Source organism: Manis javanica, chromosome 15 (genome assembly GCF_040802235.1).
Source record: "Manis javanica isolate MJ-LG chromosome 15, MJ_LKY, whole genome shotgun sequence".
In the NCBI taxonomy this organism is placed as follows: domain Eukaryota; kingdom Metazoa; phylum Chordata; class Mammalia; order Pholidota; family Manidae; genus Manis; species Manis javanica.
The window spans coordinates 26,775,624-26,919,802 of NC_133170.1; the positions used below are offsets into that span (position 1 = coordinate 26,775,624).

General features: G+C 45.3%; 1 protein-coding gene across 3 annotated transcripts; it reads right to left on the bottom strand.

Moving 5' to 3' along the window:
* Positions 1 to 8,940: 8,940 nt before the first annotated feature.
* On the bottom strand, positions 8,941 to 72,999 carry NTF3 (neurotrophin 3). Of its 3 annotated transcripts, XM_037008995.2 has the most exons (3): positions 70,982 to 71,293; positions 17,523 to 17,607; positions 8,941 to 10,039 (listed from the first exon to the last, which is right to left on the bottom strand). In XM_037008995.2, the coding sequence occupies exon 3, from the start codon at positions 10,016 to 10,018 to the stop codon at positions 9,245 to 9,247; it is 774 nt and encodes a 257-aa protein (XP_036864890.1). In that variant the 5' UTR covers positions 10,019 to 10,039; positions 17,523 to 17,607; positions 70,982 to 71,293; the 3' UTR covers positions 8,941 to 9,244. The 3 variants fall into 3 exon arrangements, with proteins under 3 accessions (XP_036864890.1, XP_073078466.1, XP_036864888.1); XM_073222365.1 differs by lacking the exons at positions 17,523 to 17,607; positions 70,982 to 71,293 and adding an exon at positions 72,796 to 72,999; XM_037008993.2 differs by lacking the exon at positions 17,523 to 17,607 and having other exon boundaries at positions 70,982 to 71,292.
* Positions 73,000 to 144,179: the final 71,180 nt, after the last annotated feature.

Here is a 144,179-nt window from a genome sequence, read left to right on the forward strand (position 1 = left end):
CTGCTTGACTACTGCTTGTCTGCACTATATCTATCCCACCTCTTGCCAAGCTGAAATAACCAGGATGGGGCAGGACCTCACCCGGCAGCAGGGCAAGCCTGAGCCCTGTGGAGCCACTGTCTACTGCAGCATGAGGAGGTGGAAAGGAGTTTCTGTTGCCCGTAGAAACCAGGAATCCTGTGCTTCACGACCTCCTTTCCCATCCAACTGGTTCTGTGCTTTTACAGCCTAGGGGGCTTTTACAAGGGCCTGAGAAAGCATTCAGATTTGGTCTGGACTTAAACACCAAAAGCGCTAGAACAGACTAGGCTTATAGAATGAGGGATTTGGGCAAGGATAAGAGGCATTTCCCTCAAAGTGAGGGTGGCCGTGGGAAGCAAGACAGAGGCTGGGTTTCCTGCTCTGGGGACTACAGGCACAGGCCCCATCTCTGGGGAGGAGCCAGTGTCACTGAGAGCTTCCTGGAGGCCAGACATGCTGCCACATGTCTTAATTGTGGGCCTTCCATGCTGACAACAGTTCTGTAGGGGGGGTAGAGTGGAAGTCAGGCTGGAAGATGTAGGCACAGCTGGGCAGTGGTTAAATACCAAGCATCTACTGTACCAGTTCCTGGTAACTGCTGTTCCAAGCCCCTCCAAGGGTCTCCCACGACCCCTGAACTTCCTCTGGGGTCCTCAGGAATTCCTTATAATCCAACACCCAAAGAAGGTCTGGAGGGGCCCTGACCCTGCTCCAGCCTGCAGCTGTCTGCTGGCCCATTCTGCCTGCTCTAGATTCAGACATTTTCAAAGCATCCTGGCAAATAGGTTGCATCATGTCCATTTTACGGGAAACTCGAGACTGAACGAAATCAGGGAACTTGTCCAAGGTCACATGACTATGAATGGTGGGGTCAGAGGCAAGTCTAGGTCTCCTGGACTTGGGTCACCGCACTACACCACAAACCAGAGGGGCACCTCTGGAGGGTCCCATTGCTGTGGGTTAAAGTTTCCATGTGAAAAGTCCTGGAACAGCAGAAGCACTAGCAGGCAGAGAAGATTCTGGGGTGGCGAAAGTTCTGCTGGCCTTGGAGAAGTGTGGAAAGCCCTCAGGTCCCTCACTGCTGGAGGGGTGGGCAGGGAGCCTGCTAAGGAAGGTGGAGAAATGGAGGCTGTGCTGGACTGGATGACCGAAGGTCTGGTTTTCATCTTTGCTCTGAACATTAGCTGGGTGACCTTGACTTAGTTGCCTAGCCTCTCTGGAGTCTAGCTGGTTTAGTAGGATGGGGTGGGAAGTAGTTCCAGTGGCCCTCTGCGAGTGTTTTAGAGACCATCTACCTCGCCTTGCCTGTATAGTCTCAAAGCTGTCACCCCTGCCACTCATTCTTCAGGTAGGCTGGGTTAGCTTTGAGGATTCTTTGTCATTGAATTAGGAATGTTTTTACACCCATTTTTCAGAAAGGAAAACAAAGGGCTATGGAGTACAAATGACTCACTACAGTCCCAAGAAAAGTCACTGTGATGGGACAACAAGAGTAGTTTTCTTGAAGCATGACTTAGATTAAAAGAAAGTTCCCTTGGGGTGCTAGAACCAGAAACCTAGCCTCAGGTCAGGCAAAGCCTCCCATCTTCCCTGGCTGGGGAGCTGCCAGCAGGAGCCAGAGGCACAGAAATTCAGAAGGAGTGACCCTGCCAACCATCTGCAGGGGGGCCTGGGGGCCTCCCCGGACAGCAGGAGGGACAGACTGAATCTTGTTTCTCTGGAATGCAACAGGTTTGACAGGATAAAAGGTCCCTCAGAGAGAGAGAAGGCTGAAGGTGACATCTGGTAAAAAGCAACACTACACATAATACTGGCCTCTCAGGGGAACCTGGGGTTCCTACTGCCTCTGATAAAATGCTTCCCCCAGATATGATTCATGAATTGGGCCCTGTTTGCCCTTCTATTGCCAAAGCCTGACGTTTGATTCTAGATCGTTAAAGATCCTATGCTTTAATTAGGGCTATTAATTGCTCAGAGTATATGAAAATGTGTTCATCTTCCCTTAGGCATACTGACTTTTCATATCTTGAATTTCATAGAGGCAACCATTTTAATCATGAAATATATGGTGTTTAATGCCACTATCACCCTGCCCCAACCACTCCCTGTTCATTCTCTATCCTTTCACAGTTTTATGTTTCTTCTTAGCAGTTGCTACTACCTGAAATTATTTTATGTACGTATTTGCTTATATCTTTAGTTTGTTCCTGTTAGTAGACTAGAAGCTCCATGAAGGTATTAAGTGCCTCTGCCCTTAAATTCCATTACACCATTGGTACAATGTCTGGTCTAGGAGAGCTGTGCAAAGTAGGTTTCCATAACAAATTGTTGAATGAATGCTTGAGTGGATGAATGATTGTTCAACCAATCCATGATGTCCTTTATTTAAGAAGTGTAAACATAGCCCTGGTTCATGATCTGCACGTTGTTTCCCTTTACATATATTTAAAAGATTTCTTCCAATTCAAGTCTTCTTCCCAACATTGTACCAATGGTGTAATGGAATTTTGAATCTTTGGACTGAAAAAGATGTTATGATTCTATGTTGTAGAATATTGTCCATTGTATATTTTGGAGCTCCTTGTCTCTAAAACACATTCCCCTAACTCATCATCAACATATAAATAACTCAAGAGCAATATATCCTCCCATATGAATCCATTCTCCCTTTGAGTTGACCCAAATCCTTTCTGTTGGGAGTTCCAGTTCATTAAGGGGGCTCATTCATTGGTTTGTACTACACGTATTGAATGAATGCCCACTGAGAGCTTAGTGCCCAGCATTGAGGGTATGGTTCTGACTAAAACCAGTAGTGATAGGTACTCATGGAGATTAGAGCCAAATGGGGCAACGTATCCAACAAATAATTACCCGAGTACCTATATAGCTGTCATGTCAGTTGTGTTCTGTGATACGAAATAAAATGCTGGGTGCTAGGAGAATATGAAATGGTCTGGAAGACTAGGTGATCATCTCAGGAGGTGTCGGGAAAGTCCAAACCCAAGGAGAAGGAATTTATACCCTGAAGACGGAGTTAGATGAAGGGAACCAAAGACAGAGGAAGGGCATTCAAGGCAGAGGGAACAGCATGTCTGCACGTCTGGAAACAAAGAGTGTTTGGCTCCTTCTAGGATTTTCCTGAGACGAATACATTATTTTCCTGATTGACTAAAAGGCTTTCATTTAAATAAATAAAAACTTTCATAATTTCAGGCATCCATCTATTTTGATAATTTGGTATCTATTGGACATCTCTTCCTTGATGCCCCAGGGGTACCTCAAACTCATCACCTACCATTCCTGCCTTCAAATCCTTCCCTCTTGAATTTGATTTAGAACCAGTATTTCTTGATAATGTTGGGGTCATCATCCCTAATGCCTTCTTCTCTCACCATTCAAATCCAGTTGGCTACCAAACTTTATTGATTGCATCTCAAAAATCCATTTGGCTACCAAACTTTATTGATTGCATTCTCCCTACTCCCCTGCCTTCTTCTTAGCTTTTCCAGCTGTCACTCTATCGGTCTATCTCTAGTCTGCCTGTCAGGTATACTGCCACTAAAATTATATTTCTTAAAAAAAAATAGCTAGAATAACCCCTTTATTGACTCCTCATTGTTAAATAAAACAGGGATTCCCAAAGGGTGCAATGGTATCATCTGGGAACCTGTTAGAAAGGCAAGTTCTCAGGTTCTACCCCAGACCTAATGAATCAGAAGCTCAGGTGATGGGGCCCAGCAAGCAGCTTCAATAGCCCTCCAGGGGTGTCTGATGCTAAGGTTGGGGGTAACCAAACAAATAAAAAATTTATAGTCTTTCACTTAATGGCTTTGAATTGTCTCATCTGAATTTCTCTCTCCAGCTTCCTACAGTCATGAAATTCTTGTTACCTCAAACCCTTTTCTTTTCTCTCCACATGTCAGACCTTGTCACCATTATGCACTTCTGCAGGCCGTTCCTCTGTCCTGAATAGCCTTCCCCATCAAATTCCTATTTATCCTTAAGACCCAGCTCAGAGGTCACCACCTCAGTGAAGCCTTCCCTGGCTGTCCCAACCAGCAGTAAGTTGCTTGTTTTCTGGGTTCCTGTATGTCCTTTTGTTGACAATCTAGTCATAGCTGTTTTATCTATAGATTTAGCTTCAACATAAGGATTGCATTTCTATTTGGTAATTAGAGTTGTTTTTAAAATAGTGCCAGCTCCTTGTGAGGAGGCGCTTGTGGAGAGGGTGTGGAAATTGTCCAGGCCACTGTAAGCTGCTAAGCCTTAAGGTCCCATCCCTTCTACTTACTGCCCTTCCAGGAGGGATGACATCTTTTGTACTGAGTCCATACAGCTGAGCAGGGTGCCTCACATCTAATAGGCAATCAACAAAGTTTTAAAAAATGTACTGAATGAATAAAAGATAAAAATCTGCCTTGTACGGGAGGGTGAAAGGTTCTGTCCACATTCAAGATTCCTGTCTCTAATGTCTTTGCAAAAGCCTGAAAGTGATGTCCCAGCGATGCTGATGTTTATGCTTCAGGGAGAAGCTACAGCCACCAGTGACTGTTTTGCTGTTGGGTGGGGATGGAGGGGTTGAGGCAGGAAGCTCACTCTTCCCCAGCCCACAGGAAACCCCTGGGGCAGTGCGCTACTCTGCTGCTGAATCTGGCATTTCCCTCAGGTGCAAAAATTGTCAGGAATCCCCACCATACTGACCTTTTCATCTCTCCTGTGTGTTGAGGGCATGTCACCCTCTTCACTCCCTCCTCCGGTTGAAATTTAATACCCGGTCCCCAGAGCACTTAGCAGCTTCTCCATTACCATCTTACTTACCCAGTTAACGGCATGTGCTTCCAAACCACACAGACCTCTGGGCCCTTATCTGGGCACTTGCTCTTACCAGCTGTTTGACTGTGGGCAGGTTATTTAACTTTTCTTAACAAGTGTCTTCAAATGCACAGAAGAGTTAAAACTGCCAGGGTGTACACAGTGCCCTACATGGAAGAAGCAGCCAATAAACAATCACTACTATTACTACGTATTCTTTGGTCTAACCTTATCTTCTACACCCTCTCCCCAGCACCACTTCCAGTGCTTTTCTACCAAATCAGAAGGCCCACAACTCCAACTCCTTCTGTTTTGGCTGCTGGAATCTGCCTGGTGCCTTTTCTGTCTGTAAATCCTCAACCCTGATCAGCCTGTTTCCTGGCTCCAAGAATGTTCATTTTCCATGTGCTCCCCAGCTGGCTACCAGCTCCATCTCCTAAAGGTTAAACTTGTGTTCCGGAACATTCTTTCCAAGCATTACCTTTCCTTAAAAAAATGCAATACATCAATGGTTAGGATATCAAAGCAGCTATTCACACACACACACACACACACACACACACACACACACACACACACGCAAATGCTTACATGCATGCCCACCCACCTCCATACATCTCCTTGTGGAAAGCCATCTAACTCATTAGGCTGTGTTTCACAATTTCCCAATAATCTTCGATGTTTTCTTGCCACAGAGACTTCTGTAATTGAACAGGCTGTGTCATTACTAAACTCTGCCACAATCCAATTCAGCCAAGCTCATCAGCAGTAGCTTCTGGAAAGATCTTCGGTATCTTTGGGCCACTGCCTTCTCCACCCCCTTGCTCCTCCCCACCCTCCCCCACCATAGGCATGTCTGTGCTGTTTCATTGGCCTTCCGTACACTAGGACCAAATACAGACCAAGCACTGAAGGGAGCAAATCCTCTGTCCTTCAGAGCACTTCTGACCTGCTCGGTGGTTCTGCTCCTCTAAGCTGGGCCAGCCTCCTTCTAAAGCCAAACAAAAATCTAGGGGTTCACATCCACACAGGGGCACTGCGTTTCAGTCTGCAGTGAAACGTGTGCCTTTTGAGAAGTCCACGCACCCACCATCACTTGAGAAGGCATGGGTAAGGAGTCAGGACTCTCTGGATTTGGGGGTGAGACTTTGAGGAAGAGGGTTAGACTGAGGAAGGTTCCAGGTGAGACAACCAGTCTCCAGTGGCTGTGGCTTCTCCTGGGTTTGCAGAACTGAGTGCATTCAAGGCCCTCAGGCCAGGGTGGCAGGAGGGGGTGTTGTAGACAGTAGGCTGTTCCCTGGGCTGAGGCTGAGTGGAGGTGGAGCTTGGTGACCAAAAGCCCAGCCTAATGGAGGACCTGGCATTGGCTTTGCATGCCCAGGGTCCTCAGAGCTGGAAGCCTGTGGGATGTTTCTTCCTGGTGAAGCCAGATGAATCTCCAGGTAGCCATAAACTGACTACACAGATTTCATTCCTGAACACATGTGCAAAGGTGATAAAATAAATGCAGATGGCTTCTCCAAGTGTCAGCAGAGGGTTTTTTACATTGACTAAAGGAACTAAACAGTACACATACATACACATGGGAAAGAGAACAACAAAGGAACCCTCAAAAATGCCAAACCCCCGAAGCTACCAACCTGGAGAAAACATTGTTGGACATAAATGAACAAGAGAGACTGAGAGAGTGGGAGGGAGGTCCAAAGACTAAGCTGTCTCAAATTTGCAGAGAAAAATGCATGCACACACTCTCTCTCTCTCTCTGTCTTCAGAAGAATCACATTGGTTGCTAACAGTTCTGCTGAGAGGTTTAGAAATACCTTACCCGGTGTGTCAAGGGGGAGTAAAGGCCTGTCAGTAGGACTGGGCCGGTGGCACTGGGCAAATGCTGCCCTCGGGGCTGCCTCCCATGGAGTAGGTGATCGATACACTTTAATTGAGGCTATTTCTCTACCATGAAGTTTGGAAATCCCTACCAGAATTCCAGGTAGGTCTCCTGCAAATCCCCCAAAGCTAATTGTCATCACCACCATCATCAGTAACCCTCAAGTGGGTTTCTCACATGCCAGGAACTGTATGTTTTACATTGCAAAACAGTCTTACGACGGAGGCACTATAATTTTACAGACAAGGAAAAAAAGGCTCAGAGAGGTTAGGCAATTCACACAGCCTATAGATGCAAGAACCTTGGAGATTTATGGGAGCGCAGACAGAACTCTACCAACGGAGCTGCCACCATATTATGGCAACGGCCAATGTGTGTGCTGGGCAGAAACTGACAATGAAGTTACTGAAATGGAACTGGAGACTGCTTCCCTGTCCCCAGCAATGGGTAGGCAGAGCCGTCGTACAGCCTGGAGCCCTGTTTCCCTTCAGGGATGTTTTCACTGGGTCTCTGGGTTCACTTTATCCTCAGAGCTGCACTTACCCAGGAGCAGGCAGCTCTGGACTCTCGACATGCAGGCAAAGTCCATCCATTCCAGGCAGAACCTAGGACTTGGCACTGCTGTTTAGGGTCTGTGCCTTCCTGGATGGGGTTTGAGATCTCTGTCACCCAAGCCCAGTTCCCCAGGCAGCCAGACTCACTCGACAGGCCCTTTTAAGTATTTGGAACTGAAGATCTGGAAGAGGAACATAAGTTCCAGCTGCGAACTGGGTCTGGCTGAGTCACAAGACTCCCACTGACCTATCAGCTGGTTTATTGCATCCTGGATGTAGGCTCAAGAAGCAAGAGCTACAAATGGCTTCCGGGCAGAGGATTATGCTTTGCATCCCTCTCTGGCTGTCTTGTTTATTCTGAAATGTGGTGCACCAGTGCAGTAGGGGAGGAGAGCAGTGACAAGGAAACAAGACCACATCATCATGCAAACTGGGATTTAAACATTTTCTCTGGACTTACCTGCTTGGTGACCATGGGCACGTTTAATCTCAGGCTTCAGTTTCCTCATCTATGAACTGGAGATGATAATGCTCCTTCAAAGGACTTGGGACAATTAATGGTTGCCGTGTTGGAAAGTGCCTAGCATGTAGTGGGCCTATGGCAGATTCCTCATTTCCTGCCCTCAGTTTTAGGCATCCAGAGTCCAGTGCACCAGTGCCCGTAATGATGCTTTTAACTAAATAAAGCTACGGCTACTTGCCAAGCCTGTTTTCTGGAGCTCAGTGACATGACAAGAACACCTACTCTATTAGGCTTGTGTTAGTGAGATCCCGGAGCGTGGGCTGCTCTGGGTAGAGCACATGTGCCTTAGAGAAAGAGCCATCCAGGGAAGTCCTGGCACAGGGGTTCAGGCAGTGGTGGAGCCTCTGTAGTGGTATACAGGGCACTTTGCACCTCCAACAAGATTGGGGGTGATTACCTTCAAGCTCCAGTGCCAAAAGGAGGAACTGCTTCCCAGTGGGAAAGAGGCTTGGGGGAAGTGCTAGTGGCTTCCTCGGGACCCCCTTGGCCTAGGAAACCTAGGCTCAGAGAGCCTTTGACACCTTGCCCAAGTCACAGGGAAGAGCTGGAATTTGAATCCAAAGCCCAGTATTTTCTAATTCCTCATGCAGCTCTGGGAGGGGCCAGCAGAGGGGTGGGGCTGGGCCAGGGGGACCTCTTATGAGTAAATTCTCTTCTGTATGTAGATTATTCAGGATCCATTTCAGTTGGCTGCCAGGTAACCATACAATTATTCTGTTACAAATAGCTAAGATTTTTTTCCTGTGTGCCTAAAAGGATTAAAACCACTTAGAAAAAGCAAAACCAAAACAAAGCTCCCCCCCAGCAAAAATAAAAATCCAATTCCTAAATGACCCCAAGCCCCAGACAACACATGTGCTGAAAATAAACTTCCAGCCCTAAAATTGCATGGTCATTGTTATTGTTCCAGGACCAGAACTTTGGAGCCAATTGCAATTCTTATTGGCAAAAGTGACAGCAGGAAAGGGAGAGCAGGTTTTGGCCGTGAGCTTGGTGGCCAGAATTAAGTGTGGGGCTCAGATCTCATTACCGGGGATCATTCTCAATGGAGGTGATAAGAATTCTTGTAATGAATTAATCAAACATGAAGCATACCAGAAGGGGGATTAACTGTGTCTATACATAACTCTGACATCATCTGATTTTAACAAGTTTACTAAAACGACAGTCATGGCCTTGACAATACTGAACGCAAATACTGGTGTACACAGATTTTACAGAGCAGCTCCTGAGAGCCGGGTCACAAAATAAGGTTTAACAGATGGGAGAGGCCTGAGGGAAGGCAAGCACACTGATTTTATTGAGAAAAAAGCTTATATACTGTAGGGTTGCTGAAGTTTAATAAATAAAGGTCAACTTATAATATATAAAAACAATATAAACATTTATATGCTACATGCATATCATATAATTTAACGTAATAATTTATATATGGGGAGAGATGCCAATTTATGTTCTTCCGATTTTTCTCGACAAGGCACACACACAGGAGGTGTCTATCCGTATCCATCGCCAGCCTACGAGTTTATTGTTTTCTGATGTTAGTGCTCGGACGTAGGTTTGGGACGTTTTGCACTGAGAGTTCCAGTGTTTATCATCAATCCCCCTGCAACCGTTTTTGACAGGCCTGGCTTCTTTACATCTTGTCTCATAAAAATATTGTTTGACAGGAGAGTTGCCGGTTTTGATCTCCCCCAGCACCGTGACCTGGTGTCCCCGAATGTCGATGGCCGATGACTTGTCGGTCACCCACAGACTCTCGCTGTCACATACTGAGTATTCCCCTCGGTGACTTTTGTGCTCTGCGTACCTCTTCCTCCGGGACGTTCTGTTTGCCCCCACGGGGTTGCCCACGTAATCCTCCATGAGATACAGGGGAGGGGGCCCCAAGGGGGTGCTGTCGCTCAGCAGGACCCGGGGGGAGTGGTAGCGTCTCTGGTGCCGCAGCAGGTCAGTGTCCGTCGCGATTGCGGGCTGGAACCCCACCCTGGCCGGCTCTCCCTGCTCCGGCTTCCTGGCGGCCTCTGCTTTGGGCAGGGAGCTCTGGTAGTTTTCCTTAACATCCACCACCTGCTTGGAGAGCTTGTTTTTCAAAATATCTGCCTGGATCAGCTTAATAATCAGGGAATTTAGCGAGTCTTCAGGCAGACTCCTTTGATCCATGTTGTTGCCTTGGACGCCACGGAGATAAGTGAGAAATATCACATAAAACAAGATGGACATCACCTTGTTCACCTGTAAGAGCTGGAAAGGAAACACAGGTGTTACTTGCTGTGGTGGCCGAGTCCACCCCATTCAGGGCCCTGAATCCACCCCACTCAGCTGCCTGAGGCCGAGCACCCCTGTGAGGGCAAACGAGCTCAGGGGTCACCACCCCAGAAAGCGCCAAGCACCTCCCTGATGTCCAGACAGGGAGGTTGTCTATGTCTTTTTCCCACCGGGGGAAACACTGCCTTAACACGAGTCCTCTGAACCCGTAAGGCCCCCTTCTCTCCCAGGCTTCCAATGCCTTCATCTCCACCACTTTTCTTCTAGGATCATGACTGTGTGGTAGGAAGGCAACTGAGTGTGTGTGTGTGGTGTGTAAGTGAGAGAGCAAGAGAGAACAAAAGAATTTTTTTTTTTAAACAAAATAAACCCTAAACACTAGTGGCGAGAACTGTGGTTGAGAGGAGCTGGGTGTCTGCCTAGGCCCGGGTCATCTGAGCGTGGAAAACGGGAAGGCAGAGAAATCCTCCATGTCTGCTCTCCTCCCTAGACAGACAGTGCCTGCGGCCCTTGTATTTCATGCCTGTGACATCTGCCATCTTCTGCTCTGGATGGACGATGTCCTGCCCCTTCTTTAGACATCACTGGAGTCTGAAAAGTCCACAGTCTGCTCCACCTTGGCTAACTATGAAGAAGTGGAACCTGAAAATTTTGAAGGTGTATTTATAGTCTTTTATCAGCAGTAGCTGCCTTGCAATTGCCCCAAGACACAGCCCTACTGCCCCCTCCTGTGCAGCCCTGGGGTGGCTCAGAGCAGCACACGGTGGCTTGGGGGCTGGGCGCTTCTCTGCAGCATCAGGGACGGGGCTCATCCTGCATCCCTGTTCTCCTGCCTTCTAAAGGAACACGCAGGCCACCCTGCAAGAGGGCCTGCATTTCAGGGTGCTCTGCCAAGCTCTCCAGTGAGCATGCTTCCCCAGGGTGCCCGACTGCTCCCCAGCGACCTCTTCCCAAGACAGCAGCCTGACCAAAGCACAAGACACAGCGGTGACCACTTCAAATTAACGGGCTGACTCACCCTGAACAGCAAGCTGCCTTGTTGATTATTTTTCTCCTTTGGCTTTTTAATTTTAAGTTTCCATTACCAAATGTTTCTTTTGGTGGTTGTATCTCTGATCCTGGTACGTCCTTGTTTAAATGGCATTCAAACCCATGAGCACTCTCCTTCTGTTGCTATGCAAAACCTCAACACGGGCTTTCTGTTGAGTCCTTGTGGAATTACAGGGTTGACCTCGAGACACCTTTCTTGCTGGTCTCTCTCTCACTACAGCAAAGCCCAGATTTCCCAAAGGCTGGTCGTGGAAGCAGACTGTCCAGGTGGGTGGGGAGGGGCGGCTGTACTAGTGGTCCCACCTGCACCCTGTACCTTGGCCTTGAGGCATCCATTCTTTAATTGCCATTGCTGGTGCCTCACTGGCCCCCAGGGGGACAAGGTTTCCTCTGTAAGTCTCTGTCTAAGCATGGAAAATAAGAACCTTTCCTTGGTTCACCTTGGGCATTTCCAGAAAGATATTACTAAACCCAGGGGGAAAACAGAATGGAAATAAACAAAGCAGGTGACACAAGAAGTAGAAAAATGGTCCTGCTTACCAGGCACCCATGTGACCTGCCCATGCTAACCTGCTCCTAGGAGTCACAGATGCAGCCTCCTCCCTAACCTTCTCGGAAGTACCTCTCTCTGGTCCCCAGAGACCAATGATGCCACAGGCACTTTACTTCACCTTCCTCCTGCCGGCTTCCGGCCAGCCTCTCCGACAAGGGGACCGTCTGCCTTCCATGGGGACCACTCTTCTGGACAACTGACTCCTGAAGGTCAGGGCTGAGAGAAGAATTCTAGCTCTACTGCCCATCCCTAGAGATTACTCTAGGAATCATATTATCCTAGGAAAATGGTTCCCACAGGATAACTCATCTCCCTCCCACTATGCATATAATCGACATTTCCTTCAATATTGCCAGCCCAACAAAATGAAATTTGAACAACATAGAAAGGATGGCATATATGCAACTAGAATTACACCCCCTTTCCTCCCCTTGCCTCCAGCAGAACAGAGTACAACTGCAAAAAGTAATTTGGGATGGAGAGTCTATCAGAAACAACTTGTTAATCCCCCAAAGCCCAGACACTGTAAGATAAAAATACAGCATATCTGCTTATAGGGAAGAAGACCAGGTGTGGTTAGTCAGGGGAGGTCTCAGGCAGAATGAGTCAGTGTCTACTTTAGCCAGGTTATGGGTCAGTTGTGGGAAGAATGATGGTGGTGGGATGGTTCCCACGGCCTGGAGGTGCAAAAGGAAGTGCTTTATGGGTGGTGGCCTGAACCTGGAACCAAAGGGTATTAGAAGTAGCAGCGCCAAATGAGGAGAGCATCTAACCCAATTCAAGACCTAAACTGCACTTGAAGAAGAGGAGAGGCACACAGGATAGAGAGGGGGTTACCCCCACTCGGGCCAGCTGCCCTCTCCACGGTATTGTCATCGGGCTCTCACAGCTGAGCTCCAGCCCATTCACGGTTCCAGAGCTACTTCAATAAGCTGTGTGACCCAGGTGCCATGCTGGCCCCTTCCCCTTGCTCACCTCCATTGCCTCTCCTGTTGAAATGCTGCCGTTGGGCGATACCTGGATAGACAGCTACCTTTTTGGTGAGGCCACAAAAGCAGCAGTAACCACTTCCTTTGCATTCCCACTGCATGTTTCCCATGTGGCCACTGTGGTGGATGTCGTGTCCCTCGTGGCATTCCATGGTTTACTCACTACACACTCTCCTCTCCCAGGCCAGGAGCCCCTTCCTTCCTTCCTATGTCGGTGTCCACACCCCAGTGAACACAAGTTGGAGGTGGAGGTCAGGGGACACCGAGACAGAGATGGGAGTGAGGGTAGCTCAAGGCAGAACAGCTACATAATTTGCAGGCCTTGGTGTAAAAATTATTTAGAGGCAGGGTGGTGGCAGGAACTGTGACCACATTTGAGCCAATGCTCTGAGGCCCCAGGGGCAGGCCCCACTGTCCCACTGGACTTACAAATGAATATGCAAAGACAAAACTCTGAAGAATCTCAGGATGGGCACCACAGAGCATTAAGCCCTGAGTGGAGGTCCCCTCTCGCACAGCAGCCCCCAGGTGACGTGCTGGTTATGTGCCCCCGAAGGCCACCCTGGCTGCAGCAGCTCAGGTGCTCCATTTTGGTGAAACTGTTCGAAGTGAAGAGTAGAAATCCATTTTTGGTGGGGAGGGATGGGCAAGGCCCAGGCACCACCGCATGGGGGTGTCACGGCCAGCACTGTGGACAGGAGCTGTGATGTCTCTGCAGCCTGGCCAGGACAGGCTGGCACCGCGGAAGGTGAAAAGCCCTCACAACAGCCTGCTCCCTCTCTGGCCTCTGGCAACAAGGCTTGCAGGTGCTAAATGGAGCAGTAGGAGCCGTCAGGACTGCTCGGAGGAATACCGTCACAGTCATGACACTGCTAAGAATGGCCAAAGCACGTGACTGTAAAAAGCAGACTGACTTTTAGTTGATTGCATTGTTTTAAAATTCTCTACAGACAATACTTATAGCGTGTGCCCTGGTGAACTGCTGCTACCAGCCCACCTTGGTGTGCACTGCTTCTGGGACCCCCAAAGCATTTGGTGAATAAGAACACAGGTCTCCTGGCTCTTTTTAGACAACCCTGTGCTGCCCCAGTCTCTGGGCACACAAAGTCAATGCGGAGAGGTCAGGCCAACGCTGGTGGGGGTGGGGTTGTACCAGTGAAAAAAAATAATAATAAGAGGAAAAGTTCTCAAATGTCCCTTAACATTAGTCCTGCCAATTTGTGGATCTGTACTGCTTCTTGCCATCAAATCCAAAACCTCAGTGGGACACTTTGCAATAAGTAGTGGGAATAAATCGTCTGTAGGCTGGTAAGTGTTTCTAAACCATTTTCAAGTCTGCATTAAAACCCAACAGGCTTCCTATGGACTCCAGTTTGATTATCTGCTTGTAGTTTCTTCCAAACCCAAGAATGTTAGTTATAGAATTTACCAAAACACAGATGTTTGAAGCTGGAAGGGACCCAGGATAACCTCAGTTTTGCAAGGAAGGAGAGTAAGGCCTGCAGAGGTGAGGAAGGGCATCGTCTGAGGTCAGACTGCTAAGGAATGTCAGAGTGATAGAGGGCACCTGGTTCAAAACTGGACAAGAGGCATGTGGCTTGTGCATAAGCAACATTATTGTGGGCATAAAAAAGGGACGCTTAAATAAATCTATGTGAAAGCATTTAGCACGGTCTCTGGCACATAGTGATACACTTGGAATGCTAGCTGAACGTGAACTTGAATTATCTGTGGCTGCAGGGATGCTGTACGCTTGTCTTCAGGGCTCACGTATGACATAACAAGCAGCTGGAGTCAAGAATTCCATTTCAACATCCAGCTCAAAGCAGTCTGTGCCAACAGTCTCCACAAGGCTTTCTCTCAAATGCCATTGCTGGTCAGTGCTTGGATCTTAGATCAGCCACCCGAGTTGTGGAGAAGAAAAGCTTATTGTAAACTGGAGGCAGAGAGAACAGGGAAACTAGGAAAGTGATCATGGCAAGCTGTGAGATGGTGTTTCTGAAGACGCTGGGGTGCAAAGAGCTTGAGTCTCATCTCTGTCTCTTCCCGCTCACCAGAACCTGCACTTCTACCCCATCTTCTGGGTGCACGAGAAAGGGGAGGCCATCAGTGAAGTTTTCTGTTTTAGAGGGACATCTGTACTTCCTGTAAGTCCACAGAGACGCCCACGCAAGCCATTTATCTTATTGCCTTACGGTTGGCAGGTCTCCTCTTTGATGGAGGGGCCATGCCTGATGCCCAGCACAGGGCTGGCCCATTGCAGTCTCAGTATATTTACTGTATGATGCCTACTACGATCAAGACCTCCCCACGACACTGCTCACTGGCCTGAGATCCTGTGTGGGTTTCTGCCAAGCCTGGTTTGGAAGCCAGTTAACTCTGCCTTCTTTTTCCAAAGAAAATACAGACCCTGGCTCTGGAGTAGACCATGGTCCCCAGGCTCTTCTTGGCTATAATTGGAAAAAGACCTGTTAAAGACCTCAGTAAAAGCCCCTTCCTACACTCTCCCCAGTGCCCGTTCCCCTGTGAGGAGTGTTCCAAGATCCTGACCAACTTGCATATGCTATTTTCCTCACTTAGAAATGCTTTCCCACATATGGTGTTTTCTCAGTCCCTGGAGCAGCATTCCTACAAGGTTTCACCATCCCTCAAAATACTCAAAAGAGAGCAATTTCTGATTCCTCCTTTTGGCTCAGTTTATAATATACACAGAGGGTTTGGGGGTATTCAAGAAGCATCTGAAGTGGAAAGGGCAGCTGGTGGGGATGGTGGGCAGAATGGTATCAGACCTGAGCCCACAGCAGCAGGTTTCTCTCCTGCGGCACAAAGACGTGGGGGCTGCATCCTCTGAGTTCTACTGTGCCTCTCCAGTACTGGGGCACCTTCTGCTGACCTTGTGCCAAAGGTCTGGCTCACTGCACATGTATGGAGCAAATTCTTAGTCTGGCTGTAGGGGACCATCAAGAACAAAAAAGCTATGTGCAGGTACTGATATACCTAAAACTTTACTCTTGGTAACAGCTCTTCTGAGGTACTTTGCAGGTGGGGAAACTGGTGCTGAAAAGTGGTTTCATACCTAGCTAATGAGCAGCAGAGCCAGGATTTGGTCACAGTCTGGTTCTGGAATTGATGCTCTTAACAATTACACTATAAACTATAGTATATACCAGTATATACTATACTATGTTATAATGATTATACTAGCTCTCTGTCTGTCGCTGCTCTCAAACATTCCAGGGTTTATTTCCAGAGAACGCTCAAGTTCTAAGCTTGGAGCCCGGGCAGCTGCTACCCAGCAGGTTGAGCCCCTCCCCAGGAAGCCTCAGCTTTTGGAAGGGTTTCCAGGGGCTTGAGGCCTCCACTCCTGTTTCTCGCTCCCATGTTCCCTGTTGAAGTGTTCTCCATGAAAGTAAACACAACTCAGCGCACTCCTGTAGGTCACCTACCCTGCAGAGGCCATGGGCCATACTGGACAGAGCACTGGTGTACCATCTCAGGCCCTGGTTTGGCACCCGTGCTGGAAATCAGGGTCACTGACAAAGTAGGCATGAAAGCTTTCCTCAGGGAGGAGGCATGAGATGAAATGTGGAAGCGCCTTTTAATTTGCCAAGTTTTTAATAAGCAAATTCAAGAGACTTCATTATTTGTGGTGTAGCCATATCCTCTGGAGGCAACAGTATTCTCTGGCTGGGGTGGACGAGGGCCCTGTCCAGCTGTATCCAGAAGGGCCTAATTCTTTGGAGAATTTCTGCAGCTACGACACGGTCTCTGACTAATGCAAAGGGCTCAAAAGACTACATCCTGCCAGATAACCGTATTATCTTGTTCAGGGAGTGGAAAGGGGGAGAGGTGGGAAAGAGATAGATTTAAAGTACAATGACAAAAGGGAAAGGAATGTGGTGAAAATATTAAACAAAGGAAGGCCATTTAAAAGGCTGGCTAAGCTTGGTCCCCATATCTTAATTGCAAAATTAATTCAAATTGGCTTTGTTCTGAACACAGGTCCTGAGGCCTAAAAATTAGTCCATGGGGCCTTATGAAGAGTTCTGACCCATGACAAGGTTGGTTGCTGGGAGGGAGAAGCTGGTGGAACCTCCACTGGGGATTGGTCTGGTTTTGGTTAATCTCTTTATTAATGATCCGGAAGCAAGAGAGACGAAAAAGTGGCAGATTAATTAAAACGCACAGATGACGCTCAAAGGGAAGGTGCTGCAAACGCTGGTGTAGACAGGCCAATTACTCCCCAGCCCCCGGCGGGGTTGGCAACCTGGAAATAGCTTGATGAGATTCAAACTGGAAACACTAGGTTAACTCGCTGGGGGCAAGATGAATCCAAAACCAACAAGGGAGGGAAATGCTTTCAGAAGGATGTAGGGAAGGAATGACTTGGCAGGGCTACAAGGAGTAAATGAGGAAGAGCTCCCAGGCCTGGGCCATGAGGGCTTCCACAGCACCATCTGCCCCTCCAGGCCTCATTCATCTTTAAGACCCAGTTCACTCACTCTTAGCACACCTCTGGGGTGGTGGCCGTGCTCACATACCATCTGATGAAGCACTACAGTCCATAAATTGAGCATTAGAGAGGGAGGGCAAGGAACGGGGGCAAGATGAGAAAGCAGGTCCACGGCTGTCACCGAAGGATGCTGACGGCGCACTCCAAAGTCCCCAAACCAGCATGATCGGTGACCTAGAGGAGGAGAACCACTGCTCCGCTCTGCACTCGATGAGGTCGCATTGGGACCCCCTGGCCGCTGGGTAGGTCTGCATCTACGCAGACAAAGCGGGCAAGAGCAGAGGTAGGGAGATGATTCTTGTCCCGTTTTTTACAACTCCCCCATTCTGCAAAGTTCCTTGTGTTAAAACTTACTCAACTCAGCATCAGAAGCTGCTTGGCATGGACAACAACTGGCCCAAGATCTGGGGTGGGAAAGGTCCTCGATTTTCAGGTGTTCCTGATGGCAACAAGGCACACAGTCAGCAGGGAAGGTACAATTCTAGGATGACACAAAACCAACTAAAGAACCTCAGAAGGGTGACTCGCTTCCTCAGAAAGGCATTTCTGCAATCAGTCCCTCTTGGGAGCCAGAAAATGAGGAACAGAGACCTCTGAATGGATGAGGAACCCGTATCCAAAGAGCAACCCTCAAGGCCCAGAGATGCAACTTGAAAGCCCCCAGTCTGCGTTGCACAGCTAGTGGAAGAGGAATTTTACATTGTTCAAAGCATATCCTCCTCTGGCCCCGTGGCTGTGAAGACTGAAGGTATGGCGCATGTCAAAACAGTGAGCTTCGCCGCCCTGGGAGGAAGGTAGTAGTTACTCCCCAGGCCAAGGAGCCCTCTGGCTTGGTCCCATCTTGGCAAAGAGATCTGAAAGGAGCTTGGTATGCCAACACAAGCCCCAGGAAATCCAGATTTATTTTATCCTTTTCATATTACAAACTCATTTCATGGCCAGAGGGTTGGCAAGGAAGGACCCACAGAGAAAATATCTGAGTCAATTCAGCTACTGGCCATAAGAGCATTTATCTGGTAAATTTAGTTTTCTTTGTTCTGGGCACTAACACTCATCCACCACCATGCATTGAGGTGTGCATGCATGGACTTCTGCATGTACACACACACACACACACACACACACACACACACACACACACGCTGTAGCCCCTCAAGATGAGGAAGGGTTACAGTCAGGCTATTTCCCAATGATCGTATCATTTAATATTCTGAGACATTTTGGATTTTCTTTTATTACCCGCATGTTGGTAAACCCCCTTTTCCAAGTATGAAAATACTCAAGGGAAGGTTGCTTCAGCTGCACAGACAGTTGGGGGTACAGTAAACGCATAGCACCTGAGAATAACTGCCCCAAGCCAATCCTTTGGTTTTAGATGCTTCGGGTTTGAGCTGGTTTATGTGTCAAGCATACACATTACCTGCAAAATGCTATGCAGCTGAAAGTTAATATTATTACAAGGTAGGGGCTACCGAGTAATGGATTTAAAAAAATTATAGTAAACAATGATGATGATGATACATTATTTATCTTGTCTATCCAGCCAAGAATAGGTCTCAAATGGCAGAATAAAAAAGCTGGCTTCGTCTTGAGAGCCGGAAGCTAAGGGAAATCCCAAAGCACAACTTCCATTCACACTCTGGGATCCTCTTCCAAACCCAGACATCAGCTGACTTGGCCACACCCAAGCCTTCTTGCATCAATGGGCGCAGCAGTGGCAAGGTTGGCATCTACCAAAACCATAATGGGTTGGCCCCGCCAGGACTTGGCTGCAGTTAAGTGCAGTCTGTGGCGGCGTTCTCCTCCAGGCTTGGAGATCCGGCCTGTGTCAAATGCAGCCTGTCTCTCCTTCACGTCTCCCCCTGGCCCCACAGCCAACCTCCTTTCATGAGGATGAGGGATCGGCCCAATGTCCGGGGCTGTCTTCTGTCTGGATCACCTCTCCAGGCCACTGTGATGTCTGAAGACTGTGAGAGCCAAGGCTTCCTCCCACTCCGTGGAGCGTCCCTCCCCTCTGCTCCCTCTGGCTGCCGCCATTCACCTGAACACCCTGACGGGCCAGGAAATCGTGGCAGGAGAGACATCTCTGTGGGGAGATCCTGAGCCTCTTCTTGTCCACTGGCTGGGATGTGCACACAGGAAGAAACTCAGTCTTCCACCAAACATGGCTGTGTGCTAGGCACTTCACAAACATCATGACTCCAATCCCAACAGTCTATGGACTCTCTTTCTGGGCAGCTGGGGGAGACTGAAAACCAACCGTGGGCTTGTCCTCTGAAAGCAATTTTGGCACCAACACTCTGAACCCAAAGCTGTCTTTAATCACAGACAGTCATAATAATCGCTTGTAATAACAGCTAGCATTTACTGAGCCGTGCCACATGCTAGGACTTTGCGGGACACTTTACATGGATTATGCCAATTAATTCTCACAGAGACGACGGCTATCCATACTTTTCAGCTGAGGAAACTGAGGCTCGGAGGGATTAAGTAATTTTGTCTGAGACCACACATCAGCTGAGAGGCAGAACCAGGAAGCAGACCCCTGTCTGTGTGACCCCACTTTTAGCTGATACCACATAATACCTCCTGATTGAGCCAGAGCGTCTGAGCCCCTTGCCTCTTGCTTGCAGTGAACTAGGCAGCGAGCATCACGCTGGTACATTATCACTTCTTTCCCTTTTTAGAGAAAGAGACATCCAAAGCAGGTCCTCTGAAATGAAAAGAGGACATTTCAGTCTGAGGGTGGCATCACTGATCCATAGTGGCTGAAAGTATATGTGTGTAACACAGGGCTAAGAGCTCATTATCCATGCCTCAGTTTCCCGGTACTTAAAATATTCCTTCCCTCTTTCCTTTTTGATGGTAAAGAAGTCCAAGAACTTTTTGAATAGGGATTCTTTTTGAAAATTGCTGGATCTTTGAAGGTGAGACAGAGTTCTGATTTCTTTGTAGTATATCTGCGGTTGACAAAGAGAAATTTAAAGTAAAAGGAAAAGGTGGACTCCTGGCATATTTCCTGCTTGGATTATGAATAAAAAGCATCTCTTGTTACTAACCGGCTTGGAGGCTCATCCTGGTGTCTCAATTCCCTACGGTATTTCTCCAAAGGGGTGCTGCTGATATTTTGGGCAGGGCAGTTCTTCACTTTGGGGGACCAGATTTGTCCCCTTATTAAATATCAATTGTGTACCCCAGTCATGGTGACAGCCTAAAAAAATGTATTTGCTTTTCCAAGTAACATCTGGGGAGGACTTATCTATCCTGGTTAAGAATCACATGATGCTGGTGGATTAGAGCAGTGGTTCTTAACAGATTTTAGATTATTGGCCCTTTTTAGAATGTGATAAAAATGATGAAAGCTCACAAAACTTTCCTCAAAAAACACAGATAGAGGGAAATTTTTGCAAAACAATTTGAAGGCAGTTCAGACTCCCTGAAGTCTAACTCAGAGGCCCACAGATCCTAGGTGAGGAATTCTTGAGCCAGAGTTTCAAAGGTCCTTTCTAGCCAGAGTAGTCTATGCTTCTATTACCCTCTGCCAACCTTGAATTATGTCTTTGCCAGACCAAGTGGTCCTCATTATCGGCCTCATTTCTAGTCCTCCCCCACTCCTCTGTGTCCCTCTGAAGCTATGGAACCAGGCATCGGCATCCTAATCCACTAGGATTCTTACATAATGGGGAGGTTGTGGCAAGAAAGTGACTTGCCCCAATGAAATAACATGTTAGTGGAAGAGCCAGAAGTAGAACCCAGCTCTTCAGAGGACCAGCCTGTGCTGCCCATCCGGACCAGCACATAACAGAGCACAAGAAGGGAGGCCTGCACACCTCAGCGGCCAGCAGGGCTTCCTCAAGAAGGCGGGTCCCTTGTGAGTGGGACCAGCTTGGCATGTTTAACACAGGTCTGTGAGAGGGCTGGGGCACCTGCAGCCTCATTCAGCCCAAGAAGTAGCCCACAGAGGCAGAACCCTTCCCTTCTCCTTTCTTCTATAAACGTCTGTGTAGCATCTGTGCCGCCATTCATTGACACCTCAGGGGCCTTGGGGTTCCGTGCATTTACGTATCTGTCTCTTATCCTGTTGTCACTCCGATGACTTCACCTCCAAACTGATGGCTTTTTCATTCCTTCGCTCTCCCTGTTCCTCAATGTTGTCATGACCAGTGCTCTCCATTATGTCTGAAAACTTCACTGTTTCTGAAGAGCTTCTCTCTGTTCCAGCCAACTGCCATTATGATCCTTGGGCTGCTGAGCATTGAGTGCAGGAAAAGCTGGGGGGAGAGGGGAGTCACGGGACACTGGCCTGGGAGATACCCCTGGAAGCTTGAGAGGAAGCTTAAGCACAAACAGAGGCTCTCTTAATGTATCAGATATCAAAAGTGGGTACATTCATTAATACATTAGGACCAGGTATTGTGCACAGATAACATTGCTGGTTTAAAACATGGCTGCCAATTTTTGGTGCTCCTCCTTCTATAGCTGGTGTCTATGTACCCTCCTCTTTCACTTGGATGGCTTTGGCTGTTTGACCAATGCAGTAGAGAGTAAGAAGAGCTATGTGATGCCCAAAGCCAGGCTGTAAGAGTCCATGCCACTTCCACCTGTTATTGGCACCCTGAGCCACTTGCGTGTGACAGTCCTGAGGCCACCATGCTGGAGAGGCTCTCCAAGATGGCCTTGTGGCCAGCCCTGCCAAGGCACCAGTCTTTTGAGTAAAGCTGGCCTGGATAATCCAGACCAACCCATCAGCCAACTGAGTACAATCAATGGATTTCTGTCAAGGCCACGTGGATAGAAGAATCAATCACCCAGCCCAGCCATACCCAAATTCCTGATGCACAAAATCATGAGAAACGATAAAATGGTTGCTATCTTATGGGGTGGTTTGTTAGATGGCAAAAGATAAGCAAACATCTGGAGCTGGAAAAACAACACAGAATTAGAGGAGTCACCTGTTACGGTCAGGTTAGTGACAGTGCATGAGATCTGCTCTGAAGGGTCGGAGGAAGACTTGGAGGACAGGTTTAAAGTGATCTCTAGGATGATTACTGGTGGACGGCTAACTTCTGAGGCTGAACCAGGAACAACAGGCCCAAACCCGGAAGCTGTCAATCATCTGGAGGGGTGCCCCAGTTGAGGTGCTGCATTCCCGGTGGGTCCTGCCTCAAGGCGGCCAAGCAGAGGTGTGAAGCCACCCTCTCCTTCAAGGTGAGCGTGCATGAGAGAGAGAGAGAAAGAGAGAGACAGAGGGAGAGAGAGCGGAGAGGGGAAGACCTTGAGAAAGAGAGAGAGGGAGGCAGACAAGGTGTTCTTGAACACAGGCTTTCAGTTGAGTCACAGGCCCCTGAACAGGAGGCTTTTCCACGGGGCTATGGAAAAGCAGATCACCAGGAGAGCAGCCCCCTCCAAAGCCCTCACCCCCGCAGCCCAAGAGGGTATCTGCACTTCCATCCATGTTGGAAACGGCCCTGTCCCGCCACTGTCCGCAGAGCTCAGTAAGTTCCCGTGCTAGCTCACATTTCCTTCCCGTCCCCTGGGGGAATGAGCACACTCGTCCTGCAGACAGGGCAGGTGGCCCCGGACCAGTCCTCCGGGAGAGCTTGAAAGCTCAGTTTCCAAGGGCTTTCTGGCAATGCCACGGAAAAGGCCATGATTGCACAGGCCATTTGTGCCTTGTCCCAAGTGGTTGGGGACAACACCCACTCTGCCCTCAGACGTGGGGAAGAGGAGGGATCCACCCAATACATATGCTGCTGGAAAACAGGCCAGGCAGCCTGTGTGTGCCTGTGTGTGACTATGTGTGGTGTGTGTGTGTATATGTGTGTGTCTATGTGTGTGTGCATGTGTGGTGTGTTGGGAGAGGGATGCTGAGAAGGGGAGAAAGCCAAGGATTAAGAGGAGTCCAAAGACAGGGGTCTGTCCCTGGGAAATCGGGGGCAGTCTCTTCTCCCCACCTCCCAGGTGTCAGTTGCTCTCCTATAAAGTGACAAATCAGAGTAGATCATCTAACATCATTCCAGTGCTAACAGTCCGCCTGCCCACAGGGGCTCCAAGATGCAGTTCGGAGCGTGATGCCCCCTGTCTGGGCCCCTGGTCACAGAGGAGGGAGAAGAGAAGGCTCCAGGGGTCCTCGGGCCCCCCCACACCCTGTCAGCTCCGCTCATGCAGTGAGGCACACGGCTCCGGTGGCCTTCTCTGATCTCTGTGGATCAGAAACATGTAGAGACAGGCAGGGGAGAAGCCCAGGAGATAGAAAGAGAAACCCTGGGTCAAGTTTGCATTTCTCATTATTTCTCCAACCCTTCTCAAATTCCTTTTGTTTAGAAATCTCCCTGAGTTTCTGAGGGCTTCCCCCTCCCCCATCCTACCCCTGAAAAACTCTAGGAGCTCCTCCAGCCTGTAACCCTTCCAGATAACACGTTCCATATGCCGGTCACTCTGCATGAAACGCCTGTACTCACTCTCCTGGTCACCTCCTCCGTGGCCTCCCCACGCCACACTGCCTCTCCCTAGAACAGCCTGCCAAGCCCCTCTCAGGCCCTCTACTCCAGAAGCATGGGTTTGGGTCAGGCTGGCGTGCCCTGTGCTGTTTCCCTGGACAATGCCCATGTGGGATTTCACAGGTTGGCATCCTGAGTGCCCCAGAGCGAGCCTCCTCTGTCCCGCCCGCCCTGCCCCGCAGCACCAGGCTGCAGGGAGACCCTCCCCTAAGCACTGGGGCTACCTGAGCAGTGCTCTGACTCAGCCTGCCACGGTATCTGCTTAGAGCATGCTTTACAGGCAGGCAGCATGGCATTCTATTGTCTTCCTTTCCCACCCCAGCTCTGCCCGCCACCCGTGGTTAGCCACAGCGGTAAACAAAGGCTGAAGAGAGTTTTCCAAGTAACTTCAAATGTTCCTTTTGGGGGTTTGAACAGACCTCCCAGCCCTCCTTGCTTGAACCCCTCCCCACTCGCTCCCGCCGCCACACATACCCCTCCCACCCTCCTCGTGCCTCTCTGAAGCATCTTTTGATAAGCGAGCTTGCCTCTTGAAACATGCAATAAGTGGCTTCATGATAGGTTTTGTGCATTTCCTGAAAGACAGAAGACAGGTTTCTGCAGCTCTGGAGCGGCTGAGTGGGACGGACTGAGGGTGCCCTCCAATTGGCCAAGGGAGCCTGTGAACTGCATGGAGAGCCTCTTCCTCAAAAGCATAATTGTGCTTAAGACTTCAGGCAGCAAGGCAGCCCCTTAATGTAATGAGGACAGGCAAGGACAGGCATGGGGCCCCAGCAGCTGGACCGAGGGCTCAAGCCTTTCCAGAACAAACGCATGGGTCTCAGGTGGAGAAACACCTCTGTGGACATGGCAGAACTATCGATGCTCTTAAAGGAAGGAAGGAGGACCATCTGCCCAGGACTGCAATGGAAAGCTTGCATCTCATTGTCCCTAGCTTTTTCGGTGGAGATGCAGTTAGGAAAATTATAGAGAGAGGCTATCGATATTTTAAAGCTGAGAAATTTAGGGCATAGAGCAGGCAAGTGATGGGTTCAAGGTTGACACAGCCAGAGGCAAAATTACAACCAGAGCCCCTGCTTCCTGACTCCTGGTCCTACATTCTCCCCAAAAGACAACCCTTTGTATTAGCAAAGTCCTAAAGAGTCCAGAAGACAGGCCACATGCCTGTGACAGTCTAGGGAGTGGAAAGCGTCTGTGTGGGACTTCAGGAGAGCCCTCCTAGTACAAACGGCAGACTGCACTTTTCCCTCGGGCTCACCAGATCTTCGGTGCCTCTGATGCACCGGTTTGCACAAAGTGGATCATTTGCAGAGCTGGGCTGCCTCTGGCTGCAAGCGCACCCTCCTGCCCTGGAGGCGGATGGGACCTTTCATTGGCTCATGTTTTCCACCTATTTCTTTATAAGCCTCCCCTATTCCCGCCCTCCCCCAATCTTGGCTTTATTTGGTCTGAAGATTTATTGTATTCTGTAAATCAGACAACAGGTTAAACAAAACTGTGTGTTGAAAACAATCTTTCTGAACAATACCTGTATTAAGAAAATGACAATAATAATGAAGGAAAACATGTTTGATGATGGGGTTGGATGATATGTGGTGGCTAATGAGATGACAGAACTACTGTAATTGGGGGATCAAACTTCAGAAGCTCCAATTATGCTTGATGGGCTTGGCAAGGAACCCTGCAATTTGGTGCTAATGAATGGATTGATACAGGGGAGAAATTGGAACCCAAGAATGTAGGAATGTGCCCTGACACCATGCTGGGCATGTAGCAATAGGGCCAACAATGACTTGATGAATTGCAGTGGAAAAATTTGTTGACCTTACAACGGGCAGTCATTTCTGGCCAACAGACTAGCTTGTCTGCCACTGGGCCAATTCGCAGAGCAGTAGGGACATCTATTTCAGGGACATCTATTTCAGTTTACTAGAAAGAATGCTGGAGCACGTTTCCAAGCATGTGGTCCAAATGGCCAGACTGACTGCATGTAATAGAGGGGATTGTAAAAAAGTCCCTTCCAGACCTGAGTCTGTGATGCTATGTTGATGTTGTGAGGATAAAACTCTACCACAGGGAGGTCACGGGAGCCACAGAGGTCTATAGGAGCAGTGAGCGACTTCCACCCAAGATGGGTGTCCCATGGCCAAGGGAAGGGTGTTGCTGCAGACTGTGGTCAAACTGAAGGGTCTAGAAATATACTGACATTGACTCAGAATGTGGAACTTTGATCCTGTAACATGATATACTTTATTCTCCTTAGTGATGTTAGTAATGTCATTGGCTAATACCACACTAACAGAATTGATGGAGCGCCAGCTCAACCAAGAAAAGGAGGAAGTAATGACCTCACTTCATACCCAACTTATGTTGATGCAAAGGTTGAGTGCAAATCATATTTCTGTGAATTGTATTATACTTCAAAGATACTAGGAGGGTTTGCAATATAAAATTCTTATGGTGAATTCCTATGGAAAGCAGTAAATAATCACTTTTCAACTTAAAAAATTTGTGCATTAGACAAGTTTTAGCTTAAAGGAAAGTACATCTTTGAATGTAGAACACTATGCTATAAATACATTACAATTCCACAGTGAACACATATGCTTTGAGATTAAACTCCCAAGGGCAATAAGACTTATTTATTCTTTGATTAGTTCTATTATCTGGGTACCCTGTTAATGTGTGTTATTCCATATGGCTTATTCTTCCAGAAGCTAGAAACCTGGAAGAAGAAAAGAGGCAGGAAAATTTCCTGCTGGAAGTTCCCAGATTTCCACTTCTGGGTCCCAAACAGGCCAATCTAAGTTGCCATGATTAATGGCACATCAGTCTTCTCCAAGATCCCAGTAAGGAGAGGGACACAAAGAAGAGCGGGTAGGCAGGAAGACTCAAGAGTGATCTACGGGAGATTACCTAATACTCTCAATGCATCTGAGGTGGCACCCCATAATCAGACAAGTTAGTATTTCTGCTGCAAAATTATAAATATTCATGTAAGTAAGGTAAAGATGATGTCAATTCACATCACATTTTGCTGCCAAATGAACCTGCTGTATGTACCCTTAAGAAGTGACTCTGGACTTTCAGAGCTTCTTGGGCTTTAGAATTATAAAGAAGAGACGTGGGAGCATGCATCACTCTCTGTATTTTGTAAGGAAAACAAGCCCAAGAGGAAGAAAATGCCAGAGAGTGTGCCATGGCCATACCACAGCTAAGATCAGGGGCTGAGCTGGCATTCAAACCCTGGCATATCTGACACCAAAACCTATGTTCTCAAACCCCAGGCTGTGCCAGTGATCTTCCCTACTCTAGGGTCTGAGAGTATGAAAACTCCCCATACCGGTTTTCTGAATTCCCTATATGCGAATGCACATACTCGTTTTTAGGTTTAAAGAATTTTTTTCTTAAGTAAATTTCTGCAGAGTGATTCATTTTTTTAGTATAAAAGTAGTAAGTCCATATTGAAGAACATTCTAAAAATGTGAAAATATATAGGGAACTGAACTCCCACAAATATTATGAAAAATTTGTGCCCAGCCTTTTTAAAACACACGCAGACTTTTTCTATGTCGCACATAGTTGAGATTTTACTTTGTGTTGTAATCTAAGCATTCACCCATCATAGTAAAATCTTACATGAACAAAATTTTGATGGCTATATAATACTCTACTGTAGGAATGTGCTGTGATTTACTGGTTTACATCCCCTGGGTAGGAAATTTATTATTTTCAGTTCCCTGCTCTCATTAAGAATGCTGCAGCAAACTTCTTCATGTGCAAAGCTGACGTCAGTATAGTTAGCCACTCTCCTACCCTCTGGACACACCTGCTCAGTGCATGCCCACCCTCACATGAATCCAAGCCTCCTTTTCTTCCACTGACATCAGGCTGCTGAGAGAGGGGAATGTGCACACAGAGAGCTTGGTACAAGTGCACCTATGTCCACAGGTCGGCTCTGCCTTGGGGTCTATCGACAATATGTTGTTGTTTCCATGCTGAGTCTTTCTGCCATTCCTCACAACAGCTCTTCCGAAGCTGTACTCATCTCCCAGGGTCTCTTAGAACACAGAAAATCCTGCCTCCTACTTGACAGTAAGAAAAAAAATGAGTCTCTCAAGTTGGAACTCCTCAACTCTGTCCCCCACGAGAGGACTGGGATGGGTCCGGCTGGAGCGACCAGCTCATCTTCACCCAGAAGAGCACACGTCTGAAAGTGAAGGGGGTGCCCTTGGCTGGGGGGACAGCTCACAGCGGGCCTGCCTGGGGTTCACCTGGACATGTGCTCACCCTGAGGACAGCCATAATGTCCTCTGAGCGGCTGAGCCGTCCTTGTCACACCCTCTTTTAATAGGATCTACAGTGACACACTGGTCCCACCCAACTCCTGTTGCCTTGGAAGCCTCATTCCAGTGGGCCCTCCATCCAGCTCTATCTGCAACCTGCCCCGTGCTACAGAAGCCCCCTCCTCAGCAGGCCCCAAGCTATAGAAGCCCCCTCCGCAGTAGGTCCCACGCTACAGGAGCCCCCTCCTCAGTAGGCCCCACACTACAGGAGCCCCCTCCTCAGTAGGCCCCACGCTACAGGAGCCCCCTCCGCAGTAGGTCCCATGCTACAGGAGCCCCCTCCGCAGTAGGCCCCAAGCTACAGAAGCCCCCTCCACAGTAAGTCCCACGCTACAGGAGCCCCCTCCGCAGTAGGCCCCACACTACAGGAGCCCCCTCCTCAGTAGGCCCCATGCTATAGGAGCCCCCTCCTCAGTAGGCCCCATGCTACAGGAGCCCCCTCCACAGTAGGTGATATTCATATTGCCAACCTTAAAAAAAGACAACAAAAGACAGTTGTCTTCCTTGAAGGCGACTGCCCGGTCCCAGTCAGGTGTTGCAGAAGAGCACCTGTGTCTGTCACCTCCATTTCCTCAACCCCTGCACAACAGGCAGAATTCTGGCCTCCAGCCATCACCTCGAGGACACCCCTGAGCATCTCATTTTGAAACCAGACAGGCGTGTTGCCGTCTTTGCTGCTTTACCTCTAGGGTCTCCCTCCTTCAGCTCCTGGGCTTCCTACCTGTTCACTCTTGTGACGTTGTTCCCCCAAGTCCTGTCTTTCTCTTCTCACCTGTGCTCACGACAGCGACCCCTCACGCACCTGCTTACTTCTACATCCATGTCTCCAGCACAATTCAGTCCTCACCTCCACACCCCAAGTTCCACCTGCTACTGGACAGGTCCACTGGAATGTTTCAAAGGCATCTCAAGGGTGATATATCCCAAAGGGAAGTTACCATCTTCCCCCAAACCCTGCTCCTCCTCTGGCCTCCTGGGCTTGCTCTTGGAAAAGGGCACCAACATTCCCCAGCGAGTATGCTTGAGTCCCTTCCCTGCTCTGCCCTCCACATCAGGCTCATCTTTAATTCCAGTTGATTCTCTTAGGATCGAAAAGAATATACTTCCAAGAGACAGATGCACAAGGATCTATTAAGAGCTGGGCGGGCAAAAGGTAAAGAGAAAGAAGGCTGAACTCCTTCATGGTGACAAAAAGAAGGTTCGGGTTCATGTCTTTGGCAAGACCACATAGGGGAGAGGAGGCTGTTTTTGACTAAGTAAGACAGGAACTCTGCTGGAACCTTCCAAGGACAGACACACCTTGCAAGTAACCCTCAGACAGGGTGCTCTCCTGGCCAAAGGAGAAATGAAGCTGGAGAACGTTTTTGTCCTTAAGAAGTTCACTGAATTGCAGCTCTGGGGTAAATAAATACAGGCATCAACAGAGAAATCTAAGGGTGCTGATTCTCTAGAACAGAAAGCAAAAGGCTAGCTCTCACAGCAGCAGTGGTCCCCCAGCCTGCCACTTCCCTGTCACCAACCCAGGAACCCTGGGGAAGAGAAAGTGCAAATGGGCAAAGAGACCAGCCAACCTTGAAGGACTGCCCAGTTGCATGGCATTATGGGAGATCATTGTCTCCCCGCCTCCACCTCTAGGCAGGTTCAAACTGTAGCCACAGAAAAACAGGCCAGAAAGAGGCAAAGAGTAGGTATGCACTACAGGGGAGAAGTGAGGATGGCGGCAGCAGTGGGTCCCAAGTATCATAATCATATTCCTAACTCACATGCTATCTGTATATATTTTCTATTGATCGTTACAGTAACTCAACAACATATGAGGACTGGAATTCTCTTCATTTTAGAATGAAGAAAACTGAATCTTAGAAAGGTTAAATCATTCGTCAATGGCAAACAGCCAGTACGTGACAGAGCTGGGACCAGATTCCCCATAGTCTGATGCTCTTTCTTTTCCTAAATGCCCATGCACACTCCGTGCTTGATCATGCTCTCCCTTCCCCCATGCCCACCCCCTGCCTCTTCTCACCAACACAGTCCCACAGTCCTGGGATTGCTACCCATTCCATGAAGGTAAATTCTGGGTGTAGAAATTTCAAATTATTCTCCTTATAAAGGAAAAAAAACCCCACCCAATCCTTCTTTCGAGCTTATTATGCACAAATGGCAACGTCATCATTTACTAGATAACATGCTCCTTGCCAGGGGACACTTTCTCAACAGGATCTCAGGTATTGCATTTATCAGAATGAGACCTGGTGAAGATGGCCAACAGGCAGACAAAGGTCTTTGGTTTTCTGTCTTGTACATAATGCATTCCTGCCGCAGACTTGCAGTGCACAGGGGAGCTGCTTTCCCCATCTCTGCTGGTCCTACCACGGGCCAAGATGGAGAACCTCCTGGGTGCCTAAAGCCCACTTCCTTCCGCTGGGAAGCAGAGACTGCTCCCCAAGAGATCTGCTCCTGAATTCTACAGAGATCCAGAAATCTATCCCCAGTGAGCAGGTTCAGATTTCCAAGCAGAGGTTGCCCCTCTGTCCAAACACCTCTTCACGTACAGTTGCCCCCCACCCCAACCCCTTCCTTGTCTCTAAACAGCTCCTTAAAAGTACTGTTGCAGAAGGAAGAAGAAATGGCGCACATGGGAGCCGATTCTTACGGAAGCCCCCCTGGGAAGGACAGCGGCTCCTCAGCCAGCCAAGCTCCTGTGTGTCAGCATTTCTGCCACTGTCTCCCCAAAATCTTCTTACTGTCATATCAGTCCCTTCTCTTTTCATATGTTCTTGGTGGCAACACAGTATCAACATTATCATTCCTCTGTATTTTAGTGTTATTTTATAATTTCAATATATTACTGCACTAGAGTTTCCCAAACTCACATGGTGTTTGTGTGTGACAGATGAGGAAACTGAGTCCCACGTGACATGCTTAAGGTGACCCCCTGGGTGATGACTCCCTGGCTGGTGAAGTCTGAATCCAGGTGACCCAATCCCTTGTGAACTGCCATCTCCAAAGGCAGCCTGCCCCACATAATGGCCCATGAAAGATCTAGAAAAGCCAGAGGAAATTTTAGTGCTAGAAAAGACTTACAGATTGTGAGTTTGTGTTTCCCAACAGAAACTACACTGCCAACAAATGAACTGTTTAAAATGTCTATTGCAAGATCTAGTAATAGAGGAAAGAGAGGAGACCAGTAATGTGGGAAATGAACCATAACTTGTGCCAAGAGGAAGGGAGGGGAAGGGAAGGAGCTCTAAGCAGGTGCTGACAACATGCCCAGCTTCTGTGAATGCCTGCAGTTGAGAGACACACATTTTAAATTTCAAACTAATAGCCTTTATCAGAAGTCATCTGGGCTACACACTCACATTATAAGCAGTATGCGTTTTCTTGTAGAGAAGCCCAGGGTTGGGTGGCATGCCCAGAGAATGTATTTGGACGTTGTAGGGAAGGAAATGCAGGTCTCACAGCAGTGCAGAGTGATATGGATAGGAAGACGCAGGGAAAGAACAGTGTCTAAAGCCATTTCTGCCCCCTCAGCCTCCCTTCTCCAGCTACTGTCCTGGGACCTGGGAGAAGGCAGGGGCATGCTGGTCCATGGCAGGAAGAGGAGGGCACAGCCCCCTGCCTTGCAGCCAAGGGCAGATGGGTGGCAGGGGAGATTTACTAACAGGAACTGCACAAATGGTTCACTCAGGTTACAGCAGGACTCCCAGTGGAATGTGCAGGGACACGGATGTCCCCACTTCGACCAGAGCGTCCAGACAATGACACAGAACTCAAGAATTAACTTCAGGGGAGAGGATGTTTTCCTGCTGCAAAACTTGGATGCACTAGACACTCCCTCCTGGAGCTCGGAGCAGTTAACCCAGCTTCTGGATGTCAGTGGAGATAAGAAAGAGTTCTTGTCTGCATAGGAAAGAAGGGGAGTCATTCTTCCCCATGAAAGGCTCTACACCAAAAGTGTCTCTTCAAATGAACTCACCAACATACAACACTGCAAAAGGGAAATAAGGTTCCTTTGACTGTTTGTTTTTTTTTTTAATATAGGGAGTCTCACTAAATCAGAGGCATGGGTAATTAAAAAAACAATGGATGCCATGAGTTTAAAATTACATTAAAACAAAAAACGTCCTAAAGGCATGATTTAAAAATGCATGGTTCAAGTTATTTTTATATTATTTTGGAATGTGAAAAAGACACACATTCAGTAAGCTCTATGATTTTTCAAAGAAGGTTAGGCCAGTGTTTCTACCTTTTGCCTTACTGGTAAGGGTTACCCAAGGTAACTGTAAAATCCCATCTAATTCTAGGTTCATCTGTAGCCTGTAGTTCAGTGAAGATGCGCCGGTTCCCCCATCATGCTGCACGCTGTCTGATAGTCACTGACCCCATGGGATGTCCAGGGACCCCTGCGCGCCGATGCCCCCAGGGCAGCTCTCTGTCTTTCTCTACGACTCTACACACCCCAGCCCTGCCCATCTGCTTCTGAGGGGCACCTCTAAGCTCCGCTGCTTCTCCTCCAAACCCTGTCACCCTGGCCTGTTTGGGAAAGTAGCTCTGATGTCAGTGTGCTGACTCTTCCAGACTGTGGCTCTGAACATTGCAAATTTAAGTTTTCAGAATTCACAAAGACCATTTCTCTCGTAAGTGCCTGGCTCTGGACATTAAAGCCGTGTCTGTCTGTTACAGATTCACAAAACTGATTCTGCCGTTCAGTGGATTTCTCTGTCCCAGGTGGAAGCCACCCTCTCTGAGGTGCTGAGTGATAACGTACCTACACTATCTCTCCGGACAGCGTCCTGCGTTGCCAGGGCAGTAGTGGACTAGCGCACTAGGGGGACTGCAGGATGTGGTGGGTGTACTGAGACGCTACCACCGACATGCCATTTCTGAGTTCAAATCCATGCTGTTTTCTGTGGCCTCCAAGGGTCAGAGCTTCCCCAGATTTAGGAGGGAGGATAAAAAAAGTCTGCCCTCCATTTATAACTAGTTTTTGCCCAGACTTGGAGAGCTGTTCTTAAAAAAGTAAAAAAAGAGTCTGTACCATTCTCAAAATGAATGTTGTTCAGCTGATGTGCATTAAGATATGGATTTGGAAAATAATGAAAAGAAGTTACAGGCATGAAGGAAAAGGTTTCTCTCCTTCAATATGTAAGATACATATATTACCCGTAGCATATATACAGATACATGTGTTTAAGTGTGTATATATAAAACAGCCCACGAGGTGGAGAACACAGCGTGAATTGCACGAACAAATCAAGGCAGTTGATATCACTGAACAGACTGTGATTATGTTGATTGAAACCAGATTTAAAGGACCAGGGGAATTTGTTTGGCAACAGAGACCAGGACCAAAATATTCCCTCGGAGAGGAAATCTCACCAGAGGAAATCCACGGCGGGCAGAGGGGCAGGAGCCGGAGGTGGGGGTGGAGCCGCACAGTGGCGTTAGGGCTGAGTTTGGGGCATTTGGTGTGGGAGAGATCCCTCTTTTCCCTTGCAAGGGTGTATGAGGTGCACAGTGAGATCAATCCAGTGGGGAGGATGACGAGACAAGGGGAATGCAGGCAGGGAAAAGGGGGCACGAGGGAAGAACTGGGCTGTTCGTCCCTCTGTTGCCGGGCTTGAAAATAAATGGACTCCAATTTGGTAACTGAACAGTGAGAACATACTTCATCTCTAACTGTCGGAATTCAAGGATGGGCATTCAATCATGTGTAGGTTTGAAAGAAGCAAGATTAATGGACAGGGCTTGCAGGGTGCATCAAAAGAATCTTTTCAGATGCAACCATTTGAGGAGGGGTGAGAGGCAGGAGACGGAGGAATCTGGCACATGGCCAATCCCTTGGAGAAAAAAATGGCAATTCAGAATTCCATCCTTCTAGGTCAGTCAAAGCCACTCCCAGCCGCAGGTGACCATGACCTGACTGAATGGCAAAGCCTCTCACATACAATACAAGGTCAATCTCTCCTGGGGGATCTCCCCAAATACATGCTTTGACATGCTGGCAGCATTTAAAAACAGTAATCACTGAAAAGTAGGGGGTTTAGTATACTCAGAAGAACTTGGACATCATCTAGCCCTCAACCTGCCTTTTACAGCTGGAGAAACGACGGCCCCCAGGAACCAAGGCAATGGCCCAGGGTCGCACGGTGAGGAGCTGGGCTTTTATGCACCCAAGTAAATAGGTTTCTACATGTTCCTTTTTAGTTAGTTTTTTTTTTTTCTTCAAATTTTGTGCTGCTTGTATGACAGCTCTGTAACCCTCAACAGATCAACTAGGTTGTAGGAGACACTCAGGGATGTGGTCTAGGAACATGCAAGCTAAATATGCAGGGGAAGCAAGTACCGCACTAAAGGCCTTTTCCTCCCGGGCACCAGGATGTCTATACTCGGGAGAATGAAACTCTTCTCTTAAAGGCAGAAAATTATGGGAAGGAGAGAGGAGATGGCCTGAGGGGGGCCACAGAACCCAAATCGCAGCCCTTCCTAATTTCCTTCCCAGTGCTCCCAGAAGGGAGCTGATAAGTGCCCACTCTTCAAGGGCATGGGGGAAACTTCTTGGGATGCACGCTCCTGCTGGTCACCCCACCATTCTTCGCAGAAACAAGAGTAACAAGTACACAGAGCTCGGGTTCCTGTGGCCGCCCCAGGGCCGACGGCTGCCAGGCCTCCTGGGAAATCCCAACCTACAGCATTTCTCCCCTGTTCAGACTGAAGTGGAGGAATTTTCATTTTCAAGTTTGAACAGGAGACTCTACCAAGGTGGCGGGAAAGAAAAAGCAAATAACATTTCAGTGAATAGGCAGCACTTTATGGATTTATTTCTCTGCCACACGTGAGCAGATTCAAGTTCCCATTCTCCCTCTTGTACTCTTTCCCGGATCCCCCTCAAGCATGTATGTGTGCACACACACGTCACTTCTGGAATGAACTGGTGCCTTGGAAAGTCTGCATCAGAAGGAGAATTTGTCAGAAGAATTATGAGAGAACAAGCAGTTGTCGTAAGAGATACCCCTGGGGCTGGCAGTACATTCTTCTGGCATGACCCTCGCAGGCTGGTTTTGGAACTCCACTGCAAAATGGGGCAGGTCCCCATTCTTGGGATGCTGGGACAGTGCCGACACAGAACCAGGGGCTGCCCTCACCATGGTGCGTCCCACCATTGGCCACAGCACGAGGCAGCTGGGCCAGCTTTTCAGGAAGAACATGCTAGATGTAATACTGAGCGGTCACAGAGCTGGCTTCAAAAATGTGTGAAGTATCTAGTGTTGACTTGTGCCTGGGACAGGCTAGAGGCAGCTCAGCCTGGAGACTGCAGCATGAGCCCAGTGATGCCCACAGATCCCTTCCAGGCCCTGCTCTGGCTACCTGGGCCTGGAGGCACCTTAGAATGCTGCTCAGTGTCTCCAGACAGGTGAGCCACATGTGATGCGAGGATGGCTGAGTCAGGGGACCTGCCTTTTCAGTCCCGGCTCTGCCACTTACAAGTTGGATGGTCCTGAGTAATAATTCTTATCATCCATCTGAGTCTTGACAGGGAGCTGAAAAGACAAGCTTCTTGTAGAAATGTTTCTTAAGCAGCCACTCCTGGTGTGTGGTTCCTCTTAGATAAGCATGGGTGCTGGTCTGAGATACATGCCAACCTTTTGCTGGAGGTGTGACTGCTGCAGTTCCCTTGATGGGGCAGCTCTGTCGGGTCACTGGCCCAGGACTCAGGAGATCCAGTCACACTAGGGGAGCCATGCAGAAGGGGGCTTTGATGCAATTGGTGGGAGGTCAGGCAGGCCCACACTCAGAGGCCTGCTCTGCCCTCTCCCAGCAGACTGAGAGTCAATTACCTGATTTCCATAAGCCTCAGTTTTCCTAACCATTAAATACGGCTGATAATGCCTAACTCACAGAGCAGTTCAAGGGAATAAATGAAGCATTTGGTGATATATGCCCACTGTGCACACAGCCTGGCACATAGCAGGCAGTCAATAAATAGTAGTTCCATTCATTTAGGAAAAGTCCTATTTCCAACCTTAATTTTCTCACTAGTAAACTTCTGGGTGATAAGCTCTGCCTTCTTTCTGCCTCATGTGAGTTCTGTGTGGATGAAATAACACAAACACAGGTTGTCGTGGTGTTACTACCTTGGAAAGCAGATGTGAGAAGCTGCCACTCTGGGCAGCAACGATCCTTCCAGATCACAGCTGTGACGGCGGCCCTGCTCAGGAGCCGGGCTTCAGCCAGAGGTCTCCGCCACCCCCACTCTGCCTCTCCACCCTGCCGTCACCAAGGACTGCAGCCCCCACTGGCTTCTCCCAGGCCCAGAATCCACTGCTTTGGGGGAAAGGGGTGCTGCTCACTTAGCACAGAGTTGGAGAGGCAAAGCACAGAGGGCAGGAGCTTTGCGTGGGGGTCTGGGTCTTCCACTTGTCATTCTTTGAGTTTGGATGTATGTATCTATCTCTCTGAGCCCCAGCCTCCAATCTGGAAAAAGAAATAGCAACACCTGACCTGTCCATCTTGGGGATCTTTCCAGTCTCAGTTGATAAAATTTGAGTCATAAATGAATGCTAAAGAGAATGATACTAAAGAGATGGTACTGATGACATCATTTCACGTGTGAAGGACCCGTTTCCTAATGCGGTGGCAAGTTGTGTAGGTAGAAGTGAGGTCTTACATACCATATTCTAGCTATATCCCCCCCATCTCCATCCCTGCCCTGGGTCATAGATGCCTGTGTCAAGGGACATAGGGAAAAAGCAAAAACTAGCCAATATATTCAAATAAGTGCAAGTAAGGCGGAATATGGTCTTTCTGAGTAGTGATGATTGAGAATCTTCCTTAGATCAGAGATCCCTAAACTTGGCCTGGTGTCACAGTCATCTGGGAGTGGTTAATATTAGAGTCGAGGGCCCTACTCCAGGTTTACTGAGTCAACATCATCAGGGGATGGGGCCCAGGAGCCTATATATAAAAAGTGTTTCATAATGATTCAAATAAGCATCAGGCTTGGGAACCACCTCCATGTCTACTTGCCTGCGTCTGTCCCCACATAACACCAGCACAACACCTAGCACAGGAATTAGCCCAACAGCCCTCACTGTAATGAGCTGGAATTCCAAGTGGGTGGCCCTGCAATGCTGGACTGGTTGGGACCTCCCACATGGGAAGGAACTGCCAGGCTGTCCACCTGTGCCAGTGCAGAAGGCAGACAAAGCAGAGATTAGGGCACACCTGGGTTGGACCCCTGGCCCCTACTTTCATGTGGAAACAGATCCCACTTTTTTCCCATACCCATCGTGAAGAGACACTATCAGTACATACATACATACATATGTAGATACATACATAGTCCTATCACCTTTCATTATCATCACAAAGACATAGGTGTCATACATAGGAGGGGCTAATTCCATTTCTTAGGTGCAGAAACTGAGGCCCAGAGAGGGGCAGTAGCTGGACCAAGTTCCCACTGCAAACTGGCAACCAGTTGTGTGCTGAGGTAAAAGGGAAAGAGAGCTGAGCCAGCCATGTGGCTGTCCTGGCATTCCAAGACCTGCCAAAACCCCACACTGGGTTCATCTTTGCATCTGTATGCACCAGATGTCTGCCTCCAAAACCCAACCTCAGCAAAGGGCAGAGTTCATCTCTTAGACCATGCTCCCTACAGAAATCCATCCCCATAACCACCTGGACCCTCAGGGCTCTTTATCCCCATGGCCTCACTCTGGTGGTTCCTTCTGCCCGTCAATCTGTGGCCCTGCCACAGCCACCCCTGCCCATCTGTCTAGTATCCTGCTGCAAGACTGACCTCAAACATTACAGGCACTCCCCTCCTCTGTGCAGTGTTTTGAGACCTGCTTCCTTCCAGCTCCCAGGCATTCTGATGATCTCTTTTGTAGATGTTCTTTTTTGCCTTGTCTTTTGTGTATTTCTTTATCCCTTATGGCAGTTATAGCTACATTTTGTACCTTTCAATACCCCCTAAATTTTCTAACACACACTTAGGTGATGAATATGAATTTGCTCAATTAAACTGGATCTTGATGTTATGCAATGGTTTGGATCCTACCCTTTCATTCCAAAAGAAAGGACAGATGCCCTTGGCTAACCTATGGCATGGAGGGCCCACATTTGAATGGAAAAATAAACAGAGCAGAGCCCAAAGAGAATTTGAAGCCATCTGAATGCCATCTGGATGAGATCTATTTGGCTTGCTCTTTTCAGTGCAGAGCAGGACAGAAAGAAAATTGCACGCATGCACTACACATGATATATGTATGTGTGTGCATGTGTGTGTGTGTGCGCGTGCACGTGTTTATGTATATATAACTTCAGAAGGTATTTTGAGAGCATTGATACCTAGGGATATATGAATTTATTATATTAAGGCATCCATTTGCTCAAAGAAGGTTTCCTGAGGTTGCTGCTCTGAAGATAATGCTTTCCGATCTGGAAGCAGGTCCTGTGCCAGTCTGATATCATCTACGGAAAGCATACGGGATGTCATAAACCCTGCTCTCGAGACATCTGACCTTCAAATGAGGTGAACTATAGTGACATTTCTTCCAAAAAAGCCTGTCCTACCACCTTCATGTCAACCAGTTGTTTGTCGTTGCTACCAGTGGGAACTCTATGAGAATAAGTTGTACAGCATCTCTCCTAAAAGCTCATCTGGAACTTTCCTCAGCCACAGTGAAGATGCTCTTGAGAGCCAAGTACTAAAGTGGCCTGGCACTGGCACATGGCTAAACAAGCCTAAGACAGGTCCTAACACATGAATGTGCGCTCTGTCCTCCCAGGGTAAAAACAGGGCTCTACATTAGCTTGCAAAGAGAAATTTAATGAGTCTTAAGGATGAGAAGTTAAAGAGAGGTAGTCTTCAGCTGTTCTCCACGTGCCTTCACTGAGGACACTAAAAGAAGTAGCAGGGGTGAAAGGAGTACCATCTACTAGTCTACATGTGGGGTGTGGGGACACACAGTACCTGTACCACTTCAAGTTCATATTGGCAGTCCTTTGCTGAGCACTTGCAATGTGCCAGGCACTATTCTAGGCACTGACACATACCTTATATGTTATATGAGATCTTACTAATCCTTACCTCAGACCTCTGTGATAAGCACTACTTTCTTATTACAGAGGAGGAATGTGAAGTTAGATAATCATTATTAATAATTATTAACAAGTAGTAGGTCAGGGACTAGAATTCAGATATTCTGACTCCAAGCCTAATGTTTTTTCCATCAAACTAGAGGTGGCAAGGTGGTTTCAATCTAAGTTCCAAATCCAATTGATTGATATATATGGTTACCTGCAGACCTGTGTTGAGGATTAAAAGACCTGTGAAGCTCAGTGGGAATGAGTGCTATGATTGATTAGTGATGTCTACTCTGGGCAAAGAAGTGACAGTGGGAAAGAGAGATGTGATTGATTAATGATGTCTGCTATGGGCAAAAGCTGGAATGGCATTACACATGCTGAATTTATCTGTCATCCCTGCACTAAAGTATACTTCAGTGAATGAGCAGGCTACCCTGTTATGAAGTTGACTATAAGTCGAATTTTTCACCACTATCCTTTAAAAATTTCCTCACATGCATACCCCTAACATTTTCAACATTCTCTTGATTTTCTTTCCCTGAGTTTTCCAAGTTCTCCACAATTCTCTTTACATATCTAGGTTCCAAAATAACTCTTGGGTCTGCATGGTAATGGACATAGATTTCCCTTCTAAGGGCTTCTTCCTGTGGGTTGCCCCAGTTTGACCTCCCTCATTATCCAGAAAGGCCCTCTGGGGATGGAAAACATTCCCAAAACACAGAGGAGGCATGTTTTACATGACCCTGACAACTATTCCTGGGAACGACCATTACTGACCGAGGGCTGCAGCCAACGGAGCATGAGGAATGGAATCAAGGAGAATTGGGTGTGCGGGGACATGTGGAGTGGGCGGTGGGAAGGCAGGACTTCCCTGGGGCAGGGGGCAGGGCACAGGCAGCTGACAAGTCCCCAGACTTTAGGCCAGGGATTGCTGCTTGTTATTGAGCAGGGACCTGAGGAGAGCAAGGAGCAAGCTTGATGACCAATAGCCATTCGGCCTAAAAGAGATTTACTGCCTTGAGCAACTAACCATTAAAAAATAAATAAGGAAAAGAGAGGAGGAAATGTCTCTTCTTCATTTTAACTCCATTGTCTTAATCATCAAAGTCATTTGGACGCTGTGCTGCAGGCTGGGCTGACTGCAGCCGAGAACCTGCAGAAACCGGATCCCACCCTGGGCCCCCTTTAAAGCGATTAAACTCCTATCAGACCAGGCTGGACCCCCTGATAGCAAAGATGTCATGCTTGGAGCAGCAACCTGGGAAATGCTCATTGGGCAAATCAAGACCTTAAAAAATAATTATGGTTCACACATCCTGAAACAATAATGGCTTCAAAACTCCCTTCACATGTGATTTATATATAAGCATATTTCCCCCTTGAACCTTCTCCCCCATTCCCATTCTGCTCACTCCACCCAAATCCAAGTGGTTAGAAAGTCAATAATCTTAGGTCTTGCGAAAAAGTCCAGATGGAAAAGCCCTGGTCTGTATCAGGCGGAAAAGAACTGCTAACACCACCTGCCATTAAAATTCTCATACACCCAGTTGTGCATGAATGTGAGTATTTGCGCAGATTCCAAGAGGTTCAAAGGGAAAAAGAGAAAAATTAATTAAGCCTACATTTCTCTGCCAAGGAATCGAATGCTCTCTGGGGCCTGGTTTTGAGGCAAAGAAATGTTCTCCTACAGGGCTGCTGATTCTGATCCAGTTTATTGTAGAAAGAAGGGATAGTGAGGTCAAAGCTGGGGTGGGGGGCACTGGAGTTGACAACTGCCCTCTTTTGTTGTCCCTGGGAAGATGTCCCAGGTCATGGAAGGGAATGGCCACTAAACGTTCATCTACTATATGCCAAGTATACACAGAGGTAGGAAGAGACATATAAAGATGGAGAAACCCCCTGGATGACTGGTCTTGTGGTGCAAAAGAACAAAAGAGACCAGTCCCGCTTCCATGAGGTTCCGAGGGGGAACTGACAGGTGGGCTCAGGAAAAGGGAAACAGTGAGAGGATAAGTTGCCCCCTGGGACAGACTGCAAATTGGAATGAGCATCTGGGATGGCCAATCAAAAATGATTTCAACATTGGCCTGGAAGATGTAAACTGAGGGCTCAGGCTGAGCTTGCATGCCTGTGAAGAGGAAAGATTAGAGGCCAGAGACCCCAAAGAGAAAGCAGCTGGAGAAAGGTGGCCCCTCCAAGGCCCCGCTGATGAAACCTACTCTAGGACGGCCGCTCCTTCTGGGAAACAACAGCCAAAGCACCCTGATAACCTGGGCCAGGGGCTTCAGCGGGGCCCTGCTCTTTCCTTCCTTGTATTGCAGCCACAGGGGTAAAAGAAATGGAAATGAAGTTTCACAGCCAGGCAGAGATCCAATACGTATGTTCCTCCCTGAAGATAAATGAAATATCAAAACAGCCCTAAAGACGATGGAATCACTTACAAGACCTCTGGGAAATAGCCTCTTGCAGGGGTGGGAAGGGCAGAAGCCAGTGCCATGTGTCACCCTAGCAGTGGGAGTAACAGCAACGTCTTTGAGGGTGAAGGACACATGTCCTTAACCGAGGGCCCCGGGGGCAGGCGACTGAGATGTGAGCTTCCCAGAGCCTCTTCTCAGATGTCCCTACCCCGGCCAGAATGGGCTGCCGCCTGGGAGCTCCCAAAAAACTATGGGGGTCAATGAGGAGATGAGTGTTAGTGTCCATCTTCTGACTTCATCTCATTTGAGAATCCCAAGGAGGAAGAGAAGGTGAAATCTAAGCACAGAAAGGAGGAAGCCAGTTTGGGGACAGCCAAATCAGATGTTAATTTTGGGGGGAAGGAGGACACAATTGCTGTGCTCACCAAATGAGAAATGGCGACATAAAGGAAATCAGCGAAGAGGGAGCTACAGACTTCACTGTTACAGGTCTGCTCTCTGCAGAAGGAAGTTTGAAGAGGAGGGAGACCCGGAACCCTCTGAAAGTCATGATAAAGACTCGGAAGCATGGGAGAACCACTATAGGATTTCAAGTAAAAAAATGACCCTGTAAGCTTTGCAAAGTGTGCAGAATGGCAATGTGTTACAGTCAAACCTGCTTCCCCAGATCTAAGGCAAATGGAATTTTCCAAGGCATGCAAACAAACACCCACATTGAGAAGTGAGTTGCCATCTTATAAAACAGAAGAAGGGTTTGGAGTTGTCCACGTGTGTGAACTTGATATCTGTGAGTGTGTGTGTGTGTGTGTGTGTGTGTGTGTGTGTGTGTGTGTGTTTATGTGCATGCATGTGGGTGCATGCATGCTCCCTTTTTCTACATCACTGGTCATAGACAAAAAAGGACCAGCTTACCTATCTGCCAAAATCATTTCAGAGCTTGTTTTTAAGAGACTTTCAATGAAGGAACAAGCTCCCTGTGGGAAGGGATTAAACCTCATTCAACTTTTATATGGCCGTGTGGCTGAGTGAATGTTTGCCAAAGTGAATGAACGTCAATCACCTGTTTTGGGAATTCATAATGCCACCTGGGGATGTTTCTTCCTTAATCCCAGGTCTGCTCTTTGAGCCTACGCCAGGTTTCTGCTAGATGAACACCTTTGTTCATTCATCCTTTCATTCAATGAGTGACTTACTGTTTATTATAAACCAGGCAATGTGTTTGGTGCAGTTGGAAATGATGCTATGACTAAGCAGGAACAGTCCCTGTCCTCAAGAGGTCTATTGTCTAGTAAGAAAGGTGTTGAACCAGTAGTTAGAATAAGAAGTGTTGGATGTTAGGGAAAGTGCTATGGGCATGTGGTGGGGAGCCCCACAGGGGATTAGGGACAACCTCCCAAAGGAAGAGGTGCTCAAGCTGACACCTTAAAGGTGGTAACAAGTGGGCAAGAGGCATGGGGGGAAGAAAGGTGCTGTTCCAGGTAGCAGGAACAGATACCCGTGTGCTGAGGCTTAGAGGCAAGAAGGTACGCTGTGTGTTCTGAGTAACAACAGAATCCAGCGTGGTTGAAGGGCAGAGAGGGAGAGGGAAAGAGAAAAGGAAAGGGGAGGAGAGGAGAGCAGGAGAGAAGGAGAGGAGGTGAGGGAAAAAGGGGGGAACACAACAGAAGGAAGTATAAAGAGGAGTGAGATCGTGAACCCTCTGAAAGTCATGATAAAGACTCGGAAGCATGGGAGAACCACTATAGGATTTCAAGTAAAAAAAATGACCCAATTAGCTTTGCAAAGTGTGCAGAATGGTCAAGATGAAGGTGGTTTTGATTAGGGGAGTGGCAGTGGAGAGGAGAAGATCAGGACAAACCGGAGAGAGATGTCTAGGATTAAGATGATGTAGAGATTGACTGATGGTGGGGAATGAGAGTGGACAGGATGGGAATGACTCCTGGGCATCTGACTTGACCAAATGCAGTAGCAGGTGCTTCCGTTGCTAAGCCGGGAATGGTGGAGAATGTTCACCAGCGGCAGAGAGAGCTGGCAGCAGAGTGGGTTCATAGCGAGTCTGGGACACATGAGTTTTAGGTGCACTGACACATTTGGGTGGAGAATCTAGCAGGCAGGTAGACCTATGGGTCTGCAGGTTAAGAGGAAATACCTATGTGTTGGGGAGCCAGCTATTTACAGATGTAAGAGATCACTGGAAGGCTTGAAATTGGCTATGGAAAAAGTGTGCAGAGAGGGGAACCCAGGTCAGGGAGAGGAAAAGTCAGCTAAGTGAAGTGGGACAAAACTGCCACCGAGGTAGAACAGAAAGCAGTGTGGAAGATCAAGGGGAGAGAGAATTCCAAGAAAGAAGACAATGTGGGAAGGGGTGCTTAAAGGCCCTGCAAGGAGAGGTGGCTCTCTTCCCTCACAGCAGCTTGGTAAAGAAGGTAAAGAAGTTTGGTTGTGAGGAGGAGGGGAGGGGCATGGTAGGAATGGGAGTGGAGGCCCCCCAGGGTGGCCAGACACCACCATAGTTCCCAGACTCCAGAACTTCCTGGCGATGATACTAAGGAGTGGGTTACATGCATTTCTAACTTCTGACCATACATACCTCAAATCTTATTATGCCATGAATAAAGTTCCTGGTCTTTCAGGGATAAAAAACACTTCAAAACCATTTCCCCTTTGTTCTCATTCTCATTTATGCAGCAAAAGTATCGAGATGATCATTTTCCCCATTTTGCAGGTGAGCAAACCCAGGCAGGCATGGCCTTGGCCCTGTGACCCTGTGACCCTGTGGGCAGGTGGCAGAGATGGAAAGGCAGCTCAGCAGCATTCCTCTGCCTCCCGGGGGCGCCACCTCTCCGGGACCAGAAGCTGCAGGGGGCCCGGCACACTGTGCTGCTAACAGAGCAGTCATTCAGGGCTTCTGGTGAACTTGGGCCCCAATCACTTGACCTAAGTGAGCTCAGTCTGTTTCCCTGTCTATTTCAGGAAGCCTGGTAAAAGTCTTGGCAAATCTCAGAGCTCAGAAACTGAATCTGGTCCTCATCATCCCATCTGGGCTGAGCCGCTCAGAGAGATTCTTACACAAGCATCCCCTCCAGCAGTCAGACATTTAGCAGACTAAAGCCAGAGCCGTGACCCTCACTCACAGCTCCAAGGTGGAGGGGAGGAGGTGGCTCCCAGAGCTCTCAGCCGGTGGGGCAGAAACAATGTGGCCCACCTGTGCCCGAGAGCTTTCCAAAGAGCAAGTGTCAGCCTGGCTGAGGCAGTAGGTGCAATCGGCCTCAGCAGCAGGAGGATGATTAAATAATGTTGGCAGGGTTCCAGCTGTGGCTGAAGAATCCGAAGCACCCAGAGTCCAGTTCATTTCTAGAATGAGCAAAGGAGCTGGAGTACGTTGCAAAATCACCAAAGTGGGGTATCCTTCATTCATTTTTCACTTGCTTAATCAATGTTGGTCTATGTGATTCTCTGATAGGGCTGGTGTGTCCCCTCCTAAAGGGCACTTGGAAATGTGTGGAGGTGTTCCTGGTTGTCAGGTTGACCAGAAGGGGGAAGACGTACTGGCATTTGGTACTTGCTGTGCATCCAGCACCACTAAGACCTGTCCCGAGTGAACTGCCCACATATCCCGGCTAAGAAACTCCATGTCCGTTAAGGAGGGAGAATCCCCACAGTGACTGTGGAATCACCAGGACGCTTGAAGGCAGAGGTCATCACTAAGCAAACATCATGCCTGTCTTGCCCGGGGATCAGAGAGCATCCCTCTTTTTTTCTCTCCTTGCAACACCGAGACCCATCTCGCATGGAGTGGGGGCATTACAGCCCCTAGCATGCCAGAGTTGGCCCCACCTTCCTATACTCTGTGGACCATCTGATTCTTCCCACTGACCTGCATTCTGGACCCTTCTCCTTGCTCAGCCTTCACCATCCCTGTCAATTATGAAAGGGCTTCAACAGAAGGATTGGACAGAGCCAATTTCTTGCACATCAATGTCTCTGAGTCATCGTTCCCAGTTTAGCTGCTGACTGCCCTCCAGCAAGAGGCTCATTTCTCTGAGACTTGTCTCCCTTCCTCTCCCCCAGGTCCACAGAAACAGGGTACAGACCTTGCTCACACTGCCCAGGGTGCAGTCAGTCTGAATCAAGGCATGAGGAGAGCTCAGGTTCCTTTGAACAGAGAGGCTGTGTGTGCATGTGTGTGCGTGAGCATGTGTGTGCATGCGTGTATGTGGTATTGAGGAGAGATGGATGGTTGATCATGGTCCATAGACTCCTTTAATCTGTTAAAGTATTCGGGGCTGGAGGCCAGGCCCAAGCACTCCTGCCTCTGCCTGGCTTGTGGGCATTTTCTTTCAGCTCCCAGCTAACTCAGTGTATAGTCCAGGCAGGCAGGGGCTGTGTTCAAGAAGCTTGGCAAAGCCTTCCAGAGCTTCCATCCCAGACAACGATGGAAGACAGATGTGTGCAGTCAAAGAGTAACAGGAGTCATGACAAGGAGTAGCAGGCTCACATGTGCGCAGGGACAGGAGTCAGGAGAGGGGTGGGATCTGTTTGAAAAAAGCCCAGGCAGGGCACCAGATGTGTGCTGGGTGACCCTGTTGGCAGGACAGCCCTGCTGGGAAGATGTTTCTACAGGAAGAGGGGCTGTGCTCTCTGCAGGGGGCTGGGGCCTACAGCTTCCATTTGCTGCACACATTAGGCCTGGAGAATTCTGTCCTGGCCCAGAAGGGAGACTAGAGAGCAACCATCCACCTCCCAATCTCACCCATGGAGATACTGACCCAGAGAAGTTAACCACCTTAGCCAAAGGTGCACAGCCTGGGGGCAGGGCTAGGACAAGAACTCATGGCCACCGAGTCGCCTTCCGCAGCACCAATCTGGCGCCCCGCTCACTGAGCCTTCCCTGTATCTCTGTCCCTCCCAAACTTACCCCCACCCTGTTGTCCAGCCTCCATCCCTGCCCTCTGCCCCCCACCAGCTGGCCACCTGCTGTGCCACTCTCTCTCTGAGGCTCCCAGGAACCCACACTGTGGGAAAAGAAAGGAGGCGCCACATTGAAAACACACATGGTTGAGTTGAGATGAGAAAGGCAGGACACCTTCTTCCTTGGCCATGGAGGTCACTGAGATGGGAGACCCCAGTTAAAGGGCTGCCACATTCAGCTTGATCTGGAAAAGAACTGGCTGCATAGTTGCACCCAGCCCACCCTGCACAGGGTGGGTGTGTGGAGGAGTTACGGATCCTCATCGTCTTTCCTTCCTGTTATGGATTGAATTGTGGCCCCACAAAAAGATGTGTTGAAATCCTAACCCCCCAGTACCTCAGAATGTTACCTTATTTGGAAATAAGGTCTTTACTGAGGTAATCAAGTTAAAATGAGGTCATTAGGGTGGGCCCTAATCCAATATGGCTGGTGTCCTTAAAAAATGTGGAAATTGGGATACAGGCATGCAAGGAGGGAATGTGAAAATATACGGGCTTGGGGAATGCCATGTGAAGGTGGAGAATTCAGGCGACACATCTCCAAGCCAGGGACTACCTTCAGCCACCAGGAGCTGAGAAAGCCCCAGGACAGGTCGTTCCCCAGCACCTTCTGATGGAGCATGGCTGTGCCAATACCCTGATTTGGGACTCCTGGCCTCTTGCACAGCAGCCCTAGAAAACTCATAAACTTCCCCATTTTTGTAGTCTCTCCAGACTACCTGCCATACTCAGGGCCTCATGCTATCATCCACAACAGACAATGTGAGGTTGAGTTTTGTTAACAGCAGAGTCATGTATGCTGTACATTAAAAGAGTTCCCAGAATATGACTAGGAAACTCAAAGTGCTCCCTGCCCAGTCCCAACATCTTCCTCCCTTGCCCCCCTGAGCAGGTGCTCCAGAAAGTCTCGGTTGTCATGCCATGCCTGGCAATGTTGGGTAGAGGAGGCCTTCAGGGCAGCTGTTCCTGCTCTGTGCTCAGCTGGGGAAAAGATCTTGAACAAGTAGGGAGCAGAAGGGAGAAGAAAATCCTCCACTACCCAACACATCTGTTGGGAAAACAAATAGAGCTCAACGTGGATCACAGAGACTTCTGAGCAACAGAGAGAACGGTTTACAATGAGGCACACAGATAAAGCCAAAGGAAAAGCCTGCTGGCCAGGCTCCAAATCTTCCTAAATGGAAGAAATACGCTGATAAAGAGGGAGAGTGCAAGAGGGCCTGGAAAGGGAAGCACGTAGGCAAATCGGGGAGCTGGAGAAAGCTCACACTCTGTTAAGTTGCACGTCGTCTGAAGAAGAAGACAGAGCTGGACAGGAAGCACTAAAAGGTAGGACTGGGGGCCAGATCAAAGCCTTGTCTGTAAGTCGGGAACACGCCACAGTGTTAACACACTTGTAACAGACTTTAGACGTCACAACAATATGGATATAGATATTCATAATAATCTGTAATTGATTTCTCCATCTTAAAATTTAATAAACGGTTATTTATTAAATGCTTCCTATGTGTCAGGCACTGTGCTAAATGAGCACTGTATGTGGACTCAGTCATTCATTCAATCCTTGCACAATCTGATGAGGTTATTGGTTTTTTTCCCCCATTTTACAGATGAGAACATTTGAGGATGACAGGTATGTGAAGTAACCACTAATAAGTGGTGGAGCTGGGATTCAAAGCCAGCCTAGCCTGGCTTCTGTAACCAAGTTCTTCTCCACTGCACTGCGTGAGATGTGCACGCTCAGCTGAAAGGCTGGTAGTGGGGTGGCTCCGGGGCTGGGGCGGGTGGCCCCTGGGGCTGGCCGCTGAGCCTCTCTGTGGTCCTCTGATAAGCATCAACTCAGATTCCCACTCATAGCTGATCCACTTTTCAAAAACCACCACCTTTCTTTAAAATATTAAGGCCTTTAAACCCAGAAAGAAATCTGTTCTAAGGAAATATCCATATATGTGTATAAACATGTATATGAAAGGATGGGTAACTACAGAATAAAAACTGTGGCCAAAATGAAAATGTGCCACAGTAATGAAATGATTAAGGTATGATGCAGGGTGGAATATTATATGGTGAATATCATCCTATCCAAAAATACTTAAAGATGGGAGGAAATACATATGACGTAGTAGTAAGTGGAAAATGTCACTTAGAAATTATTTATAAAATAGGGTGAATTTGCAAATGTTCACACACACAGAGAGGGAGAACTTTAAGGGACAGATACCAAAATGTTGGGATTTCTAGTAATTGTCTTCCTCTTTATTCTTATTAATGTTTTCCTAATTCTCTATAATGAACATGCATTAGAACAGGTATATTTCATAACCAGAAAACAATGTTGATGTTAAAATACTTCTGGAAGGATCCCCAAATCTTCAGCTGTCACTGTTAGCTGTCAATTTTGTCCACTGTTCAGTGACAAGAAAGAGGGGACTTCAAGCAGCCCCAGTCAGCAATACAGTACTTCTTAGGCCCTAATCTTAATCTAGGAAAAGGCAGAACTCTCGAATTAAGGAGAAAAATGTCCTGTGTTTCTGATGAGATGAGGGAACTATAAACATGTCAACTATACCTGCTGATTTAATAATAAATCAACACAGAATTGTGTCCAGGAAGCCAAGTGGGATGAGGATACCATGCGGAGGGTACTGTGGCTTAATGCACCTGGTGACAGCTCTGTGCATGCAGTTGCCCCAAGAAGGGTGAAGGGCACCAAGAGATGGGGAGAATGGGGGGAGGAAATAACTTACAGATAGAGGCATGCGAGGTACTGACTAGGAACACAGACTCTGGAATCAGCAAAGTGATTGCAAGCTTGGTGCTACCACTTCCTAACCATTTAAGCCTGGGAAAGTTATGTGGTCATTCCACAAATAGCCACTGAGCAACTACCATGTGCCATGTCGTATCCCAGGTCCTGGAGATACAGCAGTGGAACCAGGATACAAAAAAGCTCTGCCCCTGTGGAACCACCTTTTAACAGGGAGAAACGGATAACAGTGGCACCCTCATTTTATTGTGCTTCAAAGATACCTTGTTTTATGCAAATTGAGGTTTGTGGCAACCCTGTATTGAGCAAGTCTATCAGCACCATTTTTTCCAAGAGCATTTGCTCACTTCATGTCTCTGTCACATTTTGTTAATTCTCACCATATTTCAAACTTTTTCATTATTATTACATTTGTTATGGTGATCTGTGATCAGGGATCACAACTCAATAAGAGCTCAGGTGGTGGTTAGCATTTTTTAGCTGCAAGGAATTTTACTTTTAAGTAAAATGCTATTGCACACTCAACAGACTACAGAGTAGTGTACACAGAACTTTTCTATGCACTGGGAAACATCTGCCCAAGCCTTAGTCACCTTGTCTGCAAAAATTGGATGGGGATAACAAAATAGCGATTTCATCGAGTAGTGATGAAGATTCATGAGATCATATATAAAGCACTGAACATGGTTCTCAGGTCAATAAATATGAACTATTACCATTATTTTGAGATTAGAAGAGCCAAATCTACTCTTCTTGTCTAAACGACAACACAGGGAAATGACAAGAAATGGCTGCAAGCATTTGGAAATTGCAAAGGCAAAGGGGACTTGACCCCAAGTGATGAGGACACATTGAGCCAACGACACTGTGGCAGGGCACAGAAAGCTTTTTCCCACTCGGGGCTTTACGCAACGCCACAGGAAGCCAGAGGAATCCCGGATTACTTCTACCTTCATTCAGTAAAGATACTATTGATGTTTTGTTTTCTCCCATCTCGGGGTTTAACAAAAGGAGTTTCGTCTGCCCCCCACTGCTCAGCCATAGTGTCCTCCCCCAGGCCTCTCTAAGGAGGGCAGAGGCCGAGAGGAGAGGAGGCCTGCTGCTCCTTTACGTCCACACATGTCCACGGCCATCTGGAGTCATGAGGTTGCTTAGAGACTCAAAAGGAGTTCTTCCAAAGCCTGGTGGAGCCAGATGACAGGCCCCAGAGCAGATTCCCACCCAGGCTGCATGACAAACCCCGAGAATATAAAGCTGTGTCTGATCCATGCCCCAACCGCTGGGCCAATGGCCAATGATTCTCCAGGGGAAGAAGGAAGGAAATGACACCTGGTTAGGCAGAGAAAAAGGTTCCCACAAGGCATGTCCTTTAAGCCTTGGGTTCCAGCCTCCTGGAGACACGAAGTCACCAGAGGCTAGACTAGGGCACAAAGAGGCAGACGTGTGTTCTTGTGTGTACATGTGCCAGCAAATGCACGTGCAAGAATGTTTTAAGTAACTGAATTCAGGGCTTAAATCACATGGATCATCCTGGGATTTCCCAAACCAGTAGTTTATTTTGGGCAGACCTCAGAGAGGCTCAATGATTTGTTTGCACTTGACACCAAAGAGGATAGCTTGTTAGTGCTTTTCCTCTCCTCCGTAAAGCCAGCTTTGGCAGAGCACTGCACATTCAGGAAGTGTCAGGTTTCTCACCGAAGCCCTGCTCCTACACGCCAGGTAAGTCCTTCCTCTCCTGGGACTGGGATGCAACCAAAGGGCCGAATGTGTACCCAGTGTTAAATTCAGAGAAACCCTTCAGGAAGGTGGAATTCCAGCCACTACAACTGACAAATCAGAACCCCACAGATGCATCAGAGCCTTAAACAGGAACAGATGAGAAGACCCTAAGAGGAATTTCCAGAAAGTTCAAAGAAAACTCTCAGAAGGAAATAATGCAAACCAAAGACAAAAAAAGTAGAGAGAAGCTATGAAGGGATGCAGTAGGCTCTCTCCCTCAAAGCACAGTGCCTTGGGAGGCAGGAGAAGTCACTCTGAGACATAGTGTCTATTACCACTCTGCAAACCCTCTCCCTAAAGTCAGGCTTATTGGTCAAGCCCCAAACATTCAGTGTTTTTTCCCATCTTTGTGCCATCCAGATCTACCCCATAAAATTATCTTGCCTGATGCAGGGGTCTCCTTAATCACCCACCAAAAGTCTCTGAGACTTGAACTGCCCTCTGAGGGTCATACTCCCGTAGCCCTGGTTGGGGATGTTTGTATTTCTCTAGATTCACTGTAAGTTCTCGGAGGTGAGGAACCGTGCGTGTTTGCTCTCCCCTCCAGCACAGGGCACAGTACCACATCAGGCACTTAGTAGCCAGTTGCCGAATGAGAGGCTTTTTAAGAACTAGAATTTATGTGCATTAGATCATCAAGCAGAGTTCATTTTTTCAGATGAGATTAATGAAGCAGACTGAACATTCAGACTATTTTCCCTCTTCCTGTGCTCCTTGTAATGACACATGCATGGAAAGTCAGCTCATTTTGGGGGGCCTTAGGAACCTGACAAGAAAAATGGGGTGTCTTCCTTCCGGGACTTTGCTCCTTCTTGCATCACAGCGTCTCTCACACTTGTCCAGCAGCAAGCCCTCCTTCCAAACAGACCCCAAATCTGGCTTCTTAACACCCCCCTCAGGACCGCCCACATGCAGGCCACCCTTCTCTCTTTCCCACTGTACTGGCACCTGATTTGTCCCCCTGCCTCCACTGCCTGCCCCCAACAGTGCACACAGAGTGACCTTTTAAAAGTGTTAACTCGAAGCCACTCCCTGCTCCCAAACCTCCAGTGGCTCTTCATCTCGCTTGAGAGGGAAAACCCTGGCTTCCCAGCATACGAGGAGGGGCCATGGGGAAGTTCTGGCTTCTCATCACACACCTCAACTCATCACACAAATAACTCTATACAAGGTCTCTGAGACCGTGACACGATCTGGCTGCCTCTCTCGCTCTCTCTCCCAGCCACACAAGTCTTCCTGCTGTCTTGAACATACCATCACTCTGTCTTATTTTACACCAAGGCATTGATCCCTGTCAGAAAATTTCATTTATTTGCCTATCTACTTACATGCTTTTTTATTTCTGTATTTGGATTGTCACTGCTGGAATGTAAGAACCGTGAGGGCAAAGTGCAAATCTTGTCATTCACTTCTCTCCCTACCATACCTGGAACACTGCCTAGCACACAGCAGGGGCTTATTTCTGGAGAGAAGAATCTTTCCCTATACTGATGTAAAAGTTACCTGCCAGCAGAGTTCTCCTTGTTGTCAATATTGATTCCAAAAGAAATTCTTAGAGATCACAAATAGAAAGCCAAGACTTTATAGCACTGGCCAGTAATCAGTCAGCCTGGGTTTTAAAGCTGTCTAGCTGAAATTTCCCATGAAAAAAGAAGGCTTTTAAAAATGGCCACAAACCTTCCCACAGAGATACATTCAACCAAGACAGATCCATCAGCAATGAAAAGAGTCTCCCCCAATTCTGGGACCCCTTGTACTGCTGTTGGTTTGCCTGGGGTTCAGGTTAGGATAACCACCATTTCTTAAACTCTGTATTAGGTACCAGAGAATATAAAGATAATTAGAACAGCGCCCTTACCCACAGAGAGTGTATAGACTCATGGGGAAGCTGGACACACGAGCATATATAATGTAGTAAATGGTAAACTAGAGAGATGATATGGGCTTCCAGGAAGACTCCCTGCATGAACGCCTGTAATAGTCAGCTAGGCAAACAAAGTCAAGAAGAGATCCTACGCTTTGGGAAAGACATGAACAAAAGTGAAGTTGTGAGAAACTGCATGGATGCAGAGACTTCAAGCACCAAATGTGAGGCAGGGAGTGTGTCATGGGGGGACAAGCAAGTCTCATTCCAGGAGCTGGGACCGTACCTGGCGTGTGATGGAGAGAGCCTTCCTTAGCATGTTAGGTAGTACGGCCGGTATCCACTTTTCTTCCATAAGTGACAAAACGGTTCCACAGAAATCCCAGTTCATTCAAGAAGCACAGAGTGAAAGGCAAGAAAATAGCTTGACCTTTGAAGTTAACCCCCAAATCAATCTAACAATTGGGCAAAAAGGTAACAGGAAGGGAAGAATTCCACATATGAAATTGTGTACTTGGTACAGAAAGGCATGTAGCTTTTTCAAAAGGATGGATGAATGGAAGCCGGACAGACAGCAAATCTCACCCTGCTGGAGGAGAGGCAGTGTGGATGGCAACACATGCATTTTGGAGTCAGAGAGATCCAGCTTCAATCAAGCCTCTGATGGACAAGCTGCTTTGCTTCTCAGAGTCTCCGTTTTCTCATCTGAAAATGTGGGGACTTATGTCTGTCTTCTCGAGTTGCTATGGGGATTGGGGTTGCACACACAAAGTGTGGTCCCCATGTCACCACCCCAGAGGCAATAAAAAAGCCAACAAATCCTGAACATATCTTTAAAAATTATCACGTTAAAAACCCCCCTCCTGGATCAGAAACTGGTTATCTAGGTGTCCAGGATGTAAGGATCTGAATCTTTGCCCTTTTGGAGATGCCTAAGGGCCTCTTTGTTTAAGCTGTCATCAGCCTGAAAAAGGCAGGGAACTAAAAGGAAAAAGCTCATATGCATTGGGAACTGCCTGTATCCGGTGAGGACCTGCACTGTTTGAACTTCCCAGGGTGAGCTTTGTAGAGGAGAGCCCAAGATCTGCACTTAGGAAGAGAAACTAAGCCGCGGGCTGCCAGCCTTTCATGCGGAAGGCGTGGTCCCGGCTCCAAGGCCTGCACAGCCTGTGGGAGGGAGGTGAGAGCACCTGCTCTACCAAACTACACACAGAATTCATTTCATACTTGTCTACTCCTATAAAGGCCCTGATTGAATTGTTACCTAAAGATAAAGACTAGGGATGGTCCTGGACATGCCCTGAGGCTCTGTGTGAGTCCTGCGGGAACATTGAAGCCTGTCCTTTTCCTAACTGGGTGTTCTGTGTGGTCTGTGTATTTATCACCTGTATTAGTCTGTATTTGCTTGACTTCTCTCCTCCCTGGCACAGAAGCTCCTAAGGAGGGCTCAGCCCCACAGTCCAGCACAGGGGCCATGTGCAGCCCGGAGGAGACCACCTCTGTCTATTTCACCTAAGAATCCTCACGTGCCCCATTACTGCTTCCAGTTCTGATGTGATTTATTGATCATTTTAATGGATAATTTGGGGAGTAAATGCTCAGCCCACAGTTGTACTGCGTCAAAAGATTGGGCTTCCGAAGTTATTCATGAGTTACATGGCATGACTCCATTCCCTGGTCCACAGCTAATAAACTAGTGAGAACCTCTGGCTCAAGTTGGCCCAATCAGAGTCTCTCTCTAAGGAATCTGGAACTGAGGCCATGGAACACTCAACCAGTAGGCCTAGAATGAGAAGGAGCACAGAGGCATGTAATCTAGCAGAGCCGCAGGACCGCGCACAGAGAGCACAGGCTCCGGGCTCCGTGGGTAGGCTCTCAGAAAACCTAGGTGCAGTTCCCGCCTTTGGGTTCCTGAAGATGATGCTGTATTTGCTTATCTTCCCCTTGGGTTAATTAGTAATATCAAAACAATAATGTGCTAGTAGTGGCTAACGTGTATTAAGCCTTGACCATGTTCCAGATTCAGAATGTTATGTATTGTACCTTATTTAGTCCTTCCAACAATGAAATGTCATCCTTTTACACTTCAGGAAATGGACTGCACTGTACCCCTGTTGTCGAGATCTCATAGCAAAGAAGTGGAGATGGGATTTAAGACTAGGATGATGCTTCGATTTTTAATTACAATAATATACAGCTAACAAGACAGTTTTGCCTCTCTACAACGAGCCCCTGCTGTGGGGCTGGCACTGTGTTATCTGGTCTAACTGTCATCACCATTATTTCCATGGCGGCAGTATGTGAAAATGTTTCACTTGACCAGAGCATTCTTGAGAACTTTGAAGGGATCCTCATTTCAAGACAGCAGACTGATTACCCACTGCAGTTTTCTGCCTCTTGCATCAAATCCATATACAGAACAGAAAATACATTAAAAAATAAATTTTTTTAACTGCAAAGGCTTGAAAAGAAGGGAAACTTTCACTGGTCAGAGACTCTAAGGACTCCCTAAAAGTAGTTAAACATTCAAGAAGCCACAGATCATTGAAGAAGCTGAAGCCAAGCACAGAAACCACATGCAAAAGGAATGCATGAGAATCTCCCCCAGAAGATAACTGGTCGTCCGGGCTGCCAGCCACACATCTGAGGAAAGCCGGCACCATGAAAAGGTAGCAAACTACCACCAGAAAAACTCAAGCCCAAGGAAGCAGTGAAAAGGGCACCCAGAAAAGGACTTTGAATATCTCATATCATGATCTCAAAGATATAAGGCAGTCCATCTGCACAATGAGACTAGGAATGTGTCCAGGGGATTTTGATAATGACAAGAAAACAAACCAAAAAGGTGTGGGGCCCTTGTAGAAGGGGAGGTCGTCCATCTCCACCCCACACCCACGATGGTGCTGGAAGGGAAGTTCTGTTTGGCAGACACAGATGTAACCGTGCAGTCTAACAGGAGCAAGCAGCTGGCTGGCGGGAGGGTATACAACCCAGACTGAAATAACCCCAGATTTCCTGGACAACGTTTTGACTGCCCCATGCACATCCACTCAACATTCTGTCCACAAGCTGTCCTGCACAGATGGCAGGGCTCTGAGCTTATACCCCAGATGACATCATCAGAAAGAGGAGAAGTTATACACTGATTCCTTCAAGCGCAGCTGAAACTTTTCTGCCATTTCTTAGGATGGGAGACATCTGAAGGGCTCCCTCCCAAACTCTCCGTGTTGCAGGAGCGTGCAGGCACGGCAGTGTCTTGTGAAGGCACATTTTCTTAGCTTGGCTTGGAGAACAGCCATCTTCCACACAGAACTATGCGCTATCAGCACAAGAATATACCAGTTTAAACCATGACATATATTTTTAAGTAATTTACAGCTTGCAAAACACTCTCCTTTGCATTATCTCATCTGAAACTCCATGTTAATTATGTTAATAGATAGGGTTTGGTATCCCAGTTTACAAAAGGAGGAAAGGAGGACACTAAGGCTTCAAGAAGTTGTGAGGATTAGAAACTGACAGAAGTGGAAGCAGAACCTGGGTCCTCTTGTGTAAAACGTTAATTCTCAACATAGTTCACTGTAATGAGGTTTACCTTCCTTCAGCATTTGCTCTAAGGCAGAAATAGCCCGAGGAGCATGTTCACCTGAAGCTGCATGCGGAATCCTACAGGGGGCTACTGGAGGGACACTTTTTACAACTCTTACAGTCAATGTGTGGAATGCTCCTCAGCACTAGAGTCAACTTCCTGTGCAGTTCATGCTCCCTTATGAACGTGTTCTGATTAGACTTTGGAAAACAGAATTAATTGCCTGCAGCTCAGAAATAAATGCTTTGGCTCATCTCTCTTCCCACTCCTTGAAACATCACTGTCTCTTGATTAAATTAAAAAAAAGCCACTATGGAAGGTGATTGCTGTGCGTATTCAGGGTGAGGGGATGATGGCAGCCACACACGGCCAAGAATGACTTCAGGTCACCCACGTGATATATACGGAGGGAGCCTGTGGTTCTCTTCTTCTGCAGCCCTTGCCGGGTTTGCCTCTGATGTGCAGCCTGGAGCAGTCCCTGGTGCAGAATGACGCCTGTCCCCACCTCACTGACCAGCGCTGCGCATTGGGGCCATGCCCCTCACCTCCCCCCTTGAACCGCAGTCTCCATTTCTTACCACTGGGCAGTGGGGTTCACATCATCACATTATAGTTCCTAAACTACCCTTAGCTCACTTGGCAGTACAGAGAACCCCTGAGTCCCAAAATGCTTGTGTTAGACATCCAGCCACAGCGCGCCTGACAGTGTATGCAGTAATATATCTCTGTAAATGAAAAACCCAGGGACTGCAATCACTCCATTTGGTCCATTTTTACAGTTCACAGTTATGTGGTCGGAAATATAACTTCTTCAGACCTTGACTGCTGGTTTCCTTCTCTGGCCCTCTGTATGCTGACCCTCCTGCAAGCTCTGGCTCCTTAACCAGAAAATGTCAAGGAAGAGAGCTGCTTTCTTGGGACAAGAGGGCCACTGGTTAAAGCATGTCCTCAGGCTGAGCCTCTTTAGAAGCCCTGTCCCAAGACAGGCACTTGGGCTAGAACCCCCAGAACTGAGAGGGAAAGAGGTGCTTGCTTTCCCAGTGAGCCACTGGGATCAGAAATTAGCAGCTCTGATCCATAGCTAAGCCCGGAGGAGGGTCTCTGACCAGTGTGCACACTCCCAGTGAGAAGCAGTGCAGAAGTCTGATCATTCGGAGACCACAGGCCATTTTGCATTCTAAATGTACTATGGAAGGTTGCCCTCCAGTCTGGTAGAGTATCCCCCTCTGAGGGCTGTTGGGGGAACTAATGATGCCATATAGAAAAGCACCTGCACGTTAATGCCCTGGGGATGTGGGTCCATGTGCATCTCTCCCCTGCTCCCCACCATTCACCCTCAAAAGCCCCTCCAGCAGACGGCAGATGGTGGCACACTTCAGAATTCGCTCAGCACCTGTGACCTGGCCTCCTGGTCTCCAGTTTCTGAAGCAAACACAGGACGGGCAGTGGGTAGGAGAGCTCAACCCAAATTAGCCAAGCATCTTTGACTAAGTGAGGAGTTCTCACAAGCCCACGAAGGGGGAGATGGGAATGATGCCAGGACAACTGCAGAGGGCGGGGCTGGGTGGGGTGGGTGAGGACAGCACCAAGGGGTTCACAGCCTTGCTGCATGATGGAATCATCAGTCGAGCATGAAAAAAATTCTGATGCCTCTGCCCCAACCCTAGACATCCACCTTAATTGGCCCTAATAACATGTTGAGCAGCCATTGCTAGCCAAAGTTAGAAGATCTCAGAGTGTAAGGTGGGTGAGTCTGTATTGCGCAAAGACCTGCGAGATGACACTACAGGTTCTCCTATGTCCCCATGTGGCTCTACCAAGAGGTGCTCTTGCATCCCATGTCCCAGGCTGCTGGATGGATGGCATGTCAGATGTCTGTCTGGGCCACGGTCACACACACTCTTACATAAGCTGAACAACTGGACCTTACAAGTAACTCCCAATCAATCACTACCAGCAAAAGAGGTTCTGTGCAATGTGATAATTTAAGATTTTGAAACACACACACACACACATCCATAAGAAACATCTACAGGTGATTCTGAAATCCAGGAATCTGGACCCCCAGAGATGTACCAGAGACCCAAGCATGTGCCCACGTTCCACTTTGGGCCTGTAGAAGGGTCTGCAATGCAAGAAGCCCCCTCTGGAGCAAGTCCTCTGGGGCACAACTCTGACAGCCACCTTCCTTTTTGATCCTGAATGAAATCAAATTAAGATACAAATGTGCAAAAGATGGAAGAAGCCTGGGAGGTCCCTCCACTGGCAGCCACCCTGAACTCTCAGCATTGAGAGTTACTGTTTGGGTCCCTGTTTGCTCACAGCCAGGGGCAATAATCAGTCCTCCCAGGAGGTGATGGTCTTCCCCAGAGTGACACAGGTCAGGGTAACCAGAGATCCCATCAGGGCCTGATGCTCACTCTCTGTGCCCCACTCATTGCTCCCTCATTCATTCACTCTCCCACCAGTCCAGCCAAAAGTCATTCTTTCGCTGAACACCTGTTTATTAAGAGCTGAATTCCACACTGTAGCCAAGTGATCCCTTTTAAAACAGAGGCTGATTGTGGGTCCTCACATGCTGTTTCCAAGTCTGCAGTACCGTCCATCACCCTGGGGAAGAGGGCCAGCCCCCGGAGGCTCCCGCCTGACCTGTCACCTCACTCTGCTCGACCCCCACCCCCCACCAGGACTTCTTTCTGTTCCTCTTGCCCATTTTTCTCACCATGGGGTCCTTTCCACCTACTCCTCACCTGGAAATCTCTTCTCCCCCATCTCCTCCTACTTCCACCAATGATTACAAATCACAGAACAGGCCACCAGGAAACCTCTCAGTACCTCCCGGGGCTTCTTGCTCCACATATGGGTCTCCCTCCATGTCTGTTGCTCTTGGAAGAATTTCCCTTTCTATCTCTATCCCAGACCCTGCTCACTGATTCCTTTTGGACAAGAGCCACAAACATCACTGTACCACAGGAAAGCTCATGGAAAGACACTGGAATCATTCTCCAATCCCCTAACATTTTTTTCCCCTTCATAGTCAAAAATCGGACCTTCTCTAATGGATCCATCCTCGACTGTGTCTCAGTCAGGCAATCCCCCCAAGACCTTGGGGGCCTTGCTGCAGACAGGTGGTAACTTTACACACCAGCCCCCAAAGGACATGTAAACACTGAGGGAGGGAGTGGGGGATAATTCTTGACTCATGCAAGGATCAAAACGTAAAAGGGAAATGTCAGAGGGCACGAGTGACACGCTGAGGCCTCTCTCCCAGTAACCCAACCCACATTCAACTTGATTTCCTAGACCACAATCTAAACTATCTTTCTTTCTGTCTTTCATACATGCAACAAAAGAGAAGAATACGGAACAAACACACTGAAGGGTTCCCTGGTGATCACTTAAATGCTGAGAGAGAAAAATCTCATATTAATCAACCAGCACCAAAAAATCTCAGGTACTTAAAAAAAGCTCCCTATGAGCAATAGTGGAATGGATTCTAACATGAAGGAGTCTCACACTTGAGCTATGGCCAGTGCTACTACACGAATGCGGTTTCTGTTTGGGGAGCTATGTTTGACAAGCACTAGGCAGACACAGTTTTGGAAGGAAGGTCCAGGAGAGACAGGGAGAGAGGCAGCATAGCAGAAACCGCATGAAGCTGTTTACCCTTCTTATTTGTGCAGGACCCAACAGTCCTCTGGTGAAATTCTCCCTCCCCCATTGTGTGTGGGGTCATCAGGGCAGGACCACACCTTGAGGTGACACCCTCTTCAAGGGATCCAGGTGGGACTCTGGCTCTGCCCTTTGACAAGCTGGAAACCAGGAGCAGCCTCCCACTGTGTGCAAGCATGGTATTTCATGCAGAATCAGGGACAGGAGAGCCCTCAGGCGAGACCAGCAGTCCCAGCCCACAGGGTGGGCCTTCTCGGTCCTGGAAGACCAGTTCACAGCCTGGACCATGACATCACAGCTCTCCCAGGCGCTTGTGCCAAACCCTGGGGCTGTGGACATGGGTCAAGCTGCCCACACTTGTCTTTCCCAGTTCCTTCAGCCCGCAAGGATTTCTCCTTCCTCCAAACTCCCAAAGTCTCTGCGGTCCCTGCCACTCATGTGCCACTTGCCACACATATCCTGTCCATTCTGTGGACTATTTCTCTGCAAGTCTTCCCTGGGCTCCCAACTAGATTGCAAGGCTCTTAAAGGTCAGACCTTGCCTTTCACCCCCTGGTACTGCACATGGTACCTAGAACAGTGGTTAAGAAGAATCAGGAAAGGCAGGAGCCCTCTTAAAATAATACTTTTGTTTGGCAGATAAGAAAAATATCTAACAGATATGTTTTTTAAAGGCCCCTTCTAAATTCCAAAGAAATTACTAAATAAGGATCTGCTTATTTTATTTCTTCTGGTATCTGGACCAATTTAAAACAGGATGTGAAAAAAAAATGCTAAGGAGCTCAGTGAGCAGGAGGGACTCAGAGGACAGAAGTGGACAGTAGATGGCAGTCTGTCCCTATGACAGAAGTGGCCACAGAGACAACACTGCCGTGAGGCAGCACAAACCACAGCGCTTAAGCACCTCGGCGGTGGGTGGACTGCAGCCATGTGCAGGGCACTTCTGAAAGGCACACCTGTGTGCACACACCTCACATCCGCCAAACAACACCTGTAAAACGTGCACCTTCTCTGAAGTCCGCACAATGAGCCAAGATCCCCAGGACGATGGATTCAGGACATCTGTCAGCAGACCCCTGGTCTGACACTGGGCACTCAGGGACAAGAAAACTGCTCTCCTGCTGCAGTGAAGGCCATTCAGGGACATTTCAGGCTGCTCCTGGCCGAGACGATTCTCCATCACCGTTACACTACAGCAGCGATCCCACCAGGAACCTGCCCTTCATCTTCCAGGATAATGTGATGTAACCTGCCTGTCTCCCTCAACAGCTCCTAGACCCTCAAGGTGAGAGCCGCATTTGTCTCCCATGTCTAGCACAGGGCCTGATACTTTCCAGCCACCAACAGGACACTTATTGGACAATCTTTAAACATGTGCTTTCTGAGTGTCTAGAAATGGATCGGACATAATTCACGTGCAGTGACACACAATTCCCCTGTGGGTGAGAGCTCAGGTTTGCTAAAGAGATAGGCAGACTAAGACATGGGGGAGAGGGTCTCTAAAGAGGGCAAGAGCAGCTTTTCCCAGTGAGCAGGCAGTGAGCTTCCTGACCTCAGCCTTGGGACCGTCCAGAAGGAGACAGAACACGGCCTCAGACCCTTGGCAGACCCATGGCCTCCCTGGCATAGTCTGGCCTCATGGATGACCTGTCATGTGTTCATTCATCTAACACATTTCCATGGCAGACACTGTTCAAGGTGTGAGGGACAGGAATTAGAGGCTGGTTACCTTTCTTCACAGAGCTCATGATCTATTGAGGACACAGGAATGCAAATAAAACTCAGGGCTGCTAAGGGGCATCACAGGGAGGCTGCGCAGGGAGTCCCAGGCTCCCTGGAGAATGCAGGGAGGCTTCCCAGAGAAGGGAATGGTGAAGCAAGATATGAAGGATGATTTCAATATCCTTGGTACAGAAGGAAGGGGGAGCATTCCAGACAAATACACACACAGAACATATCCTTCAATGCAAGAACAGTTGTACAGTTATGTCACTCATACCATTTTGCAACCAGGGGACATCTGCCTCTACATTTAAGCCATCTCCTCTTCGTGGATCCACTCATCAACGTTTTGTCTATTACTCCCCGATTCCCATGATAAATGATGAGGCAAGAAAGACTTAAGGGATCACTGAAGCCAGTAGCCCTTAACTCACTCATGTAAGTGAAACCTGGTGGGGTTCAGGGACTCCCTCAAAGTACAATTAGTCTCTGGTAGAGCTGAGGTGGAGTCTGGTGTCCTTGCTTGGAGTTCAGGATCTTTCTGACTTAACGTACTGATTTCAGCTACCCACAGACAGTTTTATCCCACATAAACCTCCTCCTAGGTTCCCAACTTCCAATCCAAAATCTGCCACAAATCTGGCAAGCTTGGTTCTTCTGCACTTTATGAACATGCACTCATCCATATGTTCAATGACTTATCTGGCATCACATAACTTAATTTCCTCCTCCACCCCCTCCACATTTCTGCACTTAAGTCCTCCAGGCCAGCAGGGATACCTGGAAATCCCAGGCATGGAGCGCAGTGAGGCTTAGGCAGCAGCAGAGTCATGCAATATGTGAACTGTCACAACTGGCAGGGTCCTTTTGACCTTCTGGGGAGGGCAATCCCCTCCTTTTCCAGAAAGGGAAACCAGGCCCTTAGAGGGAGGGTGATTGGCTCAAGGTCACACAGCTAGATTAAGTCCTTGGCAAGGTGAGATGCAATATGCTGTTCCAGGTAGCAAGCTGGGTGTCAGAACATCTGAGCTCCTTCCCAATCATGGGACACATTTGTTGGCAATCAGGTGATTTCCAGAGTTGCATTTCCCTCTTGAGTCCATAAGACTAGGTCAGCTAGATGCAGGATGAAAACTTGAAACATATTCCCTCAGGGGTATTTTTGGAGCCAGAGGGGGAGGATATTTTTAGATGTGTGTGTGTTGGGGGGGGGCTCAGACCAAAAAACAAAGGGAGAGGCACAGTAAATGGCAAGGACTTGGCTATAATAAAAAAATAAAAGGGCTATGTCCTTTTACAAAGAAGGGAAGCCTCACCCTACATGTGAAAAGTTGTTTTAAACAAAGTAAACACATTTTTTGAACACCTACAATTTTCCAGACATTAGGTTAGTGTTCTACAGTCACCTGCATATTGCAAATCCATTTAAGCAATAGAACAAAGTCATTCCCATTGTCTTGAAGGTGCGTGCATGCTAATGATGGTGGGGAAATCAGTGGCAGAATAAGGGAGAGCAAGAGCCTTCAGTCCATCCCTGAGATAGCAAGCACCCTGTGGCTTCCCTACTTCTGGTGCTGCCTGGACAAGGGCATGCAGCAGGTAAAGGCCAGGCTGGAGGGCTCTACAGCTGCTCTGTTCTGCAGCAAAGCCTGGTGAGGCCAGCACTTCCCAGCAACCGCTGCTTCCAACCTCTCAATGAGAAACCTATGTTCACTTTGGCACTGCTATAAATGGAGGGAGTTTCTTAGCCTATTAAGGAAAGTCATTTCCAAATTCTGAAGAGCCTTCCTGTTCTCCATTCAGACTCTATTTTATTTTGATTCTGTGTAACCCTCATTGCAGGACTCAAGAATGCTGGGACCTACCACCTCTTGTGGGCGTGTGGATCAAAACCAGATGTCCAGCTCCAATCTTATAGAGTTTACAAGGAGGCAATTGTGGCTTAAATCAATACCCCCATTCTGGAAGGGCAGATTCCCTTGTCAACAGAACGGAAAGTAAAGGGGGAGGGCAGATGGGAGCTAAGACAGGTCTGACACAGGCTTGCTAGCAGGTGGCTAGAAAGCCTCCACATTTGTCTTGCACATTGACAATGAGCCTTCCAGTGGAGCAGGCTACCCTGTGGGGTGACAGACTCTGCAGAGGGCTATCAAACAATCTTCCATCTGGATGACATCACAGAATGCAGGAAACAGAGTCTGACTGGCAGGTGATGGGCTTGGGATGGCCACAGACTTCAGGACAGAATGCCAGCATGTCAACATCTAGCTATCTAACTGTAAGCAAATCTCTTAACCTCACATAACTGCAGTCTCCCCATCTGTAGATGAGATTATTTGGGGCATTGAAATAACGCCATCACTATTTGTAATAATGCGTGGCACCCAGAAAATATTCAAATATTAACTATCATTACTATTATCATTGGTCATTTGAAGTGTCTTCTCTTAGAGATACTGACACTTCACATGGAAGCTGGGTGATTAGCATCAGATCTACCAGAAAGCCAAGCCCAACCCCTTTCAGCTCTGTACACACTGTAAGGCAAAGCCAACTGCAAGAGCATTCTTGGCCAAAACAAAACACTGGCAAATTCTTTGCATGCCTTTCTGCCTTTGACTCAGCCATTCCCCAAAGACAAAAACATGGGAGCTCATTTAGGGCGAGCCAAGATGCACTTCAAGCAAGGCATACTAGCACCGATTGAGTAGTAAGATGGGGCCACTACAGAATCCAAGGATGGTGGAGTTGGAATGGGACTTGGAGATCTTCTAAGTCAAGGTCTTCACTTACAGATGGGCAAATCAAGGCCTTGAGAGAACACTCAGGGTCACAAAACAACAGCTGTTTAATAACAGCCCAGTTTTCAATCTTGGTCCCTCATATCCAAGTCAATAGGCTTTCTGGGGCCCTTAGCTCACCTTAGCTTGGGATCTTTTAAGATGAGTAAGCTACCATTTACTCCTTCAGCTCTGGCCTTGAATTAACAAGAACCTTAATCCTTTCAAAAATCTTTGATCAAACAAATCCATAAAAGATTTGGAACTCAACAAATGTGTGCTCTGGAGATGCTGCTGAAAAGTGAGCAATCACAACAGACCACACCTAATTTCACTTCACAATCTGTTCTTCTCCATCTGAGCCACAGTTATAGTCAGAGGTTTGTCCTGTAGGACACCCAGAGCCACAGAGGGTGGCTGGTGGTTCCCACTCAAGACTGCTCGAGAAAGACCAGGGCAGAGAGAAGGACACAAGCCAATTCAAGCATTCTGACCAACTGGGGACACATGTGCTCTCTGTCCCTTGATATTTCTCCCTTGATATTTCTCAGTAGAATGAAAGACTGATTCAGAAAATTATCAACAACAATAAAAAATACCTTAATGATCTTGGTTCATCTACAGGTGCTTTCATGGGTCCTAAAGAGAGTCCTCCAAAAGGCTTCCTTTGTCCAGCCTGGGTCTTAGTGGAAATCTGTCCAGGCAGGAGTGAAGGGTATTGACACTGGCCTCGTACTTCTTTAAAGCTCATACGTCCTCCATCCCCATATACAAATGATCTCAAAGAAGTGGCTCCCAACTTCAGTGGTTCCACAAGCTGACCCTTCTGCAAGAAGCAATACAATGGCAGTCCAGTCTGAGCCAGATGCCCTTTAACTGCTACCCATAAGCTGTATGAAGGCCTCCTGCCCACCCAGAGCCACTTCTGTGCTCACAAGTCCCCCGGCACGCATAGAGAAAAGAAGGGCAGTAGCCTTCAGTGATCATTCTCTTGTGCTCTCCTCTCACTCTGCACACACCTGCTGTTGCACAAAGTACATCCACAGACCCTTAGCAGCAGCACCAAGTGAGGCTTAGGCTTGTCTCCAGTAGAAAATTTGGTTCTTCTTCAACCTCAATTTTAAATAAAACTAAATCTAAAACCCTAGCAATGGTCATTAGTTCAACATCCCCCCTCCAGAAACTGCCTGCTTCATGAAAGAGTAAAATAGTAGCTGGTGAGCTCCTAAAGCAGGGTGGTGGGTTTTAAAGATCTCCTGCGTCGGCCTGACTCCCCTCTCTCACTTCAGCCAACACGTGGATTTACATTCCCTCTAGTGGGGGTGGGAGCTCAGGAAAAGGTCTGGAGAAGCCTGAAACAGAAGCTGCCTGCTCAATTATTTGTCCTCAATGGAGGGGAAGAGGAGAGGCCTGAACATCTGATACATCTGGGAGGGGAACTGCAGAGATGGGAAATGTTATGTAATTAAACTCTGCTGTCCTGTCCTGTCTGGGGAATGTGAGACCCATCAGCAGTGACCTCTTCCAATCAACTTAATTGGCCCAATCTCGCCAAGAAAAGCAACAGAATTGGTTTAGTGCCTCATGGAAATAGCTTAGCTCCTGACTATTTATGGCCACTGAACTCGAGGATGGGAGCCTGACTCTGAGCCAGCAGTTGACAGCGTGTGCTGACTCCTGGGAGGACTCGGAGGCTTCAGTGGGTTTCCTGTGCCCCTCTGTGCCTCCGTTTCTGCCTCTGTGGAAAGGGGCTTATCAGCTGGCTGTACTGGACATACAGCATTTCACAAATCCAAAGCCCAGGCCTCTTCTTTCCAGCAGGCTCCTGCTTGCGAAGGACCATGGTCTTGAGAAAAACGGATCTTCATGGTGACCCAGGATGGCTGGGCTTTCTCTTCTTTTATTCAAATAGGCCAAGGACAATTACTATTTTCTCTGTTCTCACATTTGTTTCGGCATCATAATCTGCATTGCTCATGTTAAAGAATAGGAAAATGCCTGTCTGATGATTAGTAACATTGATCGTTGGATCACCTTTCTTCTGAATAGTTCAAAGACCAATCATGAAGGAAGATTACCATCAACTATAATCTAGATTTGGCTGCCTCCATTTTATGGATGAGTAAACTGAAGCAGTTATAGAAAATTCTGTTTAGACAGTAGGTGAGCAGTGGACATTGAGATTATTTTACCAAACTTGCCTGTAAAGGGGAAGGGGTACAGATCCCATTTTCCTAGAGCCTACATTCAATTAGACGTCATCTTTGATTAAAGCTTTGTACTTCTCAACTCACCAAGCTTTGGGGGAAAAGCAACGTGAACTTTTCTTCTTATTCTGTCATTACAGACATTGCCATTCTATAAATGGAGAAATCGAGGCTCAGAGAGATTAGGAAACTTTCCCAAAGTCACATTGCTCCAAAGTGGCAGAACTGGAGTAGAATCAAGGCATTCCCAGCAAGCAGCCTCCCACTTCCACGACACCATCCTCGGCCACCAGACCTTCTGATCAGTGGTCAGACCCTCTGTCAGCTCTCTCTTACCTCGATGAACTTCCCCTAGAAATAAGGTAGTGCCTCAAAATGTCACACCCATATTGTTTCATGAACTCAAAAATGTCACGAATCAAATCAAGTCCCCCGAATCATATGCCCTCCCACAATGAGAAAGTAAAGAATGAGACATCCTTTCAATAGGTCCAGGAAAGCACTCCCTCTCCCTGCCCCGATCCAGCCACCCCACTGGCTCTCTCAGAGTGTGAACCCAGCCAGCGTTATGCTTCTTTCAGTCCTCAAAGTCTCCCTGAAGCCTACTGCCCTTCTTTTCTCTACACCTTTTTTACTTTAGATACACATCTGAGCATCCAAAACAGTTTTCATCCTTCCTCAGACACACAGAATTCCTGCAAAAACATACACCCCACTCCCTGGCAAGAGCCTGAACAGACACCCCTCCTATCACCCGGCTAGCTTCCTTCCAGTGACTTGACTCCAGACCTATAGTGTGCATGCACACACACACACACACACACACACACACACAAACACACACACCAGGTCATCTTTACACTCACAGCCCAGAAAACATCAAAGATTAATAAACACTCTCAACCTTCATCTTTCTTGATCACTGCTTTGCCCTTCTCCAGCTCCATGTATCAAGTCTCCTCCCTGCTAGTGAATAGGTACTGTACACTCTCCGAAACGCAGTCCTCAGATGTATGAAAACCTGCATTCTGACCTGGATAAGCAGCCCTCCATACCCTAATTCTCAGCTCACACCCCCTACAAGAAACAGAGACACCCTCCAGCTCCCTCCCCAACACACAAAACTATACATCATCCCTATTTTCTAACTTCTTTTAACAAAACAGATATATTTCAAATCAGCTTCCCTTTGTCCCCCAAGATCCGTAAACATCTTTAGAAACTGAATTACAGTTCTTGAAGAAACCTCAACTAGCATCAGCTCTCTTTATTCATCCTGGCAAAATTGCAGCAGTCAGCTGAGCCCCAAGAAGGAATTTTTCCAGGGCACTGTGCCATGTCCCGTACCCAGCCATGGGCCCAGCATCCAGCAGGCATTCCATAAACGTTAACTGATAATCATTATTAATTAGTGACAGTGAAATCCTCTATTAAATAAGAAACCCATTATGTGATATAATACAACATGCATCTCTGGCAGTAGGCATGCAAAATGTATTCCCCCCCTCACTCCAGTCTTATGCAGACATACTTCCTGATCCCCACGCCGTGCCAACACACAGGACTTTTCCCCTTAAATGTACATCCCTCATTCTACGCCTTCTCCAATTCCCTCCTCTCTGGGGGAGTAAGGAGGGGGAGAAGGCACAAAACAGTCCAGCATCCTTCCCTGCAAATGCCTTGTCTCCCTAAAACGAGTGTCTGAGTCCACACTTTTCTATCCCCACAGGCCCTAATGGCATCCCAGCCAAATCTCCCAGTGCACACTCATTAAGTCCACGCTCTGCTCTGCACAGAAACCCCTCCCCCCATCCCTTTGGTAATCCTCACCTTCCACGCGTCCATCCACCTTTGGCTCCCACATACAGCCCCCATCCCACACCACACCCACTCCATGTATCTGTGCAGGCATGCACAAGCCATCTGTCTTCCACACACTGTACCTCTCTGGCTCTGACACCCTTCGCAGGCACAGATTTCTCATTAGCTACACCTATGCTTCCACATGCTCTCATCTGCCAGTCACACATATGCCCATCCAACAGGCTCCTCAGAAGCACACCCTCCGCGGGGCACAGAGCAGGGTGCAGCTCCCACTCTCTGGCCATCCCCCCCCACCCACCCTCTTGCAGAGACTTTCCAAAGACCTCTGACCATACAGGGCGCCCCAGGATCTCGATTTCCCTCTATAAAAAATTGAGCCCATTCCTCCATTTCCAGCTACAACACAGTTCTCACAAACACAAAATCTTACCTCCCCAACCCCCCGCAAACCCCACAGACTGCCCTCCTCCACCATTCACAGAGCTTGATTTCTTTCATCTCCCTCCACTCCCAAGGCTATACCCAGGTTTAAGCATTTGAGCCCAAGGCAGGCGGTTGGATTTTATCTTCTGAATTCTACCTCTCAACTTTCTTTGTGCAACATGTCAGTGAGGAATTGAGGGAGGGAGATGGGGGGGGGGGTGGGGGCAGGTTGAGTGTGCTGGAGAATTTCTGAGTGTTGTGAAACCAGAACGGGTTGCAAAGTTCCCTGTACGTTACAACTTTCTCCCATCCTGACGCTTATTGCAGGCTTCGATTGCTTTTCTGGCTCTGTTCTGAAGGGTGGGAGAGGGCATCTGTTTATTAAAAAGCAGGTCGTCTGGCACGACATTCCGTAGTCGGCCGAGTTACAAACATCAAACTCCAGGCGTACCAGCCGCCCGCGTTTGCCGTCCCGGCAGCACCCGCCTCCTGCTCTCCGCACACACAAACAAGTCCACCGGCGCGCGGTCTCCCAGCGCTCCGGCTCTGAGCCCAGCGCTCCGGCTGCGTCTGGGCAGCTGCGTCCACTCAGACCCTGAACCTTCCGCCCGCCGCCAGAGGTCCAGACTAGGCGGCGTGGTTCTGCATTTTCTCCACCTGGAATGCCCGAGCCACTAAGAGGGATCCTTACTAGCCAGCGGCCCCTGCCCGGTCCGGGCACTGAAGCGCTGACGAGGAGCGCAGGGGCCCAACTCCAGCACCCGCACAGCAGCAGCGCCTCCTCGCCACGCATCCGCTTGAGCCCGAAAGCGGCAAGCAGAGTCCCCTCCCCCACAGAGCCCCTCCTTCCCGAACCTTCAGCCCCAAGCGTCCCAAATTGCAGTAGGACTATGACCTGAGGCAAGAGAACAGCTTGGTCCATTGAGGGTCCCTTTAACTCGGCCCTAGCCCCGCTGGTCCCGGGGTCTCCCAGCTACCCACACCTCGGCCTCAATTCCTCGCCGGGAATTCCCCAGGGATGGCCCGGCCCGCGCGCCCGCCGCTCGCGGCGGGGTCCCCGCTGCGCCGGCCGCGCGCGGAGCTCTAACATATGCATAGAGAACAAGGGCGGGGGAGCTGCGGGGTGGGCGCCGGCCAGGACCCGCCCGGAGTGCCGGGTCGTTCCGAGACAGCTTTCGGCGGAGGCAGGGCACTCCAGAACAGGTACGCCGCGCCGGCCCGGAGTTTCAACACCACAAACTGGGAAGCGACGGTCCTGGTCGAAAGCCGCGAGTCCCCTCCCCCAGCCCACGCCCGGGCCCCGGGAGCCGAGGCGCGCGGGGAGTCCGGGGTGCGTGCCGGGGAGGGCGGCCTCACGCTCGCCCCCTCCCCGCCTGGGCTCTGCAGCCGCCCGCTTTTGTTTCGGGATGTGCTGGGGGCCGGGGGCCATCTCCGCAGCAGCAGCAGGGGCGCGGGGGCTGCCAGTTCAGTCGGATCTCTTTCCTGCCCTTCCGTCGTCCCCTTTCCCCCCGTCTCCGTCCCCCATTGCCACTCCAGGTCCCTTAAACCTGATCACTTTCCCAGATACGGGGCGGTTTCTCGGGCGGCCGAGGAGCGCGAGAGGAGGTGGGGAGGGGTGTCCGCGTGCGTGTGTGTGTCCATGAGTGTGAGGCGGGGAGGGGGTGGCCGTGGCTGAGTCTCGGCCTGGGCCGATCCCAGCGCAAACTTCGGCGAGGGCACGGGCCGGGGAGAGCGCGCCGCGCCGGGGGCGGGGGCGGCTGCGGAGCGGGGGTCGGCGAGCTGGCCCGCTGGGGAGCCCCCCCCACTAGGCCCCCACCCCCAAACCTGCCCACCCGACGCTCCCTCCTCCCCTTACCGTGGCAGAAGTAACCATGGCATCCGTGTGACCGTTTCCAGGGACGTCGACATGTAGAGAAAGGTGGACGCGAGCTCGGGCATCAAAGTCTCCCCCACCCCGCCGCCGCCGCCACCCAGCCCGGGAAAAAAGACAAGAAAGAAAGAAAGGGGTGAAAGTAGTTGCGCCGGGCTCTCTCGCGGGGCCGCGCGCGGAGCTGCTCGGTAGGGAGCGGAGCCTTCAACTCTGAGTCCCGGGAGCAGAATCTGCGCGGTTATAACCAGCCAACCCGGCCAGATGGCTCCGCGCGCGGCGCCTTAACCCCTTCGGCGCCGCGCCGCCCGCCCCCGCGCCCGCCCGCCGCGCAGGCCCGCACCCCGGCGCCGCCGCGATGTGGGCCCCGGAACCGGGGCCGGGACGGGGTCGTGCCACCTAGCCTCTCTTAAAGAAAAACACCAGAAACTTCCAAATTAGTATCACCCTTCAGTATCCCCTTGGTTTCCCTTTTAGAGATCCAGAAAGAAAAAAGAGAAAGAAATACTCAACTTTCCACTACATGTTACACGTTAATGTCTTCGGCCTGTCTTAATTGTTCTTTTTCATGAAAAAAAATCTTTTTGCTCTTCTTTATTCTTTTTAAGATTTCCTTTAGAAGGCAGAAGGGCCCTTCTCACCCCTTCCCTTTGGCGGCTTGGATGTTCTGTGCAAACTCCTCCTCCAAACCTTAGACCCTTCCAGCTCCCGATCTCTCCCCACCTCCTATCAAGCCCACCCGCACTCCTTCCGCAGCCCCACAACACGAACACGCCCGAGAACAATCGCTCCCCAGCGAACCCGCCGCTCCCGGGCACTAGCAGGAGCGTCAAGGGACATCAAGTCAGAGAGGTATGGAGGGTGGGGGATTGGGGGTCAAGGGAGGGGCGGCTGTGTGTGTGTGTGTGTGTGTGTGTGTGTGTGTGTGTGTGTGTGTGTGTTTGCACGAGAGTGAGTGTGGAAGGGAGAGAGCGATGGCTCGGAGACTCCCATTTCGCCCAGCCTCCAACTCCCCCTAAGCCCCTTCCTTCCACACTTGGATGGGGCCCTGCAGCTGAGCACCCGCCCAGCACCCACCCATCTGCACGCTGGGACGGCTCGGGAAGCAGAGAAGGCAAGCCACAGAGAAGAGGTTTTCTTCTCAGCGCTCATAAAGTAATGACGCTCATTCCCCATCCACAGATCATTCGAGGAAAGGATGCGGGGGGCAGGAGGGAGCTTTGTGCCAAATCTCTTATTTGAGATGATTACAGCTGCCCATTAGACCCCACTTCTTCTGAGATCGTTCTCTCTAAATTTAGAGTTAAGTCATCTTTCTTTCGCCCGTTCGTCGTGGAGAGAAGTAGGGGAGAAAACGTCACACAGGAGCCAAAGAAAAATCCAGAGCCTGGGAGTGGCTTTGTGCTCCTAGCCGCCTCCTGTCCAGCTCCCCGACGGTGGCGTGGCGGACCTCTCCTCCGAGGCCCCCACCCCTTCCTCCCTGCCGTCTCAGCCACTCCTCACCCCATTTCTTGCCAGGACCTTTTGACTCACACGCGACTGGGGGAGGAGAGTGAGTAAGCATCCCATCTCCTCCTTGCCTTCTGTCCTAGGTGTCCAGCGACCCACTGTATGTTTCAGCTAGGGTCAGGTTCAAGATATCCACATTCTTTTGATTTGTTTGAGAATTTGGTCAAACACGAGCAGCACCAGCACTGTGCCAACCAGATCAGACCGAATGCGGCGCAAAGAGAGGCTGTGGGGCCCCAGGGGAGGTAGGAAGGAACGGGGAGTCTGGGGGCTGCATACTAGATAGATTGTACCTGCCTCGTCATTATCCTGGCAGATGCAGGATGCCACATCGAAAACAGCCAGAAGCGCCCACTGAGACCCAGGGGAGCCGCTTCCCGCGGTCCCTGGGAAGAGCAGGGTCTCCTTCAGTGCCTCCCTTGTGCCAAAATGTCGAGGTCCTCCTCCGGGCCAGATTAGGTTGCCGAGTCGTCCCCTCCACCCGGCACACAGCACCATGAGGGTTTGGATTGGGCGTGATCTGGGTTCTGGTTTTCTCCCTCTGCTCGGCCCGCCTCCCTACCCTCCCTCACTTCCCGCACTCCCTCCTCCTCCCCCCCGAACCGCAGTCAAAAGAGGGCTTCAGGCCCCAGCTTCAGCTCCACCGGTCAAGTTCTAGGGACTGTTTTCGGGAGCTCCAGGTCCTCCGGTGACCCCAGGATTGCAGGGAAAGTGGTGGTTGGCTCGGGCTGCAGCGAGGAATGGGTTAAAAACATGTGCGGGCTGGTCGGCCTGCAGCTCCTCGGTCACTGGCAGTTTCAGGGAGGGGGGGAAGGGAGCGGGGCAAACTTAAATTTGAAAAATCGGAAGGGAAAATGAAGAAGAAAAGGCAGCCGTGAGTTTAAGATCGGTTTGCTGTGCGGACGCCCTGCATTGACCAGCCGCCTCACTTTGCCAGAACCCAGGTGATCCCAGGAAGAGTTTGTACTGTTCCCCAGCAGGAGGGGTTTTTGTCCTGAGCTGGTGGGCCCGTGTTTGCGTGCCATCAACGGTGCCTTGTAATATGAGAGGTGACACCTTAATCTTGCCAAATATGTGTGGTGCCTTTGGGAGGAGGAAAGGGAGGGAGGGGCTGAGGGGAGGAGAGAGGAACAGAGGCAGAAGCAGGCAGATGCAGAGCGTTTCAGATGCCCTCTTGTCATTTTTTTCTCCCAAACGTGAAGCCACCGCTCGTTTCTGGAAGACTTTTTTCACGCAACCTCCCTTGAGCAGGCAAGCTGCCTTCTGCTTCAAAGCTAAAGGTTCTCTTCTCCCCCCTGAAGAGGACTAGAGACCCATGTCTTCCTTTTTTACTTTCAAGAGTGGTAAGGTGATCAAAGAAGAGGGTGGCTAGAAAAAGGAGTAGAAAAGTGTATTTTTTTTAAGATAGTGATGAACATAATATAGATTCATTTTGGAACTGCAGAACATGGTGACTTCCAAGCAAATCCAGCTTTTCTAACTAGGGAAAAATCTTAGTGGTATAGATAGCTAAAGCAGAGAACAGAGCTGGGAAGCAAGCTGGTGAGTTCATGCGCCAGGGACAATGCTGGGTATGGAAGTCCATCCAGAATGAGGGCTTTTTTGATTAGCTAGGCAATTGTCTCTCTCCAAATTCACTCCATGAGCATGGCCTTGGCCGTCCATCTGTTGACTGTATTTTTAGGCGGCTGAACTTTCTTTTTCTCCCTGCTGCATCCAAGCATAAGGCACTGACTCCTGAAAGTGGTTTGTGAGAGCAGGAATTAGATCTAGTGTTTGAAAGCCCCCTTTAAAATTCTCTCCTAAAGCAAATTTCTGGAGTGCTGCCTGCTCACCCTTACCTTTTGCAATAGCACCACCCTGTGGTTGAAATGCTGAACAGAAACAGAATGGAAATGTTGGAACAAATTAGGCCTTTACCTTGTGAAAAGCAGTATTCATCTACTAGATGTTTCAGTGAAGCGGACTGTTTGTTGGGGAAGGCGAGGGTGCTCAGCATGTCGCAAGGGAGGGGTCCTGTGCAGTAGCTGCTGTGGTTAATTCATTGTGATGTTTTGACCTCAGGAAATGAGAGAATTGGGCCGTATGGCCTCCAAGGACCCTCTCCTCTGTTGACCATACCTGGCAAAGGCAAGCTTGGTCATTTTTTTCCCCCTGCCTTTGAGATTATTAAGCTCTCCTCTACACCTTAGCTGATCCTAAAGTATTTGCGCGTTGCCTCTTCTGCTGCCGGAGGGCACTGTGGAGAGGTTAGGCAGGATGGCTGCAGCTACTTTCTTTTGCTCTACCCTGTCCATCCTCTACCCCACGAGCTCAGACAGTCACTGGAGCTGATGGAGCTGGAAAAGTCTGTTTTTCTGAAGCAATGACAGAGAATGGTAAAGGTGTTTGCATAGGGTCTGGGGACTTATGGGTCTCCAGAAAGTCTGTGCTACTTGGCTCCTGGCACTCAGAAGATTTCTATGCTGCCCACCCATTACTACCTACATTCTAACTATAGCTTTATTAACCAACAGTCAGACGGGCTGTCGTGCCAATTAGCAACTCCACCCAGATGCCCTGAAGAGTCCTGGGAGGCAATCTTCTTTTTTTTTCAAAGTGGGTGCATTTGTCCACAGAAACTGGGTGACTTTGTTTATTCAGCAAGCCCAGGTCTTCCCTAAAATTTCTATCCTCTTGAGAAGGCACAGCTTGGCTGTTATCAGCACTGATCTCCAACCAGAGCAGGGGTACTGAAATCCAAGTTCTGCCAGGTCTGTGTTCCATCCCCACATTTAATAGTTGAGGAAAGAGAGGGTGCAAGCTCTCTGTGACTTGCCCCGGGAAAACAAAAAACAGGGACAGAACAGGAACTAGAATTCTCGGAAAGATTGGATTTTGGACTTGTACAAACCCGGGTTCCATATTGCCTTCTGCACTAGGAATTGGGTCTTTGGACAGGTTCCTGGGCTCAGAAGCCATCTGTAACTGGCAGAAAGGATGCCAATCTCATAGGAGTAGTATGAGAACGAATGCACTGATTTATTAAAAACCCTCCACGGAGTGCCTGGTAATGTAAGCACCAACTCTGAATCTAATAGTTCTTGCACAGCCACCCCCTGGTCTCAGCCTTTAGAAGAAGCTTGACTCTAGAATGTCCCGTTGGTTATTTATAAGCCATTTTAAACATTTCATTACTGTATCTTCACAGCTCTATATTTTTCCCTTTGGACAAAGACAGAAAGAAATAGGTAGGATGAAGTAGTGAACATATTTAGAATTTATAGAGCTTCCCTAATGTGGACCTCAAAGACATGAAACACATAGTTGAAGTATTTCAAAATCTCATCTTATTCATTCTTTGCCTCCAAGGCAGAACCACCTCATCATTTAAAAGAAAATTCCACCGTGTCCTTCATCTCTGAACAGATTACCTGGTATATTATTGGTTCATTGTTATTGCTAATTATGTTCTAAGGCTTACGCTGAACAATATAAGGAATTACATTGAACAATGGGTCAACTCGTTTTGTGAAACAGCATGTATATTCATAATTACTTCTCAAGAAATTACCCATAATAATAGAGGGAAAGTATGTATTCGTACCACACAGGTGGATATAGAAATCATAATAAAGTCTCCTATTTCACCAGTCGTGACATGAATTCCTAACCACCCTATAAATTAACTTTATGCTGCACCAAACTCTACTCATAAAAAAAATGACATTAAGGTTTCCTAGGTAACTAATGCATTTCCAAAGGGAATAGGCCTCAGGAGACAAAGAGGACAGGGAAAAGGATGGGGGTGGGGAAGTGGAGAAAAAGAAAAAAACATCAGATCAGACCCATGTGACATAAACAAAATATTTCATGGGGAAGAACTCATAAAGTTTTATTACCTGGGTTTGACATAGATACGGCACTGCCATGAATTCCATCTTTGGGCAATGAAATACTTGCTGGCCTGTCCCTCCCATCAAGTATGCCAGCATTTCATATTTCAGGTTCAGATTTACACATGTCGAGAGAACTCAGTCATTTCCATTCATCTGCTGAGCTGTGTCCACTCACTGGCCGGCTGTTTCTTGAGCTCTCCACGGTGGTATACAGGCATAACCAAAATGTTGAGATGAATGTGAAAAGTAGGGTCAATTTGGGTGTTTCAAAATAGGCAGATGCTTTTGCTCTTAAAGAGTCTGAGAGCCTTGGCTCAGGCCTGTTACTCTCCTGACCAGTTGAGCTAACAGGGTCCAGGACCAGTCCCCTCACCCCCCGAACTCATTGCCCCACTCCACCAATCCCCCCCGCCCCCCCCCCCCCACAGCCTGCTGGTCTCTCAGTGCAGCTTCCTTCCTGTGGGGAAAGGGCTTGAGGTTAAAGAGCACTTAAACGTTGAGGAGGAAATGTAAGACAGTAGGTGGAGTTTAGGCTTGAATTTATGCTGTCAGAACATTGAGTAATCCTGAAAGGCATTGCGCTTCAGAGAAGCCTCAGGGAGCTGGAGACTGAGAAAATGAGAACAGAGAGCTGGCCTTGCCACTGCTTTGTGAGTTCAGGGGGATCGTGGAGCTTTTCAGTTCCTTGGTTTTGCCACGTGTCAAAGGGACTTACCTTGTTTTCCTGCATAGCTGGGAATATATAGCAAGCAAAGAAATGTGCTAATTTGGACACGACTGGAAGTTTTGTGTTATCCGCTCTCTCCACATTCAGTAGCCCCAGACTGACGTCTCTGAGTGAAAACTGCAACCTGTTCCCAGACACAGAGGTGATGTCTCTGTGCAAAGCATGGTGAGTTTCCCTGCCGATTTCCATGTGGAAGTGTTCCTACCGGTTCTTACTGGGACAGTCGGTGTTGAGCGAAGCCTACCTTTTGCACTTTCTGTGTCCTGCTGCAAAAAGGACAGGAGATGCAGATTTGTGACTGGCAAGCCAACTGGAAAACCAACACTGTTTTCATCACACAGTTCCTTCCACTGGGTATTGAAATCATTTTGGGATTTACCTCTGTTTGGGCACATGGGGTAGGATTAGGGATTAGAAATATCTGGCTACACCCTTCATTTATTACCTTTCCTGGGCAGTCAGGGGCGGGGAAAGTCTGGGAAGTACATGTATAGCAACCGAAAGGTGCAGCTTTCTGAAGGATTTAAAGCTAAGTAGGACAGGAACCCAGGTCTCCTTTCCCCTAATTAGGAGCCCGGTCCAGACTAGCCATGTGTATGACAGTAACATATAATAATATGTCCTCTGAATGCTCTCCTCCTACTCATCTTTCTTCAGAATTTGGGGCTGGGGGGACCTGACAAAAGTCACTCCATTCATCCTCCTGGTTCCAAGACCAATCCTCAATTACCACTGACAAGATAATTATGAAGTGTATGGTGGAGATAGGGGTGGGGAAGAAGGTTCATTCCACTACCCATGTCTCCTTGAAAACATTTTTTCTCTCCTCTCCAGCAGTCTCGGCAAACTAAGGAAAGAGAGTTAATCACTGAGTCTTTCACCTTGAGTTCCCATGAAACACAAAACAGGAAGTGTTAACAGTTCTTGGGGGCCAAGGAAATTTGAGTTCAAGTTGAAATAAGTTTGCATACCCGTACTATGCGCAACACACACATACACACACAGGCATACACACCCATGCAGCCAGCACACGCACGCGTGTACAAGCAGACATGCCCATCTATGGTTTGCTGTATTTATCAGTCTGCCCAACTGACAGTGCTTTTCCCACCCTGATAGCAGACACCCTCAGGCCCCATTCAGAATGAAAGTAACGCTCAAGCAACACAGAGTACTCGAGGTGGGGCCTCACAGAATTGTAGAACCATGAATGCCCAGCACAGGGAAGAATGTTAGCATGTGAACTTCCTTTACAAGATCATCATCATTGTATCAGAACTATAGGTAACATTCACTGAAGGCTTGCCGAGTCAGGCTTACCAGTAGCATTCAATGAATAATAACATTCTTTGCCAGGCACTATTATAAACACTTTGTGCATGCATAAATGTAATATATGTACATACGTACATAGGTGTGTGTGTGTACATTTTCCAGCACATGTATGTATGTGCTGGAAAAGATAAGACCAATATATTGGTTTATTCACTGGACTAGGAGTCAGAGTTCACATCTTAGTCCTTTATTATTTTAGGCAAATTACCTGTCCCCCCATACCTTAACTTTTTAAATATATAAAAGGGTTTATCTAAGGGTTTTTCCTTAGGGTTTTTCTAAGGATTAAGTGACATAAAGGTAGCTGTAATTATTATCTCCATTTTATAGATTAAAAAAAAATTGAGGCACAAAGAGGTTACATAATGTGCCCAAGTATACATAGGTAGTAATGAGTGACAAAGCAGAGGTTTGATCCCCTACTGCCTGTCCACTCTACACTGTCAAACCTTGAGAGGGGGCATTTTTACAGATGAGGAAACTGAGGCCTAGGAGGAGACAAGCAACTCGCCTAAGATCATTCAGAGGAGCCCAGACATGAACCAGATTGCCTGTCTCTAGCCCAGGGCTGAGAACAGCAGCTATTTTCAAAGAATAGCTTTGAAAATAAAACGGATATATCCTTAGGGTCAATTCTCCTGGGATCAAGGTTGTCCTAGGGCTATGGGAGAAGGAGGGGAGTGGGGGATGGAGTGAAGTAGATCAGGCCCATTAGGGGGCCTTTAGTACATGGGGGAAGGGCTGATTTCAGCACCTACTCGTCTCCCCAGCTTATTCCTTTGTCAGGACACAACTGTGTAAGTACATGACAGCCCTGGGTAAGAGCTTCCATGAGCAGCAAGATAAAGCTGTGCAGTGCCAGGTTGCTAAGAAATCCTTCCAAGGGGCAGGCCACTGGCTGGGCTCCAAAGATTAAGAGGCCCGTGATAAGACTACTAGTGTTTGTGACATCAAGATATACAGGAAAAGAGTTGAGCCTTGAGTCTCTAATAAGCAATATGTCTCTAAATGTCACTGAGAAACTACAGAACCCTGGATTAGAACATTATGGGCAATAGATGTGTTGTTACCTATGCTTCATTTGAATCACACAGCCACAGGAGTACACACATGCAAATAATATCTCTTCCTCTAGCATAAACATAGGTTTACACCTCCCTTAGAGCTCAGACTCTGCAGGCAAGCTAGGATCAAAACCTGCCTGTGAATGAGCTTTAAAATCTGCAGTTGCTGCCAAGATAATAATCATGAGGCATCAGATTTGTATTTCACTCCTCCACCGTGTCCAGTCTCTCTGCCTCCAAATAAGGAATATAGTAAGAGAATTCTGCTGGTCTTTCTCCCATTGCTTACAAGGTCTTTTGTCAAAACCTTTTGACAATGAGTCCAAAAGCTAGAACTTACCTCCTTTGGAGTGAATAGAAAGAATAACATTACAAATAATCGCAGTAATTATTTTCCTACATCTATCCATCCCTCCCAACTGACTTTATGGACATCTTAAAAATAAATAAGAGAAATACACAACACAGTTAGAAATAGCCTTCTATATGTAGAAATTAATATGCCAGAAACTATGTCTTTTTCTCAGGGTAAGCAGGGAATCCATGGCTAAGGTGAGCATAGAATTGTAACTGGTAAGAGGTTCACAGTATGAATCATCGGTCCACAATCCACACCCCAAACTGGAAAACCAAGACTAGCTGTAGTGTAGAACCAGTGAATGAATGAATGGCTTATGTTCTTTCAGAGCTGAAAGGTGCCTGAGATTCTCCTAATCCAATCCCTCATTTTACAGAGGAAGTTATTAAGACCCAGGCAAATGAAGGGACAGGCCAGAGGCCACAAAGACACTGAGACTCGGCATTGAGGGCGTGGAACCCAAACTCCTGACTCCCGGGATGCTGCTTCCATCTCCTCTGTCTATACACAGCCAGGGACTGGACGCATCTGCTTTCCTTCTGGAAACAGTTCCGCTTCCCTCTAATCCCTTCCCTACCTTTTCTCTTTCCTCTGTTTTGACTTACTTCAACTTATCTTGTTATTTAATTTCCCTTATTTTGTTCCCATTGTGCAATACTGGCAAAACAAGAAAATTAGTTTAATACACAGAAGGCAAGGTTTCATTAGGAACTGGAAGAGAGTTTTAACTAAGGAGAAGTTAAAGAATAGCTTTAAAAATGAAATGGATACTTTCCTATTTTTGATGACATAAGGCTGGTACTTTTTCAAAAGAGGATTAATTATATGAACGATATCTATTTTTCAATAACATCAGATAACCTTTCAAGACTCCCAACCTCAATGAATCTTTTCTGATATTGTTTTTGCTTGTGTATCATCTTTTCTTTGTATTAAAGATGGCAGAAAGGATCTATTTTGCTAATGGAATGTTTCTTTGGTAGGACTTTTTATTTTATTTTTTTCTTGCAACAAAGCTATCAGTAAAAGCTAGGGCCAAATTCTTTACTCTCTTATTTGTGTCCTAATTCCTTCCTTGTAAAAGAACTGACATCAGTATCTGTCCTCGGCATTACAGATCAATGGGAGCCTAGGAACATAAAATAAATAAGAGTAGAAAGGACCCAGATGTCTAGACAGTCAGGATGTAAGTGAAAATGGGACTGTTCTGCAAGACTCTGAGAGGGCGAATTAGGGTGAAGAGAATTTACAAAGGTACAGATTTCAAGTTAGCACTAAGGTGATGGTTCTGACACACAGAATTTCCAGAAATAAAATCAATTGCCTCTGTAACTAATGAGTTGTTCTCTGTAACTGGACAAGCTTGGGCACAGGAAACATTGTTGTGGAGGGGTTGCAAATTTGAATGGGTGGTGAAGAAGTTAAGATTCCCTCTAAACCTGAGCTTTCACAATCAATGATCTGGTCACTTGAGCAAGTCTGTGCCTTCCCACAGTTTAATGTTTGTACCATTGATACATTAAATCTATTTTGGTGGTACATGGATAAACATTTTAAATGTTAATAGTTATTTTTAATTTGTTTTAATGTATCAATTCTATTTATGGTGATATAAAACTTCCTTTAAAAATACACTTACTGGGGAAGAACTTTCACTTCAAGTTATGGCAGACTAAATTGTTATATACCAATTGTACCACCAAAAATACCTAGAAAAGCTGGAAAAACATTTTAAAAACAATTAAATGTTCCATTTTTGATATGGCTGCATAAACCCTTTCAGATCAATCCTCCTACAGATAACAGTTATAGAGTGGGGACCAGAGGATGAACAAAATCTTCTGGAGGGGAGATGGTTTTTCAAAGAGAACAAGGTGGAGAGAGTTTGTTACTTTTTGCAGTTGTTAGCTTGAGGGTAGGTCACAACTAGTACCATACAAGGTAGCAAGAAATTATAGATATGTATGAAGAAATAGACAATCCCCAGTGATAACTTGAGATTTCAATACCCTTGTCTAGGCAACTGGTAGAACAAATAATTAAAATACAGTAAAGGCAAAGGTGACATTATCAACCACCTTGATTTAATTACTATTTGTAGAATACTACACCCAGTAAATGCATGACATGAATTCTTATCAAGTACACGTGGTATGTTTACAAAGACAGGCCATATGCTGGGTCATAAAATAAGCTTCATTAAATTTAAAGAATAGAATCACAGAGTATATTCTCTGACTACAATGAAGTACAACTAGATATAAGTAACACTATGAGGTCTAGGAACCCCTTAGTAATTAGAAATTAAATAACATAATTTTAGCTATTCCACAGGTCAAAGAAGAAATCACCTGGGAAATTAGAAAATATTCTGACTTGTATAATAATGAAATAAAACATACCAAAGTCTGTGGGATGCAGATAAAGCAGTGTTAGAGGGAAAGTTACAGCTTTACATGCTTATATTAAAAGAAATTAAATAAAAATCAATCACTTAAGGCTCCACATTAAAAATCTGTAACAGAGGAGCAAAGTAAACCAAAAGCAAGTAAGGAAGAAGGAAGTAATAAAGATATGAGATGAAATCAATGAAATAGAAATTAGCAGAGCCAAAATGCATTCCTTGAAAAGATTAACAAAATTGGTTACTTCCTAACTAGACTGATTTACAAAAATGAAAGAGAAAAAAATTACTAAAATCAGGAATGAGAGAGGGATTATCACTCAGATCCTACTGATGTGGAAAGGAAAACAGTGGAATATTATGAACAATTTCATGAAATAAATTCAACAACTTTTATAAAATGGACAAATTATTTAAGCTAACACATGATTAAATAGAACACCTGAATATCCTTTTGCCTATTAGAAAAATTGAATTTGTTATTCTAAAACTTCCCACTGATAAAACAGAAAAAGACAGTGTTACTGATAAATTCTGTTTAAGGAAAAAATAGCATCAGATATCAAACACTTCTCAAGTTGTTATATGTGGCCAGTACAATGCTAATACCGAAATCTGGCAATGAAATTGTTTTTTTAAAAGAGGAAAGAGAGAAAGAAAAAAATTACAGACCAGGAACTCTTAACAACATAAACCAAAAATTCTTAACAAAAATATTAACGAGAAGAATCCAGCAATCTATGAGTAAGGGTTTCTCCTCGTGATGTAAGATCAGGAAACTAATTAATATAATTCACCCTATTGGTAGAATAAAGAAGAAAACTCATAGGATATTTCAATAGATTCAGGCTATTCATTTGAAAATATTGAATTCAATGCCTAGTCATGATAAACACACACACAGAGCAAACTAACAATAAAAGGAAGCTTTCTCAAACTGATAAAGGGAATCTTCAAAATACCAACAGCTGACATAATACATCTTGGTGAAATTTTTCCCTAAGATCAGAAACAAGGCAAAGGATACAAATATCTCAGGTATCTCTCAGTATAAGAATGGGTAAACCAACTGTTATATATTCTTATAAAGGAATATTCTTCAACAATAAATAAGAAACTATGGATACATACAATAGTATGGATGACTTTCAAAAATACTATATTGAATAAAGAAGCCTTATACAAAATCATATATTTTATGTGATTTCATGAAGTTTTACAACCAGCAAAAATAATATTTTCTATAATAAAATTACAATAGCCATTGCCTCTAAGGTGGTGGGAGGGGGAAATGACCAGAAAGAGGCATGAGTGATAGAGGCTTGGATTATACAGTGATGTCCTGTCCCCAAAGAAAGGATAGAATAATAAAAGGTTTGGGTTATACAGTAATATATGGAGTGATAAAGATTTGGATTACATAATGTATACATTTGTCAAAACCTAGTTCATGTTAAATTTTATGCAATTCATTTTATGTAAATTTTGTGTCTAAAAATCTTTAAAACAACACTGAACTTTAGTTAATGAAATGCATGCTGACATTTTTAAAGGGAAGTGTCCTGATGGCCTAAGAACATTTTTAAATGTGTCAGAACATGAAATGGAATGATGGATGGACATTGAGATAGATAGATGGGAAGACATAAAACCAGCCAGTCATTAAAAAATGAAATTAGAGAATCTGGTCTTGGGGTATATGGCTGTTCACTGTAAAATACCTGAACTTTTTTATTTATGTCTAAAAAGTCCTATAATAAAATGTTGAGAAACAAAAGAAAAAAATATGTTTAAAGTAATTGGAGCATTACCATGGCAACATGAACATGAGGGGACAAAAGCTCAGAAAAGGGAAGCACAGAGAAGTCAAACTGATTTTCAGCTGCATTTTGCTTTTGAGGCATTTGCTGATTTGTAAGTGGAAGCTGAGAGAATGATAAATGAGCTGAACTTTGAGCAATCTCTTTAGACTTCAGAGACAAAAATTGGAGTTCAAGAATTACTGAAATTCTGAACAAAATATTAGCAAACCAAATACAACAATGCATTGAACGGATCATGCACCACAATCAAGCAGGATCTATTCCAGGGATGCAAGGATGGTTCAACATCTGCAAATCAATGTCATATGTGCCACATTAGAAAAATGAAGGATAAAAATCATACAGACATCTCAAGAGATGAAGAAAAATCCTCAACATAATAAAGGCCATATATGACAAACCCACAGCTAACATACTTAATGGTGAAAGCTGAAAGCTTTTCCTCTAAGACAAGCATGCCTACCTGCCCTTTTATAGTACTGGAAGTTCTAGCCATAGCAATTAGGAAAGAAAAGAAATAAAAGATATCCAAATTGGAAAGGAAGATGCCACAAGAAACTAAATATAAAAATCTCTAAAAACTCCACAAAAATCTATTAGAATTCATAATCTTCAGTAAAGCCACAGGATACAAAATTAACATAAAGAAATCAGCTGTATTTCTATATACTAATAACAAGCTATCAGAAAGCAAAGTTAAGAAAACACTCCCATTTACAGTTACACCAAAAAGAATAAAATACTTAGAAATAAATTTAAACAAGGAGGTGAAAAACCTATACTCTGAAAACTATAAAACATTGATCAAAGAAATTGAAGATGACACAAATAAATGAAAAGACATTTCATGCTCATAGATTGGAAGAATTAATATTGTTAAAATGTCCATACCACCCAAAGCAATCTACAGATTCAATGCAACCCATATCGAAATACCAATGACATTTTTTTTCACAGAATTAGGACAAAGAATCCTAAAATTTTTATGGAGGAACGAAAGACCCAGAATAGCTAAAGCAATCTTGAGAAATCAGAACAAAGCTGGAGGTATCATATTCCTTGATTTAAAACTACACAAAAAAGCTATAGTAATTAAAACAGTATGGTACTGGCACAAAAACAGATGTGTAGATCAATGGAATGGAATACAGAGCCCAGAAAAAAAAAACATGCATATGTGGTCAATAATCTATGATACAGGAGGCAAAAATATACAATGGAAAAAAGATTAACACAATAAATGGTGTGGGTAAAACTAGACAGTTACATGCAGAAGAATGAAACTGGACCATTCTGTTACATCATATGCAAAAATAAATTCAAAATAGACTAACAATTTGAATGTAAGACCTAAAACCATAAAAGTCATAGAAGAAAACATAGAAAGTAAGCTCTTTGACACCAGTCTTAGCAATATTTGTCTGGACCAGTCTCCTCAGGTAAGGGCAACAAAAACTTAAACAAATGGGATTACATTAAGCTAAAAAACTTTTTTGCTGAAGGAAATTATCAGCAAAATGAAAGGGAAACCTAATGAATGGGAGATGTTTGCAAATAATGCATCTAATAAGAGGTTAATATCCAAAATATATAAAGAACATACATATCTTAATACTAAAAAAATAAATAATCTGATTTAAAAATGATCAGAGGGCTTGAATAGATATTTTCCAAAGAAGATATACAAATGGCCAATATGTACATGACAAGATGATCAACATCACTAATCATCTGGGAAATATAAATTAAAACCATGAGATATCATCTCACACCTCTCAGGTTCTGATCAAAAAGACAAAAAAATAATAAGTATTGGCAAGGATGGAGGTAAGGGAACCCCCATTCACTTTTTGTGGAAATGTAAATTGGTATAGCCACCATGGAAAATAGTATAGAGGTTCCTCAAAAAATTAAAAGTAGAACTGCTATGTGATCTACCAATTCCAGTTCTAGGTAATTATCTAAAGAAAATGAAAACACTAATCTGAAAGAATATACTCCTATGCTCATTACAGCATTAGTTATAATAGCCAAGATATGGAAGCAATTTAAGTGTGCACTGATATGGATAAAAGAAGATGAATATTATGCTAAGTGAAATTAGTCATACAGAGAAAGACAAATACTGCATGATTTCACTTATATGTGGAATCTAAAAAGCAAAACAAATGAACAAATAAAACAAAACAGAAACAGACTCATAGACACAGGAAACAAACCGTTGTTTACCAAAGTTGTCAGAGTAGGGAGGTGTTGGGGAGTAGTGGAGGTGAAGGGGATTAAAAGCTACAAATTTCCAGTTATAAAATAAGTAAGTCGAAGAACCCTAGAGGGCGGAGCCAAAATGGCGGCGTGAGTAGAGCAGTGGAAATCTCCTACCAAAAACACATAGATCTATGAAAATATAACAAAGAAAACTCTTCCTAAAATAGAGACCAGAGGACACAGGACAACATCCAGACCACATCCACACCTGCAAGAACCCAGTGCCTTGCAAAGGGGGTAAGATACAAGCACCGGCCCGGTGGGACCCTAGCGCCCCTCCCCCCGGCTCCGGGCGGGTGGAAAGAAACCGAAGTGTTTTTTTTTTTTTGGCGAGTGCTTTCTGGAAGCCTTAAAGGGACAGGGACCCGGATGCCAGGGAGGCAGGGTGGCGGGACTGGTGGGCGGGTGCCTGAGACCAGTGCCTGAGGAGGGAGAAAATCGCGCATTTCCCCCCCCTTTTTTTTTCCTTTTTGGCGAGTGCTTTTTGGAAGCCTTAAAGGGACAGGGACCCCAATACCAGCGAAACAGGGCAGCAAGACTGGTGAGCAGGTGCCTGAGACCGGCACCTAGGGACAAAGACAATCGCGCATTTTTCCCAATACTAGGGAGTCAGGGCAGCGGGACCGGTAGGTGGGGGCCTGGGGACAAAGAAAATCGCACGTTTTTCCCTTTTTTTTTTTTGGCGAGTGCTTTTTGGAAGCCTTGGAGGGACAGGGACCCCAATACCAGGGAAGCAGGGCAGCAAGACCGGTGGGCGGGTGCCTGGGACCGGAGCCTGGGGATGGAAAGGGTCATGCGTTTTTCCCTTTCTTTTCTGGGGAGTGTTTTTTGGAGGCTTTGGAGGGACGGGGACCCCAGTGCTAGGGAGGCAGGGCGGCAGGACCAGTGGGCGGGTGCCTGGGACCGGTGCCTGAGGATAAACAATATCGCACGTTTTTCCCTTTTTTTTTTTTTGGCGGGTGCTTTTTGGAAGCCTTGAAGGGACAGGGACCCTGGTGCTAGGGAGGCAAAAGGATATTCCATATCTTGGCTATTATAACTAATGCTGTAATGAGCATAGGAGTATATTCTTTCAGATTAGTGTTTTCATTTTCTTTAGATAATTACCTAGAACTGGAATTGGTAGATCACATAGCAGTTCTACTTTTAATTTTTTGAGGAACCTCTATACTATTTTCCATAGTGGCTATACCAATTTACATTTCCACAAAAAGTGAATGGGGGTTCCCTTACCTCCATCCTTGCCAGTAGGACTGGTGAGCAGGTGCCTGGGACCGGCGCCTGAGGACAAAGAAAATTGCGCGTTTTTTCCTTTTTTTTTTTTTTTTTTTCTTTTTCCTCTTTTGTTGTTGCTGTTGTTGATTTGGTTTGGACAGTGCTTTTTGGAAGTCTTCAAGGAGCAGGACAGGACACTTAGACCAGAGGCAGGGAATCTGGGGATCTCTGGGCACTCTAACCCCCTGGGCAGCAGGGAACACAGAGGCCCCTTACGGAGATAAATAGCCTCCCGGACACTCCCCCTCCAACGGGGCTCCACCATTTTGGAGGAGCAGCCCCAGCCAGGCCATGCCCACAGCAACAGCGGAGATAAACTCCATAGCAAACAGGCAGGTAGCAGAAGCTCTGTCTGCACACAGCTGACAAGCATAAGCCACTAGAGGTCGCTCTTCTCCCAGGAGAGGAAGGCCACAAACCAACAAGAAGGGAAGCTCTTCCAGCCGTCACTTGTACCAGCACTGAAAACTGTCTCTATCACCATGAAAAGGCAAAACTACAGGCAGACAAAGATCACAGAGACAACACCTGAGAAGGAGACAGACCTAACCAGTCCTCCTGAAAAAGAATTCAAAATAAAAATCATGAACATGCTGACAGAGATGCAGAGAGAAATGCAAGAGCAATGGGATGAGATGCAGAGAAAAATGCAAGAGCAGTGGGATGAAGTCCGGATGTCAGGAAGGAGATCACAGAAGTGAAACAATCCCTGGAAGGATTTATAAGCAGAAAGGATAAGATGCAAGAGGCCATTGAAGGAATAGAAACCAGAGAACAGGAACATATAGAAGCTGACATAGAGAGAGATAAAAGGATCTCCAGGAATGAAACAACACTAAGAGAACTATGTGACCAATCCAAAAGGAATAATATTCGTATTATAGGGGTACCAGAAGAAGAAGAAAGGGGAAAAGGGATAGAAAGTCTCTTTGAAGAAATAATTGCTGAAAACTTCCCCAAACTGGGGGAGGAAATAATCGAACAGACCACGGAATTACACAGAACTCCCAACATAAAGGATCCAAGGAGGACAACACCAAGACACATAATAATTAAAATGGCAAGGATCAAGGACAAGGAAAGAGTTTTAAACGCAGCTAGAGAGGAAAAGGTCACCTATAAAGGAAAACCCATCAGGCTAACATCAGACTTCTCGACAGAAACCCTACAGGCCAGAAGAGAATGCCATGATATATTTAATGCAATGAAACAGAAGGGCCTTGAACCAAGGATACTGTATCCAGCACGACTATCATTTAAATATGATGGCAGGATTAAACAATTCCCAGACAAGCAAAAGCTGAGGGAATTTGCTTCCCACAAACCACCTCTACAGGGCATCCTACAGGGACTGCTCTAGATGGGAGCACACCTAAAGAGAGCACAGAAAAAAACACACAACATATGAAGAATGGAGGAGGAGGAATAAGAAGGGAGAGAAGAAAAGAATCTCCAGACAGTGTATATAACAGCTCAATAAGTGAGCTAAGTTAGGCAGTAAGATACTAAAGAGGCTAACCTTGAACCTTTGGTAACCACGAATCTAAAGCCTGCAATGGCAATAAGTACATATCTCTCAATAGTCACCCTAAATGTAAATGGACTTAGTGCACCAATCAAAAGACACAGAGTAATAGAATGGATAAAAAAGCAAGAACCATCTATATGCTGCTTACAAGAAACTCACCTTAAACCCAAAGACAAGCACAGACTAAAAGTCAAGGGATGGAAAAACATATTTCAGGCAAACAACAGTGAGAAGAAAGCAGGGGTTGCAGTACTAATATCAGACAAAATAGACTTCAAAACAAAGAAAGTAACAAGCGATAAAGAAGGACACTACATAATGATAAAGGGCTCAGTCCAACAAGAGGATATAACCATTCTAAATATATATGCACCCAATACAGGAGCACCAGCATATGTGAAACAAATACTAACAGAACTAAAGAGGGAAATAGACTGCAATGCATTCATTTTAGGAGACTCCAACACACCACTCACCCCAAAGGATAGATCCACCGGGCAGAAAATAAGTAAGGACACACAGGCACTGAACAACACACTAGAACAGATGGACCTAATAGACATCTATAGAACTCTACATCCAAAAGCAACAGGATATACATTCTTCTCAAGTGCACATGGAACATTCTCCAGAATAGACCACATACTAGCTCACAAAAAGAGCCTCAGTAAATTGCAAAAAATTGAAATTCTACCAACCAATTTTTCAGACCACAAAGGTATAAAAGTAGAAATAAATTCTACAAAGAAAACAAAAAGGCTCACAATCACATGGAGGCTTAACAACATGCTACTAAATAATCAATGGATCAATGAACAAATCAAAATAGAGATCAAGGAATATATAGAAACAAATGACAACAACAACACAAAGCCCCAACTTCTGTGGGACGCAGCGAAAGCAGTCTTAAGAGGAAAGTATATAGCAATCCAGGCACACTTGAAGAAGGAAGAACAATCCCAAATGAATAGTCTAATATCACAATTATTGAAACTGGAAAAAGAAAACAAATGAGGCCTAAAGTCAGCAGAAGGAGGGACATAATAAAGATAAGAGAATAAATAAACAAAATTGAGAAAAATATAACAATAGCAAAAATCAATGAAACCAAGAGCTGGTTCTTTTAGAAAATAAACAAAATAGATAAGCCTCTAGCCAAACTTATTAAGAGAAAAAGAGAATGAACACAAATCAACATAATCAGAAATGAGAATGGAAAAATCACGACAGACTCCACAGAAATACAAAGAATTATTAAAGACTACTATAAAAACCTATATGCCAACAAGCTCGAAAACCTAGAAGAAATGGACAACTTCTTAGAAAAATACAACCTCCCAGGACTGACCAAGGAAGAAACACAACAGTTAAACAAACCAATTACGAGCAAAGAAATTGAAATGGTAATCAAAAAACTACCCAAGAACAAAGCCCCAGGGCCGGATGGATTTACCTCGGAATTTTATCAGACACACAGAGAAGACATAATACCCATTCTCCTTAAAGTGTTCCAAAAAATAGAAGAGGAGGGAATACTCTCAAACTCATTCTATGAAGTCAACATCACCCTAATTCCAAAACCAGGCAAAGACCCCACCAAAAAAGAAAATTACAGACCAATATCCCTGATAAATATAGATGCAAAAATACTCAATAAAATATTAGCAAATAGAATTCAACAGTATATCAAAAGGATCATACACCATGACCAAGTGGGATTCATCCCAGGGATGCAAGGATGGTACAACATTCGAAAATCCATCAACATCATCCACCACATCAACAAAAAGAAAGACAAAAACCACATGATCATCTCCATAGATGCTGAAAAAGCATTTGACAAAATTCATCCATTCATGATAAAAACTCTCAGTAAAATGGGAATAGAGGGCAAGTACCTCAACATAATAAAGGCCATATATGATAAACCCACAGCCAGCATAATACTGAACAGCGAGAAGCTGAAAGCATTTCCTCTGAGATCGGGAACAAGACCGGGATGCCCACTCTCCCCACTGTTATTTAACAGAGTACTGGAGATCCTAGCCATGGCAATCAGACAAAACAAAGAAAAAGAAGGAATCCAGATTGGTAAAGAAGAAGTTAAACTGTCACTATTTGCAGATGATATGATACTGTACATAAAAAATCCTAAAGACTCCACTCCAACACTACTAGAACTGATATCGGAATACAGCAAAGTTGCAGGATACAAAATTAACACACAGAAATCTGTAGCTTTCCTACACACTAACAATGAACCAATAGAAGGAGAAATCAGGAAAACAATTCCTTTCACCATTGCATCAAAAAGAATAAAATACCTAGGAATAAACCTAACCAAAGAAGTGAAAGACTTATACTCTGAAAACTACAAGTCACTCTTAAGAGAAATTAAAGGGGACACTAATAAATGGAAACTCATTCCATGCTCATGGCTAGGAAGAATTAATATCGTCAAAATGGCCATCCTGCCCAAAGCAATATACAGATTTGATGCAATCCCTCTCAAATTACCAGCAACATTCTTCAATGAATTGGAACAAATAATTCAAAAATTCATATGGAAACACCAAAGCCCCCGAATAGCCAATGCAATCCTGAAAAAGAAGAATAAAGTAGGGGGGATCTCACTCCCCAACTTCAAGCTCTACTACAAAGCCATAGTAATCAAAACAATTTGGTACTGGCACAAGAACAGAGCCACAGACCAGTGGAACAGATTAGAGACTCCAGAAATTAACCCAAACATATATGGTCAATTAATATTTGATAAAGGAGCCATGGACATACAATGGCAAAATGACAGTCTCTTCAACAGATGGTGCTAGCAAAACTGGACAGCTACCTGTAGGAGAATGAAACTGGACCATTGTCTAACCCCATATACAAAGGTAAACTCAAAATGGATCAAAGACCTGAATGTAAGTCATGAAACCATTAAACTGTTGGAAAAGAACATAGGCAAAAACCTCTTAGACATAAACATGAGTGACCTCTTCTTGAACATATCTCCCCGGGCAAGGAAAACAACAGCAAAAATGAGCAAGTGGGACTACATTAAGCTGAAAAGCTTCTGTACAGCGAAAGACACCATCAATAGAACAAAAAGGAACCCTACAGTATGGGAGAATATATTTGAAAATGACAGATCCGATAAAGGCTTGACATCCAAAATATATAAAGAGCTCACGCGCCTCAACGAACAAAAAACAAATAACCCAATTAAAAAATGGGCAGAGGAACTGAACAGACAGTTCTCTAAAAAAGAAATACAGATGGCCAACAGACACATGAAAAGATGCTCCACATCGCTAATTATCAGAGAAATGCAAATTAAAACTACCATGAGGTATCACCTCACACCAGTAAGGATAGCTGCCATCCAAAAGACAAACAACAACAAATGTTGGCGAGGCTGTGGAGAAAGGGGAACCCTCCTACCAGCTGGTGGGAATGTAAATTAGTTCAACCATTGTGGAAAGCAGTATGGAGGTTCATCAAAATGCTCAAAACAGACCTACCATTTGACCCAGGAATTCCACTCCTAGGAATTTACCCTAAGAACGCAGCAATCAAGTTTGAGAAAGACAGATGTACCCCTATGTTTATCGCAGCACTATTTACAGTAGCCAAGAATTGGAAGCAACCTAAATGTCCATCAGTAGATGAATGGATAAAGAAGATGTGGTACATATACACAATGGAATACTACTCAGCTATAAGAAGTGGAAAAATCCAACCATTTGCAGCAACATGGATGGATCTGGAGAGTATTATGCTCAGTGAAATAAGCCAAGCGGAGAAAGAGAAATACCAAATGATTTCACTCATCTGAGGAGTATAAGAACAAAGGAAAAACTGAAGGAACAAAACAGCAGTGGAATTACAGAACCCAAAAATGGACTAACAGGTACCAAAGGGAAAGGAAGTGGGAAGGATGGGTGGGCAGGGAGAGATTAGGGGCGGGAAGAAGAAGGGGGGTATTAAGATTAGCATGCATGGGGGGGAGGGAGAAAGGGGAGGGAGGGCTGTACAACACAGAGAGGACAAGTAGTGACTCTACAACATTTTGCTAAGCTGATGGACAGGAGCCGTAATGTGGTTTTTAGGGGGGACCTGATAAAGGGGAAAGCATAGTAAACATAGTATTCTTCATGTAAGTGTAGATTAAAGATTAAAAAAAAAAGAAAGAAAGAAAAGGGGAATTACTCCTTGATAGGATAAAACTATTGGTAAATCAAAGATCAATGCATGCTTTAAATATCCTTAATGTTGATCACTTAAAGGGTGTCAGATGATCAGCTATGGAGGTACTCTTTTCTGATAATATTCCTTTCTCTTAATTAAAAAAAAAAAAAAAAAAAAGCAGTTACTGTGTGCTGACCTCCAATGAGTTCTGCACAGTGGTATAGAGGGCATGTCAAAGTGTGGGCAAAGGGTCTGTTTGTTTTTATGCAGAAGATCAAGGCCTAGCTTGGATACCCAGAAAATGAACTAAGATACGATATGAGGAGGAGCTTCCAGCATCAGCACTCTCTGGAGGACTTGTGCCGGGGGATGATCATCAAAAAGCCTCCACAGGGATCCGGACGATGCTGCGGTTGTGGCTGCATCCACCCCACTGTTTCCTGGACTTGCCATTGGAATGAGGAGGGAGATGTCTAGGCTGGCATGTGCATACAGTGAGACAATGAATTTGAGCGGATCTGTACTGTTGGAACTCAACCAGGAGTTGGGAGGGGTGCAAGTTGTAGCACTCCAAAATCTTATGACTATAGACTATCTATGGTTAAAAGAACATATGGGATGTGAACAGATCCCAGAAATGGGCTGCTTTAATTTGTCTGATTTCTCTCAGACTGTTCAAGTACAGTTGGATAATATCCATCATATCATAGACAAATTTGCACAAATGCCTAGGGTGCCTAAATGGTTTTCTTGGCTTCACTGGAGATGGATGGTAATTATAGATTTGCTTTGTTTATGTCACCGTATTCCTATTATGTTAATATGTGAGTGCAAGTTAGTTAGTAGTTTAAAACCTATACATGCTTAAGGTACTCTACAAGAAGATATGTCAAAGAAATAATCAATCCTCCCATGTTTTCTTCCATATGCTACCTCTACAGCTTTTCTTCTTCCTTCCTAATTACAACCCTTAAATAGAATTCGTGCCTCATATTGAATTTACCGAGTATCATAATTCCTCCAGGTGGTAAAGATACCTCGAGACAAGTGCTGGGCATAGAAGCCACAGGGCATAAATCTGCAAAGAAGTAAAAAGCTAACCTGTTCAAACAATATGGCTTCTCTCTCACTTACCAACTTTATATTTCCCTGTATGGCCCCGGAAGATGACTGGTTAGCCAGAGATGGGTAAGATTCCTCAAAGGAGGAACAACCTATGACAGGCACAGTCGCAGGGGGCCATCAGGTGAGAAACTGGGGATCAACAGAGGTGAGGCTCAGAACCTCACCCCCCTGCTTTGAGAGAAATCTTCTGCATCCGTGGATGTCTTGCTGCCCTTGTCTAGCCTGGATTAATACTTAGTCCATAGGCACACACGTGATCATCTACATTTGCCCTCTTACAGCACTAAACTATGTTTTCTACCTTTATCTTGCATCTACCTACCACTTCAGCATTTTATTAAAAATAAAAATAATAATAATAATAATAAAGGGAGAAATGTCGGATCCACATATAAATCAAGTATAAAAATCCAACGAATATTCATATTTGACCTGATTGTTTGTAGTTCATAATGCGTGATCAAAACCGAAAGTTTCTGTGATGAATGCCCTTGTACTGTTCACCATGTGAGAATTTATTCACTATGTAAGAATTCGTTCACCATGTAAGAACTTGTTCATTATGCTTCAGAAGATTGGAAACTGACGAGAATTAGGCTTGAGATGGATTAATGATTGTGCATTGAGCATTGACCCCCCTATACAGAATTTTATTGTTGTTAACAACCATTTGATCAATAAATGAGAGATGCCCTCTCAAAAAAAAAATAAGTAAGTCATTTATTTGCATACATTATAGGGAATTGCATACAGTATAGGGAATATATAGTCAGTTACATTTTAATAAATTTGCATGGTGACAGATAACCACTTATTGTAAGGATCATTTCATAATGTATAAAAATACTGAACCAACTATTATGCACACCTGATGCTAATAGGATATTGTATGTCAGTTGTACTTTAATTAAAAATAAAGAATCACTGAAGAAGAAGTGCTTTCCATTTTGATTGTTGAAAAGCTATTTCTTAGGAGGAAGGAGGTACAAAAAATAGAACCACTTTTTATCAGTGACGAAAACCCAAGTTTCAATCAGCTCAGTCCAAAATAATATTAAAATGATCTTTCCTTAGCCTAACTGCCTGACAGAACAAATGAAAATCCTTCATGGAGAAAAAGCACACCATGCTTCAATTATTTGCACAACTTTCCTTACACATATCAGGAAACATGTCAAAATGACTAAGAGAAAAGAGAAAACAAATCAAGACGATAGAAAGAAAACCCAAGGATATCAATATATTGAAGTTATTAGACATAGACTTTAAAATAAATGTGATTATTATGTTCAAAAAATTTATACCAAGATGGAAAATATCATGAATTTATTTTAAAGAATCAAATGTAAAGGCTAGAGCTGAAAAACTATGACCAAAAATTAGGAATGCTGGTTAAATACAAGTAGAGAGAGGATTAGTGGACAAGAAGAGAGGTAAGTAAAAAATATCCAGGCAGAAGCATGGAGTGAAAAAATAATGGAAAATACATAAAAGAATGTGCAAACATATGATACACAGATAAAAGATCTAATACACATATAATTGGTGTCCTAGTAAGGACAGGAAAAAGAGAATAGGGCAGTAGTAGTATCTGAAGACATAATGGTCAAGAATTTTCAAAACTTGATTGAAAACATGAACCCACGTATTCTAGAAACTCAGCGTATCTGAAAAAGGATAAGTAGAAAGAAAACTACACTCAGCACATCACAAAAAATCTGTTGAAAAAAAAAGACAAAAAGAAAGAAGTGAAAGTATCATAGAAAAAAACACATTACCTTTGATTGCAATAACTTAGGGATGATTTTTCTACAGAAACTGTGGGCATCAGAAAGGAAGAAACTAGCAAACTATCGAAGAAAATGTCAATTGTGAATTCTTTATACAGTAAAAATGTCCTTCAATAATATGTGAAATAAAGTTATTTTCAGATAATTAAGACAAAATTTGAGATGATTCATTATTTGAAGATCTGTGCTAAAGGAAATATTAAAGGAAGGTATTCCTACATAAGGGAAATGATTTCATATATAAGTAAAGAAATACAGGAAAGGAAATATCAGAAAGCAACAGAAAATTTTAATATGTGGCAAGGATGAATGGATACTAACTGTGTGAAACCATAAAGTATTTCGTAGAATTAAATTTATGACAACAAATGCACAAAAGGGAGTAAGTTGTAAATGAGTAAAGGGTCCTAAGGTCCTTGCATTCTTTGGGAATTGATATTAGCACTGATGTATATTAAACCCTAATAATTCAACACTACATGTGGTAGTCTCTGTGATAACCACAAAATAAATAACAAAAGAAGGTTTATTTAAGATGTGGGGGTTGGGAAAAATATTAATTGCAAGAAGGCCAGAAAAAAGGAACATGGGGAGGTGAGACAGAACTAATAGTAAAATAGTAAGGAATTGAACCCAAATATGTGTTATTTATACAAAAACTGACTATTTATTACTGTAAGTGATTAGAAATTGAAATATAAAAATACCATTTCAGTTAATAAGTAGTATCTAAGAGTAAGTCTAGTAAAAGATGTACAACACCTCTACACAGAAAAGCACAACATATTATTAAGAGAAATTAAAGATTTACATAAAAGTGTATTCCATGTTCATGGATTGGAAGACTCAATGTTATAAGGATGTCAGTTCTTCCCAGACTGATTTATTAATTTTATCTAATCCTAAACCAAATCACAGGAAGGTTTGTGTATGTGTGAATGTGTGCATAAATCAATGAATTGATTCTCAAATTTATATTCTAGATTTACTCTGAAAGCCACCCAGCTGAGTCACATCAGTCTTGCCGAATAGCAAAGTGAGATGACTTATACTACCTAATACCCTGAGTCTTTCTGAAAGTACTTTAATTAAGACAGTGTGGTATTTGCATGAAAACGTATTTATAGAATCGTGGGCCAGTATGAGGACTCAAGAAGCAGACTCATAGTATACAGGCACCTATGGCACTGAAGAGCATGGGGAGGAGGATCATTTAAAAAATAAATTGTATTGGGTCAATCATATACTCACGTAAAAAAATACAAATTTTGCCTCTACATTGTATATAAAAATCAACTATAGATGGATTGTTAATCTAAATGTGAAAGGTAAAATAATAAAAGCATATAGAATATATCATGAGAATTTCTTCATGGTCCCAAGATAGGAAAATACTTAAGACACAAAGGATATACTAATCATAAAGGAAAAGGTTGATAAATTGGACTATAATTAAACATAAGAACGTTAATCTAAAGATTCCATTAAAAAATAAAAGGGCAAGTCATAAAGCGAGAGAGAATATTTACAATGCAAATTATCAACAAAGGACTCGTGCCTAGAACATATAAATAACTACTACAAAAAACTAGAAATAAATAAGACCATTCAATAGAAAAATGGGTGAAAAGCTTGAACTTGAAAACACTTCATTAAATAGAATATCTAAATGCAAAGGCATTCAACCTCATTAGTCAAAATGGGAATGTAAATTAAAACCATAATGCAGTACCACTGCTTCCAAACCACAATGGCTAGGAAACAAACAAAAAAACCTGACAATAGCAAGAGTGTTTATTTTTTGAAAATTTATCAAGTTCTTTATTTATGACTGGGCACTTTCCTGCATGAATATTTTATGCCAGTAACTTTTTGTGTAAACAAAGAAAACATCCTTCTAGTGAAGAAAAACAAAGTCATCATTTAAAAAAATATGAAGCTCATGATAGTTTTAGTGATATGCATATATGGGAAAAGCTCTATGCAGTTTGCAAAAGACAGAAGTTGGGGAAATATTGAGCTTGTTGCAACTTATATTCTACATTTCTCATCTTTCTCTATATCTTTTTGCTATCTAATCAGGCTGGGGATGAAGGAACAGTCCGTCTGAATCTTTAGGCTCTTCCTACCCCTCACTCTTTGACCTGGGCAATATCACACTTTAGACAGCATCTTGACTGATCCCCCTGATTTTATGAGCAAAAGTATTAAGCAACAGGAAGTTTCAGATGAGTAACATGTTTCCAGACTCTAAGTCTAGGCTCAAATTCCAATATAGTTTGGTACAGTTAACAGATAGCTCCATCCTACTTCTGTGAGTTACCTTCAGCTGTCCTTGACCCCCATCCTAAAATGGGCTAATAACAAAAAGGAAAAGAAGGGTTTTAGGACCAAACAACCTTGTTTTGAATCTCAACTCTTTTAGCCACTTTCTAGCTGGAGAACTTGGGCAAGATTATTTACATGGAACTGCTTCTCTGAGCCAATGTTTCCTCATCTGTAAAATTAATTATTGTGATTAAATGGGACAACATATGTGAGGGCATTTGTCTAATGGTTAAGAAAACAAATTCTGGAGCCACTCTGTTTGGATTAAAATCACTTAGCACCTCTAAATTTAGAAAAATTACCAAACTTTTCTGTGATTCAGCCCCAACACCTGTAAGATGGAGGTGATGGGTGGGTGGAGGGAATGATCAGGACCGGGGTATGAGAACCATTCTAAGGAATGCATACAAGTGTCATGTCTGTTTCCATTTCAGGTTCCTTACATACACTGCCCATTCATTAAATTACTTAGGTTTTGTTATTGTTTTGCTAATATCAGCTGTAACACTGATAACTGTTTCCTCCAATATGCCAGTTAGGATTTAGTAAAGTGATCTGGTATAACGGAAAGAGCACTGGATTAGGAGTCAGCAGAGAGAGGTATAAAATTTGTCTGCACCATCAACACATCATATAATGCTCATGAAGCCACTTTCCTCTTGTAAGATTCACTTTTTATCTGCAAGAGAAGGGGCTGTACTAGATAGTCTCCAAATCCCCTCCCAGTTCTAAAATTTTACAGTCCTTTTAAATTCGCCAATAGGCTTCACACTCTGAGATGATGGGTGTGTTTGGGACAGGTGCGACTAGATGATGTTGCCAGCTGACCTCCCCCATTCCTTATCCTGTGGTCTTGGATGAATAATTAGTTTTCTGTTTTCCTTGATAAATTGATAATGGGGGAGGTTTATGTGTGTGTGGATGGGGCAATAAATAGATTCCAAATCTATCTGCAGCCTCCAGGGGAAGAAGCAAAAAGAAAAAAAGAGGATACTTTTTAAATCCAAATCTTCTGACTTCCCTAAACTCCATGTTAGTATATGAAGTGAATTAGCACTTACGATCTTAGACAACTATTCATAAAATCTGAGATACCATGAAAATGGATTAGATACTGGAAATGGAAAAATGTTTTTATTTTCAAAATAAAAGAGGAAGGTGACTTTCAAGACATCACGGATTAAATGGAACATTCCAGAATAGACCATTAACTAGATGGTTTTGAGTCCTTAGGAGTGAGGAAGGATTCACTGAAATCATGCCACAGAAGCTGGGCTAGCCACCAGGGAATTAAGCTGTCTTAGTGGGTTGAGTGAATCCTCAGTCAAGTCCCAAAAGATGAGAGAGAGAGTTATGTCCATGTTCTATACTTGTCACCCACGACTTGGAAGAAGATGAGAGTGCAAGCTTTCTAAATTTGTGGATTTCTCTTGGAAATATTTGTTAATGTGCCTAGTGGCAGAAATAACATTCAAAAGAATTTTGTAATGCTGAGTAAAACCTAGGAATATCGAATTTAAGATGAAATGAAAAGGCAGAGAAACTCAAACTCTGCATTTAGATGCAAAGGCAATTTGCCAGGGTAGGAGTTGAGCAATCTGGTTTGATGATGGGGATGCAACCTTGGGCTGCATCAATGAACATTAGATCGCATTTGAGGGGGCTGATACATGGGAAGTGGTCCAACATCTTGGAGATACAGGGGAGATGGGAGTGGCAGAGGTCCTCAGGGCCCAAAGTCCCTTGTAACCAATTATAGAGGCACAGGGTAGGTGAGTCCCAGGGTAGGGTTTCAGCTTGGCATCTTCTGGAGTGCAAGGAATTTCCTTTTCCTTCCAGTATATTTTATATGATTATGTCCAGAATGCCAATCCATCACTACTGAAATTAATAGTTAATAGAATAGTTCTTTTTAAAAGCATTCTAGCAGCCCCCAAAGAGCTTTCAGAGGCAAGATGCTTTATCACTCAGTGAACAGCTCAAGAGTCTCTTTCACAGCCGTAAGATCAAGCTGACTTCCAGCAGGAAGTCACAGTCTGGAGTCTGAGAAAGTGTGACACAGTTTATCAAATAGGTGAGACAAGCTAATGGTTAAGAGCTGGGTTCTGCAGGCCAAATCCAGGGACAGTACCAAAGTCCAGCTTGAGGACTTACCAGCTGGGCGACCTTGGGCAAGTCACTGAGCTTTGCCATACCTCTGTTTTCTTATCTTGAGAATGAAGAGAATGATGATAATGTAGCACATACCTCATAGAGATGTGACAAGTATTAAACGAACTAATATATTGAAGTGCTTAGAAACATCTGTGTGACATTTGGAAAATCACTTGATTTTGAGCTTTAATTTTCTCATCTGTTAAATGAGGATGATAATATTAGCTTCTTATAGAACTGCTGTGAACTTCAAATAGGATGATGTACAAAGTTAGCATAGCGTCTGGAACCTTTTATGAGCTATAACCTAAATTTTAACTAGAGGGAACAATATAATATCTCTAGTCCTTTGACACGCAATGAGGATCTAGATTTGATGCCAAGAAACAAGAATGTCATAATACCCTACACAGAACAGTGACTACCCTTCTAGTATCCATTAATTGGGAATATTCATAATGACAAAAACACAAATTCAACAATTCTTTTACAGGGATGTTTATTTTGATAATCCTAACATGGGCATCCACCTGAAAAGAGTAGCACCCGTATGTACAGACTACATGTGTGTATAGCAGCCCTTGATGCTGACCTAGTTCAACCACAAATACTTGGCTATGCAGGGTTGTGCTGCCTGCATCTCTGGAAAAATCAGGCCATGATGGGCTCTGCAATGCACGCTCCTTCCTGCTTGGGTACCCAGGCTACTGCCACTCTTCATATCAGGGCTTTTCCCTCTCTGCTTCCTTCCCTTACAAAACATACCCCAGCACTGGGCAGAGTACCAGGGAGGGATGCCCTGGACACGGGCTTTGAAGTGGCAATGGCCTGCCTCTTGCTGTCTGTGTGAACTCAAGCAGCCCTGTCACTTGTTTCTTGACCTAGATAATAGAGATGGCAATGACACCTTCCTTTCAAAAATAAATGATGTAATATATGTCAAATAACCAATATAATGCCTGAGCCCTTACCCATTTCCCTCTCTTCTCTATGTGACTTTTGAACCCCCCTACTGTGCCCAAGTCTAGTACATTTTAGGTAAGAGTTAGTCAATGTTTGAGTGATTAATGGATTGTCAGTTCTATGTCTTTTCATATTATTTGGGTGAATGCTTATTTTATGTCATTGAGCTGAAATATTAGGATATGACTGGAATACAACATTCTTAGATTTAAATAGGCCTTAACCCAGGGAATAATTAATGTAGGAATTCCGGGTATCCATACAGACCAATAAACCATATATTGGGTGCCGCCTCTTGGTAAATCATCACAGCACAGGCATCACCGTGTGCTTAGCCTGCGGACAACAATCACTCAGGTGTGGCTCTTCCTCGGGGGCTCCCTTAGTTCAGGGTTCCAATAAGTTATGTGTTAATGGTATTTCCATTCATCCATTTCAATCTGCCTTGTACCCATCAGACAGCAAGAGATTTCGCTGGGCTGGGTCACATTCATCTTTGCACCACCAGTGTATCCTTAGCCTGACATGTACAAGGTGCTTGACAAATGCTGAATGAAGGAATGAAAAGCTCTAAGAAAATAATCAAGTCTATGGCCCTCTTCTCAGGAAAAGGCTCTGCTCTTATATCCACAGAAGGTTTTTGTTCTCAGTAGTAAAAAATCCTCATCTGGTTCAGCAAGGGGACCCACCTTGACTCACCTCTCAGACAAAAGGTCTCCAGCACTGTTTTGGGGACTTGGCCTTGACATTTAGAATTAGATACACCAGGCTGCCAGCAGAAAGTGCATGTTTTTCTTCCAAAAATATTGTACTGGGAGAAGGAAACTATATTGCACTTCTTCGAAGAAGTAATTTAATCCACCAGTGAACATGACCACGAAAATGCTCACACTGCTTCTGGGGGCCTGTGACCTCATCCCTTTCTCTCTCAGCTTGCTTTGCTCCAGGTACAAGGGAAACCAATGGCAGTGGGCCTGGAGGCCTTTACAATGAAGGCACTCACCTTCTCCGGCCAGTGACTTTCCCAAAGCAGACCTCATTGGCATTCGTCAGTTCTGAGAGATTAAAAAGCCTTGCTCAGAGTCTCTGGGGGAGATCCAGGCCTTTGCAGTTGGGGCAGCCTGACTCCCACCCCTGTGACTTCCTCACAAGGAAGCACTACAGTCATCCCCTGTGTGGGTTCTATCTGTGTCTCCCCCAACTCTGGTCCATTCTCCACACTGCCACTTCAGTTATAGATCTAAAAAAAAACAAAGGTTCAAGGCAGAATATTCTCCCATCTCCAAGCCTCAAAACCATTGTTGAGGATACAGGATAAAAATTGGGATCTGAAGCACACTTGCCGGCCCACTGTCCTCTGGGCCCACCCTGTCTTATCTCCTAACCCTCCCCCATAAGGCATCACCCTATATAGCCAACTCTTTTCTAGAACCTTGCTAGGATTGTGCCTGTGCTTTTTGCATCATCTGTTCCCTTTGCCGGGAATTTTCTTTCCATATTATCTCTACTGGAATCTCTACTGGCATAAGAAACAGCCTGGAGTGGTAGGGATTTCCCCAGATACCTTAAAGCAGTGCCATTCAGCAAACGTGTATGAATGACCTACTCTGGTCAGAAGATCCATTCAATCTCTTGGTCCTTTACAAAATTTGAAGCTTTTTTTTTCACATGCATTGGCTTACATTATTACTATTATGAATATAGCTACCTAGATATTATGGGGTGAATTGTGTTCCCCTCAAATTCATATGTTGAAGCCCAACTCCCAGTATTCCAGAATGTGATTTTATTTGGAGATAGGGCCTTTAAAGTGATGACTGAGTTAAAATGAGGCTGTTAGATGGTCCCTAGTCCAATAAACAGAGATTTGGACACACAGAGAAAACCCCGGGGTTGTATACATGTAGAGGAAGGGCCACGTGAGGACACGGTGAGAAGCTGGCCATCTGGAAGCCAAGGACAGAGACTTTAGAAGAAACAAAATCTGCCAACTCTTTGATCTTGGACTTCTAGCCTCCAGAACTGTGAAAAACAAAATTTCTGTGGTTTAAGCCACCAAGTCAGTGGTAATTTGTTGTGGCATCCCCAGCCAGCTAACATATTTGTAAGAAGCAAAATTTTCTTACCCATCTTTGAAGTCTTTAAATTCTTAGTACTTAGAGCTTCTTTGATTGTAGAAGATAATAAAATGACAGAAAGAATATGGTGAGAGAGGCTAATGGAATCCATCAAGAGGGTTTGGATTTAAGGGCCACATTTGGGGGAAAGGACATATCCAGTCACAGCAAGATCTGGGGAGTTCTTCGGAGTCTAGGGTGCTAATAGAATGAGATGGGGTTTAAGACACAGTGGTTTACTCCTGCATCACCAGCCAGACATCCTTCCTTCCTGAAGACCTTCATTTGGGGTGACAGTGAATGTCAAGATTTGTGGCTTGGTTTCCCTTTATCATACAGAAATAATAGAAGGTCTCCTTTTCTCCATGTCAAAATTTTATTAGTATAACCTCTACCCCCCATACTGCCTTCCACCTCTTAAAAACAGGACATTCTTCTTTAGTGAAATAACATGCCAGCAGCGAAGACAAATGGAGAGCAGCAGGAAAAAGAACTGGGGAGCCTGTGAATTGCTTTCTTTCTTTCCCATATAAATATAGCAAGAGAATGTCCGAATGCATAAGAGCGCTCTGGGGAAAGATCTTAGCCCATTTATAGGGGAATAATGAGGACTCGGCTATGTACTGAGCCAACTTCTACTTGAGGGAAAAACGATGTGGGGCCAAGTTATACCCAGAGTGACCTTTTCCCTCTTCCTCCTCAAACCACAGCATCGCCAGGCTGTCTTCTGGAATTAACATTCCCATTTTGCTCACCCTATTGTCATGTTCCTTTACCTATATGCTCATAACACATTCACGTGCAGTCTTGTGAGCTCCTCCCATTTATGCTTATTTAATCAAATTCACAAACCTTCTGTTTCAAGGTGTGTCTGCCTCCCTTAGTGCCAGGTGAGTGGTAGGCGCTCTGCAAATGTTTATTTACTGTATGAATGAATAGATGAGATTAAGCTTGTCTTCCCTACCTTCACCCTGTGCATAAACACAGACACACCCATACATACACACATGCATGCACACAAACAATTCTCCACTATACCCCTTGTTAGCCCCCAGCCTCAAACTTTCAGATGCTGGATAAGATGTCTTCACCAAAGAGTTTGCTTTTAAACAAGGTCTCGTGCTCTGCCCTGGCATTTTCTCATGGGTCCCATCAGAGCTGCACAACTCAGCTCTTGTCTTCTTATCTGCCCAAAGAAATTAATGGTGCCAGGCCAAGTGTTGCCAGAAGGCCAATGGAGAAGAAATTATTTTAAGGGGAAGGGGCTTCCTTAGATTACACCACAAGTGTTTTCTGTGTTCTAAGCTGGCTCTGCTTGACACGCTGGGGCTATAGGCGGCTTCTTGCAAAATTTCCACTTTGATAAGAGTTTGGAGAGAAGCCTGATTAAACTTACGTCTTTAGTGTACTAAGGGGAATATCTCATCTGCTTTGGAAAACATATTCTCTTATCCCTCTATGCAATTCTAATACTTAAATATTGATCAACTCTGATCATTTCCTATACACTCAGCAACTCATTTTCATTCTGGTTTCCAGTTTCTCAGGGTGAAATTCTATGAGACAGCCAGACTATGTCTTTTTCACTTCTTTTTCAGGGTGTGGAGGCAAGTGATCTCAACTTCACAGAAGCCCTCCAGAGTTGAAAACAGCTGGTCCTCTAAAGTAAACTGGACAATGCAGCTAATGAAGGAGGCCATATTGACTAATGAACCTAGAATGAATGGCTTATGGTAATTCATTCATTCAGCATATATTTACTCACAAAGTGGTTATGTTTTGGTTTTCTTACGGAGACTCTGATATTTCCTTGGAAATATAGAAAAGTCAAAACCAGTTATTTTCAGAAATAAGGGGCTAGATAAGAAAGAATAAAATCTGGCTCCCAATTTGAAGTCTCCTAGGTCAGAGTACACCGTGTGTGATAGAGGTATTTCCCTCCACTTCTACTTCTCATCGCTTTCTTATATGGGTCTAGGATGCCCTGTTATTCCTTTGCATAGCCAATGCAATGATTCCTTTGATTCCTTCAAATTCAAAATTTGATTGCTCCAAATTTTTCTAAATCCTATGGTCCAATGATTAGTTGTAAAATGCAGTTTAAAAAAATCTAGCATCATAAAGAAGTGCAAAAAAAAGGTTTTGATATTGTAAAGAGGGTCTTACCTACTCAGGCAATTTGGGAACAATTGGTTTTCTGAAAAAGCTCAGGCTTCAGAATTAGTAAAACCTGGATTTTAATTTTCTAGTCTGAACAAATTAGAATACCTCTCTAAACTCTGTTTCCTTCATCTATGCAATGGAGATAATTACACCTACCTCAAAGAGTTGTCTGTGCATGTGTGTGTTTTGGGTTAAAAAGAGAAAATACCCATAAAGTGTTTATCATAGCTTGTAGAACATAGCAGGCTTTCAGTAAAGTGTCGGCCCTATGTCTACTGGGTTTTAATCCTGAGAACTGAATTAAGGCACATTCACCTCTTCTTTGCATCATGCCTTCCTTCACGGCTGTAATGTTCTTCCCTCCACATGGATATGAGGGGTGGTTAAGGCAGAATAATGAAAGTCCCCGGTGCCTGTACTGTGCCCCATGGAACCTTGTCACCTCAGGGGACTTCATGGAAAGAGATTCATGTCTCAGTTCCTTCTCTGTATGTACACATACACACACACACACACACACACACACACACACACACACACACACACACAACCCTGGGATGGGTTCTCAAAGGGCATTACCAAATTCTCCTGTGCCATCTCTAGTACATTGTGAATAACTGATCAGTATCAGCTGAACCACAAGACAGTTTTCTGATTTGCTTCTATAGCTTTACATAATTAAAAAATGGTTGTTGAGATATATATAATAATTAGTCAAAGGATCAATGCACCTCCTTGCATCCAGTGGCAAAAGAGCCCCTAGTTGAGATTTTCTTAGTTGATGTATTTTCTGTTAAGGAAAGTCTCAGACAGAGCGGAACTTCTGTACCGTATGCTTAGCCAGAACTCAAAGAAAACCACAGAACTGTATCATTCAGCCAAGGGAAACTCTGCACTAATGTCAGAAATCTCCCCCCAGATATCCAGCAATTTCCCAGGCTCTCCAGAGGCCCTGCTTGGTTTTCATCAGCCAAGCAAAGGAAACTAAGGGGTTGCATTTGGCTCTGGGGAATGTTGATTCTTCTGTGTTATTAGGAGGGAATACATACCTTCTAGAATAATATCAATGATGATGGACTCATGTAACATCAGACCTAGAAGAGTCCTTAGAGACAATCCAGTCCAACCTCAGACTTTAAAGGACAGGAAACTAAGACTCAGAGAAGGAAAGTGCTCAATGTGACATAGATATGGTAGTTGGTGACAGATCTCAGGCAACGACCCAGATTTCTAATTCATGTTGCTGTCTTACCTTTTGGTTTTGGCATTAACAGTCCTGTGGTCTTTGGAATCTAATATGCGGTTTGTACTCATCATTCATTTGTACACACTGATGACTGTCTTTATTACTCTTATTTTAGCTACCATTGCATGAAGGCCACATTGAAAAATAAGGATGAATGAATGGAGTCAATCAATACAGCTATCAGCCTGCTGTCTAGCTATGTTCACTGGCCTAAATTACTGCACAGTGAACAATTATTGGCTTCATTCGGTGCCCACAGATGATGTTCCTTCCCCCTCAACACCTAGCAAAGTGGGCCGTCCCTTCTTCCTCATCCTCACAGTGTCTCCCATATAGTAGCAACTTCTTGCTGAAAGAAAGAAAGAATGAATAAATGAGCAAAAGAATGAATTGATCTCCATCTGTCGGAGTTTCACTGGCTTTACCTTTGCTCTCTGGTATCCATGTCCTTTTTTTCATAGTGCCTAGACTCACCGATTTTTAGAACTAGAAAGGAAATTCTAGATTACCAGATTCAACCCAAAAACTTTCCGGAATGGGGTTTGCAGAGAGCAAGTGCCTGGTCAAGGGTCAGTGTCTCCATGCTGGGGTTGGATTGAGCTTTTGTGTCTCCCGGTCCAGGAGCTAAGTGTTTCCTTTAGTCCTTCTAATCTCGTATGCTCCCCAGGAACATCTCACATCTTGGCTCTTAACCTGGAAAATGTGTTCCAGGAGCCTATTTGCAAGCTTGGGATACGATGAACTCCAGGGTGGCACACTCATTAAGAAAAAGTCCAAAGAGCTGGAATAATGACAGTTGTGCAAAGCATGGCTAATCCCCTTTACTGAAAGGTAAGCAGCACCTCCCCCGCTAACCTGGAGCGCCATGACAGCTCAGCTGAGACTCATGTGTGAGAGTGGTGCTGCCCTAGCCTCTCTGAGGCCTGGGGCCCAGGATGGGCTGACAGGCATCCTTCTCATTCCTCATGCACAGCATGTTCTGGTTTACTGTTCTCTCATATGATGCTCATAAGTCTCTGAGGTTGGTAGGAGTAATATCATACCCATCCCTAAAGATGTGGAAATAGAGCCTCAGAAATTAGAGTGACTTGGCAAGGTCTTGCAGTTACTATGATAGAGCGAGGACTCAGGTGCCTGGTGATAAATTTAGGAATATTCAAGTGGGTGGATATTCTTTAGTCTCCACCTGACCTCAGTGAAAACAACCCCTGCCTTCCACATCACAGTCCTGGGGACCATAGTGTGAGAAAGAGAATTAGGTGGAGAGAATTGTGAGTCTCAGCAATGATGTTCTTGGCTTTCTTCCTAAACTCCCAATTAGAAGCTGTATAAGTTAGGGCACTTGCTATAACACGGCAAGCTGAAAACACAATCTCTTGAAAAATTAGTTTTTTCTCTATTTCCTAACAGTCCAAGGTGAGCCTGTTGGCCTGGCAGGAAGCTTTGCTCCTTGAAGTTGGGGATGCACCCAGGTTCCCTTCATATTGTGGCTTTGCTGTTTCCAAAGGTGTCCTCCTCTGCAGGACAGAAACTGGGTTTTGATCAAATGTCTCTTCCAGACTAAGGGAAAGGGAAGGAGAAGAAGTCAGGGCAGGCCATTGACTTTAAGCAGGTTACATGGAACTTACACACATCACTTTTTCTTATTGGCATGAGCTCAAGACATAAGGCTACTTCTATGTATAAAATCCTGAGACTTAGAGTTTGTGAATGAGTGTGTATGTGTCCAGTTAAGTGTGTGTGTGTGTATGTGTGTGTGTGTGTGTGTGTGTGTGTGTGTGTGTATGTGTGTGTGTGTTGGGGAGATAGTTCTATTTTTTAAATAAAGAAGGGAAAATGGATACCAGAGACAGTTAGCCATCGCTAGCACAGTGGCTGGAAAACTGAATACTCTCTGAGCCTCACTAATAATAAGACAAATAAAAATAGTGCACCTTTATCGACCACTGAGGGCCAAAGACTATGCTAAGTGGTTTATGTATATTATCTTATTTTTTTATTAGTCTCATTAATATACAATCATATGTTGGTTTCCAATGTACATCACAGTGGTTCAGCAGTCCCTGTGATCAACTTATACTGTGATTATGAATTATTGTGTCCCTTTATCCACCTCCCCCTCCTTCCCACTACCCCACCTTTCCCCCTCCCCCTTGGTAACCACTAGTCACGTCTCAGTATCTATGAGTCTAATGCTGTTTTGTTCCTTATGTTTTGCTTTCTTTTTATATTCCACAAATAGGTGAAATCATATGGTATTTGTCTTTCTCCACTTAGCTGATTTCACATGATAATACCCTCTAGATCCATCCATGTTGTTGCAAATGGCAGGATTTCTTTTCTTTTTATGGCTGAATAATATTCCATTGTGTATATGTACCACATCTTCTTTATCCATTTATCTACTGATGGACACTTAGAATGGCCACTATCCAAAAGACAAGAAACAACAAATGCTGATGCGGGTGCGAAGAAATAGGAACCCTCTTACACTGCTGGTGGGACTGCAAATTGGTGCAGCCACTGTGGAAAGCAGTAGAAAGGTTCCTCAGAAAACTCAAAACAGAAATACCATTTGAACCAGTAATTTCACTCCTGAGAATTTATTTGAAGAAAACAAAATCTCTGATATGAAAAGATACATGCAACCCTATGTTTATTGCCACACTGTATATTATCTTATTTGATGCTCAGAATAATCTTGTAAGTATGTGCTATTATTATTCCTCCATTCTGCATAGGGAAACTGAGGCTAGGATCACACAGCTTGGAAGTAACAGAGCCAAGATTGGTGCCCCAATCTAGCTGGCTCCAAAACTCGTGATCTTAATTTTTATGCTCTATTTCCTTATTCCTTGTAATGTGAACTCAAAACTGGGAACTCCTGTTTAACAGGATGACCCAGACAACCTAAGGCACTCAAACAAGGAAAATATCCACTCACCATTGTTCTCCAACTGTTAATTGTACTTAATGTAAAAGCAATCCAAGGTAGCATGTGCAGTTTATTCATTTGTTCATTCATAAGGTAAAAATATATCGAGCACCTTCTAGTTAGCAGGATATAGGCCAATCGTTGCTTCTCAATGGTGAGCAAGCACACATAGCATGTGTCTTCAAGGAGCTTATAGACTGGAGATGGAGATGAGCATTAACTGTGTAATTCAACAATAATGACAAATTGTGGCAAGTGCTAGAAAGAAACTGCCATGAGAGGAAACAACAGGAAAGGCATTTACTTTCGACTGAGTGACCTGGAGGATTTCTCAGAAGTAGCATCTCTCTGTGCTATGAAAGGTGAAGAGGAGGCGTGACATGAGTGTGGGAGGAAGTCACCAGTGGAGGGGACAGCCTGGGAAAAGGCCCTGAGGCCAGAGGGAACCTGGCGTATTTATGGCATGGGAGGAAGACCAGCTTAGCTCAGTGAGTGGGGAAGAGCTGGGAGGAGGTGAGGATGTTCTAAAGCCCAGGTCAGGCTGTGTAGGGGCCCTGGAGGCTGTGCTCAAGAGCTGTATTTTTATCTTGCTCCAATGGGATATTTTCAGGAGTGAACACATCAATTTATATTTTACGATAATCCCTCTTGTTTGGAGAATGGATAGGGGAGAAGAAAAAGTGGAAAAGAAAGGAAGATTAGGAATCTATTAATCTATTATAGTTCAGGTAAGAAATGATGGTGGCTGGGACTAGGGAATGGATGGTGGGAGGGAGACAGTTTTGTGGCTTTGGGATCTAATTGGTTGGAGTGATGGATTGGATGGGGTATGGTGTAGGGGGTGTGGCCCTGAGCCCAGAAAGACTGGCTCTCCCAGGTTTCTAGGTGAAGGATGTGGTAGGTGCGGGTGCCCACTGCTGAGCTGGCAAAGATGAAAAGAGGGATCAGTTTGAGGTGATGAGTTAAGGTGATATGCAAGGTGGATGCAAGGTAGGCTTAGGGAAGCTTTTCAAACAAGTATGGTGGCTAAGGGACACCAAAATTAGGTCAGGCCTGCTCTGGGTGGACATTCTAAATGCACGTTACATGCACACATTGATAACTCATACATGAGGCTGTCTTTGGGGGTTGGAGTCAGCTCACCAGATCAATACAGGGATGCTGTGGGTGGAGGTCTTAAACTGTGCCTGTCAAGAGCCATCCCTAAATCAGGGGAATGTGACTCGTTCCCAGGGGAACCAATACTATAGAGAAAACAAGCTTGAAATTACTTTGTCTTCTGTTTTATCATAAAACCTCATGTGCAACTGTTTTTCTATTCCATAACGTATATGTATGTGTATATAAACATATACTATGTAAACATAATATTACTAATATTAAATTATGTCTCAACTTACTTATAATCCAGTAAAATTGACCATCCAGGAAGAAGTGTCCCATTTACACTGTGGTTTCCTGTGCTTGCTGGCATAGTGCCTGCCATTCCCAGAGTTATGTGTCCTGCTCCCTCCTGTCTGAGGAATGTGATCGTCAAAGAATGAAAATTACAGTAGGAATGAGTAGATCTGGCTCCACCATCCTGGCTCCCATCCCTGAAATGATGATAATACTGTCCATCTGCCCAGCCCACAGTGCCCAGCTGACTCCACAGCGACACATACGCTTGACACCCTATTTTACTGATCACCTGAGGGGCTGTTGTGACAGCAGGCAGTGCGCCTTCCTGCTCCTAAGCCGTCATGGTGCGTGAAGACCAAACGAGGCTGAGCGGTAACAGCAGAACCACATAATACACTGCACCCTGGGACTGACCCAGGACACAACCACACACACACACACACACACACACACACACACACACACACGGACACGCATGCATACACGCACGCAGGAATGCAGGATTCTTGTCTGAGGAGGAAGCTCCCTGCCTGGCCCTGGGCTCATTTCATAGAAGCGGGGGTGGGAGGCCTGGCTGCGAGGCATCCTTCATTAGCTCTGAACCTGCACTTCCTCCTCCTTTCCCCCTGAGAGATTTATTTATTCATTTGCCTTGGCGTAGTTAATGGGGGCTCAGGGTGGGAATGGCGGGTGGCCAGCAGACCGCTGCAGATGGGGGGTGTTGCATACTGCTTCCTGAACGGTGCCATCTGGGGTGGAAGGGCGACTTCTGGGGGTGGGTAGGGCGGGAGGCAGGGAGCTGGGCAGCTAAGGTCAGCCCTACCTGAAGGTCCCGTGAGTGTGACGGCCGATACCCCCAGGGAGAGATTGGAACACGAAGCAGGAGGAAGGGGAAGGAGGGGAAAGGCTGGCGGGGGAGAGGAAAGAGTCACGGGGAGACAAGACCCAGTGGTGTCCCAGTCTCCGAATAAGGCAGGTAAGCCGGGCCACAGAGTGGGAGACAGGCTGGGAGGCTGCCGGAGGCTGCATCACCGCAGTCCCAACAGCAAGCACCCCACAGGCTGGCAGAGGCAGCTGGGCATGGTTTAAGGACAGCTGTGTGGCCTCCCCTTTGTACCTCGCACCTCCGTGTTGGGTGATGCGTACATTCATTGCTTAGGATTAGGATTTTGAGTCCTCTGTGGGAGGTGGTATTTTAAACGGTTGTCATTGTTTGGCACCCCTATGTGAATGCGCTGCATGGTGGGGGTTGTGGGGTTGTCAGGAGCAAGTTAATACTGGGAGATGGGGAAAGCGAGGGAAGGGACATGAGAAGAGGCCTGGGCAGGAGGGAATGAGATGGAGGACCCAGGAACACCCTTTCGGTCTCCATGATGCCCTTGTCCTGGTGCCCTGCTGCCTGGTGCCCCGTGGCCAAATCTGGAGGGACATGTCCTGGTGCAGCGACACCGAGGGACGGATGCAGGGGGAGGCGGGGGTGGCTGGTGGGGTCTAGGGTGAGGGAATGCGTACACACACTAGGGAAGAGATAGGGAGGACCTGGGCTCAGGGGCTAGTAAGTGCCCAAAGCAGAGGTTCTTGGGGAGAAGTTGGTGGAAATGAGGTCCTGGAATGAAGGTGGGTAGGAAGGAAGGTGGCAGGCTATGTGTGGAGGCTCTTGAAACGCATGCTTTGGAGCATGGTTTGATTTTATAAATCACGGAAAGTACCAGTAGAGCTTTCTGAGCAGGGCTAAGAGGAAGTTGAGAGAAAAGGTGAAGCAAACTAGCACCCTGGCCATCATCTCATTCACTCTTCACAACACCCTGGGAAGGTGGGGTCTTAACCCCCTGCTTTTTGTAGGTGGGCAGCTTGTGACCCCGGAGGCTACATGCTTTCTCCAAGAACAGTCATTTGGAAAGCAATAGAACTGAGATTCAAATCCAGGTCTATCTGACTCCCAAGTCTATGCCTTTCTGAGATGCCATACTGGGGGGTTCTAATGACTGGAATTTTCCACCGATGTGCCTTGCTTCCTCAGTGCGTGCATTGGTTTCTTAGGGCTGCTGTAACGAATGCCCACAGGCCCAGTGGTTTAAAGCAACATAAATGCGCTCTCTGTCAGTTCTGGAGGCAAGAAGTCTGAAGTCAGGGTTCCCTCTGAAGGCTGCAGGGGAGAATCCTTTCTTGCTCTTCCAGCTTCTGGTGGCTCCAGGAATTCCCTGGCTTATGGCAGCCCCCCTCCAACCTCTGCTCCCATTTTCTCTGGCCATATCTCTGTATCTCTGCTCATTCTCGTCTCTCATGAGGACTCCTGTCACTGGAGTTAGGTCCCATCCTGATCTCACCGTAGGTCTTCAACCTTATTACACTTGTAAAGACCCTTTTTCCAAAGAATTTTTTCCAAAGTTCACAGGTTCTGGGTGGACAAATCTTATGGCGGCTGTTACCCGACCTGCTCCAGTGAGCGGTGTGAGGAGCGTGGAGACCAGGGCCTCTGAGACGTGCTCCCTCCTGTCCCACCGACAGAGTCAACTGCTCCGTGGTCATGGCATCCTCTAGGGCTTTACCTTCACTTGTCTAATTTTTTTCTTCCAAAAGCCTGGAGAGGGAGAGAGAAGGAAGAGATGGTGCTTGTCCTCCAGACATATGGGGAAATGAGGCCCAAACTCTGAGAAGTTGGCCTGTGGCCCACAGTTAGGCTGGCACCAGACCTCCAGCTGGTTGTAGGTTGAATGAGGGAGGGGCCTATTTCTGTACCAACTAAAACAGTCCAGGCTCTTTGAAATGGCAGTGGTATCTTCTCTCTTGATGGTCAAGATCAATTTCTTGTCACCATAATTTGACCCTGTGCCCTGTGCTAAAAGACTCGTAGCTAAAAATACACTTAGCAGATAGCTAAGTCACATGTCTGAAAGCAAATAAAAAGTTTTAATAACTGAGCCATTAAGAAAACTGGTTACTGGCTTTCTGAGAGCTAAGGGGGACCTTCTCCTATTTCAAGTGTTCCTGGTGAGCCAGTGCAATGGCTGTGGGTGCCCAGGGACCTTTAGGGCTCACCACCAATCCCTAAGGGCACGATGTCTACATTTGGGAGTGACCCATGCAGGCCTGAGCCCGGGTCTGGTGCTGCCCTCCACATGGCCACAGTGTAGGAGGTGCTCCGAGAGCCTTGGGCAGCGGTCACTGGATGGGCTGGGGTGGCAGACAGGGATGCATGCTTTAGTGTGAATGTGTCTTCTGTGTCAGGAGAGGGACTCAAGGAGTATTTCAGAGGCCTTCAGCATCCAAGTGAAGTGTCCAGCCAGCCCCACTCCTCATAACTTAGAGGGACTGCTTCTCTTTGTTGGGACCCAGATGTCCTACGTGTGTTTGCTGGGAAGAGGAGGGAGAAGGGAAAGTGGAGCAGAGAGGGAATGAGGGGCAGGACAGGAGGAAGAAAAGGAAGAGGATGAGACAGAAATGGTAGAGAAGGAAGGACTGGAGAAAGGTAGAGAGAGATCAAGGGAAGGGAAAGAGGAATTAAAGGAGAGAATGAAATTACTAGTTCTTGTGTGATGGGAAACCGAGATGACTTTTGACTGATGTGTCCCTGAGCGTGGACAGACTTTGATGGCTGTTTCCCGCTGGCAGGATGCTCTCTGAAGCCTTTAGCCCTGAAAACTGCAAGATGTTCCTGGCCGTTCCATTCCCAAACGGAGGAGCAGGAGGAGGAGGAGGAAAATTCTCCTAAATTCTGATTTTTTTCATGATGACCTTTTAAAAATAGAAAATGTGATCTCGTGATATTTTAAAATAGCAAATATTATTTTCTTCCAAAACATTTATTTTCGATGAACCTTTGCTAATGCTCCAAGCTTGGGCTTAAGGCCAGGTGCATCAGGTAGGGCGCACTGAACAGATAAGCTTCGAGAAGTGAAGGTGACGTCACCTGTGAGAGCCCTTATATGTGTCTGGTAATTCCAAATGTGCACAGGTATTTCACATGTACTCTATGCCTGGATCCTCTGAGCAGAATTTTGTTTTCAATTGGAAAAACAGATAACTAAAAAACCAAACCAAACCAACCCACCTTTCAGTCTCAGCATCCAATTACTGCAAGTACTTGAATTTCTCCATGGTGTCTAATAATTGTGCATATGTAAGGATGTTTATGCAACATGAAGAATGTTCTGCTTCAGAGCTGTCCATGAATGGAAGACTCAGATTCAGGGAGAAGTGAGTAGATACCCTCATTAATAGAGGGTACTGTGGTTTCACCTACACCCCCACCCACCCACCTATAGACATGTTCACATCCAAACCCCCAGTATCTGTGAATGTGCCTTATTTGGAAATAGAGTCTTTGTAGATGTGATTACATGTACGACTTTGAGCTGAAATCATCTTGGGTTTAGGGAGGGTCCTAAATCCAATGACGGGTGTCCTTATAAGAGGAAGATTTGAGACACAGACACAGGGAAGAAAGCAAGGACTGGAGTTATGTGGCCACAAGTCAAGAAACAGTGGAAGCCACCAGAAGTTGGAATAGATGAGGAAGGACCCTCCCTGGAGGGGACCTGCCTGAAGACACTTTGATTCCAGACTTCTGGCCTCCAGAACTGGGAAAGAATAAATTCCTGTTGTTTCAAGCCACCAGGTTTATAGTGATTTATTGTGGCATCCACAGGAAACTAACACAGGGGCTTCAAGCAGGGGATAATACCCCCTTAGTAAAGATGTCTCCAAAAGAATCTGAGGATCAGAAAAGCAGGTCATTTGGCCAGGTAACTTTTAAGGTTCTTTCTGATCCTCAGACTTTATAACTCAGAACATTTTTACTCAGTTGTGTTATGTACTTAATGTTCTGCTTTTATATTTAATATAACTTTATATGAATTTTGTTTACATATAATTTCATATTTTATCTGTAATGCCTACATAATATACCATCAAATGAATGAGTCATAATGTCCTAACCCTTCTCCTACTATTGATGCAAATTGTTTTCATATTTATTACTGTGAATGCTGCTGGAGACCTCATTGTTCATGCAACCATCTTTCTTTTGATGTCCTATTACAGTGGCTTTCAACCAGAGATGATGTTGTCCTTCTAGAGACGCTCAGCAATGTCTGGAGACTTTGATCATCACAAGTTGTTGGAGAAGGTTCCTACTGGCATCTAGTGGGTAGAGGTCAGGGATGCTTAAACAGCAATGCCCAGGACATCTTTCCAAAACAAATACTATCCAATTCAGCCAATAATGATGAGACTGACAAAACATGCCTTAGGATAACATCTTGGCAGTGGAATCAATACGTCCTCTTAATATGTGTTGGAAGAGTATACTGCTCTGGTTAGAGCAGAGGATCAGAGAGGTACGCAGAGCTGGCCCATCCATCATGTGGCCAGCAAGTGGCAGAGCCAGGGCCATAGAATTCAGCGCTGCCATCATCCTGGCCCAGCTGTCTCTCCTCCACAGAGTAAAGCCAGGAAAGCATCCAACAAAATGCCCCAGGACTGAGAGGCAATGAAAGAAAAGTACACCTGGGCCTTCAGCGCTGAGGCTCTGGGGAAATGAAGTTTTACTCCTTAAGCAGAACTCCAGTTCCCACTGTGGCAGGAGACTTCCTGAAGCACTCTGGTCCATGTGCCCTTCCGCATTACAAACACTTCTCATTGCACTGCTCATGAATGCACTTTAATATGTGCTGGCACATAGTAGGCCCCTAACAGATATCTGGAAAATGTCCGAATGGTGATCAGTTTAATAGCTTCCTGTCAACCATCCTGGGTATGCAATCGCTGATCTGAACTGGGAAAGACATGTTTACTGAAACATGGAATGCGGCAGAACCCCACACACTCCTGCAATGAGGCTCCGGCTGCTTCCTGGCCGCCGTGGAGGAGCCTCTCCCAGGCCTCCCAGAGCACAGTCTTGCGAGGGCCACCTCCTCGTCATCTGGGAGCTCATTAACACTGCAGATGGATGGCCACTTAACAGGTTTAAAATCTATCACTTCCCTAAGTCCAGAGCCATGTTGGTATGTGGGCAGTTGAAGAGAGGCTTCCCTTCCCCCACCGTGATCGCGGAAGGAGCTTGGTTGCTTAAGAGAATTGATTTGGGCAAAGACATTACTCCTTGTCAGCAAATGTGATGAAACTATAATAAAGCACAGGGCAGAGAAGGGGCAAATATTCCTATAGCATAATAAGGTGAGGATTATTACCTTGCAAGAAATAAAATTGAAGTAAAAAAAATACAGATTTCCCATGAAGACCAGACAAGAGTCTTCAGAAGGTTATTAATCTTCTTGATGGTGTGATGTGCTGACTCCAGATCCTTTATGGGGAGAACCAGGCATAGTTCTCTTCCTCTGCCCCGCAGTGTGGCCGGAACTCCCTCCCACCCACCATTTCTTGCCCCTGGAAGCCAGAGCCTGCTCCCCTTTTTACCAAAGTGATAGAGATGGGTATTAGAGAAAGTCACTGGGACTGTGCGAGTGCTTGAGGCATAAGAAGGCAGAAGAGGTGGGGATCTCATTACTCTGTTAGGAGGACAGCACACCCTGGGAAAGGGGAAGCAGAAAAGGCACCAAAGGGGGAAGGTCTTAAAGGAAGAGAGCTGCAGGAAGTCAGAGCTGAGTGAGTGCAGATGGACATGCAGTGAGCTGCTCCTGAGATTAAAGGACTGGGTAGTAGAGCCAGCTAATGTCTGCATTTCCCACCCTGTCCCCTACCACTGGATGAATGCGACCAGATGCGCTCAGCAAGCAGCTGCCTCCTTGGGATACAGAGTGTGTCCAGGTGGAGGAGGGCAAGAGAGAAAAAAAGAAGGAAATCCCCACTCCTACCCTACCCCTTGGGTGATCGAACAGGTATAAAACACATCCTCTTTATAGATTATTGGGTGGCAAGAAGTATTTTCCCTCGACTGAAAATGACCCAGCTGGAAAAGGTTAATAAAATTCCCCTTAATGTCACTCTCTGTGAGACAGTAAACAAGGGTCCTCTATGCAGGTTATACTCAGATAAGAAAACTGAGAATGAAAGGGGTCTGTTAATTAGCACCCTGGTACAATAGTCAGCATGTTGCTGGTGCACAACACCAAGCACTGTGCTTTTCCCATGTCTGACTGTGTCTGTGCCCCTATGGCGAGGGAGGGGGCTTACCTGTATGATCTCTGGGACTGCTGGTGCCAAGCAGGGGACACAGCCATCCACACGTAGGGGAGGACATGGTGTCCCAGTCCGTGAACACATAAGGTTGATGAATCTCAACGTGTGACTCATAGCACTTAACTTCTCCCCTCTATTGCAGTGAAACAGGGATTTTCTCTCAAAAGAAGCCTCAGGAGAGTCCTTGGAAGGCACTGATCATCACTGCAGGGCACATTACCTCCCTGAATGTTTAGCTGCACTGGAGCAGTGAAAATGTGCGAAGAGCACTGCTAATACAAAGCCCCTACTGTGTGATATTCAGTGGAACAAGTGCACTGACTCCCTTCAGAGAGGCTTCGTATATTTCAAGGAGCACAAATCTTCCCTGCAGCAAAAAATGTTCATAATTCCTTATCCATCAAAGCTCTATGAAACTTAACCTCTTTCTTTCTGTTTTATTATTTTTTTCAATTACTACATACTGCCACATGTTGGCACAGCCCTTCTTTCCCTTTCCTTCTTCTTTGCCTCACTTCTCCTTGTCAGCTTTGTCTAAAGTAGTGGAGGCTGGAAGGTGGATGTGGAGGTGGTGGTGGCCATGGTGATGAGAGGACAGACTATAGGTGATTGTCAAATATTCAATAATTAAATATTTATTCATGCATTCAACAAATAGAGATGTTTATGCACTCAATATATTTACTGAGCACCTATCCTGTTGGTATTCTGAAGGACAAGTAAGATGAATAAGACAGATCTAGTTAACAAGATAAAGTATGCCTACTGATAACTACAATACAAAGAGAAAAGTCAGGGCCTTAAGATATACAGGTAAAATAATAAAAGAGTTGAGAGAAACATTCAGCTCAAAAGATCATGGAAGGCTTTGTGGTGTCTCAGGATGGCATTTTTATTGGACATAAAGTATACATAGGATTCAGGCATGAGAGAGTGGGATGTTGTAGGAGGGTTTATCTGTAAATCTTCATGAACAACAAGGTAGCAATAAGGCATTATAGATTAAATACTGAAGATGATAAATTGTGTAGGCTGGTCAAAGTTTTGATAAAGTGTATGATGGCAAGTAGTGGAAATTATGTTTGGAAAGATATGTTGGCCTCAGATGACAGACCATATTTGATGAGTTATGATGACTGTATAGGAGTGGAACGTGGTGGGAGTGGCACCTCACCCACACTCACAGACAGGTGAATGGATCTGAAGTAGGAAAAATAGTTAAAAGGCTATCACAGTGGCCCAGAAGAAAGGTGTTGAGACCTGTAAGTTAGGATGGAGAGAAGAGTTTGGCTGGATGTTTAGTTACAGGTATTGAATTTATGGGATTTATAATTGATCAGTTATCAAGCCAAGGGAGAAGGTGAAGTTCAAGATGATCTGAATGTTTCCAGATTGTGAAGTCAAAATCAAGGTGATCTATTAAGTGAAATGAGAAGAACAGAAATGAAGCTGATTTTTTAGGGAAGATCAGTTATTCAGTTTTGGAAACATTGAATGGGTCAGTCCATTGGGATATTGAGGTGAAGATGTATAGCAGCTCTTTCTCTGCAAATGCAAACTTCAAAATTGAGAGTATTTAAAATAGAGGTTACAATGAAGCTGGCTAACGTTGTCAAAAACAAGTCTACATAAAGAAGAAAAGAAAAATGGGGTAGAGAAGAGAGGAGAGGTAAGGTCAGATCTTTGGATAAGATGTGGTTTCAAAGTCAGAAAAAAGAAGAAAAGTTAAAAATAAAATAAATTGGAGGAGATAAGGAAAAGAAGGAGGAAGAGGAAATTGAGAAAGGAGAAGGACTAAGAGGGACCAAGAGGAGAACTTTGAGAAGCATTACAGTGCATTGGAAGCTGAACTGGATATTATTAGGCTTACTGTATAAAATGGAAAACCAAAATAACAGTGGTTTAAAATTTTAGGGATTTGTTTTTCTTTCACATAGAAGAAATCTGAGATAATCAAGAGACTAGCATGGCTACTCACATTTTGTCAAGGACTCTGGCTCATTCTATGCTTTTGTTCCTGTTACGCTGGAGAAAGGAAAAACAAGGACATGCAAACAGAACAGAGAGGTGCCATAGGGGGAGAACAGACCAGATCCCAAAGTCCGTGCCATGTATGGAAAGGAGACAGCTCTCCCTGAATTCCATCCTAAGACCCAGATGTCAGCCTTCTCCCTTTTGGAAGGAAAAAAAGTTTCTAGTTGTTTATTATGTCACCTTTGGCCAATCATACCTCTCCACACCCCCTAGGATAGCTTGCCCACTCCTCCCCCTCCCAATCCCTTATAAGCCCCCCACCTCCCTAACTGGGTGTGACTTCTCTGGCCTGTGACAAGAAGGCCACAGAACCTCACCTGGGGGTATTTAAATAAATTACCTGGCCCTTTGTTGCCTCTCTTTGCCTGCTTATTCCAGCTAGAATTTATCTGACAGTTCTAAGACCTTTTGTATAGCTTTTCCTTGTTAAAGTTTGCCTCATGATACATTATGGCTGCAGAAGCTCCAACCATCATGTCCACATTACAGTAAATGGAAAAAAGGGAGAAGGGCAAAAATTCCTGTGTCACCTTTTTGCATTGTTTTTAAAATACTCTTCTGTAAGCTCTATCAGACAGCTTCTGCACCCATAGTATTGGCTACATTCATCAACAATGAGGCTGGGAAGTATACTATTTGCATTGTTTCCCAGAATAAAGTAAGAGTCTACTAGTAAGTAAAAGGGAAAACAAATGTTGGATAAGCAATCAGCAGGAGACTCTACCATAGAAGCCCAAAGTGGAGAGGGTTTCATGTAAGATGGGAATCAATAGCAGGGTTTTACAAGTGTGGTCACCAAACCAGCAACTTCAGCATCACCTATGAACATGTTGAAATACAGGATCTTGGGCCCCACTTGTAACCTACTAAAACAGAATCCTGGGATCCAGCATTTGGTGTTTTAATGAACCTTTCAGTTGATTCTGATGCTCCTTAAAATTTGAGAATCACTAATCAATAGGTTTAAAGGCTGCCATTATCTCAAATGATTTGCTTCAATTATCAGAGATCAGGCACAGTGTTAGGTTCCTCTATCTCTACTATATCAGTTAACAAATGGCTTAAAGGACCTTAACAGAAAATGATAATACTTTAAAATTAGATTAAAATGGTTAAAAGTTTCTTTGATGACTTAAAGAGGTCTTGTGATGACCCAGTGACATTCTTCTGAATATTGCTTCTTATTTCAGAGAACTGAGAAAATCTGCTTATGTGACCATTCTGATTATCTGATTATTTAGATAGAGTTTTGACCTAAATTAATTCCCAATCTATTTGAATATTGGTCCCACGTACAGTGTGAGGCTGTGTTCCAGTAGAAAACACACAGTTATCTGTTGCTAATTGAGGAAGAGGTACGTTGTAAACCTAAAACTCACCAGTAATCTCATAACTGTCAGATAATATAACCATGGCACCAACTTCTGCTTATAATATTTCCTAAGTACTGTGAACAGATAGTATGCTAATTATAGTTTTTCTTAGTCTGTATTTCCTCTACAAAGAGACAAATAGGCAAATGATCCCAAATATGGTTAAAAAATTGAGGTAAGAAGGGCTACAGTTCCAGATAATCTTACCAGCTAATCAGTCAGAGAGTTACTGAGATTCATCTTCATTCATGTATTCATTCATTTGAGCAGCATTTCTAAAGTTTCTACTGTATCAGCCATGGTACTGAGCATGGAATACAAAGACAAGGAACTAACAGTGTCTGCTCTCAAGGAGCCCTTGCACATGCAGTTTATGAAGAGGGGAGATGGGTAGGAGAAATACACTGAACTCAAAGTTACAGTGGTAGACTTGGGTGCAAACCTCTGTGGGCCACAAAGGTCCATTTTTCCCAGGAGAGATAGGATCTAGGATTTCACTCTTTTAGCTGACTTCTTTCTAGATTTGGAGTTTCACAAGAGTAGTGGTAAATTCACCTCTGTTTTACAGAAACTCATCCTCTCTCTTATTGTCAATCAATAGACTCTTTAAGTCTCCAATGATGATTGTCCTGTTTCTGCAGCCAATGAATCACAGATAGAAGGTCTTGACTATTCTGGGCCTTCTGCCCTTGCATGCTTGCTTGAGATTTGCAGACCCACCTTAATGTTCAAGAGTCAACCCTGAACCATCACTATGGACTTGGTTAGCTCTCTCTCTTTCTCTCTCTATAACATCTTGAAAACAATAAGAATGTAGAAATATCCAACCCCATCATGCTGAAACACACCATTGTTATTAAACCCGGGTACCCCATAAAAGTTTTCTTTGACTCCAGAAAGAAAGTCTGTGTTCCTGTGTCTGTTGTTGGCTGTTACCAAGTGACTGCCTGTGGCCTTTGGGCAAATGCACTCCCCTTCCCCACTTATTGTGGCATTTCCTTCCCTAAGGTCATTCTGAAGTCCCCCAGGCACTGTTCATCCACAAAACATGGTGAGACCTTCCCATGACACTGAGGGGCCAGGCAGAACCCCCCCAGGAATGGCGATGGCACTCCTATTCCCACTGTAAAAGCGTCTGCCCTGGGAGCTGTACTTCAATCCAATCACCACCCTGTAAGGGGGTGACAAACAGAAGATCTTCAGGATGACAACATTTGTTGCACATGGGACAGGGAAGAGTGCAGCCTAACTGAAAACTGAAAATTAGATGCATAAGACATGAAGAGTTGAAGGAGTTTGTATCTTAGGCTAAAGGGTTTGGACGTCACTTCTCCTAACCAGCCACACAGCCTTGGACAGATCACGTCCCTTTTCTGACCTCAGTTTCTTCTTCTGAAGAATGAATGAGGTTGGATTAGAAGCCTCTTGTGACAGCTCATGAGGAGGAGGCACTTAAAGCCACTCATTGGTGTGGTGGAAGGGCTTTTAGACTTTTAGCGAAGATTAATCTGGACTGTAGAATGGATGGCACTGGGGCAGGTCAGGCTGCTTCCTGCTTGTGACCTGGACCTCTGGCCTTTGGAACAGAAGCAACAGACATTGTCTGTGTGTCTCAACCACAGTTGTTCCTCCCTTCACTGCTCAGAATTCCCGGTCAGTGGGGCGGCTGATGTACTGGCATAGCCTTTCCTTAGTGCCCTCAAGAGTTATGCTCAGATTTCTTATAAATAAATGATACAACAACCTGGCTGCCTGCAGGGGGTGGTCTCAGAGGCAGTGCAGTCTGCTTTCTTCTCCTCTGATTCTCAAGGAACCAGTGAAGCATGTTCTGCAGGAGCAGGCTGCCCACATGAGCATGGAGGAGACACTAGTTTCTCACTGAACTAAATGTTTCAAACTCAGGGAGACAAGGAGGGGAGGTGGGATGGCTCCCTCCTCTTGGGGTCCCTTGGCTCCTCTACGGCACAAGGGCCAGCATGGCCCTCTGTCTTTGCTGCTCATACTCATCAGACTTCTTTACAGTAACACCTGCATTTGGGAAGAATTTCTGCTGTCTCAACTGATCCTCACCGTATCCCTCCAAGTAGGTTGGACAGAGGTGGTTGTATCATTTATTTACAAGAAATCTGAGACTCAGTGTGGGATGACCTACACAGTTGATGGAGTTTAAGTTTCAGAGTTGGAACTCTTCCTGAGTCTTTCAAATTCACTGGGTGACTGTGGTAGATGATGTTACCAGTGTGCCCAGTGAGTCTACCCAACCCTGGGGCGACATAGCTACTGCGGAAGGAATTCTCCAACCTCTCCCCTGTGCTCCAGTCTCCAGCTAAGGACCCGCATTTGCTGGAGCCCAATGGGAAGATGGATGGCAAGAGAGTCGGAGTGATGTGGCAGGACAGGGCATCGTGGGTCTGGAAGGTTGAATAGAGGCTCACCTGCACCCCTGGTACCTCGTGCTTGTCTCTGTCATTGCACTTAACACTTGTAGCAGTTTTCATGAACAAAGGGCATTCTAAAAGTTGCCAATATTGAGTGCCTGCTGCTCTAGTGTAGAAGTTCATAACATTCTCTGACATAATTCAGGGGATCACTAAACTTCAGTTAGCAAAAATTACATCTTTATTTTCACTGAATTCTAACTGGAATTTAGCATTTCCTTCAATTATGAAATAGGCACAAAGCCATGGTTGAATCAGCAATAACTATGACATTGTCATCAATAAGAAATTTTTGCTGATATCTGGAAACAGGCTTTACATTCTCCACTACTTCAAAATTGCAGTAGTTATTAGACCTGCCTGTAGATCATGTTATTGAATGTATTTACTAAAAATTGCACATCTATCACTGCATTACAAATTTGTTTTTTATTTTTGACAACTGTATCTCAATGAAACTGGTATCTTTTTTAAATCCCATGTATTTTATTTTATGCACTTAAAAGTTTTTTTGTCTGAGTCCATAGACTTTATCAAACTGCTAAAGAGGTCCGTGGCACAGGTAAGATTTAGGGTTTCCTACTCTCTGGGCTATGGCAGACCTTACAGAGCAGGAGTCTGGGGACAACTGTGATTCTGTTGAGAACAACTCTTGGTTATAAAAAAAGATAAAGCCCAGATCTTCTGGAATGGTGAAGTGCTGGCACCGCAGAGCCAAACTGTTCAGCATGGATTGTCCAGAGAAGTGGAAATCGTGTTGGTAGCCGTTTCTGCTTCTCCTGGGGGTTTGCATGCAGGGCCTGGGGAGTGAGGGCAAGGAAGGGGGTGCCCCATGTGGGAAGGCACAGCATGGTAACAGACTTCCTGGAAGGGCATGGCTGATGCTCCGAGCTGCTGCGAAGCCAGGTGTTCCTTCCTGCACTTTAATTCTCTCCTGCGGTCCTCCACCATCCAGGCACAGCTCAGAGTTCGTTCTCCCCTGGGAAAGCAGGGGCAAAGCAGTAAGATGCAGGGGCTGCAGCCCACAGCAGGGCCAATGGATAGCCACAAAGAATCCAGATGGAGGTGACAACAGGAAAAGCCTGCTGGCCTTGAGATTGCTAAGAAGCTCCAGAAACCCTCTGTAAGGGGACCTGATGAAGGCAGGATTCCTGCCGATGTGCGGATGGGGGCTTGGCTGGTTTACCACACTCCATGGTCCGTTAAGGTGCCAGGTGATGGTAGACACACAGAGCTTTATGTGTCACTGAGGAAAAGACACTGCCAATTATAGTGAGGCACCACCAATTATAAGATGGACCCTGTTTCAGACATGTTAAAATGTGAATAAATGTGCCTCTCAGAATTGATGAACTACAGTAAGTATTTAACTGAAGGGTGACTCCTTCTGCCCACAGTTGCTGTAGTAATCACTGGGGGCCTTGCTTTTCTGCCCCTTGTACCAGCCTGCTGAGGCTGTGCCCTAGCCAGGCCTGTCTCCCTGCCTTTCTCACAGTAGATGCTCCAAGTGTTCATCGGCAGTGATGACCGAGGCTGACGGGACTGATGGGAGAATGACCTGATGGCAAGTATGGCTCGGTGGCACATCAGGGTAGGTGGGATCATGGGGCGGACGATTTTACTGCTGACGTTTAGATGCGCCCCTCTGTGCTTGCACCCGGGCAGACCACACCCTCCCTGCATGCCTCTTGCCCCCTGAATGACGCAGTCAATTTCCAGGTGGCCTCACATGGATCGAACCACAGTAAACGTGAGCGGACGTCTCTGTTGCCAGCTTATGTAGCCATGGCCTGTCTTCATTTGAGTTTTGCCCCGGAACCCTGCCGGTGCTGGGAGCACCGAGGTGAACTGCCTGCAAACTGAAGCACGGAACAAATGAGCAGCTCTCGCCAAGTATTTCTGTCCCGCTCCAGACGCTGCCCACACCCTCGTGCCACTGGCAGCACTGCTGTGTCCATAAGGAATGATTCCCCATGGGAGCCACTGAACATTTGCACAACAAGTTTTGAGAGAACCTCTGCTTTTGGCACCATGAATTGGGAGATGACAGTGTCCACCTGGGGCTGCTACCCTGGCAAGCTGTGCCTGCCACCCTGGAGAATGGCCCAGCAAGTTTGGTAAAGGCTGACTGGGCTGCATTTCTGCAGGGGTGATGGGCATAGGGAGGGAGGGAGGTACTGACTGCAGCCAGGTGGCTTCTTGGGATGACGTGTGCAGCCTGGGGCAGCCCTGTGTTCATGCATCACTACAGCTAAGTTTAGCGTTGGCTTCAGTGGTGGAATAGAGGGGCAGTCAGAACACAGACGCTCGGCTGGACCCTGGCCGGCAGGAACCTGTCCAGTTGGTCAGCCTTAGGGCTGACCCAGAGCAGCCAGGTCTGAGCTGACACAGACACAGGCATGGGCGGGGAATCCCAGGTCCTGGGACGGAAGGTGGAGGACAGCAGTGCGTGACTGCCCACCCTTCCTTTTCCTCTCCATTCAGGAATTTTTATTGAGTCCCATTTACAAAAGTAAATCCAAGTCCCTCCTTCAAAGAGCATCCAATCCAAGTGGAACATGGATAACTACACAGTTATATCAACAGGATACAAATAGATGGGAAACAGGAAATAACAATGACTGAAACCTGGACAGAGTTTTACAGTTAATAGAGCCTTCTCTCAAATTTATCTTTGATTTGCTTCAAATAGTAATCCTGTGAAGTTGAATTATCATCACCAAGTTACAGATCAACATGCTGAGAAGGGGAGTAAGGTGCCCAGTGCCCCAGAGGAAATAGACAGAGGGAGCTGGCACTGAGCCCTCCTCCCTTAATGCCCGATTCAGAATCTTTTTCATACCACTCTGATATTATGTCAGCTGTTTTTTAGGATGAATCAGGAAGGACCTGAGACCCATTTGCTTGGTTAGAAGATCATGTGGTTTGAGAGTCTTAGTTCAGAACAGGCTCGGTGATTTACTGCTCTCGGCATCTCCTGGCTTCCCCTTCCTCTCAGTCTCCATGGCCCTCTTACCATTTCATCGTCTCCCCTAAGATGTTGTTGCACTTTTTTATCCTCCCTGGGCTTGAATGTGCTTTATCCTTTTCTTTTTAAGAAATATAATTTTATTTCTTTTATGTTCATAGGGTACCTCTACTAGTAAGAAATGGAAGGTAGGAATATGTTTGTTTTTATTTAATAAATACAGATGTAGATAAGTATATAGACAGATACAGATATACAGTAATATCCTTGATACGATCATCCAATTGTAAGAAGATATAAGTTGCTAGTGATTATTACATTTAACAGCGTGTGGTTTAACAGCAATGCTTGTATGTATTTTCTCTCCATGCTATTTATTTATTTATTATTTATTTGTTTAATTGTGATATAATTGACATATAACATTACATTGGTTTCAGGTGTACAACATAATGATTCAATATGTGTATATACTACAAAATGATCACTATAGTAAGTCTAGTTATCATCCACCACATGGAGTTACAGCTTTTTTTCTTGTGATGAGAACTTTTAAGATCTATTTCCTTAGCAGCTTTCGAGTATGCATTACAGTTTTCTCACCTATAGTCACCATGCTGTACATTATATCCCCAGGATGTATGCATTTTATAACTGGGAGTTGGTACCTTTTGGCTCCCTTCACCCATTTCATGATTTATCCTCTTTATATCTCTTTCTGCTTTTTCAGAAATCATATTCTCTCCACCCTTGAAAGGACCTCTGTCCCGGACAAGGGGACTGGGCAAGTTGATGTGATTTTGATGGATGTACCAGGAAAGCACTATGATAAACACAAACCCTTCGCCGACCCCTGTTGTTCCTCCCAATCTCTCTCAGGGTTGGGGTTGGAACACAGCATGGCAGCATCCATTTCACCCTGCATCCTAGAAACTCAGGCCCACATGCAATTTCTTCAGGGAAACTCACTCTCCCCCAGGAACGGAAAACCCAGGATGGATCACAGAGGCTGGGGTCCAGGCGGCAGGCTTCTTTCAAGTCAGTTTTACGCTTTTTCAGGCAAGAACTGAGATCTTGCTGTTCTAGGATCTGTTACGCTCCTCTGATGGCCACTTCCTGTGTTTTCTAGCCTGAATTCAACCATGCCCTCTGGTTTTCATTCAGACATGGCCCTTTTCGGTTCCAAACTCCAGGTTTTAACGCAAAACAGAAAAGTGTGTGTAAGGCAAGCACTGGCCACTTTTCTGATCAGGAGCAATGAATCCTGTTGGATGTCACTTCCTAATGAGATGATTTGAATATCTTGGGGTATAGAAAGAGAGCAGGCTGGAGGGGAGAGGGATGGTGTAGGTGGAGAGGTGCTGGGATGGGGGTGGGAATGCCGCCGATGTGGTTTATTGATAGTCAGCAGGATGACATTCTTGTTTCATCACATGATGAGTGTTTTCAAGGCACTGAGCCAAGACCAGCCATAAAGCTGTCTGGGGAAACATCTCTATGAAATATTCCCTTGCTCACAGAACAGATATCCAGAGAGGCAGCCTCGTTCACCTGATTCACTCCTCAAGGCAGCCATAAAGCATGTGATTTGGAGAATGTGGAGGTGAGTAGGCTTCTTATAGTCCATTGTCGACTGAGTCAGGATTGGAACCCAGGTCTATGGAACCCTAAACTCATGCTCTTTTCACAGCCCCTAAGTGTAGTTATTCAGGTAGTCATATCTGTTCTAACTTCACCATTGATTAGTTTTATGATCTTGGCTATGTTACTTATCCTCTCTAGGCTTCAGTTTCCTCCTATGTAAGATATGGTTTTGGAAAAGTGGACCTCTAGCTTCTCAGGGCAGGACATGGATTGCTGCCTGGCACTCAGTGGTGCAACATGAAGACCTATAGAGTGAATGAATCAATGTTCTATTTGTCTATGAATGTCCATTCTCATATTAGCTCCATGTCTTTAAATCTGTTCTCAGTGTACTTACACATGATCTTTCCACTCTCTGCCTGTTTTTATAGGGTGAACTTTTAAAAGAGAGAAACTTTCTAGTTCATTCTATTAGCATGGTGTCCACTGCAACAGTCTTGTAACAAAAGGGGCTTGATTTGTTCTATTAAATACTAATGATGGTGGTGGTGGTGAGCATATGGAAACCTCAGGTGTTAGAATCCTCTTCACTTGAATGACGGTCCTTTTTTCCCCCTTTCTCTTAAGCCTTGGGTCACTAGTTTGCCTCATATGAATGTGCACTTCTCTATGTGTTATTGTTTTAAGTGCATGAGAAGTCATTTATCCAAGAGTGTGTGTGTGTGTCTGAGTCATCAGTGTAGTGGGTGTGTATTATTTTTGCTTTCCATCATCTATTATTCCTTTTTAACACCTCAGTTTCTTTAGGTAACCCCCCTCCCCCACTCTCACATTATGCACCATGAGCAGAGCTGACCCTACCTGCCTCTGGGCTGCGATTCGGCCCTGGGTATTTAGAGCAGTAAAGCCTCCAGGCCACAGGGCTTTGTTCAGCGATAGGCACGTGATCCGATCAGCTCTAAAGAGACTCAGTTCTAGGACTTTTGCTGGAACCCCTGGGTTTAACGCTGGGATAAAGGCTTTGCCTTTCTGCTGGTCTTGGACCTGTGTAGCTCTGAGCCTATACTGCCAGCAGATAATGCTCTACCCTGAGGGGAGATTGTGCCCGAGAATGGAGCCTACTCAGAAGGAAACGGAGCAGAGAGAGAAAGACATTCAAGCACCTGGAGCCAAATGGGCCCAAAGCCAAACCTCCCCCAGAGTTCTCGCTGTGTGAGCTGGTAAATTCATACTTTCAGTTAAGCCAGTTTGGGTTGGGTTTACGGTCACTCGCAGCTGAAGGTGTTTTAAAATTCCATCAAACTGTGAAGCTCCGGATCGTCAGACCTGGTGTTTTTCCCTCCTCTGCTTCCCTGATTGTCGTCTGAATTGTGTGAATGCCAGAGTGCCCAAGCCAGCCTTGCATGAGTCTCAGGTGAGGATGGCTCGGGGCAGGGAGTTGGGGAGCCTGGGAGCCTGGACTGCAATTATCTGATTCCACAACTGCTGCTTATAATCTTCACCCAGTTTTACGGTTGTTTTCATACTTAAAGTGCTGCCCCAGGTTCCACGGCAGGTTTAAATAAATCAGATATCAAGTTCTTTCATTATAGGGGAATCTTCCCCTGTGTATATGTTATCTTTTTCTGACCCCTTTGTTGAATTCTTTATTTCAGGGATTGAAAGGTCTTTCCTCTTATTTTCCAAGTGATTTTCTTGCATTATATTTTTCCTCTGCATCTGCTAGGATTATCTTGAGCCCCTTTTCTATGTTAATATTTTGATTTTCAACTAAAACAATCCTTTTACTGTTTCTTATTTATTGATTCATTATTCTGTAACTGCATTGCTTTTATCTCAAATTTTTCCTTTGGATCTGCAAGGGGAAAATTATCTTATTTTTTTGTTTTATTACCTGGTCTTCATTGTTTTATCTCATTTCATTGTTTTATCATCTGGTCTTTAAGCTATTTTAAAAAATTTAGCTCAAGTTCTTGTTACATTTTTCTAGAGCGTGAAGCATTTAGAGTCGGTTTCTTGGATTCTGTTTCTTGCACCTTGAGATCGACGGAATTTTTCATTGTTGTTGTAGTTCATACACATTGCTTGCTGCTGTGCAGACCTTCTAATTGCTCTGATACCTGTGGGTGGTTTTGATTCAGCTCATTTCCCTGCTGTATAGGAGAGCTGTGTGCCCATGCTACTTACCTAAGTCTGAGAGAATGCAAAGTGCATTCTATCCATTTCTATGTGTGAGGGTCTGATAGCTTAGAGGAAGAGTCAGCTGGGGCTCTGTGCATTTTGTTTAATGTCCTGTACTAGAATGCACTTTCTTGGTGGTGTGTGTCTCCTCCTGTCCTGGGGCAGCCTCCCCCCGCCCATATTCAGAGCAGGTCCCAGGAACTCAGCTTCCAATAGAGAGGGCCACCCTATATTTATTTCCTGTTTCTCCTTTCTCTTTAACAGACACATTTACTCCCACCCAGCCAGACTTGTAGAAAGATACATACCCACTTCATCCACCTTTCCTTAGTTCAAGAGTTCCAAGTTTTTCAGTATTTTGTCAGCTCAGTGGTTCTGTTTCACAGGTCACAAGATGCTAAGAATTCCCCGCTTCTATCCCTGAGTTCATTTGCTTTTGAAGTTTTTAGCTTGAGATTGTGCCTCTTCCATTGTTTGGCTGCTGATAGTAAATTTTCTGCTGCATTTGAACATTTTCCTCTGATTTAATCTTTTTGTGGAATTTTAATGTATTTGTTTTCTAGGTGTAAGTGATGGAGACATCGCCACAGGTTGCATGGTGGTGTCATCAAAAGAATAAAGGCTCTGCAACCTGTCAGACCAGCCAAGGGACCCTGAGTATCTTCAAGATTCAATCTAGTCTCTGGTCATGAGAACAGAAGGTCACATTTACTTCGCAGAATTGCAGTGTGGAGTAGGGATGCTGTATGCAAAATGCTTGGCGCATGATGCATACTGCAAATGCTGACTGTCACTGAAGAGGATGGGCACCCCTCAGTGAAGCAGTGTGGACATTAGGGGTGACCATTTCGGGGACATGTTTTCCTCTGTGCACTTTCCTGTTCTGTTTATAAAACTCAGCATAATGTGAGCAGGTAATGACGTGAGGATAGGATGCCATCTTGCCTTCACACGAGCCTGACCCTGTGATTTACTTGTTCTCTCAGAGTGTCTGCCTGGGGACTAGATGGCTTTATAAGGGAGTTCTCTTGGTTTGCCACATTTTTGTGTTTTTCTTTCTGCAAATCCTTTTATGAAAGTCACATAGAGCCATAGGCAGAACCGTAATCTAAGGCAGATAGTATCTTCCCATTCCCGATATAGCTAGGATGATAGCTTCGGGAAGTAAAGAACTCAGAATGTCGTGCTGGACAGTACGTATTTCCAAGTAATGAGTTATCCCAAATGCCGAGACTAGGCCTGGCCAAGGGCAGGGCCAGTGCACAGAGTTGTTCGGATGCAATTCCAGGGTGTCCCTAGGTAGCCCTCCCAACTAATGAAGTATTTGCAGGATCAGGAGAGCCTGGGGGTCCCCCTGGCACAGCCAGTAGCCTTTACAAGGTGGAAAGATCAAAGGCTGACATGGGGAGCATATATGACCTCTTAAATATTAGGAATGAAAAAATCACATCTTTCAGAATCTGTCAGGTCTGCCCCAGCACATGCAGAAAAATATAGGATGAAAGCTCAGAATAGAAGAACAGAAAGCGGGAGCACAGAGAATCTACATGGACGCACATCTGTCTCTGTGACCTCTCCAAGATGGATTTCCTCATCTCTAAGGTGGAATACTCATAGTATCTACCACATAGTTTTGTTGTTAGGATTAATGTTTGTGGAGTGCCTTGTATATTGCCGGGCAAAGAGCAAGTATTCGGTGTCCTACAGTTGTGTTCATTTACTAGTTAATAGTCAGAGCTCATGTGATGCACACACACACACACACATATACATACACACACAACTAAGCAGTTGTGCAACCATCCTCTTCATCTTGGGATCCTGATGTTTGCCTGGCAAAAAGTAAGGCCTTCTTTTTATTTTGTCTCCAGTGCCTGGGCACTGAGAGGGATGATTTTGTTGAATTATAGACAGTAGAACAGTGCTGGCACAGAGCTGGCATTTAGTAAATATTTGTTGAATGAATTTAAAAAATCCCTTAAAAATATTTTAAAAGTAAATTGCCTTGATCCACAGAAAGCACAATATAAATAAGCCACAAGAGGTGGCTTCTCAACATTGAGCAATAAGACTACAGCAGAGAATTGGGAGAGACTGAGGCTCTTTATCTTCAAAATAATAGGGATCCAGAGGCAAAGGGAAGAAATTATGTAATTTTCTAATCTCATATTGTCCTTGGACTCTACAAATCCATTGATGAGAATCTTTGATAGTCAAGCTCTACAGAGAGATGGGTGTTTGGGGTTGGCCTGATTCATCTGTAGGCTCTCCCTGGGTATTCCTCCCAACTAATGAGAAGTGCTTATGGGATGGAGAGAGCATGGAGGTCCCTCTGCCATAGTCAGTGGCTATGTTTGTAACTCTGCACCTCACACTTGTTAACAATACTGTAATATCTCTTCTACCCAGTTCCAACCAATTTGGCACTGGATTGTCCTCAAATGGTTTTTTGAAAGTAGAGAACACATCTTACACTTTGATTCTTTCAATGGCTAAGTCAGTGCTAAAAGAAGGGCTTACTAATTGCCCTGGATTGAAAGATTTTCATTTTCTAGGTGTGGGCACCAGCATGCCTTAGCCCTACCAGGCTACTGAGAGTATAGATGCCAGATGGGACCCAGCATAAAAATCACCCAAGAGAAGGAGCTGACTTACCCCTAGAAATTTTTCAGACTTACGACTTTTATTTTGTCTTTCATAGGGAGAGAAAATAGGCAGTCAAGCCCACTTAGGTTATCCGCAGGGAACTAAGAGGAATGGGGCAGGAAGGAACAGTTATAAGTATCTGAGGAATTTGGGTAAACATGTTTGTGGGGCTGAAAATTTTAAGGCAGGATAGAAATACCTTGTGTGTACATGCATTCTACTTATGCTAGTAACTTCTAGAAAGACAAGGAAATGTGGAAAGAAACAAAAACCTGGGGCATATAATTTTTTTGCAATAGATCATATTTTGAAAGGAAAAGGATAGAGATCCTCTAACTACAGGCAAACAAGGATGGGTCAGTGTTGAGATAGTAGCCCATCAAGTCAAAGGAGCATGTGCTCTGCCACACCACCACCAGCACCATCACCACCACTCCAATCTCATGACCCAATGACCATTAAGTCAATGTCTGGCCCAATATGGTGCCACGCTGGAACCATGGAATTACTAGCTGGACATTGTTCTTACCTCAGATGGCATGATGGGTGGGATTGGACCATTTAAACAAATATGATTCATGAACATGACCACGATTTATGTGCCACATAGTGGCTCTAAAAGCAACCAGCAACCTTGAACAGATTGTAAATGGCAGCCTTTTTTGTTTTGTTTTACCACCCAGTTTCAGCATCTTCCCTTCTCAGTAGTCCAGGCTAACAGGAAAGGCAGGGCTGCAGACAGCCAGTGGACCTACTGCAAAATACTGGGAGTCTATGGGTATGTGTGAGTTGTGTACATATGTGAGGGCAGGGCACACAAATATGGAGAATGAAGAGAGAAGAAATCCATGCAGCTGATTTTTTTTTGGTATCATTAATCTATAATTACATGAGGAACATTATGTTTACTAGACTCACCCCATCACCAAATTCCCCCCACATGCCCCATTACAGTCTCTGTCCATCAGCATAGTAAGATGCTATAGAGTCACTACTTGTCTTCTCTGTGTTGCACAGCCCTCACCATGCCACCCCCCACACTATACATGCTAATCATAATACCCCCTTTCTTTTTTCACCCCCCTTATCCCTCCTTTCCCACCCATCTTCTCCAGTCCCTTTCTCTTTGTTAACTGTTATTTCATTCTTGGGTTCTGTGAGTCTGCTGCTGTTTAGCTCCTTCAGTTTTTTCTTTGTTCTTATACTCCACAGATGAGTGAAATCATTTGGCACTTGTCTTTCTCCACCTGGCTTATTTCACTGAGCATAATACCCTCTAGCTCCACCCATGTTGTTGCAGATGGTAGGATTTGTTTTCTTCTTATGACTGAATAATATTCCATTGTGTATATGTGCGACATCTTCTTTATCCATTCATCTACTGATGGACACTTAGGTTGCTTCCAATTCTTGGCTATTGTAAATAGTGCTGCGATAAACATAGGGGTGCATATAGGTCTTTTTCAAACTGGGCTCTATGCAGCTGATTTTGAAGAGCATTTAATAATGCGGATTCAGCTATATGCTTCTTGGGCTCCTGTAACTACAGAGTCAGACTCTCTCATTCTTAGGATTTTTTGAACATCATTGAATCCCTTTCTCAGAGAAAGAAAAGTTGCAGTCTTAAGTTGAGGTCAGATTTTATTATTTCATAATTGATCTAGACAAAGGAAGTTTTAATACTAGGTTTCACATAATGAGGCAGAATTTATGAAATGCCGCTTGGATCTATCATCAGATACTTTTAAGAGAGGATTAATCATAGGTCTCAGAGAGAAGGACCGCTGGAGGGGAAGCTCAAGGGAGGGGGATGTGGCTGAAGTTGGCAGAGGGAAAGAAAGAGAGAAAGCGATGGAGAGTAAGGTGAGGGGCCATTACCTCATCCCTTAGCCCTGGATTTCTTCACAGCCTCTGTTCTGCTTTCTGGAGGGACTGGGTCAGTCTCTCCCTCTTCCAATCTATTCTGGACACTGTGGCCCTATTAATCCTCCCAAATCACTGTTCACTTCTCATCACTTCCCTTCTAAAGAGTGAGAGGGGCTCCCCACTGACTGCTAAATCAAGTCCTGGCTTCTCTGCTTCACTTGCACTGACTTCCGGAGCTCAGCCCTTCCCAGCCCATCTGCTTGGTCTCTGACAGCTCCATTCACTACCTCTGCTGCAGCGGTCCAGACCTCATTGTTTCCTGTACAGATCTAGCTTTCCTACCACTTTGCTTTGCTTGTTCTGTTCTTCCTTGTGGGAATGCTGTGCCACTTCCCTCTGCCTAGTCTCTCTCTCTGACCCATAGAGCCCACCCTCTCTGACTGCTCCTTTCTCTTCCATGTCTCCTCTCCGATTTCAGTAATGGGCTGGTAGATGTTTAATAATAGGCTTTTGGGGGGAATAAGAATATTCATATGCATACATGGGTTTATTATAAATCTTAGTGACTTAAAGATGTGTAGCACACAACTTACAAATAATAAAACTTCATTGTAAGTTTTATGTAGCCAGTTGATTTTCACAAAATGCTTGCATTGATGTTTGTCAAATTCCTGTATCTGTAGCCAACCTATGATTGCAATTGACAAGCAAACATTGTTCTGACATAAGTGCTGGTTGACACTTTAATGATTAAAATGAAAGTGAAACAACAAAGACATATGTCACAATTTCACTTGCTTATCAATGACACAAGAGGCTTCTTTGCTGAATCAGATGACAGTTTTCAAATACTCAGTGTTTGTGTGTGTGTGTGTGTATTATTCACAATGTAATGATTACAGACACCCTTAATTTAGTTTGCATTATTAACATCTTCTCTATCACTTTGTTGAGTCTAGACAACCAAAAAGCTATAAACTAAGCTTTGATTTGTAGTATTTGCCAATTTCTGTGTCATAAAAAGTCCTGCCAAACTACCAGTGTTACTTTACTGAATGTGAACTGAGGGGTGCCCAGTAGCACACCATCACACACCATTTCCATCACACAGATACAGTAGATATAGATAACCCCAAGTGCTTAGATAACAGGAAAATGTAACATAATTAAGAAAAGAATTTTGAGCATTTGTAACTTTCATCTTGAGTTTATTTAACATAATAAATATACTTGTGAGTGTATATAACATAATTTTTAATATTGGCTGACAGAATTCCTGAGAACTTAACAATCAGGTCTTGCAAGCCACTTCAAGCTGTCAGTCCAAGCTGGCTCTCTCACAGCCCTGACTCCAGATTGACGAAGTGCCATGTGGACAAAGAGATGCTTCATTCTATCCTTGTCTCCAGGATCTCCCAGTCAGGAGGGACAACAGATACACTAACAGATAATGACAACTGATCTGTACTGTGATGGAGGCAGGAGCAGAGTACTGACAGCTCTGGAAGCCCAGGGAGAGGAGGCTGTTGGCTCATGATGGTGATCAGGTAGTCTACACAGTGGAGATGATTTTAAATGGGATCCAGAAAGATGTTGAGGAATGTGTCAAGTGGAGTGGATTGGACTGAACATTCCAAGCATGGAAGGGGAAGCACGTGTGCAAAGACTCATGTTCTTGCAGCATCAGGTAATTTGGCCCGGCAGGAGATGGGGCTGTGGGTGGGACTGCTGGAGAGATGAGAATATTTGGGAAGGCTGGAAGATGATAGCAAAGCAGCCATAATCATTAAAGCACACTGTAATGCTTAATTACTCCCTACTTCTCCCTGGATGTATATTTTCAAAATGTTGCTTCTTAAGAAGATAAATCTCGGTTTTCAACCACATAATACTGACTCAATTATCTGCCCTACTGGCTGTGGGTTTGGAGGATCTCTTTGGATTACTGGCAGATGGAATCCTTCAGACCTTTGTGGCACATTCTTTTCTTGAATGCTTCAACACTTTTGATCTCTTTTATTCCAGACAGTGGAACAGAAGAATTTTGCTCCCCATTACTTAGGCAAGTTGACCGACATGACCCAGAGTGGTAGAAGCTTAAAAGAATCTTGAAAATTACATATTTTATATCTTTCAGAGTCATACAATTAGCCAGCAGCAGGGCTGGATTAAAGACCATTTTTCTATTCTGGCATCTGCCCGCTAAACCTGAGAGTCCATCTTAATTTCAATCTTAGCCTCATGCCATTTGTCTTCCTAGGTGATTCTGTAGTTTCCTGTGACATGAAGATGAAGAAAATATTTGAAATATAAAAGGACATTACATGCATCAGAGAACTGGTTTGGTTAGCTTAAATGTTGAGCCAGCTTGAGCAAGGAGTACGTAAAATACCCAAAAAACAGTCAAAACCTTGTCAGAAACATTTGGAAACCAAAACCTTTGAACCCAGAACTGTAAAAAGACAATCTTAAAAGATTGTTTTGCTTTGTGTGTTCAGTATATTCAATTATTATGAGAGCTTGGTTTCCAAACATATGGAATAGATTTTTCATCAAAAGAGGAACTTTTTACTCGGTTTCAAATTTCTAGTTGTTGCCTGTCACTTGACATAAAATATCTGATTTTCAAGTTTTTTTTTAAGCGAAGCAGAAAAGTAGATAAAATTGCAGTCTTCTGAAATGGGATGGAGGTGTGTTTGTGGGGGCTTAGAGAAAACAGTCTCCTTGGTGATAATGTGACAGATCAACAAAGACTAAGAAGACAGGACAAACTGGAAGGCAGGTGAACCCACTTACTTTCCAGGTATGGGGAGAGGATCCTTCCATGGTGAACTGTGGAAGGAATCCAGAAAGAAGCAAGCTATGGAAACACTTGAGAGAAACCACCTATTGCTATGTGGCTGCATGTATCAGGATTCCCTGAGAACAAGGGGTAGGACATGCTCTCATTTGCTGTATGGAAATACCGCTAGGCATCAGTTTGATGAGCAGAAAACCCATCTCAGGTAGTCCTTCCCACTTAACTCCACAACTCTCAGATGATCCAGTTTGGTTCCCCAACCAACCACCAAGGATTCTGCCTAAAAATCTCTCCATGCTCAAGAGAAGGAGGGAAGAGAAACTGGGTGGCCTGGGGCCCAGCTCTGACTCCACATGGGAAGATACACTGTTGTCACATCCACTGACAAGTTGCACCTTGATGGTTGAGGCCATGCAGACCCTAGATCTGCCCTCATCATCCCAATGTCCCTATTATCATAATTGTTACTCTGCTCAGTAGCTTTCTGATGGTTAATCTCCTGCCCCACTGGACTATAAGTGCCTTGATTTACCCCATTGCCTCTCATCAATCTATCCCAGCACAAGCTTATGTAGTAAGAATTTAATAAATATAGGATGAGTGAATTTAGGAAAATGAGCTAGGTGATACTAGGAAAATCAATTGTCTCTCTGGGACTCATAATTTCTTATTTTTAAGATGGTGTGTTGGTAAAGTCCCTTCCGGTTGTTATATTCCACATTTCTCTCTGTGCCTCTTCTCTCTCTCACTATAACATAACTTTGTAGGGTCAGAAATCATGTCTTAAACTTCTCTTTATAGCCGAAAGCTGCTACTGATGAGAAGGCTCAGTCCTGACGATATATATTCTCTACCTTCATTTACTTGGAAATAAGTGTATGTAAAACTGACCAAAAGCCAAAAACATTTTTTGAGTTTTTAAAAAATTCGTAGACTTATTTCTTTCTTTTAGCAGTTTCAGGTTTATAGAAAACTTGAGCAGAAAGCACAGAGTTCTCATGCACAGCTCCCACCGATACCCTTGCAAGTTGCCCTATTATTAACACCTTGCAGTTCTGTGGTACAGTTGTTACATTGATGAGCCATTATTGATACATTTTTCTTAACTAAAATCAGTAGTTTACATTAGGGTCCACTCTTTGTGTTATATGTTCTATGGGTTGGGACAAATATATGATGAGATGTATCTGCCATTATAGTCTCCTACAGACTAGTTTCACTGCCCTAAAGATCTGCTGTGCTCCACTATTCATCCCCCTCTCTTTCTTTCTCCTCTCTAAAAACCACTCATCGTTTCACTGTTTCTTTAGTTGTGCCTTTCCCAGAACAGGATACAGTTGGAATCATACAGTAAGTAGCCTTTTCATAGTGGCTTCCTTCACTTAGCTACGTGCATCCAAATTTCCTTCATGTCTTTTCATGGCTTGGTAGCCCCTTTCTGTTTATGATCAAAAACTACCCTGTTGTCTGGATGTACCACAGTTTGTTTATCCATTCACCTACTGAATAACATCATGTGGCTTCCCAGTTTTGGCAATTATGAATAAATCTGCTATAAACATGCATGGTCCAGCTGAATTAAGCCCTCATTTCACCCACTGGCATTATTTGTCCTCGGATCTGTCTTCCCCGTTCACTCCATGCATTACAACTAGTCCATTTATAAAAGTTCCAACTTACAGTGGGTGGCTGGTGGGCAGGGCTAACTGTGCCTCCAGTAGGGCCTAGTCGTGTCAGAGAACGGACCACCTCTCAGCCACCACTGGCTGGTTTAATCCCGTGGGACTGGAAAACAACAGGAGAAAGGGACAAGAGGGTGGCCCTGCAGCATAGCCTCCAACCATGTATATTTTCCCTTGCTAACAATTTTGAGTAGGTTCTGAGGAAGAAGAGGCCAAGGTCATTGCTAATTCCTACTCTTATACTGATGGGGGAGGGAAAATTGTAAAATGTGAGACATGCAATTAGTTAGATGGCTGCAGAAAGACCATAAAAATTACTCATTGTCACATGGAGGATTTATTCTGGCTCATGAAAATTATCCTGCTTCAGAAAACAGGTTTGCAAGTAATTGCAACAATTCTTCCTGAACCTCCACGGGCTCTCTGCCTGGCCTTCTAGGTAATCTCTTGCAGATGCCTTTGTGTGCAGACGGGCAGGGATGGGGAGGAGCAGGGAGCGGCTTCCAGGTGGGAACAGCCTTAGTGTCTGGGTCTTACTGTTTTCCTTGCTCATCTGGAAAACTCATGCTAACCACTTATGTTTCCATTTCTTTCTCAGAAATCATTTTGATAATCTTATGTTTTGATAATCAAGTGAGACACACTTTTTACTGGGTTACTCAGAAGGTGCTCAGAAATGTTACTTGGCTGCAGCCGCTCAACCTGTTAGAACAAGCCCCACAAGCTGAGGTTCTCCCACGGGCAGGGTTGGTCCTTTCTTACCAACCTCCTCCCAGCTCTTTGACCTCTCCCAGGAAGGATCCTTAGCCTTGTATTTCATATGCTTCCTTGTTACATGTTTTTTCAGCTGCCTGAAAGACATCTTATTTAAGTCAGAGGGATCTGTGTTGAAATCCCAGCTTTACCACTTGCTGGCCTGTAACCACAGAAGCCCTTTGGATGATAGTAGGGAGCATATTCAGGAAGGGTCTTCTCTGAGACCCTTCAGTACCGATGGGTTGAGATAACATGGTTTTGTTGGCTTGTGGCTAGGTGGGAGGGCTTCCTCTGAGGGAATCCACACGTTTGACTCCAGAGCAGGAATTGGCTGTAGGTCAGAGTGGGCGGGACACAGGCTGCCTAATCTCTCCAGAACAACCTTTCGCTTCGGGCCCGCCCTTCCCACTGCAGAGCTCCAGAGCTTCTGACCTGGGGCTTCCAGCATCCTGCTTTACAGAGACACCACACTTTGGTTGTCTTGTGACTTCTAAAAACGCCGGCGTGCTGAGGAATGGAGGATGGGTATCGTGGGGCACCTGGGTTGGGAGGAGAGATGCCATGGGGAGGTCACTGGGTTCTAGTGCTGGGTTGGGAGCCAAGTCTCTGTGTTCTCTGTCCTGGGACAGACTCGTTTCTCTGAGAGTCTGGTGTGAAAAAAATGGATGTGTGAAAAAAAAACAACACATGAATGAATGAAGATCTTGGATAAAACATGATTGAACTTCCTTCAGAAGATACAGAATCAACTACCCTACTATGTTTACATGTAGTGCTTTTCAAATGCCAAGCGCTGTACTGAGTTAACAAATATACACTTAGTCCTTGAAACAGCCTTATGAGGTGGGTGCTATTATTATCTCCATTTTACAAAAGAGGAAAAAAGAGGTATAAATATATTAAGTAGCTTACACTAGATCACATAGCTACTAAGTGGCTGAGGTAGGATTCCAAATCTAGAAGTCTGGCTTTTAAGAAACTTGCTAGTAGGTTGTGTCCTCAAATCCATTCTATGAGAAACAAAACAAAAAAGCTATGCTTACTGCCTCCCAGCCTTACAAATTCCCTGATTCTTCTGACCCTCACGACTTTATCTCCATTCTACTTCAGTCTTGCACATCCAGACCTCACCCCTGAGTCTTGTCATCACATGGAACCACTCCAGCTCAGTTTTTTTTTATTGAAGAGTTTGTTTTAGATAAAACAATTATTTTGAAGCCTTAACATATAGGATGCTTCCAACTTTAAAATTCTATACTTTTATGATCTATGATGTACAAGTTTGGAAATAAGGTTGTCAGAAAATCTGATCACCCAAACGGAATTTAATCTAATTCAGCTGCTCTCTCTCAAAAGTCCTCAAATAAGAATTTACAACACTGTTGTTTTTAGGTTAGTGTAATATTCGTGCTTTACCCCAAATCTCAATATCCATAGCCAACCTGACCACACTTTCTCTAGTTTGAAGGACAAAATTTCTTTTCATTAAAATGTCTGTGGCTCCCCATGTCAGCCCCCTCCTCCCCTCCCGCCTCCTTACACATCTGCCTGAATCAGTCACCCTCTCCAGGTTCTGTTATGCATTTCCTCTTCTAACTGCTCATTCCCTTATAAATTAAATCTTAAGCATGCTTGCTTCTCTCCTTTTATAAGCATAAAATAAAACAACATCTCCTCTGACCCTCGGTATCTCTGTATCTACAGATCCTGCTCCTCCTCTTCTTACAAGACCTCTTGAAAGATTATTGTATATTTTCCTTCTTTAATTTCTCATTAACTCAAGTTTGGGAGGTTTTCCCCCTAGTCTTTTATTTGCGTTTTTGATTTTTGCTTTGTTTTGTTTTAAAGATGAGAAACGACATGAGAGTAAAGAAAAGAGATTTTTAATTGACCTGCTTTTATAGAAAAACCATGTGATATCTGATTAAAAGCATTCTGGTGGTTTCTTTAAATGTTTTAAAAATCAAGGTTTGTGAAATAGACCTGATCGTCCCAAAATTGACTATTTGTATCAGAGTGCATTAGATTTCTAGGGCTCCTGTAACAAATTACCCTCAGCCTTGGTGACCTAAACAACAGAAATGTATTCTTCCCCAGTTTCAGAGCACAGAAGCCCAAAAGCAAGGTTACGGGCAGAGCTGCACTCCACTGGGGGTTCTGGGAGAATCCGATCCTTACCTCTTCCTATTCTGGTGGCTGTGGGCATTCCTTGAGGCTATCTTATTTCGGTCTCTGCCTCACCTTCATGTGACGTTACCTCCATGTCTTCTCCTCTAAGAACACTTACCACTGTGGAATTTAAGGCCCACCTGGGTAATCCTAGATGATATCATCTCAGGACCCTTAACTTAATTGTATCTATAAAGACACTTTTTCCATGTACGGTAAAATTTACAGAATCTGGGTATTGGGATGTGGACATATCATTTTGAGAGCTGCTGTTCAATCCTTACTGAAGATGGGCTAATAAAATGTTGTAGTGGAAGATTAACCTTCATATTTTAAAAGGTGAATATAAGCACTGAATGTAAATTGTAACTCCATGGGATTTGGTGTCAAAGGATGAAGAGCTAAAATGGAAAGAAACTATGTGTTTTGGCGTAGTTACTATACCAAGACTGTAGGTTGCCCCTAGACTGATCTTCTAGGCACTTGAGAACAATGTGTATTATGCCTTTGTTGGGTGAAGTGCCCTATAGATGCTATAGATGTCTCTTGAATCTAATTTCTTAGTGCTGTCCAAGTGTTGTATTTCCTTGTTTGTTCTCTCCCAGCTGTCCTGTCTGTTATTGGAAGTCAGTTATTGAACTCTCCAACTCATATTGACTTGTCTATTTCTTCCTTCAATTCTGACAGGTTTTATCGCAACTATTTTGAGGCTCTGTTGTTAGGTGCAAATATGTCTTAATTATTATTTCTCCCTCAGTAATTGATCCCTTTAACATTAGGAAATACCTTTCTTTGTCTTTAGTAACAATTTTGTCTTAAGTCTACTTTTGTGATATAAGTAAAGCTACTCCAGTTCTCCTTTGGTTACCAATTGTATGGTATTTTTCTACACTCTTAACTTTTAACCTATTTGTACCTTTGAATCTAAAGTATGTTCTTTGTAAGCAGCATGCAGTTAGACCATTTAAAA

Coding starts and splice junctions, on each gene's coding strand:
- NTF3 (XM_073222365.1), bottom strand. CDS start 72,834: ATGTGGCATCCTGCATCTGCCAGGATAATGACGAGGCAG. Junction 10,040..72,795: donor CCAGGATAATGACGAGGCAG/GTACAATCTATC, acceptor TTTCCTTTCCAG/CTCTTACAGGTGAACAAGGT.